The sequence below is a fragment of the Leuciscus leuciscus genome (assembly GCF_965113295.1).
Source record: "Leuciscus leuciscus genome assembly, chromosome: 2".
Lineage (NCBI taxonomy): Eukaryota > Metazoa > Chordata > Actinopteri > Cypriniformes > Leuciscidae > Leuciscus > Leuciscus leuciscus.
The window spans coordinates 61,646,581-61,760,892 of NC_138726.1; the positions used below are offsets into that span (position 1 = coordinate 61,646,581).

Consider the following 114,312-nt stretch of genomic DNA (forward strand, 5'->3'; position numbering starts at 1 on the left):
CTCAACAACAGCAAGATCAAACATTTGGAAGACCTCACCGGCCGACCTAATGACCCGTGTGGGGTCCTCCAGGGGCCCGTCGGGAACCCCCCGAAATACGAGACCCCTACAAGTCCCACTAACCCTCTATTTGTCCGATTGCCCACTATAGTAGACAAATGTCCTGTTGACCCCACCACCGGTCTCAAGCCACGCCCCCGTCCCACTAACCCACTATTTGTCCGATTGCCCACTCTAGTGGCCAGATGTCCCGTTGACCCTCCCTGACTTGTCCCAAGCCACGCCCCCATCCCACTAACCCACTATTTGTCCGATTGCCCACTATAGTAGGCACATGTCCCACTGACCCCCCTGACCAGTCTCAAGCCACGCCCCCGTCCCACTAACCCACTATTTGTCCGATTGCCCACTCTAGTGGCCAGATGTCCCGTTGACCCTCCCTGACTTGTCCCAAGCCACGCCCCCATCCCACTAACCCACTATTTGTCCGATTGCCCACTATAGTAGGCACATGTCCCACTGACCCCCCTGACCAGTCCCAAGCCACGCCCCTGTCCCACAAACCCACTATTTGTCCGATTACCCACTATAGAGGCCAAATACCCCATCGACCCCCGCTGACCACTCCCAAGCCACGCCCCTTTCCCACGAACCCACTATTTGTCCGATTACCCACTATAGTGGCCAAATGTCCCGTCGAACCATGCCAAGTTTTCAGTTTGCAAAAATACAGATACATTTAGATAATTCAAACTCTTTTCCTTACAAATAAAATATAATTGTATTCATACGTAGTATGCCTGGCATGGCCCTATGTGATTCCATTATGGTACAATGTTGCCTCGAGGCAACAAGCAGTTTTATGTAATTTCCTATGATAAATTTGATGATATATATTGTAAAGTTTTTTGAAAATAATTCTTTACTTACCAATGAAGGTGACTCTGATTTTTTGTGGCTGATTATTTGGACAGGAATTAGTGAAAAATGCCCTTTTCAGTGGAGAAAATATGGAGCCATGTGACATGTGCACGTGTGTTGAAAGAGGGAACTAAATGTACCCCTGTGGGTCATGTGACCACTCTTTTGCATTTTCTTTGGTTAGTATTTGAGTTCCCCTCCCCTTAGAGAGCATTGAAGAATTACATTTTAATATGTTTTTATAAAAAAAAGCTAAAATAGACTATGTTGCCTGGAGGCAACACCGTACCATATTTAAAACAGCAAAATGCTGAGCAAAACAAAAAAAAAAAAGGAAAAAAAAAATAGAAAAGAAACAAGGAAGATAAATATATGAGCTGTAGCCTACATGTTAATGGTTTCAAGAGTTTTCATAATTTCTCTGAAATAAGCCATTGTGTTTATCTTAGGAAATCCCAAAAATCATATTTTTGAGTGACATGGAAAAGTCTTCCATAAGTCTCCATGTAATTTTTATTTTCCAAAGAAGAAAGAAAATAAAATAAAATACGGGTGTGGGAGGGACAACATAAAGATCCTATCCCTTTAACCCCTCTGGTACTGGTCTGTTCAACAGAGTTGAGTTTGTATAGCAAAAATGTATGGTCCTTGTATTATTTTATTCTATTCTTAGTATTTTCCCCACAATAACGTGCTTTTCGGAATATGGACGAAACTTTTGCTGTTGAACTGATTTTGCAACTTAAAAGCATACACCAACAACAGGAGAATTAACTAATATAATTCTAAATATGCAAATCGTTGTTTGAGGTTTCAAAATCAAACTGTTGGCTACAGCATTTCTATCAAAGATGTAGCCAAACATTACAGAATAAGTGCAATTAAACATTAGATAAACAATGGTTTGCTCTTGATGTAAAGTGTAACAACAATCGTCAGGCCTCTGGCGCCCTCTGCTGACATATTATAATACATAATATACATAAGTTCATTTTTGTATCATTTTTTTCATGTATTTTTAACGGTGTTGTTGAATAAAACAATATGTTAATAACTTTTGATACTTTATTTGAACCAATTATTATTGCCTCATTTGTTATATGTATTTAAGTCATACTAAATGTTATTGTTCACTTAGATCTATCTTTTTTTTAACCAAAAATATATATAAATAAATAAAAATAATTGTTACTGACAGCCCTAGTTAAACATTTGAAAATGCACCTATATTGTTTTGCAATTTGCGACAAAGACTTTTTTTCCTGTCTTATATTTTGTCATTTTTAATTTCTTGAAAATAATAGGCTATTCAAATACTTTCTTGTCACCTTCCCCTGAAAACAATATTGTGAAGTTTCATGTTGTGTATTCAGCCACATGGTCAACTGTGTTAATTAAAATTCGTACCACCATCAAAAGTAAAAACTCAGAATGACACAGTCCAGAATATTATGTTTATAGATTATAATTAATGAATGTATCTGTTCAACAAGTTGTTGTTAATAATTGTGTAAATGACATAAAATTGCGCACTTTAAAACACACTGTGTATAATTTGCATAGTCCTCATCTCCAGGAGAAAGTGAGTGAATTATTTTTAAATATTTTTTTATTATGTTTGTAAACAATTCAGAGATGACATTAAATGACATACAAAACTGTTGTATACAATACACATGTATCAATGATATTGTCAATGTCATCAGAACACAAGAAAATAAAAGAAACAATGAAGAAATATAACAAAGGAAAGATAAGAAAAGTTAGGGAAAAAACAGAGGGTGAGATATTAATTTATTGTTGTGGCAACATAGTTCAATGAAGTTGCATCTGTGGTACAAAGTAGCCTACTCAGCGACGTTGGAGTCACACGTTGGAGTCACGTGTCTGTGTTGCGACGTACTTCTCAGCGACGTTGGAGTCACACGTTGGAGTCACGTGTCTGTGTTGCGACGTACTTCTCAGCGACGTTGGAGTCACACGTTGGAGTCACGTGTCTGTGTTGCGACGTACTTCTCAGCGACGTTGGAGTCACACGTTGGAGTCACGTGCCTGTGTTGCGACGTACTTCTCAGTGACGTTGGAGTCACACGTTGGAGTCACGTGTCTGTGTTGCGACGTACTTCTCAGCGACGTTGGAGTCACACGTTGGAGTCACGTGCCTGTGTTGCGACGTACTTCTCAGTGACGTTGGAGTCACACGTTGGAGTCACGTGTCTGTGTTGCGACGTACTTCTCAGCGACGTTGGAGTCACACGTTGGAGTCACGTGCCTGTGTTGCGACGTACTTCTCAGTGAACGTTGGAGTCATGTGTCTGTGTTGCGACGTACTTCTCAGTGACGTTGGAGTCACACGTTGGAGTCACGTGCCTGTGTTGCGACGTACTTCTCAGTGAACGTTGGAGTCACGTGTCTGTGTTGCGACGTACTTCTCAGTGACGTTGGAGTCACACGTTGGAGTCACGTGCCTGTGTTGCGACGTACTTCTCAGTGACGTTGGAGTCACACGTTGGAGTCACGTGCCTGTGTTGCGACGTACTTCTCAGTGAACGTTGGAGTCACGTGTCTGTGTTGCGACGTACTTCTCAGTGACGTTGGAGTCACACGTTGGAGTCACGTGCCTGTGTTGCGACGTACTTCTCAGTGACGTTGGAGTCACACGTTGGAGTCACGTGCCTGTGTTGCGACGTACTTCTCAGTGACGTTGGAGTCACACGTTGGAGTCACGTGCCTGTGTTGCGACGTACTTCTCAGTGACGTTGGAGTCACACGTTGGAGTCACGTGCCTGTGTTGCGACGTACTTCTCAGTGACGTTGGAGTCACACGTTGGAGTCACGTGCCTGTGTTGCGACGTACTTCTCAGCGACGTTGGAGTCACATGTTGGAGTCACGTGTCTGTGTTGCGACGTACTTCTCAGTGACGTTGGAGTCACACGTTGGAGTCACGTGCCTGTGTTGCGACGTACTTCTCAGTGACGTTGGAGTCACACGTTGGAGTCACGTGCCTGTGTTGCGACGTACTTCTCAGCGACGTTGGAGTCACACGTTGGAGTCACGTGCCTGTGTTGCGACGTACTTCTCAGTGACGTTGGAGTCACACGTTGGAGTCACGTGCCTGTGTTGCGACGTACTTCTCAGCGACGTTGGAGTCACACGTTGGAGTCACGTGTCTGTGTTGCGACGTACTTCTCAGCGACGTTGGAGTCACATGTTGGAGTCACGTGTCTGTGTTGCGACGTACTTCTCAGCGACGTTGGAGTCACACGTTGGAGTCACGTGTCTGTGTTGCGACGTACTTCTCAGCGACGTTGGAGTCACACGTTGGAGTCACGTGTCTGTGTTGCGACGTACTTCTCAGTGACGTTGGAGTCACACGTTGGAGTCACGTGCCTGTGTTGCGACGTACTTCTCAGTGACGTTGGAGTCACACGTTGGAGTCACGTGCCTGTGTTGCGACGTACTTCTCAGCGACGTTGGAGTCACACGTTGGAGTCACGTGTCTGTGTTGCGACGTACTTCTCAGCGACGTTGGAGTCACATGTTGGAGTCACGTGTCTGTGTTGCGACGTACTTCTCAGCGACGTTGGAGTCACACGTTGGAGTCACGTGTCTGTGTTGCGACGTACTTCTCAGCGACGTCGGAGTCACATGTTGGAGTCACGTGTCTGTGTTGCGACGTACTTCTCAGCGACGTTGGAGTCACACGTTGGAGTCACGTGTCTGTGTTGCGACGTACTTCTCAGCGACGTTGGAGTCACACGTTGGAGTCACGTGTCTGTGTTGCGACGTACTTCTCAATGACGTTGGAGTCACACGTTGGAGTCACGTGTCTGTGTTGCGACGTACTTCTCAGCGACGTTGGAGTCACACGTTGGAGTCACGTGTCTGTGTTGCGACGTACTTCTCAGCGACGTTGGAGTCACACGTTGGAGTCACGTGTCTGTGTTGCGACGTACTTCTCAGCGACGTTGGAGTCACACGTTGGAGTCACGTGCCTGTGTTGCGACGTACTTCTCAGCGACGTTGGAGTCACACGTTGGAGTCACGTGTCTGTGTTGCGACGTACTTCTCAATGACGTTGGAGTCACACGTTGGAGTCACGTGTCTGTGTTGCGACGTACTTCTCAGCGACGTTGGAGTCACACGTTGGAGTCACGTGTCTGTGTTGCGACGTACTTCTCAGCGACGTTGGAGTCACGTGTTTGTGTTGCGATGTACTTCTCAGCGACGTTGGAGTCACACGTTGGAGTCACGTGCCTGTGTTGCGACGTACTTCTCAGCGACGTTGGAGTCACACGTTGGAGTCACGTGTCTGTGTTGCGACGTACTTCTCAGCGACGTTGGAGTCACACGTTGGAGTCACGTGCCTGTGTTGCGACGTACTTCTCAGCGACGTTGGAGTCACACGTTGGAGTCACGTGTCTGTGTTGCGATGTACTTCTCAGCGACGTTGGAGTCACACGTTGGAGTCACGTGCCTGTGTTGCGACGTACTTCTCAGCGACGTTGGAGTCACACGTTGGAGTCACGTGCCTGTGTTGCGACGTACTTCTCAGCGACGTTGGAGTCACACGTTGGAGTCACGTGTCTGTGTTGCGATGTACTTCTCAGCGACGTTGGAGTCACACGTTGGAGTCACGTGTCTGTGTTGCAACGTACTTCTCAGCGACGTTGGAGTCACACGTTGGAGTCACGTGCCTGTGTTGCGACGTTGGAGTCACACGTTGGAGTCACGTGTCTGTGGTGCGACGTACTTCTCAATGACATTGGAGTCACACGTTTGAGTCACACGTTGGAGTCACGTGTCTGTGTTGCGACGTACTTCTCAGCGACGTTGGAGTCACGTGTCTGTGGTGCGACGTACTTCTCAACGACGTTGGAGTCACACGTTGGAGTCACACGTTGGAGTCACGTGTCTGTGTTGCGACGTACTTCTCAGCGACGTTGGAGTCACGCGTCTGTGGTGCGACGTACTTCTCAACGACATTGGAGTCACACGTTTGAGTCACACGTTGGAGTCACGTGTCTGTGTTGCGACGTACTTCTCAGCGACGTTGGAGTCACGCGTCTGTGGTGCGACGTACTTCTCAACGACATTGTTGTCACACGTTGGAGTCACGTGTCTGTGTTGCGACGTACTTCTCAGCGACGTTGTTGTCACACGTTGGAGTCACGTGTCTGTGTTGCGACGTACTTCTCAGCGACGTTGGAGTCACGTGTCTGTGTTGCGACGTACTTCTCAACGACGTTGGAGTCACACGTTGGAGTCACGCGTCTGTGGTGCGACGTACTTCTCAACGACATTGGAGTCACACGTTGGAGTCACGTGTCAGTGGTGCAACGTACTTCTCAGTGACGTTGGAGTCACACGTTGGAGTCATGTGTCTGTGGTGCGACGTACCCCTTCTCTCACGTAAAAGTACACGACTGTCACCTTCGGTAGGTTATCCGTCGCACTATCCACTCACCATACAAGGAAGGTCAATTAGTGCCACGGCTAATGCCTCTGCCACCTATGCCTAAAGCCTGCAGGGAGTTCACTTCATGTGGGTGTACCAAGGGATGCCTCAGCCAACGCTGCAGCTGCAGGTATGTGTATAGGGAATTAGCTGATGTTGATCATTGTATAAGAATGTACAAATATGATAGACTGGTAGAGTATTCCAATGTACCTGTACTTGTACTGGTTGTAATCTTTCTATTCTATTATTCATAAAGAGTTGCATGGAATGTATGCATTCTACTGCAGGAAACTTGACAACACTTGCCGGAACATTGAAGAGGACTGCGAATAAGCTGTCACTGTAACTTCTACTGGGATATAGTTCAGTGAATATCACCATGACCCATGGATCTTCTTGCTTTTGGATCTTATTTGATTGACAACTTCTTTATCACTAATGACCACCTTTTTCTCTATACTTGTGTGATTTTCAAGCTGATTATTGACACTGGATCTAAAATCAGGACAGGATGTTAAATTCTCCATGTGTGAAAACCTGTGAACATTAATGAAAGTTTGTAACTTTTTGCATTTGTTTGTACATTTGACCTAAAAAAAATAAAAAAATAAAAAAGTAAGTAAATGTAGCCTGATAATATCAACAATAATAGTAATAATAATAATAATAACTGAGTAATTATTCATAGTTAAAAACAACTATTTTTGCAATATCTAAGCTGTTTCTTCACATTACTTCTCAAATCTGAATATGGCATTGAATTGCCCATGTAGGAAAACTTACAAAACCACATTTATTTCATGTTTGTACCTTGTTTAGATATACTGAAAAATAGATTTCAGCCTAGCGGTGGCAGCCATTTAGAATTTCTAAATTGTGAGGCATTTTGGGACATTTTTGAGCTTCATATACAGCAGATTTGGATTCAGCACCCCTTAATACCCCTAGAAATGTTGTACAATATAAATAATCACAAAATGCCTTCGGGGTTCTGATTTTGTGAAAATTGACCCTGTCTATTATTTTTTTAAAAGTCTAGATCCAAATTTAAATATTTTATTCAACATCTCAAGCAAGGCTGTCCTATATCTACACTGTTAGAACAATGCACTTACAATATTAAAGATATAGGTTAAAATCCCAGGGGTTTAAAAAAAAAAAAAGAGAGAAAATGTTATTTGCAAACACAAAATACGTTTTTGGCACCATCTGGTGGCTATTTCATCTGAAAATTAATTGGGACTTACCAAATGGTATGTTTTAAACATTTAACAAAAATGGAAAAGGTCACATGATTTTCCACAAGACCAGACTTGCATAATATAAACTGCAGATGGATATCAGTAACTTATATCATGATAAATATGATAAACTGAAAACTTGAGGATGTACATGTTCTCTTCACTCTCCACTTATCAAACTACAGTTCAATAGCAGTTTGTTTTTTTAATCAATTATTTTTCCAATCTTTCATGGGACCAAAAAAATATATATATATATATTTTGCAGAATATCTTGCTCTTTGTTTTCTCTCTGTGTGTTATTTCAATGGGAATACCACAAATTGTGTTTGAGGCCTGTGATAAAGATTTTGCCAACGGTTTGCCTCATATTTTGTCGTTGTTTAGTCTCCTGCAATACTCAGTGTTGAGATTATTACAAAGATGAATGAAGCTCTTCCTGAGACCTTCTCTGAGGACCTTAAATCACAATAAATGACTGGTAAATGACACACGTCAGACCGATCCAACGAAAATGAGATTTCGGCTCGATTTCTCAATTTTCGTTTGTGGGTCACAAATCGGTTTATGGGTTTGATATTTCATTCGCACATGTGGGCGGCGCTGAAACGCCCTTTCATATGATTGGTCAAACCGCTTCATCTTCAGTACAGCCAGAATAAGAGACCCTCAAATCCCACTTTAATAAGCTTTTGCACCACTCGCTGACATGTGATGCAGAAATATGTTGAACACAGTTAGTGCTGCTGCGATGCTTAACTTCTAATGTACGGCACTTGAGAGATCGCAAGCCATAGGCTACAATATGCTGACATTGAGTTTGGTGTTTTATGTATAGCCTATTTAAAATGCAATGGAAATATTTGATATAATATGGATAAAAGTAAAATGATTTACTGTATTATTGTATGGGCAACAAGGATTGGACGTAAAACCAATGATAAAATTTCCCACTCGCTTTTTAATGAGATCAGTAGGTGTGTGTGTGTGTGTGTGTGTGTGTGTGTGTGTGTGTGTGTGTTACACACCAGCTTCTGTGTGCTCTTACTAATTGAATGCAAGTATTATTTCAGATGATACACGGACCCATTTGGCGTGTACAGTTCAAATTAAAATTTTGGTGTTCAACTTTGCGTTTTAAGCCCAAGCAACCATGAAAACCAGTTTGTTCCTCTTGCTGGGAGTTGTCAACTGATAAATGTCTGAACTTTCAGTCTTTGAAGTGTTTCAAAAAGTTAATTTAAATTCTTCTTAAAGGACAATTCCGGTGAAAAATGAACCTAGGGGTAATTAACACATGGTTACCGAGTCGACCGTTCCCTGGGATGCGTTTTCATGATAATCGAATGTAAAGAATTTTATCTCTAAAAACAGATTAGCTTATAACGCTAGTATATGGGGCACAGAGTAAGTACCGTATTTTCCGGACTATAAGTCGCTTCGGACTATAAGTCGCATCAGTCAAAAAATGCGTCATGAAGAGGAAAAAAACATATAAGTCGCACTGGACTATAAGTCGCATTTATGAATAGGTGTCCGGTATGTTAACGCAACACATTAACAGTTATTCAGCTACACAATAGCATAAAGAACATATACCTGGGAGGCTGAATAGGCTAAATTAACATAAACCAGCGAGTCCAACAAGCAAGTTACCAGTGAACAAGGTCACCAAGCTCCCGCGATCTCATTCCACATCATTTTCTTCATCCTTGGTGTCGCTTTTGAACAACTCCGCCAACTAGAGCGCCCTCTCGCGGCTGTAGATGGTAATGTTTTCTCTTGGTTCATCTCAGTCTGAATTAATTTTGATATATAAGTCGCACCTGAATATAAGTCGCAGGACCAGCCAAACTATGAAAAAAAAAGTGCGACTTATAGTCCGGAAAATACGGTAAAAGTAAATCGCTAGTTAATACCACTAACAAGGCTCAAAATAGCCTCACACTAACACATAATGAGGGTCCCTACATGCAAACCGAAGCATTGAGAACATTGTAAGTGTACAGACAGTTTAATAAGAAGATACTTTATAAAGACATTACGCGTTTACAGGCAGGAACCATCTTGGAAAACAGTCTCGACTAGTCGAGCCACGAACCCCGTGTTACGTTAGATTTCACAAACGTAATTCCTATCGACCAGCTCACGTAGCACGACGTTCGTGGCTCGACTAGTCCAGACTGTTTTCCAAGATGGTTCCTGCCTGTAAACGGTTCTTTATAAAGTAAAAAGGGAGAATGGTAAAAAAAGGGGGTATGGTAATAATAATAATTATAATAATTCATTACATTTATATAGCGCTTTTCTCTGCACTCAAAGCACTTTACATAGAAGTGGGAATCTCCTCAACCACCACCAATGTGCAGCATCCACCTGGATGATGCGACGGCAGCCATATTGCGCCAGAACGCCCACCACACACCAGCTTACTGGTGGAGAGGAGACAGTGATGAAGCCAATCAGTATATGAGGATGATTAGGAGGCCATGATGGACAGAGGCCACTGGGCAAATTTGGCCATGATGCCGGGGTTACACCCCTACTCTTTCGAAGGACATCCTGGGATTTTTAATGTCCACAGAGAGTCAGGACCTCGGTTTAACGTCTCATCCGAAGGACGGGTAACTCAATTAACAAATGTATGTTTTACTATGGGGTTCACAATGTTTGCTGAATATTTTTGTAAATGATGAATCATTTGTAACATGCACAATGTGGCAAAAGGGATAACATACCCCAGGCATCTCACCCACCACCAGAGGGAGCATTCAATCAATTAACTCTCTGGGCCCTGGAGGTGTTCTGACATGCTCTGACATTTGTGCTTATTTCAGTTACTTGTAATATTTCCGTGGCTAAAGTTTGATCTGGAGCTCGGAAGCTGCAGCGACTTTGCCGATTGGTGATTGGCTCTATTATTTAGAACGCCGGACTTATTCCAACTTATTGCCTTTTAATTTACCAAGCAAATGAACTTAACTTGATTTAGGATTCTTATTCTATTTTACAAAATCTAGTCTAATCTGTAGTTAGGAGATCTTAAACGCCTCATTGAGTAGAGTAGGCTACTCTACTCTCAGGTCTGTTACCAAACAAACACCGATGTGCAAGCAGCTGTTGTGAATTAAACACTAGAGATTAAAATGGAGAAACAAAATAGGTGTGCTTTTAATTAAGTGCTACAGAAAGAGAAGGTTTGATAAGCTAAGAAGAAAAGGCAAAGCCTATCACTATATTTTGTGGGAGTCTATAAATATTTATGTTTTGTCGTGAAAGTGCAAAATATAATTTGGGTGTTCACATATTTCCACTATCAAACATCGCTGTTCTTCATCTTGTATCATTAATAAATGTGGCGTCATTCTCAGACAGAGCTATTATTACGTGATTTGTACGTTTTTTGTCGAGTTAGGATGCTTCTGTAATACCCTTTTCCTATCCATAGTTGAGATAAGATAATGCACATAAACCAGCTAATCAAGATACTCAAGATCACTAGAAACTGTTTCATTGGTTTTGATTCTGCCATGTGCTCCCCTGTGAATGTGTCATGTTCTGAATGGTTGTTCAGGTCATTTGTTTCTCAGTTCAGGGGCACGTTCTAGTTCAAAACGGTGCGCAACATTTTGCTACGGTTTCCGGGTTGAACGTCATGTTTCCTGGAAACGGCGTGCACCGGTGTGCAACGGGGTTTGAGATACGTTTTCTCTTGTTTGGTGGGTGTGTCAGAACTGCAGTCCAATCAGCAGCAACATGTATATAAAGCACGCGGTATTAAAGTGAACTCGCACAATGGGATCAAGGAAAGTAATTTACAAATGTGTTCGATGCAGCTCGGTATACGCAACAACTGAGGATATTAGAAGACATGTTTGTCGTAAGTTTTATTGTAAAAATATAGGATATCAACATAATGATGTAGTTGTTTATATTTTTAGCTTCATTGCAAGTTTATGACATTTGGTATAGAAGTAAACAATGCTTTAAGTGCTTTTCCTAAAAATGAGAAAGAAAATACAGGGTATTAAAACAGTATGAACTACAAATAAAGTCAGTATGTGAGGCTAAATAGATGTGTTTTAGTCTGAATTAGGTAAGATGTGTGTTTCAGTTTCAGTTTCAGCAATCCCTTCACTTCTCTTTTGTTCTGGGCGGCAAGTGCAGTAACTGTAACATCGAGCATATTTTGTAGTATTAAACACATATTTATACCGACTTCATCAGGCTCCGAAAATTCTTCACAAAGAACACAAAGAATGAGCCTTCTCAGCTGCCATAGTTGCAACTCTTGCGTCATCAGAACTGTGTGTTCAACGCATCAGCGTTTCTGTTTAAAAAACGTTGTGCAACGTTTTGTCGGGGCTGAACGCAGCCCTGTTTATGTCCTTGGTTCATTGTTTGATTGTTCTCAGGTGTGCCTTGTTGGTCATTAGTATCTGTATTTAAATAAATTTCCCCCCAGGCAGTTCAGAGTGCAAGGGTTCACTTAAACAATGGTCTGATTGGCCTGTCGGCGGTGAAAGAGGTAAACTGCTGGGTTCATTGTTTAGGTATAGTATTTCTGTAACATTAGTCCACTGAAGGTGAGCAGAGTTGAACCAATGTCCAGTATTTATCTCAACATGAACAGATACAAAGTAAGAAAAAACTTTGCTTGACTTAATATATGAACTGGACTTGAGCACAAACATGAAATTGCCAAGAAAACTACTGCATTGATTGCCTCCGTGCAGATGAAGGTATGTCCCGTTTCACTAGTTCGCCTGCCCGTTTAGTTAATAGTAAACTAACTTGGCTTGCTGTCATTGGAGGAGGCTCAAACCCGAGGCTCAGCTTGAGTTAAAACCCCCCAAAAAGTATTGCAAAGACAGCAAGCTGGGTAATTAACTGTGAATGGTTTGGCAATATAGGTATAGGTAGGAAAGACTTAAGCTGAACTTAACTTAATTTTCTGAAAGCTAATGTGAGACCAGTGGCCAATATCACTACTGTGGCAGTGAGAAACAAAGTTTACTCTGAAAACTGGTACTAGACCAGTAGCTGAAATCATTATTGGTGTATTGGGAGAAATGTATTTTGATGAGGGGAGAAAGCACTGTTGCAGCAGTGAGACATGAAAGTTTAACTGGAGAACCAGAACTTTGTGAACTGAAAATAAGGAAACGTACTGGTTAGGTTGGAGGGGTATGGGTAAATAAACAATGAACATTGAATGGTTGCTCATTAACAAATCCGTTTTGCTATGCTTGATATTAAAGCGGATAGTATCCCTGTATAGCACTTAAAGATTGGAGAAAGACAAAATGGATCTGTGGGTCGAATTCTGAGCGAAGTAGATTCTGATCATCTGAGAAATCGGAAGAATGTGAGGATGAATAGAGCGTTGATTGTTCTGGTGGTGTTTTCTGTCACTAGACTTCCTGAACGGAGGAGAACTAATCAGTTGTTTAATACTATATGAGGAATACTTTGAGAGGAAGATATACTTGGATGTCAGGTCCACGTAAAGAGGCACTGGGGTGCGTGACGGGCCTTTATATGGAGCTAATGTCCTAAATCTCTGAAAGGCAGAATTTGAAAAAGAGCCATTTTGATTTTAAATCCTGCTAAATGTTCTGCTTTATTTATGAAATAATTGCAAGCGGAAGACAAGATTGGCCATCTGAGGAATTGCATTAGTTCAGAGGAACTTGTCTTGCATTTGCTGATACAATAGGAGTTTTTGCAATAGAAGAGAACGCCTTTGAAGGCCCATTCTTTCTCCCACAGAGTAGCGGCCATGATAAGTGGGGGGAGGAATCTCTGCAGCGGCAGTGAAGTAACACTGTTTAATCAAAAAGGCTGTGTTTCGGTAATGTAAAGGGTGAGATATCAGGTGATACGGGTCATTTGAAGTATCCTCCTTCAACCTCTCGAGGCATTAGGTGTTGTACTGTTGCTGTCTGTCTTGTCAAATTTGTTTGTAATTTCTGCAGGTTTGGTCCTCCATTCAGAACATGACACATTTGCAGGGGAGCACATGGCAGGCTAACATAAGGAACAAGGCAGCACATAACAAACAGAAAACATGAAACATAACCATGAGAGTTTCAACAAAATCAAAACCAATGAAACAGTTTCTAGTGATCTTGAGTATCTTGATTAGCTGGTTCAGGTGTGGTCTTCAAGACAGGGGCAGGTTTGGACCCTGGGGTCATATTACAGAAACATCTTTGGAATCAGTTAGATCCTCATTTAGGTCAAAAGCTGTTGCAGAATGACATTTCTTATGTGCATTATCTTATCTCAACTATGGATAGGAAAAGGTATTACAGAAGCATCCTAACTCGACAACAAACGTACAAAAAAGCCAACTATTTTAAAGTATTTTTAAGTGTCTGTGTATTTGTTTTTGTTTTTATTTATTTTTAATCTGTTTGATTCTTGTAGCACTTTGAGATTTGATGTCAAATGTATAGTGCATTATAAATAAAATTCATCATCATCATTGTTGGAGAGGAAAGGATACTGCTAGGCTCTAGTTCTACTTGTTAGCAGTATACACCCCTGGGTGTCGGTCAGGACACAAAGAATGAGGAGACTGTTGCTTCTTTCCAAAGTGTATTGAATATTAGTCTAAAATAACAAAAAAAACAGATTACATTAGTAGAAGTATAAATGTGTACATTTCACAGATGAATCAGTCACTTCTTAATGAAGAATACTAACATTTTCAGTATTACCTCTAAATCACAGTTAAATCTCACAATATGCATAGGATGAGCAATTAAAGACAATAAAACTATTGGTCTGGTAACAAAATGGCTTTGGCATTAACATATTAATGAATCCAGATGCATCACCAAACAATCTAATTTCCAGAATTAGTATAATCAAAAAGAAATAATACTGGATAATTCTTCTGCAGAATAACTAGTTAACAGATTACAGACATACAACTTAAACTGTCACATTTGACTATATTTAGCAGAAATCACGTTACACGTATCGGTTTTCTGTCAGACGATCGCACATGAATCGATACATGTCCGGGCATGCACATTGAAATGCACAAGCTCAATATCCACTGAAAACACGGTTAAAACATAGAGAAATCAGAGAAAACTTACTTTATGGTCATGTACTAATACTTTTAACACCAAAACGCCAAACGAACATCCAAATAACAGGCAGGAATAAACTTCTAGGTGAGCAGCTGCCGTTCTCTCAGGAATCTATATTGACGCAGCAGGCAGCAAACAATAACAATAATGCCTCCTAATGGAAGCATCGGGTATCGCACTCTAAAATAACTATCAAAATAAAAGTCCCACAATAGAAGTCTTCTTTCTCCAGGAGCCTTTTATACAATCATCATCAACTGTACAAATCACGTAATAATAGCTCTGTCTGAGAATGACGTCACATTTATTAATGATACAAGATGAAGAACAGCGATGTTTGATAGTGGAAATATGTGAACACCCAAATTATATTTTGCACTTTCACGACAAAACATAAATATTTATAGACTCCCACAAAATATAGTGATAGGCTTTGCCTTTTCTACTTAGCTTATCAAACCTTCTCTTTCTGTAGCACTTAATTAAAAGCACACCTTTTTTGATTCTCCATTTTAATCTCTAGCGTTTAATTCACAACAGCTGCTTGCACATCGGTGTTTGTTTGGTAACAGACCTGAGAGTAGAGTAGCCTACTCTACTCAATGGAGCGGTTTAAGATCTCCTAACTACAGATTAGACTAGATTTAGTAAAATAGAATAAGAATCCTAAATCAAGTTAAGTTCATTTGCTTCTGTACTACGAATTTGTGAAAAAAATCACATAAAAAATGTGATCATACAACGCTAGTCAACGGGAGACAGAAAACGTACTCGGTTACCTAACGTAACCTCTGTTCTCTCTAGAGAGGGAACGAGTATTGCGTAAGTTTAGCTTACACTACGGGTAAAGTAATCTTTTCTCGAGATATGAAGCAAAAAAATTATCCTTAATTTTTATATCTTGTCAACGCAGTGCGGCAGCAAGCAGACCTAGAGCAGGCAATCTAGCGTGCTCATAGGCTGCTCTGCGGCAACTGCAGCAGCCTATCACTGAGCCCTTGGCGTGACGTCACGCCCAATGAGCGCGAGCAGCGCGCCTACGCGTCACGGCCCGAGGCGGGGCGTGGCAGAGGGTATAAATATGGGCTGAGAGGCTGCTTTCACTGGTTTTTGTCGCAGAAGCGAGTGAGCTCGTGGCGCGAGCACGGCGGGTTACGCAATACTCGTTCCCTCTCTAGAGAGAACAGAGGTTACGTTAGGTAACCGAGTACGTTCTCTTACGAGAGGTTCTCTCGTATTGCGTAAGTTTAGCTTACGCTACGGGAACTCCCTTGTCAACGCCGTGCGCGCCCGGCATCCACTGAATGAGTCCCAGGGAAGCCCGGGGAACACGAGAGTGTGAGCCAGGCGGCCAATGATATGGCTAGCGCAAGTACATAAGCACATAGTAGGGGGAACAGAACGGCGCGGCCGGTCTGACTAACCAACCCTTATATTGTACAGCTCAACCAGGAGGGCTAAATCAAACAGCAGTAGCCCGCGCACAGAAGTGGGCCGGCCTACGCGAGATTTAGACTGATAAAAGTTTAGCCTGCAGGGCGGGAACTTCTAGATTGTAAAATCTAACAAATGTAGACGGGGAGGCCCAGCCCGCCGCCGTACAAATGTCATGAATAGAAATTCCGCTAGTCCAAGCCCATGACGAGGCCATGCCTCTAGTAGAGTGGGCATTGCAGGTCTTTAGACGCATAAGCAGCTGCAATAGCGTCCACTATCCATCTGGACAGAGTGTGTTTCGAGGCGGCGAGACCCTTGGTGCGCCCACCAAACGAAACGAAAAGCTGCTCCGAGCGCCTCATGGCGGCGGAGCGCGTAATGTAATTTCTCAGCGCTCTGACAGGGCAAAGGAGATTACTGTCAACTTCGCTGCCGGTAGCCGGCAAAGCTGAGAGAGAAATGACCTGTGCTCTGAAGGGTGTGCCCAACACTTTGGGGACATAACCGTGTCTCGGTTTGAGAATGACTTTAGAGTCATTAGGTCCGAACTCGAGACATGCCGCGTTAACTGATAACGCATGCAGGTCACCCACACGTTTGACTGAAGACAGGGCTATCAGAAAAACGGTTTTGAGCGTGAGGTATTTCATATCCACAGTTTCCATGGGTTCAAAGGGATGCGCTTTCATGGCCTCTAAGACCAGGGAAAGATCCCAAATAGGAACCGAGGGGGGTCGCGGGGGGTTCATCCTCCTAGCTCCTCTAAGGAAGCGGATAATGAACTCATTCCTCCCTAATGCGCGGCCCAGCGCCGAGTCGGAAAAAGCTGATATGGCCGCAACATATACTTTGAGCGTGGAGGGGGACCTGCCCATGTCCAACAGCTCTTGGAGGAAACAAAGCACACGCGACACCTCACATGTTTGTGGATCCAGCCCTTGGGCGGTGCACCATTTATTAAACACAGACCATTTAGATGTGTAGAGCCGTCTCGTAGAGGGAGCTCTAGACTGTGTGATCGTGTTCACAACCCCTATTGGCAAGTCAACGGGTATCCGTTGACTATCCATACATGCAGAGACCAGCGCTCTGGATGAGGATGCCAGATCGAGCCGCGGGCTTGAGAGAGAAGGTCTCTTCTCACCGGTATCGGCCAGGGGGGTGTGTCCGCCAGCCGTATTAGATCTGGGAACCACGTTTGATTCTCCCAATACGGGGCTATGAGGAGCACCGTGTGGCGCGCTTCCCTGATTCTCCCGATGACTTGTGGCAGCAGAGAGACAGGGGGAAAAGCGTAAAGCGGGCCGCTGGGCCAGGTTTGGGCCAGCGCGTCCTCGCTCTTGGAAAAGAACCGTGGGCAGTGCGCGTTGTCTTTTGACGCAAAGAGGTCGACTTCCGCTCTGCCGAAACGGCGCCACAGTGACTGGACTGTTTGGGGATGCAAAGACCACTCCCCCAGGGGAACATTGTCCCTGGACAGTCTGTCTGGACCCTCGTTCAGGAGACCCGGCACATGCGCGGCTCTCAGCGAGCGCAGTGAGTGCTGAGCCCACACAAGGAGGCGTTCCGCCAGGGCGCAGAGTGTTTTGGATCTGACACCGCCCTGACGGTTCACATAGGCTACCACTGACATGTTGTCCGTGCGGACTAGTACATGGTGGCCCTGTAGGTATGGGAGGAAGTGCTTGAGCGCTTTCTCGACCGCCAGCATCTCTAGACAGTTTATATGAAGGTGACTCTCCTGGTCTGACCAAGGGCCATAGACCGGTCTGCCCTCTAATAGCGCTCCCCAACCTAGGTTGGACGCATCTGTCGAGACAACTTTCCGGTGCGAGACAACTCCCATCGTCACTCCCGTGCGATACCATTCGGCTGCTAGCCAGGGCTGCAGGGCTGAAACACAGCCATGATCCACTCTGACTCGTAAGCGGCCGGCCGTCCAGGCTCGGTGAGGCACTCGCGCTTTCAGCCAGCGTTGAAGCGGGCGCATGCGCAGTAAGCCCAGCTGGAGCACTGCTGCAGCTGAGGCCATATGCCCCAGGACTCGCTGGAATGTCCTCAGCGGAACCTGACTGCCCGTCTGGAAAGAAGCGGCGAGATGTCGAATGCGGCGCGCGCGCTGCTCTGACAATCTGGCCGTCATAGCCACCGAGTCCAGTTCTATTCCGAGAAAGGAAGTCGACTGGCGGGGCAGTAATGAGCTCTTGGTCCAGTTGACCGAGAGACCCAAGCATTCCAGATGGCTGAGAAGCGCTGTTCTGTGAGACAAAAGCTCTGCCTCTGACTGCGCGAGGACTAGCCAGTCGTCCAGATAATTCAGTATCCGCATTCCTTGTCTCCTCAGGGGAGAGAGAGCCGCGTCCATGCACTTCGTAAATGTACGGGGTGCTAAAGATAGACCGAACGGCAGGACGGTGTACTGATATACCCGACCGTCGAAGGCGAATCTCAAGAATGGCCTGTGACGGGGTATTATCTGAATCTGAAAATATGCGTCCTTTAGATCGAGAGAGATGAACCAGTCTCCCGGGCGAATTTGCGCGAGGATTTGTCTGGTTGTGATCATTTTGAACGGCCGTCTCATGAGAGCTTTGTTCAAATGTCTCAGATCTAAAATAGGTCTCAGCGCTCCGTCCTTCTTGGATACGAGGAAGTAACGGCTGTAAAGCCCGACTCGCTCAGAGAAGGATAAACCTGTTCTATAGCCCCTTTGCGCAGCAGCTTCGCTATTTCTGCTTGAAGCAGGTGCGCTGCTTCTAAAGTCACTTTTGTCTCCGTCTGCGCTAGAAAGCGCGGGGGGCGACGAGCGAATTGAAGCGAATAGCCGTGTTATATAGTATTCAGCACCCATTCTGACGCGCCCTGAATAGCTTCCCATGCTTTTGCACGCATAGCTAGGGGTCGAATGGTCTCTGGGTTCAGATCGCCGCGCTGAGCGGGATGGGGAACCTGTATCAGAGAGGATGGGGCGGCGACGCGCCGCCAGTGCTCGAACACGGGGGCTGGAAAACAGTGCTGACTGGCTGTACAGCATATGATGGCTCGATCGCTACGGATGGAGCGCGTTTTGCTGCTAAACACCCCTGGCGCGAGAGCGGCGTGGGGGTTGTCATGTCTGAAAGTGGGTGCGCGTGCTCGTGAGCGGGCGCAGAGTTTACACTTATAACACGGCCAGTGTTTGGGAGCTTTGTAACCCGAGGTAACTGAGTGGCAGAGCAAGCAGCGGGTAGTTGTGAGCACAGGGTTGTGGGCACATTTACTACACTTGGTACTCGAGCGTGTGTCCGCTTTATGAGAGTGCGCTCTGAGCGTGTTACCATGGGGATAGTGTTTGTGTGTAGTGGTGAGCACATTTTCTACACTTATGACACCTTCGGCCAGAGCCGGAATGTTTGTGAGCTTTGGAGGATCTGCAACCCGGGGTAACTGTGTAACAGAGCGGGCAGTGGGTAGGTGTGGGCACAGAATTGTGGGCACATTCTCTACGCTTAGCACTCGAGCGGCGCATGCCCGCTATGAGAGTGCGCTCTGTGAGCGTTACCGGGGAGACCGTGTTTGTGTGTAGCAGTGAGCACGTGGGAGTGGGCACATATTCTACACTTATAACACCATTGGCGTTATAGGAAACTGATAGAGCGAATGCTTTGATGGCTCATATGTTTAGACGCTCATAAATACTCAAGCACCATCCTGTGAGCGGGAGGGTGCGAGATGCGGGTTCACTTTCTGTATGTAAGAAAGCTGCCGCGAGCTCGGAGAAGCCAGCAGAAAAAATATATTTATCTGCCGCCAGAGTTGGATTCGAACTCGGGTCTCCTGCGCGGAAGCCTAGTGTTCTGCCACTGAGCCACAGGGGCACACATAAGCTCTCAGTTAGCGCGAGAATATGACAGAGCGTCGTGTTTCGTTTCGGCGTTTGTTTGCAGGCGCGCGTGTATTAAACAGGCTCGTTTACTGCAGTATTAGTATTTCCAGCCACCTGAACTTTAGAGGGGACTGAGAAATATGTCAGGAACGGAGTTTAGTCCGACCTGGGTGGGACTTCCTCTTTTCGCCGGTGCTCGTGACGTCCGCTCTGATATCCCTTGAGAACGGCGCGGTTGCGCGGCTCGGACAAAGGGAGAGAGAGCGGGAAGATGTCATCATGTGCTGTGACATCGTTAGTTTGCAGACGTGCGTGTATGAAAACAGGCTCGTTTACTGCAACATAGATATTTCTAGTCGCCTGTAGCTTAGGAGGGGACTGAGAAATGGAGGTGGCCGGTAGGTGACGCGCACGACCGAGACGCGGGGTAGCTTTCTTATAACGTAAAGGAAGCCAGCCCGTGACCGCCTACTTCTGACATCCCTTGTGAGCGGCGCGTTTGCGCGGCTCGAACAGAGGGGGAGAGCGCAGGAAGGGCGAGCGTCGTCATGTTTTGCGTAGCGTTAGTTTGCAGGCGTGCGTGCATAAAAACAGGCTCGTTACTGCAATATATGTATTTCCAGTCGCCTGAGCTTAGGAGGGGACTGAGAAATATGTCAGGAATGGAGGTTAGTCCGCTAACACTCTACTCTCCTTTAGCCAGTGACGGGGGGGTAGCTTTCTTGTAACGTAAAGGAAGCTATAGCCCGAGACCGTCCGTTTCTGACATCCCTTGTGAGCGGCGCCGTTTGCGCGGCTTGACAGAGGGGTCTGACGTCATCTGCTTCGTCCCCTGAGGCGACGGCAGTGCGGGCAATGGCCGGCCGCTGCGCGTCGGTGAAGGGCGGGGGAGAAGGAGAGAGCGAGGCTCGCGGGAGGGGCTCCGGCGAGCGCTCAGCTGTCATACCCGGCTCGCTGGACGCAGCCGCCCGGGTAGAAGGCCAGGCAGAGAGCGCAATCACAAGGCGGTCTCCGTCGCTGAGCGTGGCTCTGCACGAGCCACAGGATGAGCGAGGCATTTGAAACAACGCCTCGCGCTCTTTTAGATGCAAAGTGTGTCGCGGGGCGAGCACACAACACACACACATAGAGCAAATAAAGGATATATTCGCCGGATAGCGAAGCAGGCAGGGATAGCTGAAGGCGGCGAAGGCGGCCGGCTTCCTCAGGCAGAATCCTCGGCTTGCAAGGCGCTGGTTTCAACGGCGGCTTCCTCAGAGATCAGCGATGCCTAGAGCTTCGCTGAAGAGACAAAAATCAGTGAAAGCAGCCTCTCAGCCCATATTTATACCCTCTGCCACGCCCCGCCTCGGGCCGTGACGCGTAGGCGCGCTGCTCGCGCTCATTGGGCGTGACGTCACGCCAAGGGCTCAGTGATAGGCTGCTGCAGTTGCCGCAGAGCAGCCTATGAGCACGCTAGATTGCCTGCTCTAGGTCTGCTTGCTGCCGCACTGCGTTGACAAGATATAAAAATTAAGGATAATTTTTTTGCTTCATATCTCGAGAAAAGATGACTTTACCCGTAGCGTAAGCTAAACTTACGCAATACGAGAGAACCTCTCGTAAGAGAACAAGAGATTCTGCGTTAATTGGGTTAAATATTTTTAACGATTTAAACTGAAAAAAGAATTGCTGCGGTGGGCAAGTGATGAAACCGGTGTTGCGACTGATCACCGTGTAACACCGAATATCGTAGCAAGCCTAGTATATGGTATTAAACAATCATTAAATAAATAAACAGTATTATTAAACTATGGTTATTATTATCAGTTAGAATGGCATTTTATCATTAATAATTTATTAAAATGTTTAAGACTATTAGAGTCCTATGAAATGTATTTTATTCAGAAAATGTATTTTTCTTTGTACAATTTGATACAAATAACTATATTATCAAAAACAGTAATGGAAATCAAAAGAAAATTTTAACTTTTTTACATTTTTTTTTTTTTTATTAAATTACTTTTAAATTAAACCATGGACAGTATTCCTTAAATAATGATTAAATAAATTGTATTATTGTTGTTATTATTATTATTATTATTATGATAAGTACATTGTAGTCCTACAATAGTAATATATTTCTGTATTTTTTCTAGTTTAACTAAACTTTTATTTTGACGGGTTGTACTGCATACCTGTTTTAGAGTGTATCTCACAATGCTTTTTCTCAAATAAAATGATGAAAATGCTCATTAGGCGTTCTCTCAGAGCAGCTCTGGAAATCATATCATCATCTGGAAATGGAAATCATGGAAATCGCAGCTCATTCACATTTCACACCGATTTACACAGACACACAGAACAAGCAGATTATATATTTATATAGCAGTCTTTTGCGCTTTGATATTCACAGACCATGCCATTATTTGATTTATTGTAGCAACTTTCGATTTATTCATCCATCAGTTTGCGTGCTTTACGTGACATCTGCGTGACATGCACCTGCAAACTTCCCTAAAGCACTTCCCATTCGTGTGTATCACTTCGTGAAGTGGACGAGGGAAGTTATGGTGCTTTTCCATTGCATGGTAGGCCTACGGTACGGCACGCTTTGGCTATTTTCCACTGCACGGTAGGGTACGGCTTGCTTTAAATGGTACCATGTCTGTTGAGGTTCCAGCGTATACTGTTCCTATACTAAAATGTGTGAAAAGATCACTGATTGGTCAGACAGAATCGTCACTACCAGCGTCATTGTATTTGTGACACGAGACACCAAACCCGCTAGATTTAAATAGCCAGTAACAGCCTCCGCATTAGCGCTTGTTTTTAAACTACTTGCTTGAAGAAGAAAAAAAAAAAAAAAAGAAATGGCTGGATCGTGGTCAGAGGACGAAGTGCAGACGTTTCTCTCGTTGTTTGACGCAACTATAGGCTTGTTTGAGGTGTGCCTCGCCTGGAATGTAGTCGAGAGTAGGAGCGGCTGCAGTGAGAGGAGGAGTGAAATGGCGCTTTTCCACTGCATGGTACGGTACGGCTCGGTTCGGTACGGCACGCTTTGGCGCTTTTCCACTGCATGGTACGGTACGGCTCGGTTCAGTACGGCTCACTTATGACGCGTTTCCACTGCATGGTACGGTACGGTACGGCTCGCTTCGGCTCGCTTTAAATGGTACCACCTCTGTTGAGGTTCCAAGCGTACCTTACCGATACTAAAATGTGACGTGAAAACACTGCAGATCACTGATTGGTCAGACAGAATCATCACTACCAGCGTCATTGTATTTACAACACGAGACACTAAACCCGCTAGATTTAAATAGCCAGTAGACAACAGCCAACGCTGTAGCGCCTGTTTTAAAAGTATTTGCTTCAAAAAAATAGTATAAACTTCAAAAAAAGAAATGGCTGAATCGTGGTCAGTGGACGAGGTGCAGACGTTCCTCTCGTTGGTTGCCGAGGAGCAGATGGGGAAACACGGAATGAAAAATTCGCATTTAATATGATGATGTCATGGCAGTAGAGACGGCAACTATAACGATCAGTCCCACCCACCTTGAAGCGGTACTAAACTGCAGTGGAAAAGCAACCGAGCTAAAGCGAACCGAACCGTGCCGTACCGAGCCGAGTCGTACCACGCAGTGGAAAAGCGAAGCGAGCCGAACCGTTCCGTGCCGAGTCGAACCGTACCGAGCCGTACCATGCAGTGGGAAAGCGCCAAAAAAAGCGCAGGCAAGACGGACAGTTCTCTCTTCTCGCAGTGGATCTGACACCTGTGAGATCAAAGATGGATATCGCGGGATTCACGCTCGTGCACGGTGTTGCTAAACTGGATGTAATTAAGTTCTGTTGCTTTTATATTAAAATAAATATAATGAACAAGACACCCAAAGTACTTATTTTATTCCATTCCAAATAGCATGCTTATCAATCATTTCTTTAATACAGACATATGTTTTATTTTTAAATAAAAATTACAATGCTTAACCCATAGAGATCGCACTGTCAGATAGTTTGGGTTTGGGAAATATTCACATAATTTATACGCATAAAACATAATATCAGAGTTTTAAAATCAACATTTTTAAAAGAGAACAATATGTTACATAGCCTAGAAATCTAGACGCACCCTAGCGGCAGCAAAATGTATTTCGCAGCCAGGTGGGTCTAGCAACTCTCAATAGACCTTCTAGCTGCAAAAACCTAAATTGGGTCAGGCCAATCACGTCGTGTATAGAGTAGGCGGGGGCGGGCTTAACATATGACGACAGAGTTGCGACGGCTGCCACTTGAAAACAGAATGACGGCAGTTGCTGATGGAGAACAACGGTCTTTCGAATCGGCTTTGGCCGCGACTCTGGAGGACTTGGAGTTAAGTTTTTCTTTGAGAAAAGAGCAAAGAACGGCACTTAAGTCATTCTTAAAAAAAGGAAGATGTGTTCGTCGTTTTGCCGGCCAGATATGGCAAAAGTTGAATCTATCAACTAAGCTCCGCTGTTGGGGAAACGCTCTGGTTGGTTGAAGCGCTGTCCTATTGTGTGCTGAGGGAATTTGAAAGACAGCCGTTTATCCCGCCCCTCGGAGTGAGCGTATCTATGGTGAGTTTCCAGACCTAACATCTTGATGTAGGTCTGGCTTGCCAGGCTATATGTTACAGACATATGAAAGACAACATTTCATTGATTAGTTTTGGATAGATTATACATTTTTACTGTAAAATATCTGCCACCTCAAATAAGCTTTTGTTTGCCAATTTTTGCTCATATGTTAAATATAGTATGTTTTGTCAAAAATAAAGTTATCAAATAATCAATCAAATCCTTAACTTTGAAATATGTATGATAAAATGTATACTTTAGTTTTTACAAAGAAAGATTACACTTGAATTGTTGTTGTAATTGTAACCTTTTTAATAAAAAAAATATATTTACAAGGTAGATGTAAACTTTCCTTTAAATAATTTTTATTGTGTTTTATTAGTGACAAATTTGGGGAGAGGATACATAATTCAAAACTGAAAATATGAGAATTAACTGCACAATTACTAGACATGTTTTCCTTGGATATTATACAATTTGTGGAAAATAAATAAATAACTGAGATGCTTCCAATTTGGTAGAATATATATATATATATATATATATATATATATATATATATATATATATATATATATATATATATATATATACATATTGCTCTTGCATTCTTTCTTGTGGCTCAGTGACACACCTGAATGAATGGCTCATTAAGTATGCGGGCCCCATTGTCTCCTCAGGTGTGAACCACTACATATGCATGATGCTGTTGAATCGTTGACGCCCCTTGCACATATTGCCTTTCCAAACAGAAAGTGTTTTGCAAAATTTAAATCAATGTATTGTTTTATGTGAATGGTTAGGCAGGATGATTTTCACATCATTTTGAAGAAAAAACTCTAGGCAACGACATCCATTAGTCAAAAGTCTTATTGTCACATATTTAGTATGTGTTTTGTGGCCTTATTTCAGAAACTTTAGTTTTTAGTTTTTTCAATAACCATGCATAAACATTATTCTCTCAAAAATACAAACATGTACATGCATGTTGCTCACATATTATGGTAGCCCTGTTTGTGCTAAATAGAGTGCAATTACACCTTTGCCATTAATATGTTTATAAGCAACTGAAAAAAGCACAAATGTCAGGGCATGTCAGAACATCTCAAGGACCCCAAAAACACCTTAGACCCCAGAGGGTTAAAGAAGATCTGGCCTTTTGTGATTCTGTTTCTCCAACCATTTCTTCAGTTCCATCGAGTCGAAGCCTGTTATACTGAGAGCCGAAGCGCTGAGGAACAGAAAACACCTTTGACCAGCAACATTTTAGTTTTTATGGAACACAACATTATGATAAAAAGGCTGTATTTCATTCACTGATATGTTGTAGAGTTACATTAGACACACATTAGATGTCACGTGGTGATTTCACTTTAATCACTGTCTGTCTTCTGTGTGTGACTGTGTGAACGAACACAATAACAGTGAGAACAATCTCCATCAGAACTGAGCTGGAAAATACGATTTACAAGTAGATGAACAGAGCTGTAACAACTTGAATAAATTAGTAACTAAATATCTTAGGCTGGATCTCTCTTTTCTTTATCTGTGTATTTCTGTGTAAGTTTATCTCCTCCTCCATTATCTCTTCTTTTAAACACAGGAAGTGTGTGTTTTAACACTCAGCGCTGTTAACACAGTCTATTAATGTGACAGTATGGGCTCCTGTGCACTGCCTCTCATCTGTGAGTATTTGATCATATAGTGTTGTGTAGGAGAGTATGAAGCCACAGCCTCACTGCTTATTGAATTATTTATTGATCAGATCTTATGTGATGATGTTACGTGTTGATCAGATAAAGAGGTTTATGATGCATTTATCTGTGTGATAATGCGTGTGAAAGATGGAGGCGATGTGTGCTTGTATTTTTGCTTAGTTATGTTGTAATATCTTTCTTCATATTTCAAGTAGTTGAGATAAATCAGATGTATTTGTGTTGATGAGAGTTAGTGTTGAATGATGCTGTATCTTTAAATAATCTCTCCATCAGAGACTCAGAGAGTTTGAGAACAGAGACCGAACACACAATCATCTTCTCTATCACTTCTCTTTCTCTCTGACTCTCTTATTGAGAAATAACTGCAAAAAGTATCTGGACACTTACATTTCACTGTCATGCGGACACACAGTTTATCAAAGTAGAGCTTTTCTCAGAACTAACTTCTCTTTTCTGAGACACGTTTCAGTTATTTTTAACCAGTTCGCCTGAACTTCATATTTAGTTGTTGTATGATGTCCGTTCACACGTGTGTCAGAATAACCACAGGTTTCCAGAACAAGTTCCTTATGTCGACAAATGAACATGTTCCACCAATGCTTGACAATCAGAAAGTGTCTCAGACTTTTGTTGTCCTTTTAAACATATTTATTTATTCATATTTTGCAAAGCTAATACATTTTATTTTGTCAAATGTCTTGATTGAAAACTGTACTTGAGCTATATTTATTTTTAAATTGCAAATATACTGATACATGTTTAATGTGGTTTAAGGGCTTTTTCACACTAGTTTGTTTGAGAGACTGCAAGCGGTCAACACATTAAAATACTGTAGTCTGAATATGTTGGGGGGGGTTTTCTTCCTTTTAAGAGGAACCGAGATCATTTAGTGTTGACATATGCATTATTTCTGACCAAGGCGAGAGCTCTTGAAGTGCTGAAACAAACGAGGTGTGAAAATACTCTTAGACCAGAAGAAGCTTGACGTTTTCTTTCTGGTTCACTGTAGCTGAACTGGGTTTGGGTCATTAAAGTGGACTATATGTGAAACACACGAACAGTCCAAATTATGTTTGCAGCCACTATACAGTCACAGTGAAGTTGATGGTGCCGACGTCTAACAGGAAGTGATGTCGTGTGTCTCAAACACTTTGGCCTGATTTGGTTCTGAAGCTTGTTCTGTTCCAGTGAAGAATCAGTGATGTGAAACTTTAACATGTGTTTGCAAGTATCTTTATTCATAAAGTGTATCTTTATGTACTGTGATATAATGCATTGTAGTGGTGTGAAAGCTGCATGATTCTATATTATTTATACATGTTTAATAGTGTCTTTCATGTTAGGGTTAGGAACATGTTATACAGGCAAAACTCAATACGCTGATTTCACGCAGCCGTTATTTTGAAATCGAAAGCGAGGCTCCGGTGGGAAGAAAACCGGAAGTGTCGCCTTTAATCACAGGAGAGTCGTGAATGCGATGGCGTATTGTTGTGTTTAATGATGGTGTGTCAATTCTAAAAATGTACAAACATGTCTTTCATACTTTAGACTATATACAGTGAAATTCATTTATAAATAAAATATTTTTTTTATATATAATTCAGAAAGTAAAAAACGAAGCAGGTATGAACTATATACATATCCTATATTGGATATTAACATCCAATAGTGTAAATCGCGGCAGCAGCTTCAGGTTGGTAATCCAAGGCATTGTTGTTTATCTTTACTTCCGGGGTTCTTCCCACCGGAGCCTCACTTTCGATTTCAAAATGGCGGCTGCGTGAAATCAGCGTATAGGGAGCAAAACTTTAAAAAAACAAAAAACACAAAACAAGAGAACAAGAACTATGAAGACAGAGTTACAGAAATACACTGACATCACATTTATTGATGAGTAGTTTTGTTGGTTTCTTTCTTTTGTGAAAAATCACTTCTCAGAGATCTTTGATGCCAGAAATATTAGACTTTATTTTGTAACAAAGCCGAGCGTCTCCTGCAGAAAACCACTCCAGATATTTGCTCAGCTCACACATATATACCATACATCCTTTTCCAAAGATGGTAACACACTCTATAGATATTTTTGGGTAAAAGGTTTTTGTACTGTGTGATATACTAGAATATTATAGACATACTAGAATATAATAGACATACTAGAATATGAATATAATTTTCTGCTTTCTTCAGGCTTCAGAAAGTCAAACCAAGTCACACAGAGGAAATAATAGTGTACAATATATAGCTAAATTACTTATTTTCTAAATAATAAAATCTTCTACATTAGCCTATAATGTCATATGATGTTGTATGTTGTGAAGCTCAGTGTTCAAACTGCTTAGTTGTTGTTGAGCATCAGTGAATCAAACAGTGAATCAAACAGTGAATCAAACAGTGAATCACTGAATCGACTCTTGTATTAGTTCACGAGTCCTGTGACGTCAGTGTGTGTGATGATGTTAAATGCTGGAGAATAATCCATCAGTTCTCTCCTGAATGAGCATCACAACAGAAAAACACTTTCAGTTCATGTAGAATAAACTCTAGACATGTTTCAGTGTGTGATTTACATTGTGTTGAATGAATGGAAATGATTCATATCTGTGTTTCTTCTGCTTTTAGTGCTGATGTCCCTCGTTCACTCTGGACTCAGTCAAGGTACGGTGCTTTACTGCAGTACATTTTAGTTTTTAACTCATGTGAATTGTGTTATAGTATTTTACTGTGTTATGATGTTTTATGTCCATGTTTTGCATATTTCACAGAATCATCTGACTGTAGTTCCTTATGCTGCAAAACATTACAGAAATCTGCTATTTATTCAATCAATCAAACAGTCTTGCAGTTGTAAAGTAGTTCAGTCAGACATTGATTTCAAAAGATCATAATCCACTGTATAAAACAGAAATGAGTTCTGCACAGTGAGTTTTTTCCTCATTTTTATTAATTATTGACTGTGTGTCATTAAGATCTTGAGCACCAATGCTTAGCTTTATTCATTCAGTGTGGTTTGGTTGGAAGGGCTGGAAGAGAAAAGGGCTTGAGAACAGACAGACTGAAGTTAGTAAGTTCAGTTCAGGGGCCGTATTCACAAAGAATTTTAAGGCTAAAAGTAGCTCCTAACTGGCGAATTTAGGAGCAACTCCTAAAAATAATGGGCGTGTCACTCGTAACTTTAGGACTCCTAAATTTTTTGACTAAGAGTAATTCACGAAGCATTTTAGCCCTAAAAGTAGCACCTAAGCCTGGGACAGCTTAAAAGAAGTCGAGAGGACTCCTAACTCACTAAGACCTATTCACAAACCACTTTTTGTGGCATTTCATGTTGCGATGTTTTGAAATGCGTATGCGGCGCGGCAACAGGAGCTTCCAATCGAGAGGGAACAATTTTGCATTGTAGGCATAACTAGAGATGCAATAACGCCACCAACAACAACCAATTGCATGTAAACTAATTGTAACGTTTCATTGTGAATCAAATTAAAATGTTCTTCTCTTTGCAAACGTAGGCAGAGGCATATAGTGACAGATTAATTCAATAATGTTGCAAAGATATTGCATCAATCCATACGTTTCATTAGGCTACTAGGCTATTTGTTTTGCCTTACTCTTTATTCATTTAGGCTATTTATTCAGTTATTCATCATCTTCCGTCCTTCGCACTACTTGTGTAGCGCACGCATTCTCAGACCTGTCACCTGTCACTCATCATCATAGGGGAGGTGTTTGGAATCATTCCCGCGTTACAATCATCAGCCAATCAAGATGGTCACTTCAGTCTAGCTCGTGCATGAGTAATGACGTCATCCATAGCAACGAAGACTCACTCTTAGTTTAGGAGTTGTCATTTTTCTTTACTAAGAGTAGGTCTGAAAGGCGTTGTGAATAACTTTTAAGAGAAAACTCCTAGCTAAAATCTTTTAGTGCAATTTAGGAGTACTCCTAGTGGTAAGATAAAATGCTTTGTGAATACGGCCCCTGATCTTTAAACACTCAGACTGTAAACAGCATCATCTACTGGTCAGAACTGGAAGATCAATAATACAAAGGACATGCGGACTGGATAAATACATCAGTTTCAGTTAGTTTTTACAGAAACAAATTGTTGATGTAATCATTACAATTTATAAGCAAACTAGATTTTTAATTTAAGTGTTTTTCTCCTGATGAAGTTTTGAGTTCATGAGATCTTGATACTGCGATGCTTTTCAATATTACTTATATGTTTCTCAGTGAAACCTGTAATGACGGTGAAGCCAGATCAGCATGTGTTCATAGGAGAGAGAGTCACTCTCACATGTGACATACAGGGAGGAGGAGACATTCAGACATACAGCTGGTTTATAGATGGAAACACTGACCATCCATTTACAACAACAGCATATTACAGTTTCACAGCTGATGTGTTTCACAGTGGTGAATACAGGTGTAGAGGAGAGAGATCAGACTCACACACAGACTTCAGTGATGCTGTTACACTGACTGTATCAGGTGAGTCTTCATATTCACATCTGTTTAATGATCATTTAAATTCATATTTCAACACTTAATCTTCAGCCACATCTGTTGTTATAAGAGGACTGAAAAATTGAGTCATTATTCAGTAACTGCACACGTCTTGTGTGTGTGTGTGTGTGTTTTGTGGAGGTTTTGGTTTATTATAAAATCATGTAAATTGTGACTCTCCAGTCTTATGTGTGTGTCTCCATCTTTAATATTTAGTCACTGTCACTATGGTTACAGGAGATATTCATGAGTGTCATGAGAATATAAGAGGACTTGAGCGATTGAGTTCAGTTCTGATGAGTTTTGTCCTGAAGTCAGAGAGAATGACGTGATTTACAGATTATTAGTGTTTAAGTCAAAACCACAAACCCAGACCAGAGTGTTTTCACAGATTACACATTTTTGTTTTGGTGATGGAAACTTTAAAGTGTCCATTTTTCTTAGGGTTAGTGGAGCTTATTTTATAAAAAAATTTTTGGAAGGTTAGCATGATGTTCCTGAAATATTATTTTAACCTAATTTGTATTAACTCAAAAGTCCTCCTAAAAAAAAAACTTTACTAATTAATCCAATGGGGAAAGTTATAGTGACGTGACACACAGCAAAATGAATGAACTCGATGTCTAAATGGGTCCAAGAGTGTTAAAGATGAAAGATGAAGAATGTTAAAGATTAAGAAACTACAGTTTTTGTGCTAATTTAGAGAACATTATTAAAGACCAGATAACATTGAACAAACATTTTATTAATGTTACTGGAATAATTTTTGTTCATAACTTTGAGACATCCTTAACATCAGCCAAAGTTATGATAGCGTTCCCTGTTAGCTGGTTATGGTTGTGGTAAAAGTATATTTATCACAAAGGTTCAACACAAAATACTCACATCCAGCGGGCAAAACAAACTCAGTGAGGATCTCAACCACAGAAACTGCCAAAGTGAAGAGAAAGTCGGCACACCACCAGCTCCAATAATAGAAACACATGTATCTCATGTTCTCAATGGCCATTAGACTCGACACTTCACCTGTGCTGAGAACATGAAATACATATATTTAAATTTTTTTGTAACTGTATAACAAACGGTGGTTTGCCAACTTTCTCTTCCTTTTTGCAAAAGTATATTTATCACCATATGACCAAGACCAGTGTAATGTATTTCTGTCACAGTATGGCTCCATGAACTAAATCCCTCTGGAAACCGTTGGTCAAATGCTTTGCTCAAGGACACAATAGTGATGCACAAACAGTTCATTCACTGCAGGGTTTATACCAGCAACATTCCCATTTACAACCAGCGTTTACAACTGAAGATCCTTCTGAACAATCAGTTTTATTCTCTGAAAGAGCAGTTTCAGTCTTTATGTTTCTGTTTCTTCTCAGGTTTCCCCACATCTACAGTGACTGTGACACCAGACAGATCTGTATTCACTGGAGAAACAGTCAATCTGAAGTGTGTGATAAACTCTGATCACAGTGACTGGAGATATGAGTGGTATAAAGACAGTGTAATATTACAGACGTCTGAGCGTTACACTGTAAACAGAGACACTCTCACTATCAGAGGAGCTACTGAGTCTGATCAGGGTCGGTACAGGTGTAAAGGACAGAGAGATGGAAGACCAAACTCATCAACATTCAGATCTGCTGTTTCTCTCTCTGTGAAGGGTGAGTTCAACATCATTGTCCTCTTAAACTCTCTCTATTTATGATCACACATCTAATCGAGAGGCTAGGTTCACACTGCAGGGCTTAATGCTCAATTCCGATTTTTTGAAAAAATTCGATTTTTTTGCAAGGCCGTTCACATTTCCAATTAAATGCGACCTTTTGTGATCTCCTGTGTGAACGTGAAATGACCCAGAAGTGACCCGCATGCGCAGAAGAGTACTCAACGGTCAACGACGTCACTTGTTGTTTGCGGAAGTAGCTAAACTTTAACTGTGATTCTCTCTCACACACACACACACACACACACACACGAGCGCGCGCAGCGACCGTTACACAAGAGCCAGACAGCAGCCGCTGACCTATCTAATATCAGATTCAGCACAAATAAGTTAACATAACGTATATATAATGGCCGTGGGCTTTTTTTTTTTTTTTTTTTTATTAACGGGCTCGTCGAGGTCGACCCGTTCGGCAGATTTACCTCAGCTCGACGAATATGCAGTCCGTTTTCAAAACGACGACTACTTCAACGCAGGATTATGACGTTTTTCGCGTATCAATGACGTGCGGGTCGGATACATGCGACCTGGCCGTTCAGACTGAAGTCGCATTTGAAAAGATCGGATATGTATCGGATTTGGGACCACATACCCAAGTGGCCTGGGTCGCATTTGAAAAGATCGGATCTGTGTCGTTCAGACTGTCATGAAAAGATCAGATACAGGTCGCATAGGGGCAAAAAAATCGGAATTGGGTCGTTTCAGCCTGCAGTGTGAACGTAGCCTTTGACTCAGATCGTTCACACTAGCTAGATGTACCGCATGGCGGTAAAAAATATGACCGCCGCTCAGGCCTGCACTGGCTTTCCACAAAAATAAATGACGTGGAGCAATTTGGCTGTATTGCGTGTTTATGTATATACCTAAAAAAAGTAGTAGTATGTGCATGTCTGTCTGTGTGTGTGTGTGTGTGTGTTTGTGTATGTGTGTGTCTGTGTGTGTGTGTGTCTGTGCGTGTATGTATGCGTGCGTACATGTGTGTGCGCGTGTGTGTCTGTGCATGTGGATTTGTATGTGTGTGTATGGGTGTGTGGATATGCGTGTGGATGTCAGTGTGTGTGCATGCTTGCGTTTGTTTGTATTCCTTCTTCTTCTTCTTCTTCTGTATTTTTTATTGGCAGTTTGCAGACAATGTGCATTACCGCCATCTACTGGGCTGAGGTGTGATCGCATAGGGGATGTCTTTATAAAAAAAAAAAATAAAATAAAAAAAAGCTTCAGCTGGCGCTGCGTGTTCAGCTCCTCCAGCTTCCACTCTTATAACTCCTCAACCTTGAAATAATAATATTAATTATATAAATAAATAAATAAATAACTAAATTCTTCTTGCTAGTTGGCTTTCTTTAAGATAATTAATAACCGCCCTAACTGTGGACTGTGTGCTGTTTACACTCAATAAATTTCCCATGGTTAACTCTCTGTCTAGTGCTCTCTTCATATTCTCCCTTTCTCTGGTGTATTGTGTACAATCTATAAGTATATGTTTTACATTTTCTACTACTCCACAATTTATGCATAGTCCAGTCTGATGTTTCCCTATTATGTGCAATCCACTATTTAAACTTGTATGTCCCATCCTCAGTCTGGAAAACCATGTTGCCTCCTGTCTTTCCAATCCACTGATTTTCCTAGCTATAACCTCTTTGTTTATATTATACAAATGTCTGCCTTTTCCTTCTTTATCCCATCTCTCCTGCCACTTTCTATTAACTTTATTCTTAATAATACTTTTAATTTCTGACCTACTTAATTTAATATCGATTTCAACCAGTTCTAATGTAACTGCTTCCTTTGCCAGCATGTCTGCCTTCTCGTTACCCTTCACTCCCCTGTGTGCAGGAACCCATATAAATCCTACGCTTATGCTTTGTTGATTTATTATAAAATTTATTTGATTAATTTCATCTAGTAGATCCTGTCTACATGTAGATTTCCCACTCTGAATGCATTCTAGTGAGGACATTGAGTCTGAACATATAATCACCTTTTTTGGTTTTACTTCTTCCACCCATTGTAAAGCCAGAATTATTGCTACCATTTCTGCTGTAAAAATGGCCAGATGATCTGTTGTCCTTTTTTTAATATTTACATTATACTTTAAAATGTGTACTGCTACCCCTGTTTTACCAGTCTGATCTTTTGATGCGTCTGTAAAAATCTGAACTGTGTCTTCATAATTTATGTCAATGTATTGCTGAACGTTTTGATATATCCCTGATTTAATTATATTTTTAACTTCCAAATCTACCCTGGGATAACAAAACATCCATGGTGGGATTGTTGGTGTGCTAACAGTTTTGCAACAAGCAATGTTGTCAATTTCCATATCTTTGGCCTGCCTATTTCCCTGCCACCCAAAACTGCATAGTGGACGCCCATACTCCCAGCAATCTAATAACACCTTCTTTGTAGGGTGTGTTTCTTCATGGCCTTGCAGATTTATCCAGTAAGACATGGATAGTTGTAATCGCCTTAGATCTAACGGCATTTCTCCTACTTCTATTTGTAATGATGGAATAGGTGTTGTCCTAAACGCACCACAACATATTCGAAGTGCCTTGGCCTGGACTCTGTCTAGTTCTTTCATTAAGGTTTTATTTGTTGAGCTATAAACTATGCTTCCATAATCAAATACAGAACGAATCAATGCAGTATAAATCCTTTTTAGGGATATGCCTGTTGCTCCCCAGCTAAACCCTGCTAAACACTTCAGTATATTTATGCCTTTTTTGCACTTATCTATCATTTTCTGAATGTGTATTTTAAAATTTAGCTTAACATCAATCCATACCCCCAAATATCTTATACTGTCAACTTGTTTAAGATGCTGCCCATACAGTTTAAGTTCTATAGTAGGATTCGTTCTTTTTTTGGAAAAACATATAAATTGTGTCTTTTCTATAGATAGATGAAAACCCCACTCACATGACCACTTTTCAACCTTAACAATTGCTGACTGCATCTTAACCTTCAGGTTGTCAATATTCCTTCCTCTCACCCATAATGCCCCATCATCAGCATATAGTGCTCTACCCATTCTCTGATCTATTCCGTTAAAAATGTCATTAATCATTATATTAAAAAGCATTGGGCTACATACGCTTCCTTGTGGAGTACCGTTCTCTATTGGATATATATTTGAAAATTCCGTCCCTACTCTCACCTCTATGGTTCTGTTATTTAAAAAATCTTGAATCCAGTTAAACATCCTGCCACCTATGCCCATCTTATTTAACTTAATTAAAAGCCCCTCCTTCCACAACATGTCATATGCTTTTTCAATGTCAAACAAAATAACTAAAACAGCTTCTTTACTTACTTGTGCTTTCCTAATTTCATTTTCTAGACAAATAATTGGATCCATTGTTGTACGCCCACTACGAAAACCACTTTGGTGAGGGGAGAGCATTCCTCTTTTTTCAATTACATAACCTAGTCTTATAGTAATCATTTTTTCCATTATTTTGCATAAATTGGATGTAAGAGCTATTGGTCTATAACTTTTAACCTCTGTTTTATCCTTGCCAGGCTTACCTATAGGGATTACCACAGAGTGTTTCCACATTCCAGGCAACTTCCCTTGCTCCCATATCTTGTTATACAATGTTAAAACAACACTCTTAGCCACATCTGATAGCTGCTCTATCATTTTGTAACACACCTCATCTTTCCCTGGTGAAGTACTCTTAACTCCTATTAAAGCTCTTTTAAACTCAAATAATGAGAAATTTGTATCAATTGCACATTCATTTGTGACTTTCCTCCCCAATATGCCTTTATTTTCCTCAATCACCTTTGCTCTCCACTCTAATTCTTCACTGGATAAGTTTTTTGTGCTATGTACCTTAACAAATGCCCTAGCCAGTACCTCTGCCTTTTCTGCATTAGTTACTGCTTCAATGTCATTTTCTCTTATTACTGGTAATGCTAAATCCCTTCTAATGCCTCCCATTTTCCTTATCATTCCCCAAACCTCACTAACCTTGATTTCAGACCCAATGTTGCTACAAAAATCTCTCCAGTATTTTCTTTTTGCCTCACGAATGACCCTTTTAGCATTGGCCTGTGCTTTTTTATATTCAATTAATTTATTGAATGTGTGATTTGATTTAATTACCTTAAAAGCTTTATTCCTTGCCTTAACTGCTTCTTTACACTTTTCTGACCACCATGGAACCATTTTCTTTTTCCTCATCCCATTAGATTTGCCTATAATCTCCTCTGCTGATTCATACATTATGCCAGTAATCATTGAGTTTAATTCTTCAACATCATTTCCTGAATATGACATAATCTCCACCAACTTTCCACTTGCTACCATACTATAATGTTCCCAGTTGACCTCTTTCATTTTCCATCTTGGGAACCAGTTATCTTCTAAATATACACTTTGGTCAACCATCTTTGTCAAAATAGGGTAATGATCACTTCCCAAACTATTCTCATTAAAAACCTCCCATTGACTTCTCCCTGCTATATGTTCTGACACTATAGTCAGATCTATAGCTGACTCTGTTCCTCTGCCTACATCAAATCTTGTTCCTCTTCCATCATTCAAACATACTAGATTGTGCTCATCCATATATTCCTCAATAATCCTCCCATTTTCATCTGTTCTTATACTGCCCCATAGTGAGCTGTGTGCATTAAAATCTCCACATATTATTACTTTACCACTTCCCCTTTCCCATATACTTTCTAGCATGACTTTTGTTAACTTTTGACAGGGGTTATAAAAATTAGCTATTTTAATTTTAGTTCTATTAGCCCATATTTCAACAATAACCACTTCAATCTGTACATCATTGTTTATAGCCCTAAAATTAATACCTTGTTGGATGAATGTAGCCACTCCACCCCCTGTACCAGTACTTCTATCCTTACGTACAGCCGTGTACCCATAAATTATAAAATCAAGAGAGGGTTTTAGCCAAGTTTCCTGAACACAAATGACGTTAGGTTTAACAGTTAGCTCTTCAATAAAAGACTTTAACTCTTGTCCATTAGAGATTAAACTCCTGGCGTTCCATTGCAAAATGGATACACCCATCAGGATCCACCACCACTTGATGACTGACTCTCTACCTCTGTTCTAAGCATTTCATTAATTGACTCAGTTGTTAGTCCCTCTTCACCTAGATACTTCTCTGCTGCTTTTAAGATGATCTTAATTCTCGCTGTTCTACTGTCTGTTTGTGCTGTGCAATTAATGACTTCCACCATAAATGCAATAAATGTCTTCTTTTCTACAATCAGAGTATTTTCATTTACTTTACAACATTTATGAACAATGTTTTGGGCTGGATTTTGGATCACAGGTACTAGACCTTCCCTTGTGCCTAAATTATTCCTTGTTTTAACGTCAACTTTTTTGATGGCTTCAGCATATGTAATTTTTTCTTTCACTTTCACATTTTGGACTTGAACTGCTCTTTTGTGTGCTTCACACCCCTTATACGCAGCACTATGCTCTCCCCCACAATTACAGCATTTAATTTTGATCCCTTCAGCACATTTACCATATTCATGATCCCCCCCACACTTAGCACAACGGGCCTTAGCCCTACATGCTACAGCAATATGACCAAAACGTTGGCATTTAAAACATCTTGTCGGTGGGGGAATGTATGATCTCACTACATAACTAACATACCCAATTCTAATCCGTTCAGGTAGTTTATCCTCATCTAAGGCCAACATAACAGACAAACTTGGTCTTTTAACACCGTCTTTAGTGTATGGCAGCCGTTTGACGTTGTTTACACGAACTCCTCTTATATTTACCTTAATCTCCTCTTCAGTCACATCAGTTGGTACTCCAGATATAACACCCATCGCTCTCCCTCTTTCTTCCCATATTTGCGGCTTCACAGCCTTCCCCAGCAGTGTATTACATTTCATTAAAGTTTGTTGTTGATCTCTGTCTTTGCAAACAATTAACAAATTTCCATCTCTTAGAGTTTTGACTGTATATACCTCTCCTACTATCTTGTATACAGCTTCACTGATCTTTAAAGGATTCAATGTACACAGTGTTTGAAATCGAATTATCACTTTTATTTCACTTTCATTACCCTCATCTCTTTTGTTTCCATTGGCTCTCCTTCTTTTTTTTTCTTGTCTCACCTCCTGCCAACCTCCATCATTTGAATTAATTCCATTAGAAATAATTGAAGCCTCATCACCTTCCATTTCCTCTACATCGTTCTCGTATTCTCTTCCTGCATTCACCTCCCTTCCTAACCATCCCGGATCACTCCTCAGCCCTCCTGGCTCTCTCGACGGATCTGGGGCATGCTTCTCTATTCCCCCGCCTCTTCCGACTCTCTCCATTGATCCACCTCCAATCGGACTCCGATCTCGGTTCCCAGTCATCCGAGCCCTGCCGTTCCCAAACAACGTCCTGTCCCGTCCTCCACTCGCCTAGCCAGACCTCGTTTGTATTCCTGCATGTGTGTGTGTGACAGTATCATCCTAAACCAGCAACCCTTCGCTCAACACCACCATCTACAGGCCGATGAGTGTACAGTCACTAAATGTGCACATAAATGAATTTATTTTATACCCCCCCATGGATGAAATTCTACAAAACTTAGCAGAGGATACCCCCAGAGGTTGTCAAGTTAATCATACACATGAAATATGGTGCAGTTCTGAACATCTCCACTGAAGATAGGGGCGATTAAAGCAGAATAATATTGCATTTTCATTTTTTATGGGAGGGGCACAAATCACAAATGAGTGATTATGGGCTAGGTTGATGTGGGCCCTTAAGACCAACATGCCATAAAAATTTCTTCATCCTCGGTGCCACGGTTCAGGTAGTTATTTAGGAAAAACTGCATTTTTTGGGTTTGGGGGGGGCCCAGCGCGGGGGGGGGGAGTGGCCCCCGGGGACCAAACGAAATTTTTCCGTAAAAGTCTAGTGGGGCTACATGCCCACCAAATTTCATGTTCCCCCGTGTTTCGGTGTCCCTGGTATCGTTGACGAAAAATTCAGTAGATGACAAAAAAAAAAATAATAATAATACTTTGACAATCCCTATATGACCGCTTTCGCTAGCGGCGGTCATAATAATGTGGTTCTCACTCCTCTTTTGAAGGGTTAATTCTGTTTAATTCTCTCACAGATGACGTGTTCTTGTGTTAAAAACCGTTAGATTGAGCAAGACAGAACTGAATGAGCTCTTAAAACCTATTGTAATAGTTCAAGTATTTAAACGCCATCATAAAAACACTGCACTTATTACACATGATATGAACCAGCAGCTAAAATACTTCCAAAAACATATTTTTGTATTTAATTATTTTATCTGTGAATCTCTGAATCTTTGCACAAATGCTGTGCTTTGGACTATATGACTGAGCGTTACAGTCCATCTCTCTTTTGAGGCTTTCAATCTGTTTAATTGTTTGTGTTCAAACTACTTGTAGGAGCAAAACTGAATGCAGAGATCGGAAAAACATTTTAAAGCTGAAGTATTTTACTTGAAGTATGATCTTATAACAGATAAAGACGTCTGTCTGACGCATGTGAACACAGACCTGAGAAACAGCTACAAAATTTAAAATATTTGTACATATTTCCATAAATATCTTTTTGTGCACTTACTGAAGTTTTACAAATGCAGCTTTGCTTTGATTTTCAGATGATCCTGTCATCGTTCTGTCTCTGATTATGAATGTTTAATCTCCCTCATGTCGTTCAAAATCTGTATATTTGTTATATATAATGTGCTGATCGCTATAGTAATGAGATGGTGAACTTTTAGAGTTCAAAAAGGACACAAAAGCACCATAAATGTATCATAAAATAAGTCCAATTACTCTATATGACAGAAATCATGACTAAGAAGAGTATTTTAGTCTCCATCATCCTGTCCAGAGACACAGTTTAGAAATAAAACACACAGTCTCTGTTTACTGACAGTTTCCAGTCATCTCTGATCACTGATGTTCTGCAGAAGAAAAATAAAAGACTGTCACTGTCAAAACTCTGAACACTGTGACCAGAGAGAGAAAGTTCAGACTGTCCAGTTATTTCACAGCAGAAATACAGGATCATTTTACTGAGTTTTACAGAGTATAATAAACTACAGATGTTCGACAGAAATCACTCATCAAACACAAAGAAGCAGGTTTAAGAATCACTGCATTTACTAGTAGAAATAAAGTGAGTTTATAGAGGATCTTTAAGCTCTAAAAGTTCTCAGCGGAATTTGAATGAAACTAGTTGACATAAAATATTGACATATTTGTCTTTCTTCTCAGGTTTCCCCACATCTACAGTGACTGTGACACCAGATAGTCCTGTATTCACTGGAGAAACAGTCAATCTGAAGTGTGTGATAAACTCTGATCACAGTAACTGGAGATATGAGTGGTATAAAGAATATGTAATATTACAGACGTCTGATTATCGTTACACTGTAAACAGAGACACTGTCACTATCAGAGGAGCTACTGAGTCTGATCAGGGTCGGTACTGGTGTAAAGGACAGAGAGATGGAAGACCAAACTCATCAACATCAAGCTCTCTTTCTCTCTCTGTGAAGGGTGAGTTCAACATCATTGTCCTCTTAAACTCTCTCTACATGATCATGATCACACAACCAATCGAGACACTGCAGGGTCACATGACCCACAGGTGGGATGTTTGTCATTATATATTTTAAACAATAATATTTGAGTAAAAACCTAAAGTAATATTGACAAACTATATTTAATTTGAAAGCTTGCTGACTGATTTTTTAAATAAATGACAGAGGAGCAGTAATTTATCAATTTGCAACTAGAATATTTAATACGCATTAGGCATGTTCAGGCCTTTATTCTGAAATAGCTTTGAACATGAAAAATCATGAATGATTGGTAGAAACTCGTTTTCATGCCAACAGTTCAAAAGATAAAACCAATTCAATTTTATGTGGAAAAAAGGTCTGAAAAGGTTTTAAATATAATGAAACAAATGATGGTTTCTTGATTTGTGATGTGGCGGCGAGCTGTAACGCACATACGTGTTTTTGATGTGTTTATTAAAGGTTGAATTCAAATCAAATACTGCTAAACCGCCCATACTACTCAATAGATCTCTGCATCATACACTGTATGAACATTATGGAAATATATGGTTCAGATCGCTCTAAACTTATATGGTCATTAACAGAGCTTGGCTGACATCTAGTGGAAAGGTTTGGTACTGCGCCCAAACTAAATCTCACTGAAAGCTCATTTTTTGAGATATCAACCTAAAATTCTGGAACACAACTTGGCTTTGATTTTCTTGCAGATTTAAAGTGAAACATGTTTTGTACAATATATATTTTAAATAATTGTTTACATTATACATTTTCATAAACTAAAACTTCTATAACTTTTTTTCTGTTTCACTTTCATAATTTTTACTTCTACAATAATCTTCCAAATGTCTTCTTTAAAACAAGAGCAGTCATAGGTCTATATTCCAAATCATTCTTGAATTACAACTATTTAAGTTTGGATAGTGATGTTCATGTCTCTGTGATAAAGAAGGGTGACAGTGAAGGGGTGATGTGGAGCTCAACTCTTCTCTTATGCACTTCTGTATCAGCCACATCTGTCCCAATAAGAGGACTGAAGCAATTATTTTAGTCATTTAAATGCTCATTTATTTGAGTCTCGAGGATCTGAATCTGTTGTTCTCCTGCAGATCTAAAGCCGAAGCCTGAACTCACATCAGATCCTGCAGGAGCTGCACTGACTGGAATCACAGTGACTTTGACCTGTCGCATGGATCCGTCCACTGGAAACTGGGACTCTTACTGGTACAAACACACACTGAACCCTGAGACAGAGAAGAAGAAAACAAACCCCTACAGCCTGAAGATTGATTCAGTGTCTGATGGAGGCCAGTACTGGTGTAGAGCTGGAAGAGGGAAACCAGTCTATTACACACAATACAGTGATGCACTGTGGGTAAATGTTACAGGTGAGAGAGACTGTAGTGTGTGATGCAACAAATACAGATCAGAGACAATATCTACACAACTTCTGAAACTATAAATGCAATAATCTGTGTTTGTACAGAGAGTCCTAAAGCTGTGCTGACGGTACGACCTGATGAACGAGTGTTTAGAGGAGAAACAGTCTCTCTCAGATGTGATATAAAGTGGGGAGGAGACACTGAGTGGACATACAGATGGGAAATAGAGGGAACCAACAACCAATATAAAAACACTGTCAGCCAAACCTCAACACAAGAGTTGAACATCAGCAGTGTTGATCTCTCTCACCGCGGTAAATACACCTGTACAGGACAGATACACACTCAAAGCTCTCAGCGCAGTGATGCTGTTACACTGACTGTCTCAGGTGAGTGTGTGTTTGTTGTGATCAGCTTCTCCATCAGTTTCTCTACGGCTCTGTAACTCGTGATGTTTTGTTCAGCTGAAGCTCAGGCATCAGTGCGAGTGTCTCCACAGCCGTGGCTGACTGAAGGAGAATCAGTGACTCTGACCTGTGAGGTTTCAGGCTCCTCTAAAGGCTGGACGTTCAGCTGGTTCAGAGATCATGATCATCTGTCAGACAGCAGCAGAGGAGCTGGAGGATCTTACACTCTCAGTCCTGCTGCTCTACAGCACACAGGAGTTTATACGTGCAGAGCAGAGAGAGGACGACCAGCCTATTACACACACACCAGCAGCTCACACACACTGTGGATCACTGGTGAGGGTTTATGCTTGTGCTCATCCGGATCTGTGTTTCACTGCAGTCTCTGTGCTGTCAGTTTTGATGGAGATTTTCCTCTTTTCAGGAGTTTCTGCTTCAGTGTCTCTGGTCATCAATCCCAGCAGAAGTCAACACTTCTCATCTGACTCTCTCTCTCTGAGCTGTGAGGATCAGAGTAACTCTGCTGGATGGACAGTGAGAAGATACACAGACAAAGACACACAAACTTGTGCAAAACAAACAGGATCTGGATGTGTAATGGACTCTCTCAGCACATCTGACACTGGAGTGTACTGGTGTGAGTCTGAATCTGGAGAGAAACGGCATCCTCGAAACATCACTGTACATGGTGAGTCCAATCACGCTTACAACTATACAACACAATAAATAACAATCTGTTCAAGATTAAAACATAATAGAATTGAGAATTCAGACATTTGATTATGCATAAACTTACTGAATATCAGAAAATTGCACAGTGAATATCAAGATTTAAACTCTATAATAAAATACAATATTCAGAAGTTTGGGATTGGTATTTTTTTATGTTTTGTAAATATGTTTGATACCAGAATATGTTTATTTTACCAAAAATACATGAAAACCTTCATTTTCCAGTATTATTACATATGAAATATTACAATAATACAAATAAATTATATGTGAATATATTGTAAACTGTAATTTATTCAAAGCTGAATGTTCAGCATCATTACTCCAGTCTTCAGTGTCACATGATCCTTCAGAAATCAGGATAATATGATGATTTGCTTCTCAAGAAACATTTATGATTATTATCAATGTTGAAAAAAAAAATGTGTGGAAAATGTGATGCTTTTCTTCTTCTTTGATGAATAGAAAGTTTGAAAAACAGCATTTATTTGAAATATAAATCTTTTGTAACATAAATGTCTTTTTTGATCAATGCGTCACATTTGATCATGAATCCTTGCTGAATAAAAGTTTCTCAGATTAAAGGTAGTGAACATTTTGACCCTCCAGATCTTATTAATAACTGAAGTATGGCTGTGATTAATACAGCCTGTATCATCACTACATCTGTTGATGTATTTCTTGTGTTTGTAGACGGTGAGGTGATTCTGGAGAGTTCTGTTGATCCTGTGATTGAGGGAGAGACTCTGACTCTACACTGTTTACATCGATCTACAAACTCCCCGATCCTCAGCGCTGATTTCTATAAAGACGGATCACTGATCCAGAATAAGCCGACAGGAGAGATGAGCATCACTACTGTCTCAAAGTCACATGAGAGTTTCTACTACTGTAAAACAGAGAGAGGACAGTCACTCCACAGCTGGATCTCAGTCAGAGGTTATTATATTCATGAGCATCTGATGAGATACGCCACACTATTCATATATATGAGTCTCTGTCTCTTATTTCTGCTGGACACAATCAGGTATTGACAAATACAAAGTTCTGTCATGAAACTCTAGATGGCGCTGTTTAACTCAGTCTGCTTGCAATCACATCATTCTCTATAGGGCACAGCTGATTGGTTCCTGCTGTATCAGCAGCCAATGAGCTTAAGGCGAGACACTACAGGTGAATTGGGTACAATTTTAAAATAATAAATATCACCATGAAACTTTCTCAGTTGATTACTTACACAAGTATATCAAAAAAAATGTATTACAAGTTTTAGAAATTTGCATGTTTAACTATGCAAATTAGGCATTATCTCATTAAATATGCACAATTTGCATATCTTTTCGGTAGATAGATCTGAACATATGATAAAGCCAGGTGCACAATTCTTTTTTCATTTTGTTTACACACAAGATGAAAAAAAAAAAATTCTGAGGGATTTCAGGATATATGCTTTCATTACCTAGGAAATCTAAATATACTGTCCATAGCCATAAAAAATCGATTTTCACCATATTTGTTTTTATTAAAATGTCTCACAAATCTGGCCAGGAATGATTTATTAACAAATCCCTCTGAAACTATCTTCAGAATACTGCTAAGTGTATAACTGGAGAGTTTGGTGTACACAGGTGCTACAGGCTGAGATGTTTGTACTGGAGAATGACAAAAAACTAATTTTGAGAAAACAGCTCTAAATGAGATTTCGTTGCTAGCTTTAAATCCCCCTTTGGACATTCACGATTGGTTACTTATAGAAGGGAAATGCCCATATTTGGGTTACATAGCGTTGTGCAGGAGACTCAGAGCTTTACAACGATCCCGGTCATGACAGACTTCAGTGAACAGACGGAGCTCGGTGTGTCGCGTTGAAATCATAGACTGTAAAAAAATATGGACGTAGTGTCCGTGACGTCACCCGTAGGTTTCTGAAGAGCATTTTTGAAGCCTAAAGTGGGCGGAGCCGGCCGTCGCCATCTTGGCCTCACGTCACTCCATAACAGAAAATGGGCAAAGAGGCGGGGCGGGTGGGGAGGTAATGCTATATGCTACTGACAGTACCAAGTCTGCGACTGCACAGGGCCTCGCGCTAAAGTGACAGTTGATGATGTAAAGCCAAATAAAAGTTCCTGTTTTTGCCCTTTCGAAATATTATAATAGTTCAAATACATGGCAACAAGTGAGACTGTGTATCGTGATTCTGTACTATTCTGCTAGTTGAAAATGTATATGCAGTAACTTAATATTACTCTGAGAGAGTGTGTGTGACAGTGATTTATGTGCATACATGTCACTCTTTTTTTTATAGTCTATGGTCCGTCAGCGCGGCATCGTTCGTCAAGTTCGTAGAGAGCTTATTCAGTCCATTTTAAATTCTGATTTTGGCCGCCTCTCAAAAGGGTTAAACCATAGATATATTAACGTTACCTATTAAAGCCACACTAAGTAGAAATTGTGTTTTTGTCAAACAGCGACCCCTAGAGTCGCTGTGGAATACTTGCACTGTCGTAAATATATTATATTATAACGTTTTTACATGATTGCAGCTAAATCACAAGTAAATAGTCTATAGTCTAGGCCTACTGTATAATTTAATTTGTGTTGTTTTTATTGGAATGTAAACATTACAAAATGCCAGATAACATCAATTAAGTTAAATGTACGTCGCATTATTTCATAACATTGGCCGTTATGATGTCATTAGACATGATTACTGCAATTTATCATAATAGTTTGCAAATTGTGCTCGTTTACACTATTTACAACCTCTACGTTAGGCTTATTTATGTCCTGATAATTATGTGAGATATTGAAAGCTGTTCTCATGATAATCGCAGGAATCAACATCAAACGGCGTTGTCTGAGATCCCTCAGGACTACGTGATAAATACACCTCACAACACCTGAGTTCAGCTGGCAAACTAATTCGTGAGGCATAGCTATCTGATTTATCAAAACGATTCCATTTACACCTGGTCACATAAATGTATTTTTGCGAAACGGATTTAAATTCGATCTTCAATTCTCGCGCTATATGCAGATTTAATGGAGTTCACGTCACCAAAAGCAACAGATATGAGCTGCATTTTATAGATCATCAGCTAAAATTTCAAAATCAAAGACCGCAATAAGAGAGAGCAGTAACAGCCCTGGTAAGATCATTTCGTTTCTTTACTTTTAATGATGAAGATTGTGTGTTAAGCGTCTGCGACTTACTTTCACTTTGATTTGCGATAGTTTGCATGTTGGCTTGATGCAGTTGCTCATCTGCGGTGATGCGTGTTCCAGCGCGTCGTCATATCTGGATATAACATATAGCCTATACAACGCTCTCACACGGTTTTATTTTATTTATTTTTTTAGCATTTTTGGGAGGAGTACAATTTACATATGTGGTTTCAACAACCATATGCATTTACACTTGTCCAGTTTCGTCTGGAATGCGTCTCAGACCACCTCCTGAAGTGGTTTGAGGGATCGGATTCAAATCCGTCTCAAATGCGTTTCGGAGAGCATTTAAACCTGGACTTTTCACGATCGGATAGCTATCCGATCTGAGAAAACGCATAAAGTGGCCAGGTGTAAACAACCCCCATGACAAAAACATACGCACGAAAGCCGAAAACAAACGCTGGTTGGCCTCTCACGTCCAAATTTGACGAAGTGGTGGGGGAAGTGACGTATGCCGTAAAGCAGTCAAATTTTGTAGTTCTTTTTGTGCTCTGGTTACTACCCGAACACCGAAGTTACATAGTGCCAGTAAAAGCGATACAGACCCTGTCAGGCTATGGCAGACGTGTCATTCAACCTATTGTAAGTCGATGTACCATCACAAGGATCTTGGAAATATATTATGAAGGTTGAAAAGTTACATAGTGTTGCTTTAAAGCTGCCGTCTGCAAAAATGTTTTGATCATATTCAGTGAAATTGACACTATAATCCGACAGAACAACATAAATATGGTGGTTTTAGAAAAAACCCGAGCTTCTAACTCCACCTGGAGCGTGTTATTTGTTTTGCAAAAATCCACCGCTCCCGGATCATCGGGTCCAATCAGCGCAGGGGGGTGTGAGATCTGACTGTCAATCACAGGTCGTGCACACGCCACAGATCCCCCCTCACTCGCGCACGTTAATATCACATGCACACGCCACGCCTGAAGTTCGCCTGGAGATTGCATGAAGCGTGATGGCGGAGAGAAAATCTACTAACAAGCTTCCAATTCCTCGGTTATTGCTATCTATGGATAGATTAGCCAGGGCAGCCTACCTCCGAGTCGATAGATGCTGAAGAGACGCGTTCACAGAAAATCAGGTACACACGCACAGTGACGCACTGACGAGCACGACCTCGATGGGAGGGTGCTCGCTGGTAGTGGGGAGGGGCATGAGAGTTGTAAACATTCAAAATTTTGGCTAATCGACCCAATCTGCCAGACTTGCCGACTGCAGCTTTAAGTTCAAATAAATGCACTGGAAATCCGCGCTCATTCAAGGATGTGCATTTATTGCATGGACGGAGAAAGCACCGACACCTGTAGGATTTCATCTGACGGTACTTAAGCATATTATAATCTATCTGTTCCGTGAGAGCAGAACGAACGAGCCTTTATTGACGTTTTTAAATCTGAAAACTCCAAAAAGCAACGAAATTGTCAGACATCCATTAGTGCATGTTCACAGAGGAAAACAACTGAAATACAGCACTGGTTGTTCTCTCGAACGATACTCGATGACAACGACGGAATCCTAAGCCGTGGGCGAAGTAATGGGTGTATTAAATTGTATGAAATAATCCCGAAAAAAAGCACAAACACTGCAGAGATGGCAAGTTCAGCATTTGCTGAGGTGAAGTAACGGCTAGTAACAGCAGACAAACGGCTAGCATTGACATCAGCGGCTCACCTGTCACTCAAGTGGACACACCCGTAATTATGCAGAACTTTAAATATTAATCAACTAAATGGATGAGTTATAAAAAAATTCACCCCCCTCACAGTTGTTATGAAGGGCAAAATTAGGCTGTAAACATGTTTTTTTCTGCTGTACAATTTGGCATTTTAACATGGGGGAGATACAGATTTGACTCACTTTTGACACCAGCCCAAGCGGCCAGTCAACGAATTGCAGTTTAACTCACTTCCGTGTTGGTTTCAAGAGAGAGACGGGGAGGTTGCCGCTTGGTTGGAATGCTAACTTCCTGGTAAATTCGGGAGAAACTTACTGCCGCAAGTAAACAAAATGTGATAAAATAAACATCTTAATGTTAATTTTCAACGTTGTATTTATAGCAGCTTGAAAGAACACATATTGAAGGAGTAAACTTGCCCAAAATCTCAAAACTGACCACTGCATGAAAAATCGATGTTTTTGCCTGCCGTGTCTCGCCTTAAGCTCTTTCAGAAACCCTCCACCTTCCCCAGCTCCACCTGTATAGATCTGCTACGGGTAATTCATGTGTTTTGTAGCAGATCTATTCCTTCAAGACCGAACATATCAACATTGTCATATCCATAACCATGCCAAACACTCAGAGAGTTCATGACAGAACTGTGAAGAGTCGAACTATCAAATCACATGCAAAACATTCTGAAATATAGTGAAATCAACACCTTATAAAAAACATCACTCAATTCAATGAAATCAAGAGACTTTTAGAGACTTTCCTGTTAAAATCTGACTTTTCATAAATTCAGTTTTTCATTTGAAAGCAGCAGGAATGAATCTGATTGTGCTCATATATGTTCAGTGTCAAACATACAGTTTTGGTCTGAAGAGGAAAACAATTGTACGTACCTCTTAAACATTAAAATGAATAACTTATATTAATATTCTATGATGTCATCATTTACTCCCCCTCATGTCGTTCCAAACATGTATGACTTTCTTTATTCTGTGGAACATATAAGAAGGTATTTGGGAAAAAAAAATTCTCCATACAATGAAATTAAAAGTTCCTTCAAAATATCTTTTATTTTCCACACAAGAAAGTAATTCAAACAGGTTTGAACAACATGAAGGTCAGTCAATTTGGCAGAATATATATTTTTCTCTTCCTTTAATACAGAGCTGTAAAAGAGAAATGGTGGTGGAATAATATGAGATGGGCGGAAACATATTTCATAGCTTTTATATTCACTCACAAACTTTGAGTTCCTCAAGAAACTTTCTGAAAGCCCTTCAGAGCTCTGTAATGTTGCTCAATAATGTTCTTGTGTTTCTGTTTTCCAGTGTCACGTTCAGGTCAGATTTCTGTCCTCAAAATCCTCAGTTCTCTTCTGGCAGCTTCTCCGTATCTGCTAGCGACAGTCGTGCTGCTTTACAAGTGTTACAGAGCGAGAGGTAAAACTGTCTGATCTCTCTCTCTCTCTCTCTCTCTCTCTCTCTCTCTCTCTCTCTCTCTCTCTGTGCGCATGTGCGGAGTGAGTGTGGAAGGAGCCGTTTGTTGGGAGTGAAAGTGTCTCCTTGGTTGAGTGAAATGTCTTTATTTCTTTATTTTTTCACTTATTTATAGTTATTAGGTTTAGGTTAGTTTTTTGGTTTGTTTGTTTTTTCCCCCTGACTTCGGTCAGAGAGAGCGAGAGAGGGAGGATTTTGGGGTCAGAGATGGCGGACCTCTCACAGTTAACCATCAAACATGGTTGTAAGTGTATGCCTGAGGCCGTGGTATCAGTGGAGGATTGTCTGATAGCTGTGAGTGCGGCGATCGGTGGCGCAAATATCAAATCTGCCTCCCGTATGAACAAGGCAATTGTGTTTTTTCTCAGTGAAAGCCGCATGGTGAACAAATTATTTGAAACAGGGTTGATAATCAAAGACATCTTTGTGCCTGTTTTGCCTTTGTCAAGCCCAGCCAAGAAAGTCATTTTATCAAACATACCGCCGTTTGTAAAAAATGAACAACTAGAGCAAATACTCTAGTAAGTCCAATTAAAATGATTCCTCTTGGATGTAAAAGTCCGGAGATTAGACATGTAATGTCGTTTCGGCGTCAGGCTTTAATGATTCTGAATTCTCAGAGTGATCCATTACATCTGTCAGCGAAGTTGAGTATTGAGGGAAAGGATTACACTGTATTTATAAGTTCAGAGTCAATGAAGTGCTTTGTGTGCGGTGAGTTTGGACATGTTAGACAAACTTGCCCGAGGCGAGATAAACCAGCTCCGGCTCTGGTACCGGCTGTCGGTGCGGAGAACAGTGAGAGGGCGGCCGGCGCGGATGATGCTGCGACCGCTGTGGCGTCAGAACCGCAGCGGGACGGAGCGATCTCTACGCCCGGTGTTCTGCCCGAGGGGACTGGGGTGCTGTAGACCTCTGGAGACGGCCTGGCCGAGGCTGTTGAGGAGGAAGCCGGCCCGAGTCATGCTCCCGCCGAAACGCAGCCAGAGACGAGCTCGGGACAGGTGGGTTTGCAGCCCATGCCCGAAACTGATTTGTTTTGCGATGGAGGACAGGCGCAGCCTGATAAAATGGAGAGTGATACTACTACTGAGGAATTGTTTAAACAGGGTAAAGATGACTTTTCATCTCAAGCCTCGTTGGATTTAATGGATGACTCTGAAAATGAGCATGATGATACGGATTTAATGAGTAATTACGGGGAGGATTCGGAGCTCATCTCTGGAGGTAAGATCAAACTTTATTCACTTCAGCAGATTAATCACTTTTTAGATACTACAAAAGGACTACGTAAACCGAGAATTTATTCATATTTCCCTGATGTAAAATTGTTTTTATTATCCGGCACCATGGCTATGAAGAAGGCTTCTTTTGATGAGCTTGATAAACCAAAGCGGTACCGTCTCAAGAAACTTCTTAGCAACGTTAGAAGTTCTTTGAAATTGCAGAGTAAAAAATGAGTATGTTTTGGTTGTCAAATAACCCTTGTGGAGTTTTTTTATTGTGTGGTTATCTTTTTCTCTTTTTCGTGGCACCTTTGAAATTTAGCACATTAAATATAAATGGGTGTCGTGAGGCTTTGAAAAGTCTTTTTGAGTATATTTTTATGAAAAAGAGTAGTGTTGTTTTTCTACAAGAAACTCACACGGATGTTAATAATCAAATCCAGTGGCAGAGTGGATGGAATGGACAGGTTGTTTTGAGTCATGGTTCAAGTAACAGTGCAGGAGTGGCTATTCTTCTTGGAGCTGAGTTTAAGGAACAAAATCTGAGCGTTTTTGATGTTCTACCAGGTAGAATGCAGAGAGTAGATGTTGCGTTACATGGGCTCGATTTTTCACTTTTCAATGTATATGCCCCCAATATTGGGACTGAACGTATACTTTTCTTTGGGAAACTTCATACAGCATTAAGCAGTGTCCCACAGGGGAGAATTATTGTTTTGGCTGGAGATTTTAACTGCACTTTAGATCACACAGTGGACAGAAATCCTCATAGGCCGTCAGCAGAAGTTTTTAGAAAATTGATAATTTATCATGATCTTGTGGATGTTTGGAGAGAAGCTTTTCCTGATGTAAAACAATATACGTGGACAAAAGTAAATTCGAATAGGGTTTCTGCAGCAAGACTTGACAGAATTTATGTTCAAAGAAGTTTTTGTGAAAAGTTTCTTGATAGTTCTATTATTCCTACTCCTTTCTCAGACCATCATTATGTGTCTGTCAATATCACTTCTGCACAGAGCACTTTTAAATGCCCATACTGGCGCTTTAGCAATAAGCTTTTGCAGGATCACCACTTTGTGCACTCTTTTACACTTTTCTGGGAGATGTGGAGAGAGAGTAAGTCTCAGTATAAATCCCTGAGTCAGTGGTGGGATATTAGTAAAGTTCAAGTTAAGATGTTTTGCCAGATGTATACTGCACATAATAAGAATACTCTTGGAAGCGTAATGAGAAAACTTGAACAGGACATTTTGCAGTTGAACATTGAACAATATGATGGAAGTACTGTTGAAGTGTTGGAAACTAGGAAAATTCTTCTCCACAATCTCCTGGAAGAGAAAGCAAAAGAGACTCTGGTTCGGGCAAGGTTTACATCCTTTAATTGCATGGATGCCCCAACATCTTTTTTTTTCAGTTTGGAGAAGAAAGTTGTTGATAAAAAAAACTTTAAGTTGTCTGAAACTTCCTGAAGGAGGTGAAACAACTGATGAACATGAAATAATTGCTCAAGCACTGCTTTTTTATGAAAACCTTTACAAAGCAGAGCCATGTGATGGAGAAATAACAGAAACACTTCTCCAGGATTTACCTCATCTGATGGAGAGTGATAAGGCCAAGCTTGATCAGACTTTGCACTTAAGTGAATTGACTGCTGCTATTACAGACATGTCTGCTGGAAAGGCTCCGGGATTGGATGGCTTAACGGCAGAATTTTATAAACAGTTTTGGTCAGTGATTGGAGAAGACTTGTTCTCAGTTTTCTTAGAGTGCTTTGAAAGAGGCACCTTACCGCTGAGTTTACGAAGAGCACTTATCACTTTGCTACCCAAGAAGGGTGATCTTGCGGATATAAGAAACTGGCGTCCAGTGTCTCTGCTTGGAGTGGATTATAAGATTCTGTCAAAAGCATTAACTAATAGATTAAAACTCCATATATCGACAATAATTCACCCAGATCAGTCATTTTGTATTCCAAAACGCACAATATTTGATAATTTGTTTCTGCTTCGTGATTTGATCTCATTCGCCAGAGACAATAATGTTAATGTGGGTTTTTTATCTTTAGATCAGGAGAAAGCTTTTGATCGTGTGGATCATGAGTTTCTTTTTAAATGTTTTGAAGCTTTCGGTTTTGGTTCTGTTTTTAGTTCTTATGTTAAATTATTGTACTGATATTTATAGTTTCTTAAAGATAAGTGGTTCACTTACAAGACCTTTTTCAGTTGGCAGAGGCATAAGGCAGGGATGCAGTATGTCAGGTATTTTATATGCCATAGCCATTGAACCGTTGCTAACTGTTCTGAGGCGTCAACTTTGTGGAGTTTCAACGGCGGGCGTTTTTACATCAGAGATGGTATCCGTTAAACTCAGTGCTTATGCTGACGATGTCACTGTCATAATAAGATCCAATGAAGATGTGCGTGAGCTGGAAGTGGCTCTTGACATGTATCAAAAAGCCTCCTCAGCTCGAGTCAACTGGGAAAAAAGTGCATCGTTGTTATTAGGCCAATGGGAGGAAGAAGGTAGGCCTGTTCCTAAACTTCCTCAGCGCTGCCCCTGGAGTTCAGAGGGGTTTAAAGTGCTGGGGGTCTTTCTTGGAACAGAGCAATACATGCAGAAAAACTGGGAAGGCGTTTATGAAAAGGTGGTTGGTCGTTTACAGAAATGGAGATGGATTCTTCCTCAATTGTCATACAGAGGAAGGGTTCTTGTTATTAATAATTTAGCAGCATCTATGCTGTGGCATCGCTTGACTGTTATCGACCCCCCGAAGGAACTATTACAAAATCTACAGAAAGACTTTGTGGAGTTTTTTTGGGATGGTTTCCACTGGCTTCCTTCAGGAATCCTATATTTGCCAGTAAATGAAGGAGGTCAAGGACTGATTGAACTATCAGCTAAAATCAGAGCCATGAGACTAAAATCTGCCCAAAGGCTGCTTTTTTCTAGAGATTTTATCCCTTGGGTGTCTTTTGGACTAACTTTACTAAGATCCCTTTGTAGTAGTGATCTTGATAAGCAACTGTTTTTGATGTCACCGTTTATTGAAAATGTCACATTTGGTGCAAATTTTTATGCATCGGTTTTGAAATCTTGGGAAGTGTTTAGGTTGTATAGGTCTGAAAATGATCATTATGGCTTGAATGAACCACTGTTTTTTAATCCTTTTTTAGGAAATGTTTGCGTGTCTAATAGTATAGTTAAGTTATGCATGAAGAAAGGCTTTACTAAAGTGGGGCACTTGATTAATGTAGACTCAAAAGAGTGGAGATCAGCAGAAGATATTGCCAGTCAGGTTGATGTGAGGTCTGTGAGGGTGGTAGAGCGGATGATTTCAGGGTTGAAAGCGTACTCGGTTACCTAACGTAACCTCTGTTCTCTCTAGAGAGGGAACGAGTATTGCGTAAGTTTAGCTTACGCTACGGGTAAAGTCATCTTTTCTCGAGATATGAAGCAAAAAATTATCCTTAATTTTTATATCTTGTCAACGCAGTGCGGCAGCAAGCAGACCTAGAGCAGGCAATCTAGCGTGCTCATAGGCTGCTCTGCGGCAACTGCAGCAGCCTATCACTGAGCCCTTGGCGTGACGTCACGCCCAATGAGCGCGAGCAGCGCGCCTACGCGTCACGGCCCGAGGCGGGGCGTGGCAGAGGTATGGGCTGAGAGGCTGCTTTCACTGGTTTTTGTCGCAGAAGCGAGTGAGCTCGTGGCACGAGCACGGCGGGTTACGCAATACTCGTTCCCTCTCTAGAGAGAACAGAGGTTACGTTAGGTAACCGAGTACGTTCTCTTACGAGAGGTTCTCTCGTATTGCGTAAGTTTAGCTTACGCTACGGGAACTCCCTTGTCAACGCCGTGCGCGCCCGGCATCCACTGAATGAGTCCCAGGGAAGCCCGGGGAACACGAGAGTGTGAGCCAGGCGGCCAAAGATATGGCTAGCGCAAGTACATAAGCACATAGTAGGGGGAACAGAACGACGCGGCCGGTCTGACTAACCAACCCTTATATTGTACAGCTCAACCAGGAGGGCTAAATCAAACAGCAGTAGCCCGCGCACAGAAGTGGGCCGGCCTACGCGAGATTTAGACTGATAAAAGTTTAGCCTGCAGGGCGGGAACTTCTAGATTGTAAAATCTAACAAATGTAGACGGGGAGGCCCAGCCCGCCGCCGTACAAATGTCATGAATAGAAATTCCGCTAGTCCAAGCCCATGACGAGGCCATGCCTCTAGTAGAGTGGGCTCTGATGCCCAAAGGGCATTGCAGGTCTTTAGACGCATAAGCAGCTGCAATAGCGTCCACTATCCATCTGGACAGAGTGTGTTTCGAGGCGGCGAGACCCTTGGTGCGCCCACCAAACGAAACGAAAAGCTGCTCCGAGCGCCTCATGGCGGCGGAGCGCGTAATGTAATTTCTCAGCGCTCTGACAGGGCAAAGGAGATTACTGTCAACTTCGCTGCCGGTAGCCGGCAAAGCTGAGAGAGAAATGACCTGTGCTCTGAAGGGTGTGCCCAACACTTTGGGGACATAACCGTGTCTCGGTTTGAGAATGACTTTAGAGTCATTAGGTCCGAACTCGAGACATGCCGCGTTAACTGATAACGCATGCAGGTCACCCACACGTTTGACTGAAGACAGGGCTATCAGAAAAACGGTTTTGAGCGTGAGGTATTTCATATCCACAGTTTCCATGGGTTCAAAGGGATGCGCTTTCATGGCCTCTAAGACCAGGGAAAGATCCCAAAAGGAACCGAGGGGGGTCGCGGGGGGTTCATCCTCCTAGCTCCTCTAAGGAAGCGGATAATGAACTCATTCCTCCCTAATGCGCGGCCCAGCGCCGAGTCGGAAAAAGCTGATATGGCCGCAACATATACTTTGAGCGTGGAGGGGGACCTGCCCATGTCCAACAGCTCTTGGAGGAAACAAAGCACACGCGACACCTCACATGTTTGTGGATCCAGCCCTTGGGCGGTGCACCATTTATTAAACACAGACCATTTAGATGTGTAGAGCCGTCTCGTAGAGGGAGCTCTAGACTGTGTGATCGTGTTCACAACCCCTATTGGCAAGTCAACGGGTATCCGTTGACTATCCATACATGCAGAGACAGCGCTCTGGATGAGGATGCCAGATCGAGCCGCGGGCTTGAGAGAGAAGGTCTCTTCTCACCGGTATCGGCCAGGGGGGTGTGTCCGCCAGCCGTATTAGATCTGGGAACCACGTTTGATTCTCCCAATACGGGGCTATGAGGAGCACCGTGTGGCGCGCTTCCCTGATTCTCCCGATGACTTGTGGCAGCAGAGAGACAGGGGGAAAAGCGTAAAGCGGGCCGCTGGGCCAGGTTTGGGCCAGCGCGTCCTCGCTCTTGGAAAAGAACCGTGGGCAGTGCGCGTTGTCTTTTGACGCAAAGAGGTCGACTTCCGCTCTGCCGAAACGGCGCCACAGTGACTGGACTGTTTGGGGATGCAAAGACCACTCCCCCAGGGGAACATTGTCCCTGGACAGTCTGTCTGGACCCTCGTTCAGGAGACCCGGCACATGCGCGGCTCTCAGCGAGCGCAGTGAGTGCTGAGCCCACACAAGGAGGCGTTCCGCCAGGGCGCAGAGTGTTTTGGATCTGACACCGCCCTGACGGTTCACATAGGCTACCACTGACATGTTGTCCGTGCGGACTAGTACATGGTGGCCCTGTAGGTATGGGAGGAAGTGCTTGAGCGCTTTCTCGACCGCCAGCATCTCTAGACAGTTTATATGAAGGTGACTCTCCTGGTCTGACCAAGGGCCATAGACCGGTCTGCCCTCTAATAGCGCTCCCCAACCTAGGTTGGACGCATCTGTCGAGACAACTTTCCGGTGCGAGACAACTCCCATCGTCACTCCCGTGCGATACCATTCGGCTGCTAGCCAGGGCTGCAGGGCTGAAACACAGCCATGATCCACTCTGACTCGTAAGCGGCCGGCCGTCCAGGCTCGGTGAGGCACTCGCGCTTTCAGCCAGCGTTGAAGCGGGCGCATGCGCAGTAAGCCCAGCTGGAGCACTGCTGCAGCTGAGGCCATATGCCCCAGGACTCGCTGGAATGTCCTCAGCGGAACCTGACTGCCTGTCTGGAAAGACGCGGCGAGATGTCGAATGCGGCGCGCGCGCTGCTCTGACAATCTGGCCGTCATAGCCACCGAGTCCAGTTCTATTCCGAGAAAGGAAGTCGACTGGCGGGGCAGTAATGAGCTCTTGGTCCAGTTGACCGAGAGACCCAAGCATTCCAGATGGCTGAGAAGCGCTGTTCTGTGAGACGAAAGCTCTGCCTCTGACTGCGCGAGGACTAGCCAGTCGTCCAGATAATTCAGTATCCGCATTCCTTGTCTCCTCAGGGGAGAGAGAGCCGCGTCCATGCACTTCGTAAATGTACGGGGTGCTAAAGATAGACCGAACGGCAGGACGGTGTACTGATATACCCGACCGTCAAAGGCGAATCTCAAGAATGGCCTGTGACGGGGTATTATCTGAATCTGAAAATATGCGTCCTTTAGATCGAGAGAGATGAACCAGTCTCCCGGGCGAATTTGCGCGAGGATTTGTCTGGTTGTGATCATTTTGAACGGCCGTCTCATGAGAGCTTTGTTCAAATGTCTCAGATCTAAAATAGGTCTCAGCGCTCCGTCCTTCTTGGGTACGAGGAAGTAACGGCTGTAAAGCCCGACTCGCTCAGAGAAGGATAAACCTGTTCTATAGCCCCTTTGCGCAGCAGCTTCGCTATTTGTGCTTGAAGCAGGTGCGCTGCTTCTAAAGTCACTTTTGTCTCCGTCTGCGCTAGAAAGCGCGGGGGGCGACGAGCGAATTGAAGCGAATAGCCGTGTTATATAGTATTCAGCACCCATTCTGACGCGCCCTGAATAGCTTCCCATGCTTTTGCACGCATAGCTAGGGGTCGAATGGTCTCTGGGTTCAGATCGCCGTGCTGAGCGGGATGGGGAACCTGTATCAGAGAGGATGGGGCGGCGACGCGCCGCCAGTGCTCGAACACGGGGGCTGGAAAACAGTGCTGACTGGCTGTACAGCATATGATGGCTCGATCGCTACGGATGGAGCGCGTTTTGCTGCTAAACACCCCTGGCGCGAGAGCGGCGTGGGGGTTGTCATGTCTGAAAGTGGGTGCGCGTGCTCGTGAGCGGGCGCAGAGTTTACACTTATAACACGGCCAGTGTTTGGGAGCTTTGTAACCCGAGGTAACTGAGTGGCAGAGCAAGCAGCGGGTAGTTGTGAGCACAGGGTTGTGGGCACATTTACTACACTTGGTACTCGAGCGTGTGTCCGCTTTATGAGAGTGCGCTCTGAGCGTGTTACCATGGGGATAGTGTTTGAGTGTAGTGGTGAGCACATTTTCTACACTTATGACACCTTCGGCCAGAGCCGGAATGTTTGTGAGCTTTGGAGGATCTGCAACCCGGGGTAACTGTGTAACAGAGCGGGCAGTGGGTAGGTGTGGGCACAGAATTTTGGGCACATTCTCTACGCTTAGCACTCGAGCGGCGCATGCCCGCTATGAGAGTGCGCTCTGTGAGCGTTACCGGGGAGACCGTGTTTGTGTGTAGCAGTGAGCACGTGGGAGTGGGCACATATTCTACACTTATAACACCATTGGCGTTATAGGAAACTGATAGAGCGAATGCTTTGATGGCTCATATGTTTAGACGCTCATAAATACTCAAGCACCATCCTGAGAGCGGGAGGGTGCGAGATGCGGGTTCACTTTCTGTATGTAAGAAAGCTGCCGCGAGCTCGGAGAAGCCAGCAGAAAAAAATATATTTATCTGCCGCCAGAGTCGGATTCGAACTCGGGTCCCCCGCGCGGGAGCCTAGTGTTCTGCCACTGAGCCACAGGGGCACACATAAGCTCTTAGTTAGCGCGAGCCTATGACAGAGCGTCGTGTTTCGTTTCGGCGTTTGTTTGCAGGCGCGCGTGTATTAAACAGGCTCGTTTACTGCAGTATTAGTATTTCCAGCCGCCTGAACTTTAGAGGGGACTGAGAAATATGTCAGGAACGGAGTTTAGTCCGACCTGGGTGGGACTTCCTCTTTTCGCCGGTGCTCGTGACGTCCGCTCTGATATCCCTTGAGAACGGCGCGGTTGCGCGGCTCGGACAAAGGGAGAGAGAGCGGGAAGATGTCATCATGTGCTGTGACATCGTTAGTTTGCAGACGTGCGTGTATGAAAACAGGCTCGTTTACTGCAACATAGATATTTCTAGTCGCCTGTAGCTTAGGAGGGGACTGAGAAATGGAGGTGGCCGGTAGGTGACGCGCACGACCGAGACGCGGGGTAGCTTTCTTATAACGTAAAGGAAGCCAGCCCGTGACCGCCTACTTCTGACATCCCTTGTGAGCGGCGCGTTTGCGCGGCTCGAACAGAGGGGGAGAGCGCAGGAAGGGCGAGCGTCGTCATGTTTTGCGTAGCGTTAGTTTGCAGGCGTGCGTGCATAAAAACAGGCTCGTTACTGCAATATATGTATTTCCAGTCGCCTGAGCTTAGGAGGGGACTGAGAAATATGTCAGGAATGGAGGTTAGTCCGCTAACACTCTACTCTCCTTTAGCCAGTGACGGGGGGGTAGCTTTCTTGTAACGTAAAGGAAGCTATAGCCCGAGACCGTCAGTTTCTGACATCCCTTGTGAGCGGCGCCGTTTGCGCGGCTTGACAGAGGGGTCTGACGTCATCTGCTTCGTCCCCTGAGGCGACGGCAGTGCGGGCAATGGCCGGCCGCTGCGCGTCGGTGAAGGGCGGGGGAGAAGGAGAGAGCGAGGCTCGCGGGAGGGGCTCCGGCGAGCGCTCAGCTGTCATACCCGGCTCGCTGAACGCAGCCGCCCGGGTAGAAGGCCAGGCAGAGAGCGCAATCACAAGGCGGTCTCCGTCGCTGAGCGTGGCTCTGCACGAGCCACAGGATGAGCGAGGCATTTGAAACAACGCCTCGCGCTCTTTTAGATGCAAAGTGTGTCGCGGGGCGAGCACACAACACACACACATAGAGCAAATAAAGGATATATTCGCCGGATAGCGAAGCAGGCAGGGATAGCTGAAGGCGGCGAAGGCGGCCGGCTTCCTCAGGCGGAATCCTCGGCTTGCAAGGCGCTGGTTTCAACGGCGGCTTCCTCAGAGATCAGCGATGCCAAGAGCTTCGCTGAAGAGACAAAAATCAGTGAAAGCAGCCTCTCAGCCCATATTTATACCCTCTGCCACGCCCCGCCTCGGGCCGTGACGCGTAGGCGCGCTGCTCGCGCTCATTGGGCGTGACGTCACGCCAAGGGCTCAGTGATAGGCTGCTGCAGTTGCCGCAGAGCAGCCTATGAGCACGCTAGATTGCCTGCTCTAGGTCTGCTTGCTGCCGCACTGCGTTGACAAGATATAAAAATTAAGGATAATTTTTTGCTTCATATCTCGAGAAAAGATGACTTTACCCGTAGCGTAAGCTAAACTTACGCAATACGAGAGAACCTCTCGTAAGAGAACTGCTCTTCCTTTTCCTCTTTTGCAGTTTGTAGAGCTTTCTCTAGAGGGTGGGCCTACACATCTTGATTTTCCTGATTTAGGTGTGTGCCCTGGGGTTTGTCCTGAAACCAGGCAGGTTGGAAAGCTGCTAAATTTTGAGAGATTAAAAGGGCTACTTTTCCATTCTGTGGGGAAAAAAGACATGTATCAGGCCTGTGTAAAAACTGCGTATTTTAAGGATCTTCATGACAGAATTGATACAAAATGGAGAGAAAAACTCACAGTTGCAGACGATATTTCTCCTTCTTGGAGGCTCTTTTATAAAAGTCCTCTTCCAAAACGTTCAGGTGATTTGCAATGGAGAATATTACATTGTGTGATAGCCACTAATGCTTTTGTGTCCAAGCTCAACTTGAATGTTCTGCCCTTGTGTCATGTAATAGTCATGAAACGGTTTTTCTTGTTTTTATTGAATGTCCAAGGTTAGTGCCACTTTTGGCATTGCTGGAAAGAATTATTGATGGGCTGGGTTTTGAGTTTAACAAAGGACTTTTTATTTATGGCTGTAGGTACTCTAAAGTGAACAAGGATCGCTGTACTGTTGCTAATTTTATACTTGGGCAAGAAGACTTGCAGACTTGCTCTGGAAGGAAGAATTGTTAAAGTTTTAACTCTGTTTACAGCACTTGTTGAATCAAGAATAAGGGCAGAATATATATTTTTTTAAACTACCGGAAATATGGGTGAATTTATGAACAAATGGTGTGTAAATAGCGGTTTGTTTGTGTTTTGTGAAGAAAACTCTTTATCTTTTGTTTGGTGAATACTTTTGAACATTTATTGTATTAATGTTGAGTGTGTATTGTAATTTTTGATTGAGTAAAGAATTTTAAACGTCTCTCTCTCTCAAGGTCAAGGTCAAGGTCAAGGTAAACTTTATTATCCACAAGTAGGAAATTCATGTGGTCACCATTACACGCTCCATTGTTAAATAGCCTGCTACATACCAATAAAAACATAAATACAAAATATTAAATACAAAAGCATTTAAAACATTTAAACAATAAAACAATGACAAGCATGTGTGGATAAATAAACTAGCTGAGTGCTAGCTGCTTATTGTACAGTCTAATTGCTGTAGGCACAAAAGAATTGCTGTACCTTGTGGTCCTAATTTTCCTTTGCAGTAGTCTGCCACTTGACCTGTTGCTTCTTAAAAAATTCTGATGAAGAGGGTGGGTAGAATCATTTAGAATTTGTTCTGTCTTTTTAAGACTAAGGTCATTGTACAATTGGGCTACAGATACCTGATCAACTCCAATGATCTTACTGGCTGTTTTGATTATTCGTTGCAGTTTATTCTGGTCCTTGATACACATGTTACCAAAGGCACAAATAAGGCCAAATGATAAGACACTCTGCAAGAGAGCTTTGTAAAACATCTGAAGAATACAGCTGTCTATTCTAAAATGGTTAAGTTTCCTTAGAAAAAACATCCTCTTCTGTAACTTTTTGGACTTATTTAGTGCACATTCATTAAAAGTCAATTTATTGTCTATTTCAACACCCAAATATGTGTATGTTGTGACCCGCTCTACCACTACACCATTTACATTTGAGGGTGGAACTATAATTCCCTTTTTATTAAAATCTATAGTCATCTCCTTTGTTTTCTTCACATTAACCACAAGGAAATTATCTGTACACCAATTAATAAAACCCTGCACCTCCCTCTCAAAGCCCTCTAGGGATGCAGTATTGGACTGTACAAAACCCACTAATGCTGTATCATCAGCATATTTAAAAAATGTGTGGTTTGAGATGGTTGCTTGGCAGCTGTTGGTGTATAAGGTGTACAGAATAGGGGACAGAACGCACCCTTGTGGTGCCCCTGTATTTATGGCTTTTAACGATGAGACCCATGAATTGAATTTGACTTGTTGACTACGATTCGTCAAAAAGTCAAAAATCCACAAAACTAATCTTGGGTTAACCCCAAGGTGAACCAATTTTTTTACCATCAGGTGGGGTTGGATTGTGTTGAAGGCACTGCTGAAATCTATGAACACAATCTTGACAAGACTCTTTGGCTGTTCAAGGTGCTCATATATGTTATTTGTCAGAGTCAGCAGTGCATCTTCCACCCCTCTCTCCACACGATATGCAAATTGGTTTGGGTCTAAGGATGGTGTGACCTCACATAAAAGCTGTTTCAAAATTATTTTTTCAAAACATTTCATTGCCGTAGATGTTAAGGCAACAGGGCGCAGGTCATTAAGTTCCCTAGGTTTATTATTTTTGGGTAAGGGCACGATCAAAGATTTTTTCCATATAGAAGGAACTACACCAGTGTCTATTGACAGCTGGAACAGCCTTTGAAAGGGCTGTGCCAGCTGATCTGCGCACACCCTTAATGTCCTGCTGCTAATACCATCAGGCCCACTAGCTTTACGGGGATTCACATGTCTAAAGTAAGACTTAACATCGTCTATAGAAATATCTATATCCACACACTTCATACTACTGATTTCTTTATAAACCAGTTCCTGTTCAGCTGTAAAATCATGAATATCAAATCTACAATAAAAATCATTCAAATCATTTGCCATTTCAAGTTCATTTTCCACTGCCATGAGATGCCTCTTAGGCTTGTATCCTGTGATTGCCTGTACCCCCTGCCAAGCTCTCCTAGTATCATTTCTAAAAAAGTTCTCTAATTTTCGTTTATATGCTGCTTTACAGTCCCTGATCATACCTTTTATGTTTTTCTGCACAGTCCTTTTCTCTTCTCTATTTCCTCCCAATTTGAACAGTCGCTTTTTTTGGTTAAGAAGTTGTTTTAATTCTGGAGTTACCCAGGGCTTGTTGTTAGGAAACATCTTAACAGTCTTTTTGGGAATGATTGCGTCCTCGCAGAATGTTATGTACCCCGAGATAGCAAGCGCCGCGTCGTTGACGTTTTCGGTCCCGTCGGTCACTATGTTCCAATCCGTGCGCTCTAAGCAATCTCGCAGTGCCTCGGATGCGGCAGCAGTCCAGCTCTTAACCTCCACCTTTCTGACTTTCTCACGCCGCAGCCTAGACACATACGCGGGCCTCAGTTTGACCATGTTGTGATCTGAGTTTCCTAAGCCGGGCAGTGCTTTAGAGTAAAAGGCGTCCTGGATATTTCCATAGCACTGATCGAGGCAGGCTGTGCCGCGGGTGGGACAAGTGACATATTGCTGGTATGCGGGTAAGTGCTCCTTTAGGCTACAAGAATTAAAATCTCCCATCACAAAGTTAGCAGAATCTGGAGCCTCTGACTCCGACAGAGCTAAAAGTTCATGGATAGTAGAAGCAGCAGCTTGTGTATCGGCAGAGGGTGCGATATACACAACAAAAAGTCTGATTTGGTGTATCTCTCTGGGCAAGTGATAGGGCCTTAAGCTGAGCGCTAGTAGTTCAATGTCCTTTGTGCAAACTTCGTGTTTTATTGTAATATGAGCAGGGTAACAGTACTTACTATTAATATATACACACACACCTCCACCCTGGCTTTTTCCAGAATTTTGGTTGCGGTCCATCCTCACCAGCGTGAAACCTTCCAGGTCGGCTGCAGAATCAGGGTCCGCCCCCGTAAGCCAACTCTCTGTCAGGCAGATAAGGCAAGAATGCCGGTAGTCCGAGAGGTACTGAGTGCAGGCCCGCAACTCATCCACTTTGTTCCGTAGGCTTTGGACATTACCGAGCATGACAGTTGGAAGAGATTGTCTATAGGGTTGCCTTTTAATCCGCTCCCGGATTCCTCCTTTCCTCCCGCGTTTCCTTGTTTTGGCGTTGTTGCCTCTGACACATTCGGGTGGTAACAGCGACGTGTCTTTGAAGCAAAGACGGGTTGAAGGGAGTCCGATATTTAACAGAAAGTCCCGGGTGTAAGTGATCCGAGCCGTCTGGCCGGTGTACGTCTTAATGTTGTGGCCGACGACATGTTGGATAAGGTCGGCCAACAAAGTGAGGATCAGCATAAAAATTACTTGGTTCGGCCTCATAGTGTGGGCCAACACGTTATTGGTGTATGGCTTAATTAATCCGCAAAGTTACGGCGTCTAAAAACATACATTAAAACAAAACAAACAAACGCAGGTTGGAGACGTGCAGGGACCGTGTCTCTCTCTCTCTCTCTCTCTCTCTCTCTCTCTAAAGCAATGATTTATGTATATTTCAGTTTCATCTGCTGAAGACCAGAGTCAGTACGCCGTAACAGAGGAAAAAACTTCAATCTGATATTACAGAGTTAATTCTGTCCACATGTTTGAATGTTCTGTCAGCATTTATTTGTCCTTTAACATGGTTTGAAAATATTGTAGTTCGTTCTTCTTTATATAAGCTTTATATTTGTCATAACCTTGTGTTGTTAGTCTGTTAGTGAAAGCTTGACAATGATACTGTTGCTTGTTCTAGTTCGCTTGTTTAAGTAATATTAATCATACATAACATAGTTTTATTCTGTATCAATAACTGTTGAAATTATTAAAATTTATTTTAATTAATTTGTAAACCAACTATTTCAAAAACAATGTCTTAAAGTTTCAGTCATAATTTAATAATACATCTTTATATATCTAATGTCTGTAATTAAATCATTTGAAAGAATTTCATCATTCAAATTCTTTGTTGACAGTTTCCCTTTAAAGACACTCCGGGACAAAGACAATACATGTATTTGACAGCAGTTTATAACTCACTCAAACACTCAGAAAGAGTTGAGCCAGCAATACTTGCCTCTGATCAAGACTATAATCAAATTACTTTAAATAATTTAAGGTTTTTTTTTTTTTTTGGCTTGACTAAGAGACTAAAAGAGAAGCATTGCGTAAAATGATATAGTAATTCTATTTTTAATTTAATTTTTTTATTTTTTTATTTTATTTATCCAGGTAAACTGTGAGAACCACTTCTCATTTACAAACATGACCTGGCCAAGAGGCTACAGGAATAAATAGAAACATACTGTACAACTCTACACAGTCACACGCATGACACATAGAACAAGCAATTGAATTAAAAAAGGGTAGACAACTAAGAAAAAAAGAATAAAAAGTGTCATAATGGTTTCATTATGAAGCTCATAATAGATGTTACTCACAGTGGAAATCTGATCTGTGGTTTGTGTTTGGTGGAGGAAGATGTGAACGTTGACATGATCACGTCTGTAAATCCCAGCATTACTGGAGCACAAGTTTCACATCATCATCATCATCATCTTATTCCTCTACAGGATCAACAATAGTGTTGAGAGTATTTCTCAGAAGAGTTTCTGCTACTGTAAAACAAAGCTGATTATGCAGAAAAACAATATTCAAAGCTAAATGTTGAAAGTGTTTTGAACTTACATTAGCTGAAGATCAAAGCCAATATGCTGTTAGAGTGAATACATATAATCTTAAAGAAAAGTTTGTAACTTGTTCATCTACTAAACCTGATGCTCAACAGCATAAACACAGAAGGACGGATCATAGCTTTTACTTTGGTATGAGAAAACAGTGTACGATCAAAGCTCTTCTGCAGATAATATGTGTGGCTCTTAAAAGAGCCTTTGTGTGTTGTGTTGAGCTGAGCTCGCTCTACTTCGAGCTGGTGTATTTGGTCACCGCCTTTGTGCCCTCAGACACGGCGTGTTTGGCCAGCTCTCCGGGCAGCAGCAGACGCACGGCGGTCTGGATCTCTCTCGATGTGATGGTGGAGCGCTTGTTGTAGTGAGCGAGACGAGACGCTTCACCGGCGATGCGCTCGAAGATGTCGTTGACGAAAGAGTTCATGATTCCCATCGCCTTGGAGGAGATCCCGGTGTCGGGATGAACCTGCTTCAGGACTTTGTACACGTAGATCGCGTAGCTCTCCTTCCTGGACTTTCTGCGCTTCTTCCCGCCCTTGCCGGCGGTTTTAGTGACGGCCTTCTTCGAGCCCTTCTTGGGTGCGGACTTCGCTGGTTCAGGCATAATGCTTCAGTCAGAGAAACTCAATAAAGCTGAATCACTGCAGGCGGGTTTTATGCGCTGCTTTATGCTAATTTCAAAAGGGAAGAACGAGGCTCTGTGATTGTGAGTCTTTAACCCATAGAGTGACCTCATTGGCCACATTACACATTCACTGACTTGTAGGCGGACCAATCAGAAGCTTTAAAATATGAATAGCCCATCTATAAATACCATCCCCCACATCGACTCCATTCCTTTGTTTCATTTTCCCGCATTTTTTTTTCGGAATGAATAAGAAAATGTGCGAATAATTTCAGAAATCTTTAACCAGGTATCTTGTAACACAATGTATTATTACTCAATGTAAACTCCATGAATTAACTATAATTGCACAATACCGTGCTTTGAAAGATGAGTATATTCCCTTGAGACCCATAAACGTTTTGTAGTATTTTTCCATGTCACTGCATTGTTTACAGCATCAGAAACAGCATGAGATAATATAAGAAACAGATTGAAAAATTATATTTTATTCATGTTATGCTGTGTCCAGTTGTTTAAAAAAATTAAATGACAAGAAATTACATGTTTAGGCAAAAACTGGGAAGTTTCAGAATTTGTTTAATCAAACATTGTGCAAATATGATTCTCAGCTGTTATGAAATATATAATATAATGAACTGATATACCATTTTACTTCATGCACTTAATTATGCCTGTAAACATGGCCATAAATGTCATTCCCATTCAACACAATGTATCTAACTGCATCTAATTAGCATATTAATGTGTTCTTGGGGCAACATGATGACAAAAGTGCTCTGCATTCATAGGACAATCGATGTATAATTTCCTTCTCTATACACCTCGTCTCCCAAACCCCATATAGTTTTCCTGAGATGTTGATTTATGACAAACAACTTGAAAACAAGTCTGATTTAAATGAGAATTACAAAATATTAAAATTTTCCATAAGAGTGCTAAATTAATGCCAGTCATTTTTAAAGACTAAGCAGAAGTTGTAGTCATGATAAAACCTCCAAACATTTGTATCTGGGGAAAGCACTGAATTTGACTTTACATGACATCCAGGCTGAAAAACACGTGCTGTGTTAGCAATTCACAAAAATATAAAGTTCACTACAGTGAAGAATAAACTGTATTTTGAAAGACATGCATATACGAATGTAAAAACAATAATAAACTACATAAAAATGTTGCACAATGATAACGAACACTCACAACTCTTTGAAAATGTAGTTTTAACTGCAAAGCACAATCGTGAGAATAACAGTCAAACCAAGCAACGTTAAGTTTATTATTTGTATCTGCTTAATAAATCATTTATAGGTAACGTTTAAGGAAAGCACAATAATTAATATATTAAAAACATATATAATTTCACCACCTCAAACTTGTTCTTTGTGTGTAAATGTGTGTGGCTCTTAAAAGAGCCGTTGTGTTTCAATTCTCCTTCGTGAATCTCTTAACCCCCGAACCCGTACAGAGTGCGTCCCTGTCGCTTCAGCGCGTACACAACATCCATGGCGGTGACGGTCTTTCTCTTGGCGTGTTCAGTGTAAGTCACAGCATCACGAATGACGTTCTCCAGAAACACCTTCAACACACCGCGAGTCTCTTCATAGATCAGGCCAGAAATACGCTTGACGCCGCCACGTCGAGCAAGACGACGAATAGCGGGTTTAGTGATTCCCTGGATATTATCGCGAAGAACCTTTCGGTGACGCTTAGCGCCTCCTTTCCCGAGTCCTTTCCCCTTCCAGACATAACGACAGATACTCTTCAATTGACAGATGAAAGTAAAAGTATTCTGGAAGAGGAATTATAGTCAGCTAGCGGACCTAGTTGAAACCACATTAATGGGCGGTTCTAGTAAACGTCACCAGTTACGCATTACCAAGTCGAGGTCAGTCTTTTGATGTTTGATACTAGTGGAAATAAGTAGAATTTAAGTAATATTAATAACTATAATTTAACTACATAATATATAAAAATCCGTATAAAAAAAAAAATATATATGAAGAGTTCAGATGCAAAAGCCTCTAAATGCCATTTGAAATTCTTATAGAATGATCATTTTTATCAAGCTTGTGTATTTTAAGTTAAATTTAAATATACGGGCTTGATAAAAATGATAATTCTATAAGAATTTCAGATGGCATTTAGAGGCTTTTGCATCTGAACTCTACATATATAACTATAGGGCTTCAGTCATTTTGACTAAATATTAACTAGCATAACACTAAAACCACCGTTCATTTCCTTAAATTTGCTTTTAGATTTGAGTAATACATAAAAACAGCATTTCATAAGACCACCGTGGCATATAAAATTCCGACTTCAAAACACCATGATATGGAAATCATCTTTCACAGAGTTAATGAGGTGGCTCTTAAAAGAGCCTTTAGGTTTGTGTGACTGCTGGGGGTTTAAGCGCGCTCTCCGCGGATGCGGCGGGCCAGCTGGATGTCTTTGGGCATGATGGTGACTCTCTTGGCGTGGATGGCGCACAAGTTGGTGTCCTCGAACAGACCCACTAAATAAGCCTCGCTGGACTCCTGCAGGGCCATGACAGCCGAGCTCTGGAAGCGCAGATCCGTCTTGAAATCTTGAGCGATTTCTCTCACCAGACGCTGGAAGGGCAGTTTGCGAATCAGCAGTTCAGTGGATTTCTGGTAACGGCGAATCTCTCTCAGCGCCACGGTACCGGGCCTGTAACGATGAGGCTTCTTAACGCCACCGGTAGCGGGTGCGCTCTTACGGGCGGCTTTAGTGGCCAGCTGCTTCCTCGGGGCTTTTCCTCCGGTGGACTTACGAGCGGTTTGCTTGGTTCTTGCCATTATTTAAAAGTGTTTTGATGCTGATTTAAACAAGACTGAGTAGTGCAGTCGAACACAGCGCGTATTTAAGACCAGGGCTGCCATGCGCTCATTGGATGGCTTTGCTTCAGAGGCATTCGATTGGTTATTGTTTGGCATCTGTAAATGACAGTTGGCCAATGGCTGTTTTCAAACAAGTGACGTCAGTTTGTGGTTCCCGCCCAAACGTACTTTGCTTTTTCTGTGTATCCACGAAAATAAATTAGGTGAAATCAGTTTTAAATTTGTAAACCAAAATAGGTGATTATTAATGTTTCTTAAAAACTAATTGGACGTACAGTTTGACTTGTGAAAATAATTTAGTACAAAAAAAGTACAGATACTTATATCATCACAATATATATAACATTTATTTTTTATATCAGCTTAAATATTTTTAGCAATGCCAATAAAACTACATTTTCATAATGCCATCATTAAACCATCACAATGTGTAGTGGTTAGTTAGAAAATGCTTTACTTAAAAAAAAAATATATATATATATATATATATATATATATATAGAAATACACATGGTCCCCATATATATATATGGGGACCATGTGTATTTCTATATATATATATAATATATATTTGGGGACCATTTATTTTTGTATGTCAGCATTGTACAATAACTATTCATGGTTACTATTCATTAAAGTCCATTCATATGCATTCTGCAACTTTATTATTTGTTTTATCGAAGGGACTTTAATAGAAAATCAAATAAAAATCAGGTAAATGAAATCACTCTTTCTTGGGGAATTGTGTGGCTCTTAAAAGAGCCTTTGGTCTGAAGAGAAGCTTCGGTCAGTCTACTTGGCCTTCGCGGGCTTCTCGGTCTTCTTGGGCAGCAGCACGGCCTGAATATTGGGCAACACACCACCCTGAGCGATGGTCACGCCACCCAGAAGCTTGTTCAGCTCCTCGTCATTGCGCACCGCGAGCTGCAGGTGTCGAGGGATGATGCGGGTCTTCTTGTTGTCCCGAGCGGCGTTTCCAGCCAACTCCAGGATCTCAGCGGTCAGATACTCGAGCACAGCGGCCAAATACACCGGAGCTCCGGCACCGACTCGCTGGGCATAGTTGCCTTTGCGAAGAAGTCTGTGAACACGGCCGACGGGGAACTGCAGTCCCGCCCTGGAAGAGCGACTCTTGGCCTTAGCGCGAGCCTTTCCACCAGTTTTACCTCTTCCGCTCATTATTAAAATCAGAAACTAAAAGAGATTAGAGAATATCCTGACGAAGTTAACGGAATGAAGAAGCTCAGTGACGGCTCATACTAGCTTTAAACGAGAGTGCCAGTCGCCCATTGGTTTACACTGTGATACGTTTTAAACCAATCACTGCACTTCCCTCAAAAACCCAACCCCCTTTTTGGAACGATCACATGTAGACAGAAGAGATTAAATCAAGTCAAGTCATCCTCATTTATATAGCGCTTTTAACAATGTAGATTGTTTCAAAGCAGCTTTACAGAGATAAACGTATAATGTTTAAACCAGATTGAATCACTGAAATGTTTGATAGAAAATTCAAATAAGTATAGGCTACAACAATGGATATTATACGCTGTTCCTACCAAAAGTGCTACACATTTCACACACTATACTTGTTCACATTGACCAGATCTGATACTGTAGAGTATTATTACCATTAATGTTATATTATAATTGTATCACTGCCATTATTGTTTGTGGGGTTGTTTGAATTGCCACGTTTCTCCAGCATTATGGTTTGTGTGTACTGTTAATCAACATCCTTGAGTCGTACTGTGAGAACTGTTTGCTTTGAAATCTAACAAGCTTTTTGGCAAATTTCAATCAAATTAAAATTATTTACTTGAGTTTTACCAATCCGAAATTTGTTGAGACACATATTTGTCTATTTGATTCCAGAATTACCAAATCATTCAGAAACATGAGTTTTGCTCTTTACTCGGAGTCAGTGGTTGGCTCTGAAAAGAGCCGTTGAGGAACAGACAGTAACGTTAGATTTATTTCTTCTTGGGAGCTGCCTTTTTAGGCTTGGCGGCTTTAGGTTTTGCAGCTTTAGGTTTCGCCGTTTTGGGTTTTGCTGCCTTTGCCTTTTTTGGGCTCTTGGCTGCTTTCTTAGGAGTCGCTGGTTTCTTGGCCTTCTTGGGGCTCTTCGTCGCCTTCTTGGCGGCGGGTTTCTTCACCTTCTTCGGGGATTTCTTAGCGGCGGGCTTCTTCACTGCTGCAGTTTTGGGCTTCTTAGCGGCAGCGGGTTTCTTGGCTGCAGGCTTCTTGGCTTTAGGAGCCGCTTTCTTCGCTGGCTTCTTCTTGGTTTCGGCTTGCTGCTTGTTGAGTTTGAAGGAGCCTGAGGCACCGGTCCCTTTGACCTGAACCAGGGTGCCTTTAGTCACCAGGCTCTTGATGGCGATCTTGACACGGGAGTTGTTCTTCTCCACATCGTATCCACCGGCAGCGAGCGCTTTCTTCAGGGCGGCGAGGGACACACCGCTCCTCTCCTTGGATGCGGACACAGCCTTGACGATGAGCTCGCCGACGCCTGGACCTGCTTTCTTGGCTTTCACAGCGGACTTCTTCTTGGGCGCTTTGGCCGGGGCGGCAGCAGCGGGGGCTGGGGCGGTTTCTGCCATCTCTCTCTCTCTCTGATCGGATCGGAAAAACTCTGTATGGTTTCAACACCGAATGAATAGCGCTCGAGCGGCGCTGCGGTCTTAAATGACACATGAGAACCTCGTAGACTCAACCTGCCCTGCTCGGTGTCTGCTGCTCGCTGACGCTTGTGTTTTCTTCTCTTAGATTTGGGGCAAAATTGGAGCTGTTAAATAGTTTGTCACAATCAAAACTAAGTGAACACCAAGCAGAGGTTCTGGGCTTTCATTAGAGACTAAAAAACGCGAAGAGGAAACGTTACTTTTGCCTTCGTCAGACCAAATCCAAGGCGAGCTTCAGCCGCGGGGAAAAGCCGTGTTCAAATCTGATGGATAGTTTTAACGGAACAGTTGATAAAAGCCTGAACGCGTAATTTGTGTGCTCAGAAAACAGTCTAAACGAGACTTCAATGTAATCAGCATCAGTGATGAGCGTTAGGAGGCTTTCATACAGCTGTTGTATTGGGCAGCTTGAAGCACACGAACATCATCCGGAGTCTCGACTCTGTCTGTGGCCTTTATCTTCGGTTAGCAGATTATCAATATGTTATCTCATTAAACACGTTAAATAAATCGTTGATGTAGGCCAGCATCATATCACGACATAAATATTTTAATTGTAATGAAGAATTTGTGTCTACTGATTCGCCATTCATCTTTTAGGGAACCATGTGAATGGAATTTATTGCTAATTTAAAGAGACAGCACAGGTCATGATTTCCTTTTAACCACTACATGCTAATTCAACAATTGAACTGAAATGATGAGGATAATGGATTAGTGTTGAGTTAACTGGTCTCATCTGGTTTGTTACAGTTTCAACCAAATCACTGCATCTGTCTCCACTCGGATTTGTTCAGACTGTAACGAAACACATTTAATGATGTTAAAACAATTTAAACATTTTGTTTTGCTGCAGGTCTCAGTTTTGTGGAAGTTTATTCAACCTCTTATGCCTAAATTCAGGAGCTTTTCCAATTTGAAAACATCAGGGACTGAGGCCAAAATATGTAACATTAATAGAGATTATTAAATAGTGTAAAATAATATATATATATATATATATATATATATATATATATATATATATATATATATATATATATATATATATAATATATATATGCAAAAGCCTCTAAGTGCAATCTGAAAATTTCTTCTAGAATGATCATTTTTATCAAGCTTGTATATTTAAATTCAGTAATTTCACTTAAATGAAAATTTATAGATTATTAAAAATGATCATTCTAGAAGAAAATTTCTTCTCTGGTGAATACAAAATGGTCAATGTTTATGATAGTCCCTTTATTCATACTATTTGTTTTTATTAATTATTATTTATATTTTGTTATTATGTTACATGTTATTGAGTTATTTAATCATTTGTGTATGTATATTTTACTGCATGATCTATGTTTGATTATTTCCAGATGTACAATCTTTGGTGTCTCTTCTGTGCTGTAACTTAAAATGCTATGGTTTACCTAAATAAATGATCGCCTAAAATGACCATTCATATTGTGTCTTTCTGTCATTTGCACTAAAAACATCCCTGTCTCATGTTAAGGTCCCTAACCCCTCACATAATCATGACACATCGCACTTGCACATTATGTAAGCACCCATCCCAATAACATGGATTATCAATAAGACATTATTAGTGTCCATAAGGAAGTTCAATCCATTGTTGGCCTGACGAGCCGCGGGAAAACCGCTACTCTGAGTGACGCGGTGCCTGAGTTTTAAAATAGTAGTTTTTAACAATCAAGTGCCACCCCAAATAAAAGACTGGCCCAAGCTTTAGTGTGTGTATTTTCCATCATCTATCTTTGACATTTTACCTCTGACCTAGCCGTTACACCAACAATGACATAATGGATAAGTCTGTTTGAACATTTCTTATTAGACCAAAGCATAAGATTTCTGTATATGTTCATTGCTCTTATACCTCTCCTTTCATTCTGCAAGTATCTTCTTTTAACATTCTTTCTCTAAACTCCAATCTTCACAATCTCCGTCTGTTAGATAGAATCTGTTGTCACATTCCTGTAATTAATCTCAGTTAAAACAGATTAGGATCATCCACAAATATGAACAGTTTGAAAAAGTGTCATCAAACTCCTAAAATTAAGAGGCTATTGCTGAACATTTATCAATTTGATTATGTTTAAAAAGTATGCTCCTCTGCCCTGTTTTATTGTACTTCACCATCTCTAAATACAAATACATCAAGGTGCTTTAGATTTGTGGATTATATATATATAGTGATCGTTCTAACCTAAAAGGCTTTATTTTGTGCTTGTTAAAATAATCTTATATTACTGAAAAATTAAACGGAGTTAAAACTTAGCTAATCGTGTTAGTTTTCACCAAAATCAACAATAACGTCAAACAATAACACTCATTTCTTAACCCTTGTGCTGCATTATATATTTTACGACGCTGAGTGCATTAAGGGACAAAAATGTCCACTCTAAACACTGCCATATAAAACTGTTATATATTATTATATTTTTCCACTTTCACTGAGTTAAATCTTTTAACCAGCATCAGTCCTCATCATAACTACCAAATATGTATTTAATTTCAGGATTTTAACCCTTTAAATTCCATGATACCATCAATTACTATAAGAGGGAAAAACACAAAAATATAATTATTTTCCATACACTAAATGCAAAGAGAAAACTTTAGCTTTGGATTATCACAGTCTTGAATATGTCAACGATTAGCGGCAACATTATTTCTGGTGCATTTAAAGATTTTGTGTTATGTCAGATTTTTTTTTTTTTTAATCACACTTAGCTCGTTATGGACCAAAAATGGTGACATATTAAACACTGCCTAAAATATTATATATTATTATTATTATTTTCCACTTTTACTAAGTTAAATCTTTTAACCAGCATCAGTCCTCATCATAACTACCAAATATTTATTTAATTTCAGGATTTAACCCTTTAAATTCCAGTTTTGGTGACGATACCATAAATTTGTATTCATGCGTTTCATCAGGTCCCTTTCCACAGGTGTATAAAATCAAGCACCTAGATTATGAATGCAGACTGCATTGTGCTTGATTAATACACCTGTGGAAAGGGACCTGATGAAACCCATGTATAAGAGGAAAAAACACAAATGTAATTATTTTCCATATACTAAATGCAAAGTGAAAACCTTGGCTTTGGATTATCACAGTCTTGAATATGTCAATGATTAGCAGCAACATTATATTTGGTGCATTTTTATTTTATTTTTGTGCTATGTCAGATTTAACAAAAATAATAATCACACATAGCGCGTTAAGGACAAATTTTGATCCCATTAAAATATCCATTTTTGAACCCATTGTCATAATATCATAATTTCTATTCAAATACCCTGTCATTACCAAGCCTTGGAGTAAAATAATTACTTTTTACTGTTTTCCACCTGTTGGTACCATTTTTCATATAATTGACATACTGCAAACATCTGCAGTATTGCAGACATTTTTCTGATTTCTACTAGGTGACTATAACCTGTGCCTGTCTCCCTATACATCAAAATTTGCTCTAGAAACAAAGCAAAACTACAAGATCACCATGAACATGAATTTGTATTTTTCTAAATTCTATAAACATATCAAACATATACAAAACTTCAAAACAAACAATACGAAATTGGCTCGTATGCAAGCGCCTGGTGGTCGGGCCTCCCCCCATGGGGTCTGGCCGGGCTCAGCCCGAAGGAGCGATGTGGACCCGCCCTCCCGTGGACCCACCCTCCCGTGGACCCACCACCTGCAGGAGAGACTGTAAGGGGCCAGTGCTTTTCTGGAACCACACTCCTTGAGAGAGGATGGACTCTTCACCACTCTGGAGTTGCCCATGGTGAGAGGCGGCGGGCTGGTGTGGGTTTGCTTATAGTCCCCCAGCTCAGCCACCATGTGTTGGAGTTCACTCCGGTGAACGAGAGGGTCGTTTCCCTGCACCTTCGGGTCGGGGATAGGTCTCTCGCTGTTGTGTGTGCCTATGGGCTATACGGCAGTGTAGAGTACCCGGCCTTCTTGGGGACTCTGGGAGTGGTGCTGGAAAGTGCTCCAACTGGTGACTCCGTCGTTCTACTGGGGGACTTCAACGCCCACGTGGGCAGCGACAGTGACACCTGGAGGGCCGTGATTTGGAGGAACGGCCCCCCTGATCTGAACCCTAGTGGTGTTCTGTTATTGGACTTCTGTGCTAGTTACAGCTTGTCCATAACGAACACCATGTTCAAGCATAAGGGTGTCCATCAGTACACATGGCACCAGGACACCCTAGACCGGAGGTCGATGATCGTCTTTGTGGTCGTTTCATCTGACCTCTGGCCGTATGTCTTGGACTGTTACGAACCCATCAAATTATTTATGGATCGGCATAACATATAAAAGACCACAGAGATTCGATGACAGTGTAAATAAATAATTTTAATTAAGTGATACGCCTTAGCGTACGCAGAGCATGGTGGCAAAAATAAACATAACAAAAACAAAAGAAAACCCTGACCCACACTATTCTTCAAAGCAGATGAAACTTGCCTGCCTCCCGTTCAAAACAAAAGACAGAGTTTGTGTGAGTCTTCCGGGTCCTCTTTCTCCTGCTCTCCACTAATCTATACTAAATAATATGCAAAAACCCATCACCAATTACCACCAGCTGTAAAATAAATACAATAAACTAACAAACAATAATCCCATATCGGGATCGTGCTTGTGAAACCAACATTGAACCAAGCTCTAAACAAGTACAAAGGAAGCAGCAGGCCGAGCACGCGTCGGAGCTTGTGCTCCGCCTGCTACCAGGAGCAGATGGGAAGTGAGAGAGAGCTCCCGGACTCCAGACTGGGCGTCTTTAAAGCAGTTGCCCCGCCCACAATCACAGCCGGCGGGACCTCACGTGATCTGTATAGGAAATTAAAAACAGATAGAAATAACCGCACTCAGCAGCAGGTAACCGTGGCCATTTAGCAACGTAACATGGACACTCGGGTGAAGAGAGGGGCGGAGCAGTCAACTGATCACCACCTGGTGGTGAGTTGGATCCGATGGCGGGGGAGGAAGCTGGACAGACTCGGCAGACCCAAATGTACTGTGAGGGTCTGTTGGGAATGTTTGGCCGAATCCCCTGTCAGAGAGATCTTCATCTTCCACCTCCGGCAGAGCTTCGACCAGATCCCGAGGGAGTCTGGAGATATTGAGTCCGAGTGGACCATGTTCTCCACCTTCATTGTCAACGCGGCCACTCGGAGCTGTGGCCATAAGGTCTCTGGTGCCTATCGAGGTGGCATTCCCCGAACCCGGTGGTGGACACCGGAAGTAAGGGATGCCGTAAAGCTGAAGAAGGAGTCCTATCGGGCCTGGCTGGCTTGTGGGACTCCTGAGGCAGCTGACGGATACTGACAGGCCACGCGGACTGCAGCCCGGGTGGTTGTGGAGGCAAAAAATCGGGCTTGGGAGGAGTTCGGTGAGGCCATGGAGAAGGACTACCAGTCGGCCTCAAAGAGATTCTGGCCAACCGTCTGGCGCGAGAGGGAGAAGACCTCGGGGAAGACCTAGGACACGCTGAAGGGACTATGTCTCCCGGCTGGCCTGGGAACGCCTTGGTGTCCCCCCGGAAGAGCTGGAGGAAGTGTCGAGGGAGAAGGAAGTCTGGGCATCCCTAAGTCTGGGCATCCCTGCTTAGACTGCTCCCCCCACGACCCAGCCCCCGGATAAGCGGAAGAAGATGGATGGATGGATGGATGGATGGATGGATATTATGATTTTTGTCACTCGCCTAAACACCATGTATTATATTTAGGCCCTACACACACACTTTTGTCAACGCAGACATACATTGCTCTCAGACATCCACACATACTCAGAAACATCATTTTTAGATAATTGAGCCATTAAAATGCTTCATAACACAGTCAATAGTGCCCCTAGTGGAAACCAGGAAAATAACGTGCATTTCCCCAATAGGGAATACCTATATAGTGACGTCATCTGGTGGAATACACTATATAATGCAAATATAATGCTTTTGCTTCAAAATGAAAGGTTGTTTCAACATAAGTCATGATTCATGTATTAATGACAGCTCGGCTTTAAACAACGTTTTAATGGGCCATTTTTGGTCATTATGGTGCTAGATGTTCCTATTTGATCTACACAGTGTATTATAGATATTATGCAACATGGGCTAACATTTTTTTTATTTATCCAGAAAGTCATAATTTTGCCAAATGACATACCATTTGCATTTAAACAGCCAAAATGGTCAAAGAAATTAAACTGAAAATGACCAAAAATGTCCTAATACAGCAGAAGGGTTATAACCATTGCATCAAAAGTAGTGAAGCAAAACCGTAGCTCTTTTCACAGATAAAATGTGTGGCTCTTAAAAGAGCCTTTGTGTTGTGTGTTGAGCTGAGCTCGCTATAGGCCTACATCTACTAATGCAAACTTTGAAATGTTTTAAAGGCGAAATACAGAGGGACGACGTGTGTACATAGACAGTATAAGAAATGGACAGAGTCATCTCATTGGAACTCAATTGAGGCAAGTGAAGCCCATTTTCAGCGATTTTTTAGGACTTCCGTTCCTGACGCACAGACTCAAACCGAGCTTGACGACGTAGATGTGACGTGAGCAACCCGTCTGTCTTCTAGTGGCTGTGGCATGAGAAATCTGAATCATTCCCTTCCGAATCTTGCAGAGACGGAGAGTGTGAGTAGGAGGTATCCACGAGCTAGGAGCGGGAGAAACTTTTGCTAGGTATTCTGATTCATTATTTTGTCATTTTGCCTCCACGTCTCCCCGATTGCCCGCGAGCTTCTCCTCCTGTCCATACGGTAATCTCTCTACTGTGCGACAGAGAGTCGCGTGGTTATGACGCAATCGTTAGCCTACTTTTACAAAAACTTTTTACGGGGCCATAACGTAAGCTACAAGGTAATGGAGCATTTTATACATTGTCGTGTTTCTTTAGAAATAAATAATGGACAAATGGTGTCTTCAAACGCCTCAGATGTAAAGTTATTCGCTGTCAAAGTGACGCCAAAATGAATGGGAGTCAATGGGACGCTAACAGCAGGTGAAGTTCTGCTACAAGATGGTGGCACGCGGCCGGCTTCAACTTCCGGTCGACTTCCTTCCCGCTTGCGTGTGTATCAGGCGTCTTATTAGGCGACATATATGTATGGAACGCCAAAAGGGTCAAATTTCGCCACTAACGAAACGCCTTTCATTCTCAAAACGCCGGTGTTTACGGCGTTTAAGACGAAAAGACGCCGCAAAGTACGGCGTTCTGTGGTACAAACGCCGCAAATCACGGCGTTTGCAAAGCAAAATCGCCGTCATTATCGCCGTTTTTTTAATCCAGTCCACAACGCCGTTTCTGACGCCGCATCCCCGACACCGGGATCTCCTCCAAGGCGATGGGAATCATGAACTCTTTCGTCAACGACATCTTCGAGCGCATCGCCGGTGAAGCGTCTCGTCTCGCTCACTACAACAAGCGCTCCACCATCACATCGAGAGAGATCCAGACCGCCGTGCGTCTGCTGCTGCCCGGAGAGCTGGCCAAACACGCCGTGTCTGAGGGCACAAAGGCTGTGACCAAATACACCAGCTCGAAGTTATAGGCTATTGCTTTTACAGTAATTAGTTAACTTATTTCCCAAAAAGGGCTACTGGTACATACTAACTATAAATTTATTCAATGTTTGATACACTACCAGTCAAAAGTTTTAGATATTTTAAACAGTAATATTGTGAAATATTTATACAATTTAAAATAAATGTGTTCTATTTGAATATTTAAAAATGTAATTTATTCCTGCCATCAAAGCTGAATTTTCAGCATCATTACTCCAGTCTTTAATGCCACATGATCCTTCAGATATCATTCTAAGATGATTTGATGCTCAAGAAACATTCATGATTATTATCAATGTTAAAAACAATTGTGTACAATTTTGTTTTCACGATTATTTGATGAATAGAAAGTTCAAAACAACAGCAACTATCTGAAATTTTCCAGCACAAAAATAAATAGCATTTTAAAATATATTCAAATAGAAAAGTTTAAATTGTATACATTATAAATTGGGAAACAGTTTAAAATGTATAAATATTTCACAATGAAGCCTTGGTGAGAAGAAGAGAAGAAAAAAAATTTAAATCTTACTGTTCAAAAACCGATGTAATAGTAATATTGTAATATTATTACGTTAGTGTGTAAAAGTTTTTGAACATGCTTTGAACATCATTAAGTCGTTATTTCAACATAATACCTCGTTATTTCGACATAAGTCGTTATTTCGATATAATATCTGTTATTTCGACATAAGTCGTTATTTCGACATAATAAGGATACATTCTAATCTGCATTAAGCCACATTAAGCGTTCTTATAATGGTTTTCAATGAGAGGAAAATGCTTAACGTGTTATTAAACATCAGATTTTTTTGTAGGCCTAGATAGTATAGCCTACTTTATTATGATTTTAGTATCATAATGATTTATAAATGTAGGCACAATTATCCGTGAACTTGATACATTTTGCAGACATGCTTTACCATGCACAAATAAATGCCTTAGTTTGAACTTATGTGTGCTAAATTCAGAATTAATTGAATTTGCAGCAATTTGTACAAATAGAGAGTCTTTAGACATACGCGTTGTAGCCATTAAATAGCCTAAGCGCATTTAGTTTAATATTTGTTACAATATTATAATGTTATTTTTTTCCCCATCTATGTTGATAATGAAAAGTGAACAGCATGAGTAAGATTGGATGCGCAATATATCGGGAGACATGATTTTGACCACTTCATTAAGTTTTGTTTTGTAAGGAAGCCTTTCTTTAAAGTTAATTTCGTTTTGTATAAATTGTATCTTAATTTTAATCAATTTTTCATCAACCAAATTTCATCAAAGCAAATATAGGAGACAATATCATGACATGGACGTGCCCGCGCGGTCACTTGCACTGCACGTTAACTGGAGCGCATCTCATCCTAACTTAACCGAAACGCATATGCCTGACAGACATGAGAAATACATCAAATACACAAAGCTTGAAATGTCTTTAAACGAAATAATTCAAAACGAAAAGAAATAGGCTAGCCTATACTCTCTGATTATGTAATCCATTATGTGCATTTCTGTGCATTTTACTTACCGAAAAAAAAAAGGTTTAACATTTAAATTAGCAAATCCTAAATAAATATAATAAATTAATTACCTTTTATTAATAGGTTTATACTCATAATAGACTATCAAACTCAACTTGATCCACTACACTACACTAACTTATTTCTAAACTAATTTCTAATTAAAAAGAAATATAAGAAGAGTGACCTTACTTTTATCACTTATCTTTTGTCATTTGCAGGAATCTCCTTCACCTGAATAATTGTTCTGTGTATTGTCTTGTAGTAAAGTGCCGGCTTTTTCCTATCTATGGTCTCCTCTCCAGTCTAATTTTATATTTCTTCCCCGACTCCGTGTGAACCTACAACTCCAGTAGCTTAAGTATTGCCTTTCAGTACGCTACGCAGGTGCAGGAACTTAAGAGATTACCACTTCCCACAACATACAATAAAGCAATGTAAATCTATCATTACCATTCACTGTTTTCCTAAAAGTGAGCAAGCAGAGTACAAACTGTGTCTTCAAGTAATGATTAAAAACAGCAAAATGCTGAGCAAAAAAAAAAAAAAAAGAAACAAAAAATAGAAAAGAAACAAGGAAGATAAATATATGAGCTGTAGCCTACATGTTAATGGTTTCAAGAGTTTTCATAATTTCTCTGAAATAAGCCATTGTGTTTATCTTAGGAAATCCCAAAAATCATATTTTTGAGTGACATGGAAAAGTCTTCCATAAGTCTCCATGTAATTTTTATTTTCCAAAGAAGAAAGAAAATGAAATACGGGTGTGGGAGGGACAACATAAAGATCCTATCCCTTTAACCCCTCTGGTACTATTCTGTTCAACAGAGTTGAGTTTGTATATCAAAAATGTACGGTCCTTGCATTATTTTATTCTATGCTTATTTTCCCCACAATAACGTGCTTTTGGGAATATGGACGAAACTTTTGCTGTTGAACTGATTTTTCAACTTAAAAGCATACACCAACAACAGGAGAATGAACTAATATAATTCTAAATATGCAATCGTTGTTTGAGGTTTCAAAATCAAACTGTTGGCTATAGCATTTCTATCAAAGATGTAGCCAAACATTACAGAATAAGTGCAATTAAACATTAGATAAACAATGGTTTGCTCTTGATGTAAAGTGTAACAACAATCGTCAGGCCTCTTGCGCCCTCTGCTGACATATTATAATACATACTATACATAAGTTCATTTTTGTATAATTTTTTTCATGTATTTTTAACGGTGTTGTTGAATAAAACAATATGTTAATAACTTTTGATACTTTATTTGAACCAATTATTATTGCCTCATTTGTTATATGTATTTAAGTCATACTAAATGTTATTGTTCACTTAGATCTATCTTTTTTTTTAACCAAAAATATATATAAATAAATAAAAATAATTGTTACTGACAGCCCTAGTTAAACATTTGAAAATGCACCTACATTGTTTTGCATTTTGCGACAAAGACTTTTTTCCTGTCTTATATTTTGTCATTTTTAATTTCTTGAAAATAATAGGCTATTCAAATACTTTCTTGTCACCTTCCCCTGAAAACAATATTGTGAAGTTTCATGTTGTGTATTCAGCCACATGGTCAACTGTGTTAATTAAAATTCGTACCACCATCAAAAGTAAAAACTCAGAATGACACAGTCCAGAATATTGTGTTTATAGATTATAATTAATGAATGTATCTGTTCAACAAGTTGTTGTTAATAATTGTGTAAATTACATAAAATTGGGCACTTTAAAACACACTGTGTATAATTTGCATAGTCCTCATCTCCAGGAGAAAGTGAGTGAATTATTTTTTAAATATTTTTTTTATTATGTTTGTAAACAATTCAGAGATGACATTAAATGACATACAAAACTGTTGTATACAATACACATGTATCAATGATATATTCAATGTCATCAGAACACAAGAAAATAAAAGAAACAATGAAGAAATATAACAAAGGAAAGATAAGAAAAGTTAGGGAAAAAACAGAGGGTGATATATTAATTTATTGTTGTGGCAACATAGTTCAATGAAGTTGCATCTGTGGTACAAAGTAGCCTACTCAGTGACGTTGGAGTCACACGTTGGAGTCACGTGTCTGTGTTGCGACGTACTTCTCAGCGACGTTGGAGTCACACGTTGGAGTCACGTGTCTGTGTTGCGACGTACTTCTCAGCGACGTTGGAGTCACATGTTGGAGTCACGTGTCTGTGTTGCGACGTACTTCTCAGCGACGTTGGAGTCACATGTTGGAGTCACGTGTCTGTGTTGCGACGTACTTCTCAGCGACGTTGGAGTCACATGTTGGAGTCACGTGTCTGTGTTGCGACGTACTTCTCAGCGACGTTGGAGTCACATGTTGGAGTCACGTGCCTGTGTTGCGACGTACTTCTCAGCGACGTTGGAGTCACATGTTGGAGTCACGTGTCTGTGTTGCGACGTACTTCTCAGCGACGTTGGAGTCACACGTTGGAGTCACGTGTCTGTGTTGCGACGTACTTCTCAGTGACGTTGGAGTCACACGTTGGAGTCACGTGTCTGTGTTGCGACGTACTTCTCAGCGACGTTGGAGTCACATGTTGGAGTCACGTGCCTGTGTTGCGACGTACTTCTCAGCGACGTTGGAGTCACATGTTGGAGTCACGTGCCTGTGTTGCGACGTACTTCTCAGCGACGTTGGAGTCACACGTTGGAGTCACGTGTCTGTGTTGCGACGTACTTCTCAGCGACGTTGGAGTCACATGTTGGAGTCACGTGCCTGTGTTGCGACGTACTTCTCAGCGACGTTGGAGTCACGTGTCTGTGTTGCGACGTACTTCTCAGCGACGTTGGAGTCACATGTTGGAGTCACGTGTCTGTGTTGCGACGTACTTCTCAGCGACGTTGGAGTCACATGTTGGAGTCACGTGCCTGTGTTGCGACGTACGTCTCAGCGACGTTGGAGTCACACGTTGGAGTCACGTGTCTGTGTTGCGACGTACTTCTCAGCGACGTTGGAGTCACATGTTGGAGTCACGTGCCTGTGTTGCGACGTACTTCTCAGCGACGTTGGAGTCACACGTTGGAGTCACGTGCCTGTGTTGCGACGTACTTCTCAGCGACGTTGGAGTCACACGTTGGAGTCACGTGCCTGTGTTGCGACGTACTTCTCAGTGACGTTTGGAGTCACATGTTGGAGTCACATGTTGGAGTCACGTGTCTGTGTTGCGACGTACTTCTCAGCGACGTTGGAGTCACATGTTGGAGTCACGTGCCTGTGTTGCGACGTACTTCTCAGCGACGTTGGAGTCACACGTTGGAGTCACGTGCCTGTGTTGCGACGTACTTCTCAGTGACGTTTGGAGTCACATGTTGGAGTCACATGTTGGAGTCACGTGCCTGTGTTGCGACGTACTTCTCAGCGACGTTGGAGTCACACGTTGGAGTCACATGTTGGAGTCACGTGTCTGTGTTGCGACGTACTTCTCAGCGACGTTGGAGTCACACGTTGGAGTCACATGTTGGAGTCACGTGTCTGTGTTGCGACGTACTTCTCAACGACGTTGGAGTCACACGTTGGAGTCACGTGTCTGTGTTGCGACGTACTTCTCAACGACGTTGGAGTCACACGTTGGAGTCACGTGTCTGTGTTGCGACGTACTTCTCAGCGACGTTGGAGTCACACGTTGGAGTCACATGTTGGAGTCACGTGTCTGTGTTGCGACGTACTTCTCACCGACGTTGGAGTCACACGTTGGAGTCACACGTTGGAGTCACGTGTCTGTGTTGCGACGTACTTCTCAGCGACGTTGGAGTCACATGTTGGAGTCACGTGCCTGTGTTGCGACGTACTTCTCAGCGACGTTGGAGTCACACGTTGGAGTCACGTGTCTGTGTTGCGACGTACTTCTCAGCGACGTTGGAGTCACATGTTGGAGTCACGTGCCTGTGTTGCGACGTACTTCTCAGCGACGTTGGAGTCACATGTTGGAGTCACGTGCCTGTGTTGCGACGTACTTCTCAGCGACGTTGGAGTCACACGTTGGAGTCACGTGTCTGTGTTGCGACGTACTTCTCAGCGACGTTGGAGTCACATGTTGGAGTCACGTGCCTGTGTTGCGACGTACTTCTCAGCGACGTTGGAGTCACACGTTGGAGTCACGTGTCTGTGTTGCGACGTACTTCTCAGCGACGTTGGAGTCACATGTTGGAGTCACGTGTCTGTGTTGCGACGTACTTCTCAGCGACGTTGGAGTCACACGTTGGAGTCACGTGTCTGTGTTGCGACGTACTTCTCAGCGACGTTGGAGTCACACGTTGGAGTCACGTGTCTGTGTTGCGACGTACTTCTCGGCGACGTTGGAGTCACATGTTGGAGTCACATGCCTGTGTTGCGACGTACTTCTCAGCGACGTTGGAGTCACACGTTGGAGTCACGTGTCTGTGTTGCGACGTACTTCTCAGCGACGTTGGGGTCACATGTTGGAGTCACGTGTCTGTGTTGCGACATACTTCTCAGCGACGTTGGAGTCACACGTTGGAGTCACGTGTCTGTGTTGCGACGTACTTCTCAGCGACGTTGGAGTCACACGTTGGAGTCACGTGTCTGTGTTGCGACGTACTTCTCAACGACGTTGGAGTCACACGTTGGAGTCACACGTTGGAGTCACGTGTCTGTGTTGCGACGTACTTCTCAGCGACGTTGGAGTCACACGTTGGAGTCACGTGTCTGTGTTGCGACGTACTTCTCAGCGACGTTGGAGTCACACGTTGGAGTCACGTGTCTGTGTTGCGACGTACTTCTCAACGACGTTGGAGTCACACGTTGGAGTCACGTGTCTGTGGTGCGACGTACTTCTCAACAACGTTGGAGTCACACGTTGGAGTCACACGTTGGAGTCACGTGTCTGTGGTGCGACGTACTTCTCAACGACGTTGGAGTCACACGTTGGAGTCACGCGTCTGTGGTGCGACGTACTTCTCAGTAACGTTGGAGTCACACGTTGGAGTCACGTGTCTGTGGTGCGACGTACCCCTTCTCTCACGTAAAAGTACACGACTGTCACCTTCGGTAGGTTATCCGTGGCACTATCCACTCACCATACAAGGAAGGTCAATTAGTGCCACGGCTAATGCCTCTGCCACCTATGCCTAAAGCCTGCAGGGAGTTCACTTCATGTGGGTGTACCAAGGGATGCCTCAGCTGCAGCTGCAGGTATGTGTATAGGGAATTAGCTGATGTTGATCATTGTATAAGAATGTACAAATATGATAGACTGGTAGAGTATTCCAATGTACCTGTACTTGTACTGGTTGTAATCTTTCTATTCTATTATTCAAAAAGAGTTGCATGGAATGTATGCATTCTACTGCAGGAAACTTGCCGGAACATTGAAGAGGACTGCGAATAAGCTGTCACTGTAACTTCTACTGGGATATAGTTCAGTGAATATCACCATGACCCATGAATCTTCTTGCTTTTGGATCTTATTTGATTGACAACTTCTTTATCACTAATGACCACCTTTTTCTCTATACTTGTGTGATTTTCAAGCTGATTATTGACACTGGATCTAAAATCAGGACAGGATGTTAAATTCCCCATGTGTGAAAACCTGTGAACATTTAATGAAAGTTTGTAACTTTTTGCATTTGTTTGTACATTTGACCAAAAAAAAATAAAAAAATTAAAAAGTAAGTAAATGTAGCCTGATAATATCAACAATAATAGTAATAATAATAATAATAACTGAGTAATTATTCATAGTTAAAAACAACAATTTTTGCCATATCTAAGCTGTTTCTTCACATTACTTCTCAAATCTGAATTTGGCATTGAATTGCCCATGTAGGAAAACTTACAAAACCACATTTATTTCATGTTTGTACCTTGTTTAGATATACTGAAAAATAGATTTCAGCCTAGCGGTGGCGGCCATTTAGAATTTCTAAATTTTGAGGCATTTTGGGACATTTTTGAGCTTCATATACAGCAGATTTGGATTCATCACCCCTTAATACCCCTAGAAATGTTGTACAATATAAATAATCACAAAATGCCTTCGGGGTTCTGATTTTGTGAAAATTGACCCTGTCTATTATTTTAAAAAAAGTCTAGATCCCAATTTAAATATTTTATTCAACATCTCAAGCAAGGCTGTCCTATATCTACACTGTTAGAACAATGCACTTACAATATTAAAGATATAGGTTAAAATCCCAGGGGTTTAAAAAAAAAAAAGAGAGAAAATGTTATTTGCAAACACAAAATACGTTTTTGGCACCATCTGGTGGCTATTTCATCTGAAAATTAATTGGGACTTACCAAATGGTATGTTTTAAACATTTAACAAAAATGCAAAAGGTCACATGATTTTCCACAAGACCAGACTTGCATAATATAAACTGCAGATGGATATCAGTAACTTATATCATGATAAATATGATAAACTGAAAACTTAAGGATGTACATGTTCTCTTCACTCTCCACTTATCAAACTACAGTTCAATAGCAGTTTGTTTTTTTAATCAATTATTTTTCCAATCTTTCATGGGACCAAAATATATATATATATATATATATATATATATATATATATATATATATATATATATATATATATATATTGCAGAATATCTTGCTCTTTGTTTTCTCTCTGTGTGTTATTTCAATGGGAATAACACAAATTGTGTTTGAGGCCTGTGATAAAGATTTTGCCAACGGTTTGCCTCATATTTAGTCGTTGTTTAGTCTCCTGCAATACTCAGCGTTGAGATTATTACAAAGATGAATGAAGCTCTTCCTGAGACCTTCTCTGAGGACCTTAAATCACAATAAATGACTGGTAAATGACACAGAAAATGAGAGTTCGGCTCGATTTCTCAATTTTCGTTTGTGGGTCACAAATCGGTTTATGGGTTTGATATTTCATTCGCACATGTGGGCGGCGCTGAAACGCCCCTTTCATATGATTGGTCAAACCGCTTCATCTTCAGTACAGCCAGAATAAGAGACCCTCAAATCCCACTTTAATAAGCTTTTGCACCACTCGCTGACATTTGATGCAGAAATATGTTGAACACAGTTAGTGCTGCTGCGATGCTTAACTTCTAATGTACGGCACTTGAGAGATCGCAAGCCATAGGCTACAATATGCTGACATTGAGTTTGGTGTTTTATGTATAGCCTATTTAAAATGCAATGAAAATATTTGATATAATATGGATAAAAGTAAAATGATTTACTGTATTATTGGATGGGCAACAAGGATTGGACGTAAAACCAATGATAAAATTTCCCACTCGCTTTTTAATGAGATCAGTAGGTGTGTGTGTGTGTGTGTGTGTGTGTGTGTGTGTGTGTGTGTGTGTGTGTGTTACACTCCAGCTGCTGTGTGCTCTTCCTAATTGAATGCAAGTATTTTGGTGTTCAACTTTGCGTTTTAAGCCCAAGCAACCATGAAAACCAGTTTGTTCCTCTTGCTGGGAGTTGTCAACTGATAAATGTCTGAACTTTCAGTCTTTGAAGTGTTTCAAAAAGTTAATTGAAATTCTTCTTAAAGGACAATTCCGGTGAAAAATGAACCTTGGGGTAATTAACACATGGTTACCGAGTCGATCGTTCCCTGGGGTGCGTTTTCATGATAATCGAATGTAAAGAGTTTTATCTCTAAAAACAGATTAGCTTATAACGCTAGTATATGGGGCACAGAGTAAGTACCGTATTTTCCGGACTATAAGTCGCTTCGGACTATAAGTCGCATCAGTCAAAAAATGCGTCATGAATAGGAAAAAAACATATAAGTCGCACTGGACTATAAGTCGCATTTATGAATAGGTGTCCGGTATGTTAACGCAACACATTAACAGTTATTCAGCTACACAATAGCATAAAGAACATATACCTGGGAGGCTGAATAGGCTAAATTAACATAAGCCAGCGAGTCCAACAAGCAAGTTACCAGTAAACAAGGTCACCAAGCTCCCGCGATCTCATTCCACATCATTTTCTTCATCCTTGGTGTCGCTTTTGAACAACTCCACCAACTAGAGCGCCCTCTCGCGGCTGTAGATGGTAATGTTTTATCTTGGTTCATATCAGTCTGAATTAATTTTGATATATAATATCAGCCTGAATATAAGTCGCAGGACCAGCCAAACTATGAAAAAAAAGTGCGACTTATAGTCCGGAAAATACGGTAAAAGTAAATCGCTAGTTAATACCACTAACAAGGCTCAAAATAGCCTCACACTAACACATAATGAGGGTCCCTACATGCAAACCGAAGCATTGAGAACATTGTAAGTGTACAGACAGTTTAATAAGAAGATACTTTATAAAGACATTACGCGTTTACAGGCAGGAACCATCTTGGAAAACAGTCTCGACTAGTTGAGCCACGAACCCCGTGTTACGTTAGATTTCACAAACGTAATTCCTATCGACCAGCTCACGTAGCAGGGCGTTCGTGGCTCGACTAGTCCAGACTGTTTTCCAAGATGGTTCCTGCCTGTAAACGGTTCTTTATAAAGTAAAAAGGGAGAATGGTAAAAAAAGGGGGTATGGTAATAATAATAATAATAATAATAATAATAATAATTCATTACATTTATATAGCGCTTTTCTCTGCACTCAAAGCGCTTTACATGGAAGGGGTGAATCTCCTCAACCACCACCAATGTGCAGCATCCACTTGGATGATGCGACGGCAGCCATATTGTGCCAGAACGCCCACCACACACCAGCTTACTGGTGGAGAGGAGACAGTGATGAAGCCAATCAGTATATGGGGATGATTAGGAGGCCATGATGGACAGAGGCCACTGGGCAAATTTGGCCATGATGCCGGGGTTACACCTCTACTCTTTCGAAAGACATCCTGGGATTTTTAATGACCACAGAGAGTCAGGACCTCGGTTTAACGTCTCATCCGAAGGACGGGTAACTCAATTAACAAATGTATGGTTTACTATGGGGGTTCACAATGTTTGCTGAATATTTTTGTAAATGATGAATCATTTGTAACATGCACAATGTGGCAAAAGGGATAACATACCCCAGGCATCTCACCCACCACCAGAGGGAGCATTCAATCAATTAACTCTCTGGGCCCTGGAGGTGTTCTGACATGCTCTGACATTTGTGCTTATTTCAGTTACTTGTAATATTTCCGTGGCTAAAGTTTGATCTGGAGCTCGGAAGCTGCAGCGACTTTGCCGATTGGTGATTGGCTCTATTATTTAGAACGCCGGACTTATTCCAACTTATTGCCTTTTAATTTACCAAGCAAATGAACTTAACTTGATTTAGGATTCTTATTCTATTTTACAAAATCTAGTCTAATCTGTAGTTAGGAAACCTTAAACCGCTCCATTGAGTAGAGTAGGCTACTCTACTCTCAGGTCTGTTACCAAACAAACACCGATGTGCAAGCAGCTGTTGTGAATTAAACACTAGAGATTAAAATGGAGAAACAAAATAGGTGTGCTTTTAATTAAGTGCTACAGAAAGAGAAGGTTTGATAAGCTAAGAAGAAAAGGCAAAGCCTATCACTATATTTTGTGGGAGTCTATAAATATTTATGTTTTGTCGTGAAAGTGCAAAATATAATTTGGGTGTTCACATATTTCCACTATCAAACATCGCTGTTCTTCATCTTGTATCATTAATAAATGTGGCGTCATTCTCAGACAGAGCTATTATTACGTGATTTGTACGTTTTTTGTCGAGTTAGGATGCTTCTGTAATACCCTTTTCCTATCCATAGTTGAGATAAGATAATGCACATAAACCAGCTAATCAAGATACTCAAGATCACTAGAAACTGTTTCATTGGTTTTGATTCTGCCATGTGCTCCCCTGTGAATGTGTCATGTTCTGAATGGTTGTTCAGGTCATTTGTTTCTCAGTTCTGTTTAGTCCTTGGTTCATTGTTTGATTGTTCTCAGGTGTGCCTTGTTGGTCATTAGTATCTGTATTTAAATAGATTTCCCCCCAGGCAGTTCAGAGTGCAAGGGTTCACTTAAACAATGGTCTGATTGGCCTGTCGGCGGTGAAAGAGGTAAACTGCTGGGTTCATTGTTTAGGTGTAGTATTTCTGTAACATTAGTCCACTGAAGGTGAGCAGAGTTGAACCAATGTCCAGTATTTATCTCAACATGAACAGATGCAAAGTAAGAGAAGACTTTGCTTGACTTAATACATGAACTGGACTTGAGCACAAACATGAAACAAAACTCAACATCAGTGGTTACAGGGAACACTACTATACCAGAGACAATGGAAACATTAACAGTGATAAACAGTCAGTGCTGTCTCTGGAAGAGCTATAGCGGTCGCCGTCACCTCTGGGGGTGACACCTTCAGTGGACTAATGTTACAGAAATTGAGCGTTACTGTAATTGAGAGAATTTGTTTTTTGTGTGTGTGTGTGTACTTCTACTTTAAGTAGGTTTTAAAATCTGTAATTTTATTTTAGTTTTACTTAAGTATGTTTTATTTAAAGTATTGTACTTCGCTACATTTTAAATCATATACTGAGTAAAACAATATGAATATGAATAATAATAATAATACAAGGGGGGGAAAAAAAATTGCTAAGAAAACTACTGCATTGATTGCCTCCGTGCAGATGAAGGTATGTCCCGTTTCACTAGTTCGCCTGCCCGTTTAGTTAATAGTAAACTAACTTGGCTTGCTGTCATTGGAGGAGGCTCGAACCCGAGGCTCAGCTTGAGTTAAAACCCCCCAAAAAGTATTGCAAAGACAGCAAGCTGGGTAATTAACTGTGAATGGTTTGGCAATATAGGTATAGGTAGGAAAGACTTAAGCTGAACTTAACTTAATTTTCTGAAAGCTGATGTGAGACCAGTGGCCAATATCACTACTGCGGTAGTGAGAAAATGTACTCTGAGGCTGGTGTGAAAGCGGTGGCCGAAATCACTACTGTGGCAGTGAGAAACAAAGTTTACTCTGAAAACTGGTGCTAGACCAGTAGCTGAAATCACTATTGCTGTAAAGGGAGAAATGTATTTTGATGAGGGGAGAAAGCACTGTTGCGGCAGTGAGACATGAAAGTTTAACTGGAGAACCAGAACTTTGTGAAGTGAAAATAAGGAAACGTACTGGTTAGGTTGGAGGGGTATGGGTAAATAAACAATGAACATCGAATGGTTGCTCATTAACAAATCCGTTTTGCTATGCTTGATATTAAAGCGGATAGTATCCCTGTATAGCACTTAAAGATTGGAGAAAGACAAAATGGATCTGTGGGTCGAATTCTGAGCGAAGTAGATTCTGAGCATCTGAGAAATCGGAAGAATGTGAGGATGAATAGAGCGTTGATTGTTCTGGTGGTGTTTTCTGTCTCTAGACTTCCTGAACGGAGGAGAACTAATCAGTTGTTTAATACTATACGAGGAATACTTTGAGAGGAAGATATACTTGGATGTCAGGTCCACGTAAAGAGGCACTGGGGTGCGTGACGGGCCTTTATATGGAGCCAATGTCCTAAATCTCTGAAAGGCAGAATTTGAAAGAGCCATTTTGATTTTAAATCCTGCTAAATGTTCTGCTTTATTTATGAAATAATTGCAAGCGGAAGACAAGATTGGTCATCTGAGGAATTGCATTAGTTCAGAGGAACTTGCATTTGCTGATACAATAGGAGTTTTTGCAATAGAAGAGAACGCCTTTGAAGGCCCATTCTTTCTCCCACAGAGTAGCGGCCATGATAAGTGGAGGGAGGAATCTCTGCAGCGGCAGTGAAGTAACACTGTTTAATCAAAAAGGCTGTGTTTCGGTACATGTAACGGGTGAGATATAAGGTGATACGGGTCATTTGAAGTATCCTCCTTCAACCTCTCGAAGCATTAGATGTTGTACTGTTGCTGTCTGTCTTTTGTCAAATTTGTTTGTAATTTCTGCAGGCTTGCTCCTCCTTCAGAACATGACACATTTGCAGGGGAGCACATGGCAGGCTAACATAAGGAACAAGGAAGCACATAACAAACAGAAAACATGAAACATAACCATGAGAGTTTCAACAAAATCAAAACCAATGAAACAGTTTCTAGTGATCTTGAGTATCTTGATTAGCTGGTTCAGGTGTGGTCTTCAAGACAGGGGCAGGTTTGGACTCTGGGGTCATATTACAGAAACATCTTTGGGATCCTATCTGTTAGATCCTCATTTAGGTCAAAAGCTAGTACAGAATGACATTTATGTGCATTATCTTATCTCAACTATGGATAGGAAAAGGTATTACAGAAGCATCCTAACTCGACAACAAACGTACAAAAAAGCCAACTATTTTTAAGTATTTTTAAGTGTCTGTGTATTTGTTTTTGTTTTTATTTATTTTTAATCTGTTTGATTCTTGTAGCACTTTGAGATTTGATGTCAAATGTATAGTGCATTATAAATAAAATTCATCATCATCAACTGTAAAAATCACGTAATAATAGCTCTGTCTGAGAATGACGTCACATTTATTAATGATACAAGATGAAGAACAGCGATGTTTGATGCACCCAAATTATATTTTGCACTTTCACGACAAAACATAAATATTTATAGACTCCCACAAAATATAGTGATAGGCTTTGCCTTTTCTACTTAGCTTATCAAAACTTCTCTTTCTGTAGCACTTAATTAAAAGCACACCTATTTTGTTTCTCCATTTTAATCTCTAGTGTTTAATTCACAACAGCTGCTTGCACATCGGTGTTTGTTTGGTAACAGACCTGAGAGTAGAGTAGCCTACTCTACTCAATGGAGCGGTTTAAGGTTTCCTAACTACAGACTAGACAAGATTTTGTAAAATAGAATAAGAATCCTAAATCAAGTTAAGTTCATTTTCTTCTGTACTACGAATTTGTGAAAAAAATCACATAAAAAAAAGTGTGATCATACAACGCTAGTCAACGGGAGACAGAAAACAAGGGATTCTACGTTAATTGGGTTAAATATTTTTAACGATTTAAACTGAAAAAAGAATTGCTGCGGTGGGCAAGTGATGAAACCGGTGTTGCGACTGATCACCGTGTAACACCGAATATCGTAGCAAGCCTAGTATACGGTATTAAACAATCATTAAATAAATAAACAGTATTATTAAACTATGGTTATTATTATCAGTTAGAATGGCATTTTATCATTAATAATTTATTAAAATGTTTAAGACTATTAGAGTCCTATGAAATGTATTTCATTCAGAAAATTTATTTTTCTTTGTACAATTTGATGCAAATAACTATATTATCAAAAACAGTAATGGAAATCAAAAGAAAATTTTAACTTTTTTACATTTTTTTTTTATTAAATTACTTTTAAATTAAACCATGGACAATATTCCTTAAATAATGATTAAATAAATTGTATTATTGTTGTTATTATTATTATTATTATGAGAAGTACATTGTAGTCCTACAATAGTCATATATTTCTGTATTTTTTCTAGTTTAACTGAACTTTTATTTTGATGGGTTGTACTGCATACCTGTTTCAGAGTGGATCTCACAATGCTTTTTCTCAAATTAAATGATGAAAATGCTCATTAGGTGTCCTCTCAGAGCAGCTCTGGAAATCATATCATCATCTGGAAATGGAAATCATGGAAATCGCAGCTCATTCACATTTCACACCGATTTACACAGACACACAGAACAAGCAGATTATATATTTATATAGCAGTCTTTTGCGCTTCGATATTCACAGACCATGCCGTTATTTGATTTATTGTAGCTCTTCTTTCGATTTATTCATCCATCAGTTTGCGTGCTTTACGTGACATCTGCGTGACATGCACTTGCAAACTTCCCTAAAGCACTTCCCATTCGTGTGTATCACTTCGTGAAGTGGACGAGGGAAGTTATGGTGCTTTTCCATTGCATGGTAGGCCTATGGTACGGCACGCTTTGGCTCTTTTCCACAGCATGGTAGGGTACGGCTTGCTTTAAATGGTACCACGTCTGTTGAGGTTTCAAGCGTACTGTTCCTATACTAAAATGTGTGAAAAGATCACTGATTGGTCAGACAGAATCGTCACTACCAGCGTCATTGTATTTGTGACAAGAGACACCAAACCCGCTAGATTTAAATAGCCAGTAACAGCCTCCGCATTAGCGCTTGTTTTTAAACTACTTGCTTGAAGGAAAAATAAAAAATAAATGGCTGGATCGTGGTCAGAGGACGAAGTTCAGACGTTTCTCTCGTTGTTTGACGCAACTATAAGCTTGTTTGAGATGCGCCTCGCCTGGAATGCAGTCGAGAGTAGCGCTGCATTCGAGAGTAGCGCTGCAGTCGAGAGTAGCGCTGCATTCGAGAGTAGCGCTGCAGTCGAGAGTAGCGCTGCAGTCGGGAGTAGCGCTGCAGTCGGGAGTAGCGCTGCAGTCGAGAGTAGCGCTGCAGTCGAGAGTAGCGCTGCAGTCGAGAGTAGCGCTGCAGTCGAGAGTAGCGCTGCAGTCGAGAGTAGCGCTGCAGTCGAGAGTAGCGCTGCAGTCGAGAGTAGCGCTGCAGTCGAGAGTAGCGCTGCAGTCGAGAGTAGCGCTGCAGTCGAGAGTCGAGAGTAGCGCTGCAGTCGAGAGTAGCGCTGCAGTCGAGAGTAGCGCTGCAGTCGAGAGTAGCGCTGCAGTCGAGAGTAGCGCTGCAGTCGAGAGAAGTAGCGCTGCAGTCGAGAGAAGTAGCGCTGCAGTCGAGAGAAGTAGCGCTGCAGTCGAGAGAAGTAGCGCTGCAGTCGAGAGTAGCGCTGCAGTCGAGAGTAGCGCTGCAGTCGAGAGTAGCGCTGCAGTCGAGAGTAGCGCTGCAGTCGAGAGTAGCGCTGCAGTCGAGAGTAGCGCTGCAGTCGAGAGTAGCGCTGCAGTCGAGAGTAGCGCTGCAGTCGAGAGTAGCGCTGCAGTCGAGAGTAGCGCTGCAGTCGAGAGTAGCGCTGCAGTCGAGAGTAGCGCTGCTGCAGGAGTAGCGCTGCAGTCGAGAGTAGTGCTGCAGTCGAGAGTAGTGCTGCAGTCGAGAGTAGCGCTGCAGTCGAGAGTAGCGCTGCAGTCGAGAGTAGCGCTGCAGTCGAGAGTAGCGCTGCAGTCGAGAGTAGCGCTGCAGTCGAGAGTAGCGCTGTAGTCGAGAGGAGGAGTGAATAAAGTGCAGGCAAGCCGGACAGTTCTCTCTTCTCGCAGTGGATCTGACACCTGCGAGATCAAAGATGGATATCGCGGGATTCACGGGATTCACGCTCGTGCACAGTGTTGCTAATAAACTGGATGTAATTAAGTTCTGTTGCTTTTATATTAAAATAAATATAATGAACAAGACACCCAAAGTACTTATTTTATTCCATTCCAAATAGCATGCTTATCAATCATTTCTTTAATACAGACATATGTTTTATTTTTAAATAAAAATTACAATGCTTAACCCATAGAGATCGCACTGTCAGATAGTTTGGGTTTGGGAAATATTCACACATAATTTATACGCATAAAACATAATATCAGAGTTTTAAAATCAACATTTTTAAAAGAGAACAATATGTTACAGACATATGAAAGACAACATTTCATTGATTAGTTTTGGATAGATTATACATTTTTACTGTAAAATATCTGCCACCTCAAATAAGCTTTTGTTTGCCAATTTTTGCTCATATGTTAAATATAGTATGTTTTGTCAAAAATAAAGTAATCAAATAATCAATCAAATCCTTAACTTTGAAATATGTATGATAAAATGTAGACTTTAGGTTTTTACAAAGAAAGATTACACTTGAATTGTTGTTGTAATTGTAACCTTTTAATAAAAAAAATATATTTACAAGGTAGATGTAAACTTTCCTTTAAATAATTTTTATTGTGTTTTATTAGTGACAAATTTGGGGAGAGGATACATAATTCAAAACTGAAAATATGAGAATTAACTGCACAATTACTAGACATGTTTTCCTTGGATATTATACAATTTGTGGAAAATAAATAAATAACTGAGATGCTTCCAATTTGGTAGAATATATATATATATATATATACATATTGCTCTTGCATTCTTTCTTGTGGCTATAGGTGACACACCTGAATGAATGGCTCATTAAGTATGCGGGCCCCATTGTCTCCTCAGGTGTGAACCACTACATATGCATGATGCTGTTGAATCGTTGACGCCCCTTGCACATATTGCCTTTCCAAACAGAAAGTGTTTTGCAAAATTTAAATCAATGTATTGTGTTATGTGAATGATAAGGGCAGGATGATTTTCACATCATTTTGAAGAAAAAACTCTAGGCGACGACATCCATTAGTCAAAAGTCTTATTGACACATATTTAGTATGTGTTTTGTGGCCTTATTTCAGAAACTTTAGTTTTTAGTTTTTTCAATAACCATGCATAAACATTATTCTCTCAAAAATACAAACATGTACATGCATGTTGCTCACATATTATGGTAGCCCTGTTTGTGCTAAATAGAGTGCAATTACACCTTTGCCATTAATATGTTTATAAGCAACTGAAAAAAGCACAAATGTCAGGGCATGTCAGAACATCTCAAGGACCCCAAAAACACCTTAGACCCCAGAGGGTTAAAGAAGATCTGGCCTTTTGTGATTCTGTTTCTCCAACCATTTCTTCAGTTCCATCGAGTCGAGGCCTGTTATACTGAGAGCCGAAGCGCTGAGGAACAGAAAACACCTTTGACCAGCAACATTTTAGTTTTTATGGAACACAACATTATGATAAAAAGGCTGTATTTCATTCACTGATATGTTGTAGAGTTACATTAGACACACATTAGATGTCACGTGGTGATTTCACTTTAATCACTGTCTGTCTTCTATGTGTGACTGTGTGAACGAACACAATAACAGTGAGAACAATCTCCATCAGAACTGATCTGGAAAATATGATTTACAAGAAGATGAACAGAGCTGTAACAACTTGAATAAATTAGTAACTAAATATCTTAGGCTGGATCTCTCTTTTCTTTATCTGTGTATTTCTGTGTAGAGTTTATCTCCTCCTCCATCATCTCTTCTTTTAAACACAGGAAGTGTGTGTTTTAACACTCAGCGCTGTTAACACAGTCTATTAATGTGACAGTATGGGCTCCTGTGCACTGCCTCTCATCTGTGAGTATTTGATCATATAGTGTTGTGTAGGAGAGTATGAATCCACAGCCTCACTGCTTATTGAATTGTTTATTGATCAGATCTTATGTGATGATGTTACGTGTTGATCAGATAAAGAGGTTTATGATGCATTTATCTGTGTGATAATGCATGTGAAAGATGGAGGCAATGTGTGCTTGTATTTTTGCTTAGTTATGTTGTAATATCTTTCTTCATATTTCAAGTAGTTGAGATAAATCAGATGTATTAGTGTTGATGAGAGTTAGTGTTGAATGATGCTGTATCTTTAAATAAACTCTCCATCAGAGAGTTTGAGAACGGAGACCGAACACACACAATCATCTTCTCTATCACTTCTCTTTCTCTCTGACTCTCTTATTGAGAAATAACTGCAAAAAGTATCTGGACACTTACATTTCACTGTCATGCGGACACACAGTTTATCAAAGTAGAGCTTTTCTCAGAACTAACTTCTCTTTTCTGAGACACGTTTCAGTTATTTTTAACCAGTTCGCCTGAACTTCATATTTAGTTGTTGTATGATGTCCGTTCACACGTGTGTCAGAATAACCTCATGTTTCCAGAACAAGTTCCTTATGTCGACATATGAACATGTTCCACCAATGCTTGACAATCAGAAAGTGTCTCAGACTTTTGTTGTCCTTTTAAACATATTTATTTATTCATATTTTGCAAAGCTAATACATTTTATTTTGTTCAAATGTCTTGATTGAAAACTGTACTTGAGCTATATTTATTTTTAAATTGCAAATATACTGATACATGTTTAATGTGGTTTAAGGGCTTTTTCACACTAGTTTGTTTGAGAGACTGCAAGCGGTCAACACATTAAAATACTGTAGTCTGAATATGTTGGGGGGTTTTTTCTTCCTTTTAAGAGGAACCGAGATCATTTAGTGTTGACATATGCATTATTTCTGACCAAGGCGAGAGTGCTGAAACAAACGAGGTGTGAAAATACTCTTAGACCAGAAGAAGCTTGACGTTTTCTTTCTGGTTCACTGTAGCTGAACTGGGTTTGGGTCATTAAAGTGGACTATATGTGAAACACACGAACAGTCCAAATTATGTTTGCAGCCACTATACAGTCACAGTGAAGTTGATGGTGCCGACGTCTAACAGGAAGTGATGTCGTGTGTCTCAAACACTTTGGCCTGATTTGGTTCTGAAGCTTGTTCTGTTCCAGTGAAGAATCAGTGATGTGAAACTTTAACATGTGTATGCAAGTGTCTTTATTCATAAAGTGTATCTTTATGTACTGTGATATAATGCATTGTAGTGGTGTGAAAGCTGCATGATTCTATATTATTTATACATGTTTAATAGTGTCTTTCATGTTAGGGTTAGGAACATGTTATACAGGCAAAACTCAATACGCTGATTTCACGCAGCCGTTATTTTGAAATCGAAAGCGAGGCTCCGGTGGGAAGAAAACCGGAAGTGTCGCCTTTAATCACAGGAGAGTCGTGAATGCGATGGCGTATTGTTGTGTTTAATGATGTTGTGTCAATTCTAAAAATGTACAAACATGTCTTTCATACTTTAGACTATATACAGTGAAATTCATTTATAAATAAAATATTTTTTTTATATATAATTCAGAAAGTAAAAAACGAAGCAGGTATGAACTATATACATATCCTATATTGGATATTAACATCCAATAGTGTAAATCGCGGCAGCAGCTTCAGGTTGGTAATCCAAGGCATTGTTGTTTATCTTTACTTACGGGGTTCTTCCCACCGGAGCCTCACTTTCGATTTCAAAATGGCGGCTGCGTGAAATCAGCGTATAGGGAGCAAAACTTTAAAAAAACAAAAAACACAAAACAAGAGAACAAGAACTATGAAGACAGAGTTACAGAAATACACTGACATCACATTTATGGATGAGTAGTTTTGTTGGTTTCTTTCTTTTGTGAAAAATCACTTCTCAGAGATCTTTGATGCCAGAAATATTAGACTTTATTTTGTAACAAAGCCGAGCGTCTCCTGCAGAAAACCACTCCAGATTTTTGCTCAGCTCACACATATATACCATACATCCTTTTCCAAAGATGGTAACACACTCTATAGATATTTTTGGGTAAAAGGTTTTTGTACTGTGTGATATACTAGAATATTATAGACATACTAGAATATAATAGACATACTAGAATATGAATATAATTTTCTGCTTTCTTCAGGCTTCAGAAAGTCAAACCAAGTCACACAGAGGAAATAATAGTGTACAATATATAGCTAAATTGCTTATTTTCTAAATAATAAAATCTTCTACATTAGCCTATAATGTCATATGATGTTGTATGTTGTGAAGCTCAGTGTTCAAACTGCTTAGTTGTTGTTGAGCATCAGTGAATCAAACAGTGAATCAAACAGTGAATCAAACAGTGAATCACTGAATCGACTCTTGTATTAGTTCACGAGTCCTGTGACGTCAGTGTGTGTGATGATGTTAAAAGCTGGAGAATAACCCATCAGTTCTCTCCTGAATGAGCATCACAACAGAAAAACACTTTCAGGTCATGTAGAATAAACTCTAGACATGTTTCAGTGTGTGATTTACATTGTGTTGAATGAATGGAAATGATTCATATCTGTGTTTCTTCTGCTTTTAGTGCTGATGTCCCTCGTTCACTCTGGACTCAGTCAAGGTACTGTGCTTTACTGTAGTACATTTTAGTTTTTAACTAATGTAAATTGTGTTATAGTATTTTACTGTGTTATGATGTTTTATGTCCATGTTTTGCATATTTCACAGAATCATCTGACTGTAGTTCCTTATACTGCAAAACATTACAGAAAGCTGCTATTTATTCAATCAATCAAACAGTCTTGCAGTTGTAAAGTAGTTCAGTCAGACATTGATTTCAAAAGATCATAATCCACTGTATAAAACAGAAATGAGTTCAGCACAGTGAGTTTTATTCTCATTTTTATTAATTATTGACTGTGTGTCATTAAGATCTTGAGCACCAATGCTTAGCTTTATTCATTCAGTGTGGTTTGGTTGGAAGGGCTGGAATAGAAAAGGGCTTGAGAACAGACAGACAGAAGTTAGTAAGTTCAGTTCAGATCTTTAAACACTCAGACTGTAAACAGCATCATCTACTGGTCAGAACTGGAAGAGCAATAATACAAAGGACATGCGGACTGGATAAATACATCAGTTTCAGTTAGTTTTTACAGAAACAAATTGTTGATGTAATCATTACAATTTATAAGCAAACTAGATTTTTAATTTAAGTGTTTTTCTCCTGATGAAGTTTTGAGTTCATGACAGTGATCTTGATACTGCGATGCTTTTCAATATTTACTTCTATGTTTCTCAGTGAAACCTGTAATGACGGTGAAGCCAGATCAGCGTGTGTTCGAAGGAGAGAGAGTCACTCTCATATGTGACATACAGGGAGGAGGAGACATTCAGACATACAGCTGGTTTACAGATGGATACACTGACCATCCATTTACAACAACAGCAGAGTTCAGTTTCACAGCTGATGTGTCTCTCAGTGGTGAATACAGGTGTAGAGGAGAGAGATCAGACTCACACACAGACTTCAGTGATGCTGTTACACTGACTGTATCAGGTGAGTCTTCATATTCACATCTGTTTAATGATCATTTAAATTCATATTTCAACACTTATAATCTTCAGCCACATCTGTTGTTATAAGAGGACTGAAAAATTGAGTCATTATTCAGTAACTGCACACGTCTTGTGTGTGTGTGTGTGTTTTGTGGAGGTTTTGGTTTATTATAAAATCATGTAAATTGTGACTCTCCAGTCTTATGTGTGTGTCTCCATCTTTAATATTTAGTCACTGTCACTATGGTTACAGGAGATATTCATGAGTGTCATGAGAATATAAGAGGACTTGAGCGATTGAGTTCAGTTCTGATGAGTTTTGTACTGAAGTCAGAGAGAATGACGTGATTTACAGATTATTAGTGTTGAAGTCAAAACCACAAACCCAGACCAGAGTGTTTTCACAGATTACACATTTTTGTTTTGGTGATGGAAACTTTAAAGTGTCCATTTTTCTTAGGGTTAGTGGAGCTTATTTTATTAAATTTTTTTTGGAAGGTTAGTATGATGTTCCTGAAATATTATTTTAACCTAATTTGTATTAACTCAAAAGTCCTCCTAAAAAAAAAACTTTACTAATTAATCCAATGGGGAAAGTTATAGTGACGTGACACACAGCAAAATGAATGAACTCGATGTCTAAATGGGTCCAAGAGTGTTAAAGATGAAAGATGAAGAATGTTAAAGATTAAGAAACTACAGTTTTTGTGCTAATTTAGAGAACATTATTAAAGACCAGATAACATTGAACAAACATTTTATTAATGTTACTGGAATAATTTTTGTTCATAACTTTGAGACATCCTTAACATCAGCCAAAGTTATGATAACTTTCCCTGTTAGCTGGTTATGGTTGTGGTAAAAGTATATTTATCACAAAGGTTCAACACAAAATGCACACATCCAGCGGGCAAAACAAACTCAGTGAGGATCTCAACCACAGAAACTGCAAAAGTGAAGAGAAAGTCGGCACACCAGCTCCAATAATAGAAACACATGTATCTCATGTTCTCAGTGGCCATTAGACTCGACACTTCACCTGTGCTGAGAACAGGAAATACATATATTTAAATTTTTTTGTAACTGTATAACAAACGGTGGTTTGCCAACTTTCTCTTCCTTTTTGCAAAAGTATATTTATCACCATATGACCAAGACCAGTGTAATGTATTTCTGTCACAGTATGGCTCCATGAACTAAATCCCTCTGGAAACCGTTGGTCAAATGCTTTGCTCAAGGACACAATAGTGATGGTTAACAGTTCATTCACTGCAGGGTTTATACCAGCAACATTCCCATTTACAACCAGCGTTTACAACCGAAGGTCCTTCTGAACAATCAGTTTTATTCTCTGAAAGAGCAGTTTGAGTCTTTATGTTTCTGTTTCTTCTCAGGTTTCCCCACATCTACAGTGACTGTGACACCAGACAGATCTGTATTCACTGGAGAAACAGTCAATCTGAAGTGTGTGATAAACTCTGATCACAGTGACTGGAGATATGAGTGGTATAAAGACAGTGTAATATTACAGATGTCTGATCGTTACACTGTAAACAGAGACACTGTCACTATCAGAGGAGCTACTGAGTCTGATCAGGGTCGGTACAGGTGTAAAGGACAGAGAGATGGAAGACCAAACTCATCAACATTCAGATCTGCTGTTTCTCTCTCTGTGAAGGGTGAGTTCAACATCATTGTCCTCTTAAACTCTCTCTATTTATGATCACACATCTAATCGAGAGTCTTTGACTCAGATCGTTCACACTAACTAGATGTACCGCATGGCGGTACAAAATATGACCGCCGCTCAGGCCTGCACTGGCTTTCCACAAAAATAAATGACGTGGAGCAATTTGGCTGTATTGCGTGTTTATGTATATACCTAAAAAAAGTAATAGTATGTGCATGTCTGTCTGTGTGTGTGTGTGTGTGTGTGTGTGTGTGTGTGTGTGTGTGTGTGTGTGTGTGTGTGTGTGTTTGTGTATGTGTGTGTCTGTGTGTGTGTGTGTCTGTGCGTGTATGTATGCGTGCGTACATGTGTGTGCGCGTGTGTGTTTGTGTGTGTGTGTGTGTGTGTGTGTCTGTGCATGTGGATTTGTATGTGTGTGTCTGTGCGTGTGGATGTCAGTGTGTGTGTGCATGCTTGCGTTTGTTTGTATTCCTGCATGTGTGTGTGTGACAGTATCATCCTAAACCAGCAACCCTTCGCTCAACAGCACCATCTACAGGCCGATGAGTGTACAGTCACTAAATGTGCACATACATGAATTTATTTTATACCCCCCCATGGATGAAATTCTACAAAACTTAGCAGAGGATACCCCCAGAGGATGTCAAGTTAATCATACACATGAAATATGGTGCAGTTCTGAACATCTCCACTGAAGATAGGGGCGATTAAAGCAGAATAATATTGCATTTTCATTTTTTATGGGAGGGGCACAAATCACAAATGAGTGATTATGGGCTAGGTTGATGTGGGCCCTTAAGACCAACATACCATAAAAATGTCTTCATCCTCGGTGCCACGGTTCAGGTAGTTATTTAGGAAAAACTGCATTTTTTGGGTTTGGGGGGGCCCAGCGCGGGGGGGGGGGGGGAGTGGCCCCCGGGGACCAAACGAAATTTTTCCGTAAAAGTCTAGTGGGGCTACATGCCCACCAAATTTCATGTTCCCCGGTGTTTCGGTGTCCCTGGTATCGTTGACGAAAAATTCAGTAGATGACAAAAAAAAAAAAAAAAAAAAATACTTTGACAATCCCTATATGACCGCTTTCGCTAGCGGCGGTCATAATAATGTGGTTCTCACTCCTCTTTTGAAGGGTTAATTCTGTTTAATTCTCTCACAGATGACGTGTTCTTGTGTTCAAAACCGTTAGATTGAGCAAGACAGAACTGAATGAGCTCTTAAAACCTATTGTAATAGTTCAAGTATTTAAACGCCATCATAAAAACACTGCACTCATTACACATGATATGAACCAGCAGCTAAAATACTTCCAAAAACATATTTTTGTATTTAATTATTTTATCTGTGAATCTCTGAATCTTTGTACAAATGCTGTGCTTTAGACTATATGACTGAGCGTTACAGTCCATCTCTCTTTTGAGGCTTTCAATCTGTTTAATTGTTTGTGTTCAAACTACTTGTAGGAGCAAAACTGAATGCAGAGATCTGAAAATACATTTTAAAGCTGAAGTATTTTACTTGAAGTATGATCTTATAACAGATAAAGACGTCTGTCTAATGCATGTGAACACAGACCTGAGAAACAGCTACAAAATTTAAAATATTTGTACATATTTCCATAAATATCTTTTTGTGCACTTACTGAAGTTTTACAAATGCAGCTTTGCTTTGATTTTCAGATGATCCTGTCGTCGTTCTGTCTCTGATTATGAATGTTTAATCTCCCTCATGTCGTACAAAATCTGTATATTTGTTATATATAATGTGCTGATCGCTATAGTAATGAGATGGTGAACTTTTAGAGTTCAAAAAGGACACAAAAGCACCATAAATGTATCATAAAATAAGTCCAATTACTCTATATGACAGAAATCATGACTAAGAAGAGTATTTTAGTCTCCATCATCCTGTCCAGAGACACAGTTTAGAAATAAAACACACAGTCTCTGTTTACTGACAGTTTCCAGTCATCTCTGATCACTGATGTTCTGCAGAAGAAAAATAAAAGACTGTCACTGTCAAAACTCTGAACACTGTGACCAGAGACAGAAAGTTCAGACTGTCCAGTTATTTCACAGCAGAAATACAGGATCATTTTACTGAGTTTTACAGAGTATAATAAACTACAGATGTTCGACAGAAATCACTCATCAAACACAAAGGAGAAGGTTTAAGAATCACTGCATTTACTAGTAGAAATAAAGTGAGTTTATAGAGGATCTTTAAGCTCTAAAAGTTCTCAGCGGAATTTGAATGAAACTAGTTGACATAAAATATTCACATATTTGTCTTTCTTCTCAGGTTTCCCCACATCTACAGTGACTGTGACACCAGACAGTCCTGTATTCACTGGAGAAACAGTCAATCTGAAGTGTGTGATAAACTCTGATCACAGTGACTGGAGATATGAGTGGTATAAAGACAGTGTAATATTACAGACGTCTGAGCGTTACACTGTAAACAGAGACACTCTCACTATCAGAGGAGCTACTGAGTCTGATCAGGGTCAGTACTGGTGTAAAGGACAGAGAGATGGAAGACCAAACTCATCAACATCAAGCTCTGCTGTTTCTCTCTCTGTGAAGGGTGAGTTCAACATCATTGTCCTCTTAAACTCTCTCTACATGATCATGATCACACAACCAATCGAGACACTGCAGGGTCACATGACCCACAGGTGGGACGTTTGCCATTATATATTTTAAACAATAATATTTGAGTAAAAACCTAAAGTAATATTGACAAACTATATTTAATTTGAAAGCTTGCTGACTGATTTTTTAAATAAATGACAGAGGAGAAGTAATTTATCACTTTGCAACTAGAATATTTAATACGCATTAGGCATGTTCAGGCCTTTATTCTGAAATATCTATGAACATGAAAAATCATGAATGATTGGTAGAAACTCGTTTTCATGCCAACAGTTCAAAAGATAAAACCAATTCAATTTTATGTGGAAAAAAGGTCTGAAAAGGTTTTAAATATAATGAAACAAATGATGGTTTCTTGATTTGTGATGTGGCGGCGAGCTGTAACGCACATACGTGTTTTTGATGTGTTTATTAAATGTTGAATTCAAATCAAATACTGCTAAACCGCCCATACTTCTCAATAGATCTCTATTTCATAAATTGTATGAACATTATGGAACTATATGGTTCAGATCACTCTAAACATATATGGTCATTAACAGAGCTTGGCTGTCCTCTAGTGAAAAGGTTTGGTACTGCGCCCAAACTAAATCTCACTGAAAGCTCATTTTTTGAGATATCATCCTAAAATTCTGGAACACAACTTGGCTTTGATTTTCTTGCAGATTTAAAGTGAAACATGTTTTGTACAATATATATTTTAAATAATTGTTTACATTATACATTTTCATAAACTAAAACTTCTATAACTTTTTTTTCTGTTTCACTTTCATAATTTTTACTTCTACAATAATCTTCCAAATGTCTTCTTTAAAACAAGAGCAGTCATAGGTCTATATTCCAAATCATTCTTGAATTACAACTATTTAAGTTTGGATAGTGATGTTCATGTCTCTGTGATAAAGAGGGGTGACAGTGAAGGGGTGATGTGAAGCTCAACTCTTCTCTTATGCACTTCTGTATCAGCCACATCTGTTCCAATAAGAGGACTGAAGCAATTCTTTTAGTACTTTAAATGCTCATTTATTTGAGTCTCGAGGATCTGAATCTGTTGTTCTCCTGCAGATCTAAAGCCGAAGCCTGAACTCACATCAGATCCTGCAGGAGCTGCACTGACTGGAAACACAGTGACTTTGACCTGTCGCATGGATCCGTCCACTGGAAACTGGGACTCTTACTGGTACAAACACACACTGAACCCTGAGACAGAGAAGACAGAAACAAACCCCTACAGCCTGAAGATTGATTCAGTGTCTGATGGAGGACAGTACTGGTGTAGAGCTGGAAGAGGGAAACCAGTCTATTACACACAATACAGTGATGCACTGTGGGTAAATGTTACAGGTGAGAGAGACTGTAGTGTGTGATGCAACAAATACAGATCAGAGACAATATCTACACAACTTCTGAAACTATAACTGCAATAATCTGTGTTTGTACAGAGAGTCCTAAAGCTGTGCTGACGGTACGACCTGATGAACGAGTGTTTAGAGGAGAAACAGTCTCTCTCAGATGTGATATAAAGTGGGGAGGAGACACTGAGTGGACATACAGATGGGAAATAGAGGGAACCAACAACCAATATAAAAACACTGTCAGCCAAACCTCAACACAAGAGTTGAACATCAGCAGTGTTGATCTCTCTCACCGCGGTAAATACACCTGTACAGGACAGATACACACTCAAAGCTCTCAGCGCAGTGATGCTGTTACACTGACTGTCTCAGGTGAGTGTGTGTTTGTTGTGATCAGCTTCTCCATCAGTTTCTCTACGGCTCTGTAACTCGTGATGTTTTGTTCAGCTGAAGCTCAGGCATCAGTGCGAGTGTCTCCACAGCCGTGGCTGACTGAAGGAGAATCAGTGACTCTGACCTGTGAGGTTTCAGGCTCCTCTAAAGGCTGGACGTTCAGCTGGTTCAGAGATCATGATCATCTGTCAGACAGCAGCAGAGGAGCTGGAGGATCTTACACTCTCAGTCCTGCTGCTCTACAGCACACAGGAGTTTATACGTGCAGAGCAGAGAGAGGACGACCAGCCTATTACACACACAACAGCAGCTCACACACACTGTGGCTCACTGGTGAGGGTTTATGCTTGTGCTCATCCGGATCTGTGTTTCACTGCAGTCTCTGTGCTGTCAGTTTTGATGGAGATTTTCCTCTTTTCAGGAGTTTCTGCTTCAGTGTCTCTGGTCATCAAGCCCAGCAGAAGTCAACACTTCTCATCTGACTCTCTCTCTCTGAGCTGTGAGGATCAGAGTAACTCTGCTGGATGGACAGTGAGAAGATACACAGACAAAGACACACAAACTTGTGCAAAACAAACAGGATCTGGATGTGTAATGGACTCTCTCAGCACATCTGACACTGGAGTGTACTGGTGTGAGTCTGAATCTGGAGAGAAACGGCATCCTCGAAACATCACTGTACATGGTGAGTCCAATCACTCTTACAACTATAAAACACAATAAATAACAATCTGTTCAAGATTAAAACATAATAGAATTGAGAATTCAGTCATATGATTATGCATAAACTTACTGAATATCAGAAAATTGCACAGTGAATATCAAGATTTAAACTCTATAATAAAATACAATATTCAGAAGTTTGGGATTGGTATTTTTTTATGTTTTGTAAATATGTTTGATACCAGAATATGTTTATTTTACCAAAAATGCATGAAAACCTTCATTTTCCAGTATTATTACATATGAAATATTACAATAATACAAATAAATTATATGTGAATATATTGTAAACTGTAATTTATTCAAAGCTGAATGTTCAGCATCATTACTCCAGTCTTCAGTGTCACATGATCCTTCAGAAATCACTCTAATATGATGATTTGCTTCTCAAGAAACATTTATGATTATTATCAATGTTGAAAAAAAAAAATGTGTGGAAAATGTGATGCTTTTTCTTCTTCTTTGATGAATAGAAAGTTTGAAAAACAGCATTTATTTGAAATATAAATCTTTTGTAACATAAATGTCTTTTTTGATCAATGCGTCACATTTGATCATGAATCCTTGCTGAATAAAAGTTTCTCAGATTAAAGGTAGTGAACATTTTGACCCTCCAGATCTTATTAATTACTGAAGTATGGCTGTGATTAATACAGCCTGTATCATCACTACATCTGTTGATGTGTTTCTTGTGTTTGTAGACGGTGAGGTGATTCTGGAGAGTTCTGTTGATCCTGTGATTGAGGGAGAGACTCTGACTCTACACTGTTTACATCGATCTACAAACTCCCCGATCCTCAGCGCTGATTTCTATAAAGACGGATCACTGATCCAGAATCAGACGACAGGAGAGATGAGCATCACTACTGTCTCAAAGTCACATGAGAGTTTCTACTACTGTAAAACAGAGAGAGGACAGTCACTCCACAGCTGGATCTCAGTCAGAGGTTATTATATTCATGAGCATCTGATGAGATACGCCACACTATTCATATATATGAGTCTCTGTCTCTTATTTCTGCTGGAGACGATCAGGTATTGACAAATACAAAGTTCTGTCATGAAACTCTAGATGGCGCTGTTTAACTCAGTCTGCTTGCAATCACATCATTCTCTATAGGGCACAGCTGATTGGTTCCTGCTGTATCAGCAGCCAATGAGCTTAAGGCGAGACACTACAGGTGAATAGGGTACAATTTTAAAATAATAAATATCACCATGAAACTTTCTCAGTTGATTACTTACACAAGTATATCAAAAAAATGTATTACAAGTTTTAGAAATTTGCATGTTTAACTATGCAAATTAGGCATTATCTCATTAAATATGCACAATTTGCATATCTTTTCGGTAGATAGATCTGAACATATGATAAAGCCAGGTGCACAATTCTTTTTTCATTTTGTTTACACACAAGATGAAAAAAAAAAATTCTGAGGGATTTCAGGATATATGCTTTAAATATACTGTCCATAGCCATAAAAAATCGATTTTCACCATATTTGTTTTTATTAAAATGTCTCACAAATCTGGCCAGGAATGATTTATTAACAAATCCCTCTGAAACTATCTTCAGAATACTGCTAAGTGTATAACTGGAGAGTTTGGTGTACACAGGTGCTACAGGCTGAGATGTTTGTACTGGAGAATGACAAAAAACTCATTTTGAGAAAACGGCAGTTAGAGAGTTAAATAGCTCTAAATGAGATTTCGTTGCTAGCTTTAAATCCCCCTTTGGACATTCACGATTGGTTACTTATAGAAGGGAAATGCCCATATTTGGGTTACATAGCGTTGTGCAGGAGACTCAGAGCTTTACAACGATCCCGGTCATGACAGACTTCAGTGAACAGACGGAGCTCGGTGTGTCGCGTTGGAATCATAGACTGTAAAAAAATATGGACGTAGTGTCCGTGGCGTCACCCGTAGGTTTCTGAAGAGCATTTTTGAAGCCTAAAGTGGGCGGAGCCGGCCGTCGACATCTTGGCCTCACGTCACTCCCGGATAACAGAAAATGGGCAAAGAGGCGGGGCGGGTGGGGAGGTAATGCTATATGCTACTGACAGTACCAAGTCTGCGACTGATCAGGGCCTCGCGCTAAAGTGACAGTTGATGATGTAAAGCCAAATAAAACTTCCTGTTTTTGCCCTTTCTAAATATTATAATAGTTCAAATACATGGCAACAAGTGAGACTGTGTATCGTGATTCTGTACTATTCTGCTAGTTGAAAATGTATATGCAGTAACTTAATATTACTCTGAGAGAGTGTGTGTGACAGTGATTTATGTGCATACATGTCACTCTTTTTTTTATAGTGTATGGTCCATCAGCGCGGCATCGCTCGTCAAGTTCGTAGAGAGCTTATTCAGTCCATTTTAAATTCTGATTTTGGCCGCCTCTCAAAAGGGTTAAACCATAGATATATTAACGTTACCTATTAAAGCCACACTAAGTAGAAATTGTGTTTTTGTCAAACAGCGACCCCTAGAGTCGCTGTGGAATACTTGCACTGTCGTAAATATATTATATTATAACGTTTTTACATGATTGCAGCTAAATCACAAGTAAATAGTCTATAGTCTAGGCCTACTGTATAATTTAATTTGTGTTGTTTTTATTGGAATGTAAACATTACAAAATGCCAGATAACATCAATTAAGTTAAATGTACGTCGCATTATTTCATAACATTGGCCGTTATGATGTCATTAGACATGATTACTGCAATTTATCATAATAGTTTGCAAATTGTGCTCGTTTACACTATTTACAACCTCTACGTTAGGCTTATTTATGTCCTGATAATTATGTGAGATATTGAAAGCTGTTCTCATGATAATCGCAGGAATCAACATCAAACGGCGTTGTCTGATATCCCTCAGGACTACGTGATAAATACACCTCACAACACCTGAGTTCAGCTGGCAAACTAATTCGTGAGGCATAGCTATCTGATTTTATCAAAACGATTCCATTTACACCTGGCCACATAAATGTATTTTTGCGAAACGGATTTAAATTCGATCTTCAATTCTCGCGCTATATGCAGATTTAATGGAGTTCACGTCACCAAAAGCAACAGATATGAGCTGCATTTTATAGATCATCAGCTAAAATTTCAAAATCAAAGACCGCAATAAGAGAGAGCAGTAACAGCCCTGGTAAGATCATTTCGTTTCTTTACTTTTAATGATGAAGATTGTGTGTTAAGCGTCTGCGACTTACTTTCACTGTGATTTGCGATAGTTTGCACGTTGGCTTGATGCAGTTGCTCATCTGCGGTGATGCGTGTTCCAGCGCGTCGTCATATCTGGATATAACATATAGCCTATACAACGCTCTCACACGGTTTTATTTTATTTATTTTTTTAGCATTTTTGGGAGGAGTACAATTTACATATGTGGTTTCAACAACCATATGCATTTACACTTGTCCAGTTTCGTCTGGAATGCGTCTCAGATCTCCTCCTGAAGTGGTTTGAGGGATCGGATTCAAATCCGACTTTTCACGATCGGATAGCTATCCGATCTGAGAAAATGCATGAAGTGGCCAGGTGTAAACAACCCCCATGACAAAAACATACGCACGAAAGCCGAAAACAAACGCTGGTTGGCCTCTCACGTCCAAATTTGAGGAAGTGGTGGGGGAAGTGACGTATGCCGTAAAGCAGTCGAATTTTGTAGTTCTTTTTGTGCTCTGGTTACTACCCGAACACCGAAGTTACATAGTGCCAGTAAAAGCGATACAGACCCTGTCAGGCTATGGCAGACGTGTCATTCAACCTATTGTAAGTCGATGTACCATCACAAGGATCTTGGAAATATATTATGAAGGTTGAAAAGTTACATAGTGTTGCTTTAAAGCTGCCGTCTGCAAACATGTTTTGATCATATTCAGTGAAATTGACACTATAATCCGACAGAACAACATAAATATGGTGGTTTTAGAAAAAACCCGAGCTTCTAACTCCACCTGGAGCGTGTTATTTGTTTTGCAAAAATCCACCGCTCCCGGATCATCGGGTCCAATCAGCGCAGGGGGGTGTGAGATCTGACTGTCAATCACAGGTCGTGCACACGCCACAGATCCCCCCTCACTCGCGCACGTTAATATCACATGCACACGCCACGCCTGAAGTTCGCCTGGAGATTGCATGAAGCGTGATGGCGGAGAGAAAATCTACTAACAAGCTTCCAATTCCTCGGTTATTGCTATCTATGGATAGATTAGCCAGGGCAGCCTACCTCCGAGTCGATAGATGCTGAAGAGACGCGTTCACAGAAAATCAGGTACACACGCACAGTGACGCACTGACGAGCACGACCTCGATGGGAGGGTGCTCGCTGGTAGTGGGGAGGGGCATGAGAGTTGTAAACATTCAAAATTTTGGCTAATCGACCCAATCTGCCAGACTTGCCGACTGCAGCTTTAAGTTCAAATAAATGCACTGGAAATCCGCGCTCATTCAAGGATGTGCATTTATTGCATGGACGGAGAAAGCACCGACACCTGTAGGATTTCATCTGACGGTACTTAAGCATATTATAATCTATCTGTTCCGTGAGAGCAGAACGAACGAGCCTTTATTGACGTTTTTAAATCTGAAAACTCCAAAAAGCAACGAAATTGTCAGACATCCATTAGTGCATGTTCACAGAGGAAAACAACTGAAATACAGCACTGGTTGTTCTCTCGAACGATACTCGATGACAACGACGGAATCCTAAGCCGTGGGCGAAGTAATGGGTGTATTAAATTGTATGAAATAATCCCGAAAAAAAGCACAAACACTGCAGAGATGGCAAGTTCAGCAGCTAAAATTTGCTGAGGTGAAGTAACGTAACAGCAGACAAACGGCTAGCATTGACATCAGCGGCTCACCTGTCACTCAAGTGGACACACCCGTAATTATGCAGAACTTTAAATATTAATCAACTAAATGGATGAGTTATAAAAAAATTCACCCCCCTCACAGTTGTTATGAAGGGCAAAATTAACTGTATAGACCAAAGCCACATAGAGATCCAGGCTGTAAACATGTTTTTTTCTGCTGTACAATTTGGCATTTTAACATGGGGGAGATACAGATTTGACTCACTTTTGACACCAGCCCAAGCGGCCAGTCAACGAATTGCAGTTTAACTCACTTCCATGTTGGTTTCAAGAGAGAGACGGGGAGGTTGCCGCTTGGTTGGAATGCTAACTTCCTGGTAAATTCGGGAGAAACTTACTGCCGCAAGTAAACAAAATGTGATAAAATAAACATCTTAATGTTAATTTTCAACGTTGTATTTATAGCAGCTTGAAAGAACACATATTGAAGGAGTAAACTTGCCCAAAATCTCAAAACTGACCACTGCATGAAAAATCGATGT

General features: G+C 41.1%; 6 protein-coding genes and 1 long non-coding RNA gene across 8 annotated transcripts; 1 reads left to right on the forward strand and 6 right to left on the reverse strand.

Moving 5' to 3' along the window:
* Nucleotides 1-14,011: 14,011 nt before the first annotated feature.
* LOC309492574 lies at nt 14,012-14,972 on the reverse strand. Its single transcript, XR_014203598.1, has 2 exons — nt 14,737-14,972; nt 14,012-14,242 (listed from the first exon to the last, which is right to left on the reverse strand). It is a non-coding gene; the product is annotated as an uncharacterized lncRNA (long non-coding RNA).
* Nucleotides 14,973-26,224: 11,252 nt separating this feature from the next.
* LOC309492430 (Fc receptor-like protein 5) lies at nt 26,225-109,993 on the forward strand. 2 transcript variants are annotated; one of them, XM_082161400.1, is made up of 13 exons: nt 26,225-26,297; nt 28,950-28,985; nt 30,561-30,818; nt 32,216-32,500; nt 40,834-41,118; nt 101,865-102,122; nt 103,516-103,800; nt 106,113-106,397; nt 107,531-107,809; nt 107,908-108,192; nt 108,268-108,546; nt 108,635-108,898; nt 109,638-109,993. In XM_082161400.1, the coding sequence occupies exons 1-13, from the start codon at nt 26,270-26,272 to the stop codon at nt 109,976-109,978; spliced, it is 3,168 nt and encodes a 1,055-aa protein (XP_082017526.1). In that variant the 5' UTR covers nt 26,225-26,269; the 3' UTR covers nt 109,979-109,993. The 2 variants fall into 2 exon arrangements, with proteins under 2 accessions (XP_082017526.1, XP_082017527.1); XM_082161401.1 differs by lacking the exons at nt 101,865-102,122; nt 103,516-103,800; nt 106,113-106,397; ... (3 more) ...; nt 108,635-108,898; nt 109,638-109,993 and adding exons at nt 42,251-42,529; nt 42,628-42,912; nt 42,988-43,266; ... (2 more) ...; nt 49,891-50,001; nt 64,972-65,598.
* On the reverse strand, nt 66,326-66,774 carry LOC309492526 (histone H2B-like). Its single transcript, XM_082161548.1, has one exon. It carries the CDS (start codon nt 66,743-66,745, stop codon nt 66,371-66,373), a length of 375 nt encoding a protein of 124 aa, XP_082017674.1. The 5' UTR covers nt 66,746-66,774; the 3' UTR covers nt 66,326-66,370.
* On the reverse strand, nt 67,239-69,111 carry LOC309492940 (histone H4-like; the record flags this gene model as incomplete). Its single annotated transcript, XM_082161975.1, has 2 exons — nt 67,239-68,525; nt 69,085-69,111. The coding sequence occupies 2 exons, from the start codon at nt 69,109-69,111 to the stop codon at nt 68,211-68,213; spliced, it is 342 nt and encodes a 113-aa protein (XP_082018101.1). The 3' UTR covers nt 67,239-68,210.
* Nucleotides 69,155-69,609, reverse strand: LOC309492514 (histone H3.2-like). The gene has a single exon (XM_082161537.1). The coding sequence runs from the start codon at nt 69,583-69,585 to the stop codon at nt 69,175-69,177; it is 411 nt and encodes a 136-aa protein (XP_082017663.1). The 5' UTR covers nt 69,586-69,609; the 3' UTR covers nt 69,155-69,174.
* On the reverse strand, nt 70,215-71,006 carry LOC309492521 (histone H2A-like). Its single transcript, XM_082161543.1, has one exon. The coding sequence runs from the start codon at nt 70,804-70,806 to the stop codon at nt 70,420-70,422; it is 387 nt and encodes a 128-aa protein (XP_082017669.1). The 5' UTR covers nt 70,807-71,006; the 3' UTR covers nt 70,215-70,419.
* Nucleotides 71,581-72,589, reverse strand: LOC309492505 (histone H1-like). The gene has a single exon (XM_082161525.1). The coding sequence runs from the start codon at nt 72,225-72,227 to the stop codon at nt 71,601-71,603; it is 627 nt and encodes a 208-aa protein (XP_082017651.1). The 5' UTR covers nt 72,228-72,589; the 3' UTR covers nt 71,581-71,600.
* Nucleotides 109,994-114,312: the final 4,319 nt, after the last annotated feature.

Excerpts from the sequence above, each read along its gene's own strand:
- LOC309492505 (XM_082161525.1), bottom strand. The coding sequence starts at position 72,227 with ATGGCAGAAACCGCCCCAGCCCCCGCTGCTGCCGCCCCGGCCAAAGCG.
- LOC309492521 (XM_082161543.1), bottom strand. The coding sequence starts at position 70,806 with ATGAGCGGAAGAGGTAAAACTGGTGGAAAGGCTCGCGCTAAGGCCAAG.
- LOC309492526 (XM_082161548.1), bottom strand. The coding sequence starts at position 66,745 with ATGCCTGAACCAGCGAAGTCCGCACCCAAGAAGGGCTCGAAGAAGGCC.
- LOC309492430 (XM_082161400.1), top strand. The coding sequence starts at position 26,270 with ATGGGCTCCTGTGCACTGCCTCTCATCT. Across the intron at positions 26,298-28,949 it reads CTGTGCACTGCCTCTCATCT|TGCTGATGTCCCTCGTTCAC; the intron begins GTGAGTATTTGA and ends TTCTGCTTTTAG. Across the intron at positions 108,193-108,267 it reads TGTTACACTGACTGTCTCAG|CTGAAGCTCAGGCATCAGTG; the intron begins GTGAGTGTGTGT and ends TGTTTTGTTCAG.
- LOC309492514 (XM_082161537.1), bottom strand. The coding sequence starts at position 69,585 with ATGGCAAGAACCAAGCAAACCGCTCGTAAGTCCACCGGAGGAAAAGCC.